Genomic DNA, 144,179 nt, shown 5'->3' with positions numbered 1-144,179 from the left:
CTCTCTAGGGATCGCAGAAACCTAGGACAGGTCCTAGCTGGCCAACTACAACCTGGGAGTCCAAGATGCATCCAGACATCCTACCCATGCTGTTTCTGAACCATTTCAGTGGTGTTTCCATCAATTTCTGACCTTTTCCTGTGCACCAGGCACCCTCGCCTCTGCAGAGTAGGGGGTGCCTGGTTTAATGCTTGGGTTCTCCCATTGAATTTCATTGTGCTCTGTAGAGCACCCGAGCATCCCAAAGTGTTCTACTCGAGCACCCAAGCACTTCGGTGCTCGATCAACACTAGGCCATTTTCAATTCATTATCTGAAAGCCAGTGTTCCTTTATGTTTGGGCCCTGCCATGTCAATGTTTAGCATTGATTTCTACAAAAAACTAGGGGGTCTAGCTCACTACACCCCTAGATGAATACCTTAGGGGGTCTAGTTTTAAAAATGGGGTCATTTATGGGGATTTTCAATTGTTTTGGCAGCTCAATGCAATTACAAGTTTCCAAAGGGGCCTAAAACATTTTAAAGCAAAGTTTGTGTTCTGAAAGCCAGTGGGTGCTCCTTTATGTTTGGGTCCTGCCGTGTGTCAAGACATAAGATTAGGGCCACAATCAGGATATTTATGAAGATAGGAGAAATGGGGTGATACATTTTGGGGTGTACTTCTTCATTTTCATGTGCTTTGTAGAAAAAAAAACAGTCTTTAAATTGACACTTTTGTAAAAAATTATTTTTTTTCCCCACCTTCTTAGCATTAATTTCTTTAAAAAACTAGGGGGTCAAAAAACTAATTACACACATAGATGAATACATTAAGGAGTCTAGTTTTCAAAATGGGGTCACTTTTGGTCTAACTGGAGATCTACTTTGATGCCTAATTTCCTGATATTAATGCAAATTAGAGACGTCTTTTTTCAAGCATCCACTGATTTTCTGCACACTCTTCCGGACAGTGTGAAACAAGGTGTATCTCCGTTATTGGCTATTTGCCCGGATAATGATATCCCTTCAGCATTAGATCTTTATAAACACCCGCTAATGAAAGATTGCTCCCCGTTCCATATCAACTATTGTATCAGATATTTAAAACAGTACCTAACGCGTCTACCTACGGTAGTAGTCCACTCCTCATTTGAGAAGTTAGTTACACAGATTAAAGATCCCACAGGGAAAGTATCCAAACTATATGAGATTTTAATGTCCGCATCTAAAATAGACAGCCCAACCTTTCTTGAACAATGGGAGTTAGACTTACAAATCAAATTTTCAACAGCTGAGAGGAAACTCGCTTTGCTCTCCCCGGCTAGGGTGTCCAGGTGTGTCAAGGTACAAGAAAACAGTTATAAAGTCCTAACTAGGTGGTATTTTACACCCCAAAGACTCCACCGTATGTTTTCTGCTACTACAAGCCCATTGTGTTGGAGGTGTAATAGGGAAGTGGGTACTCATGCACATATTTGGTGGTCCTGTGACCAAATAGCGCCCTTTTGGGAAGCAGTATGTGGAGTTTTATCAAAAATGAGTGGGATGCATGTCCCTGTGACTCCAAAACTTTGCCTGTTTGGTTTGTATAATGATATAAAAGGTCCAAAGAATACAAGAATTTTGTGTACGGCTTTGCTGGCCTCTGCTAGACTTCTCATTGCGACATGCTGGAAACAACAGGGAATACCTCCAATCCAGAAATGGTTTGTCAAATGTGATCAAATATGTAGACTTGAGCAGATAGTACATTGGGACTCTGGATCCATTTGAGGCTATTTGGAACCCCTGGAGATCATATAGGCGCTTTACTCTACATTGATTGCTTTGAATAGGATATTACTAAATATACTTGAATGTCGGCCCTTGCATGAAGGTGAGCAATTCTAAGTTCATATGGATGAGACTTACAAGACACGATTTTATGCCATCTGACTGTCCTTAATATGGCGAGGTCCCAAGGTTATTGGGAATATCTCACGCACCAACTACTTGTTTTACCCCCCCCCCCCCGCTACTTTTTCCCTTTATCTTACCTCACCCCGCTTACCTGTGTTTGTCCACTACTACTTGTTTTGTATGTGGATGTTAACTGGATGTTTTGAATTTACGTGATGACACATTTCTTATACTTGGATATGTTACCGGAATGTGGAGTATGTCCATTATTTCTGATACGCATTACGACATCTGGTATCTGTGTCTCAGTCTTATGTCATTTACATCCGAGTGTCAATGAGTATGTTTTTATTGCTGATAAAACAATAAAAAAAAAAGTTTTAAAACAAAATGGGGTCACTTTTGGGTGGGTTATATTATTCTGATACTTATAAGCCTCTGCAAACTTTGCTTGTTGCAGGAAAAAATATGTACTTAAAAAATTTATGTTAAAACATGTTATGGTAAGTCTCCTAAATAAAATAAAAAAGTTAAAGTTTTTTGTAAATGCAGCCAAAATAAAGTAAAGATGTGGAAATATTTTTCTGATTAAAATATTAAACAGTGTTTATGTGAAATATTGCAGTTGAAAATGGGAAAATATGCCAATTTGTAAAAGTTTTTTTAATAAAGATACAGACGTGGACAAAATTGTTGGTACCCTTTGGTCAATGAAAGAAAAAGTCACAATGGTCACAGAAATAACTTTAATCTGACAAAAGTAATAATAAATTAAAATTCTATAAATGTTAACCAATGAAAGTCAGACATTGTTTTTCAACCATGCTTCAACAGAATTATGTAAAAAAATAAACTCATGAAACAGGCATGGACAAAAATGATGGTACCCCTAGAAAACACAGAACATAATGTGACCAAAGGGACATGTTAATTCAAGGTGTGTCCACTAATTAGCATCACAGGTGTCTACAACCTTGTAATCAGCCATTGGGCCTATATATATGGCTCCAGGTAATCACTGTGTTGTTTGGTGATATGGTGTGTACCACACTCGACATGGACCAGAGGAAGCAAAGGAAAGAGCTGTCTCAAGAGATCAGAAAGAAAATTATAGACAAGCATGTTAAAGGTAAAGGCTATAAGACCATCTCCAAGCAACTAGATGTTCCTGTGAGTACAGTTGCACATATTATTCATAAGTTTAAGATCCATGGGACTGTAGCCAACCTCCCTGGACGTGGCCGCAGGAGGAAAATTGATGACAAATCTAAGAGACGGATAATCCGAATGGTAACAAAAGAGCCTAGAAAGACTTCTAAAGAGATTCAAGGTGAACTTCATGCTCAAGGAACATCAGTGTCAGATCGCACCATCCGTCGTTGTTTGAGCCAAAGTGGACTACATGGGAGACGACCAAGGAGGACACCATTGTTGAAAACGAATCATAAAAAAGCAAGACTGGAATATGCCAAACTACATGTTGACAAGCCACAAAGCTTCTGGGAGAATGTCCTGTGGACAGATGAGACAAAAATCGAAGTTTTTGCCAAGGCACATCAGCTGTATGTTCACAGACGAAAAAATGAAGCATATCAAGAAAAGAACACTGTCCCTACTGTGAAACATGGAGGAGGCTCTGTTATGTTCTGGGGCTGCTTTGCTGCGTCTGGCACAGGGTGTCTTGAATCTGTGCAGGGTACAATGAAATCTCAAGACTATCAAGGAATTCTAGAGAGAAATGTACTAGCCAGTGTCAGAAAGCTTGGTCTCAGTCGCAGGTCATGGGTCTTGCAACAGGACAATGACCCAAAACACACCGCTAAAAACACCCAAGAATGGCTAAGAGGAAAAAATTGGACTATTCTAAAGTGGCCTTCTATGAGCCCTGACCTCAATCCTATTGAGCATCTTTGGAAGGAGCTGAAACATGCAGTCTGGAAAAGGCACCCTTCAAACCGGACACAACTGGAGCAGTTTGCTCATGAGGAGTGGGCCAAAATACCTGCTGAGAGGTGCAGATGTCTCATTGACAGTTACAGGAAGCGTTTGATTGCAGTGATTGCCTCAAAAGGTTGCGCAACAAAATATTAAGTTAGGGGTACCATCATTTTTGTCCATGCCTGTTTCATGAGTTTATTTTTTTACATAATTCTGTTGAAGCATGGTTGAAAAACAATGTCTGACTTTCATTGGTTAACATTTATAGAATTTTAATTTATTATTACTTTTGTCAGATTAAAGTTATTTCTGTGACCATTGTGACTTTTTCTTTCATTGACCAAAGGGTACCAACAATTTTGTCCACGTCTGTACGCATATTTTATCGGTAAAATTTTACCACCTAAGTAAAGTACAATATGTGACGAGAAAACAGGGTCAGAATTACTTTGATGTGCAAAACCTTTAAGTAGTTATTCTCTTCTAAAGTGACACGTCAGATTTCCAAAATCTGGCTTGGTAATTAAGGCCCAAACAGGCTTGTTCACTAAGGGGTTAATTTAGTTTGGCATGACCGATCCCTCATCAAGCCGTGCTGATATGGCGTTATTTGCCTATTTTCATTGAGGTACTCCAAGATAGCATGTCTTAGAAAACCTTCAAACTGTTTACCCAAAACAGATGTTAGACTAAGGCTACTTTCACACTAGCGTTCGATCGGATCCGTTCTGAATGGATCCGATCATAATAATGCAGACGGAGGCTCCGTTCAGAACGGATCCGTCTGCATTATTTTAGCATATAACAGCTAAGTGTGAAAATAGCCTCGTACGGATCCGTCCAGACTTTCAATGTAAAGTCAATGGGGGACGGATCCGCCTGAAGATTGAGCCATATTGTGGCATCTTCAAACGGATCCGTCCCCATTGACTTACATTGTAAGTCTGGACGGATCCGCACGCCTCCGCACGGCCAGGCGGACACCCGAACGCTGCAAGCAGCGTTCAGCTGTCCGCCTGTCCGTGCGGAGGCGAGCGGAGCGGAGGCTGAACGCCGCCAGACTGATGCAGTCTGAGCGGATCCGCTCCATTCAGACTGCATCAGGGCTGGACGGCTGCGTTCGGGTCCGCTCGTGAGCCCCTTCAAACGGAGCTCACGAGCGGACCGACGAACGCTAGTGTGAAAGTAGCCTTACCGGCCTATAGTTTCCAGGCTCTGATTTTGACCCCTTTTTAACCGCCAATCCTGTGGAACACTCCCTGTCAATATAAAGTTTTGTGTTTTAACACTTACAAAAACGAAAAAAAAAAATTCCTTGCATCACCATAGTCTGGCCCCCATAACTTTTTTTTATGTTTATGGAGTGGTGTGAGAGACCATTTTTTGCGGGGTGATCTGCAGTTTTTATAGATCCCATTTTGGGGTGTGCTAGCTGCCTACGGTATGTATTTTCCACTACAGGAATGCAGGTAAAAAATCTATAGAATTTTACAGTAGCAGTAAAGTGGATGAGAATAGATTTATTAGTTGTGTAAAAAATGCACTCAGAATTCACACTGATTTTAATGCCGCAGCATGCCAATTTATGCTGCAGATTTCTGTCACAGAAAACCATGGTCCACACATAAGTCATGGGGATTTTCTGCTGATTTATTGCTGATTTCCAGTGGATTTTAGAAAAATACGCCCTGTGACGTACCCTTTAAGAGAAAATGTCAGAGATCTTCCTCTGAAACATCAGTTTTCAGGTACGGTCACATGTACAGATTTTATGCACTCAATTCCACTCCAGAAAATCTGCAGCTTTTACAGTACACATGGCTGTACCCAGGGGCGGATTGGCCATAGACCAGGGGGCGTCTGATCCCTCCTCATTGCCGCCCAGTGGACGTTTTTGGGGATGTATTTTGTGCTGCTGGCGGCAGTATTTTATGATGGACTCTGGTGTTTGACTCTGTTGGGGTGGTATAATGTGCCCCACTATGGTATTGCTGACCCTGCCTTCCATCAATTTGGACCCGACTAGAAAATGTGGCCACTTTTATTATTTTTTTCAGGACCACTTTAAGTTCCCAGTCTGTCCCTGGCTGTATACCACATGTTCTACCTATATTTGAATGATTCTCCTCCAGGTCCTCTCTTGTACCTGTCACAGGTTGATTGTCCTTCTATGAAATTCTGTATGAAGAATATTTTGGCAGTATATAAGCAACATGAGATAGAAAAGAAATAAAATTGGGCTGGCTTCACATAAACTGCAGTATGTTAACTATATCCTTGTGTTGTAATCACACAGGTTTCCTCTAGATGGCGGTATTATTTACCAATTACCTAAAAGGATCAAGTGTGCTGTGTCTTCTTTCTCAGCCGTATTATGACAGTATCCACTGACTTGTTTAGTTTACCGTATGTTCACATGAAGTGGATACACTGCACAATATCCATAGCACATTACAGTGCCAAATCTCATCCACAGGCTGCAGGAAAAATGGGATCTGTAATGTGCATCTTAAATACACAACATGTCAATCTACAGCAAAATCTGTGACAAATCCACATTTAACTCGTAGATTTTGTAGTGGATATATCTCAAAATTTTCTGCTGAATTTACTTCTCATGTGGGCATATGCTTAAGGGGGTTGTTCAGTTTTGGGGGGCCTTTCTGCCAGACCCCCTTTACTTCCCACACCTATGGAGAGAAGTATGCTTACCTGCTTCCAGCTACAGTATACCAGTTACTTCGGTCTCCTGCTGCTATTGACGCTCTCTTGTACATGCTTGTAAACTTCCAGTTTAAAGGGTCCATTCACACATCCGCAAATTGCGGATCCGCAATACACCCGGCCGGCACCCCCCATAGAACTGCTTATTCTTGTCCACAATTGCAGACAAGAATAGGACATGTTCTATTTTTTTTGCGGAGCCGAGGCCCGGAAGCTCGGGGCTGAAGCCCGGAAATGCGGGGCCGCGCTCCGGAAATCATATAGTGTGCGCTCCGTATCCATTTCTGCCTCATAGAGAAATAATGGGTCTGCACCCGTTCCCGATATTGGGGAGCGGATGCAGACCCATTTGCGGACGTGTGAATGGACCCTTAGAGGGGCCATGTGTGCCACTTCAGCCAATAACTGGCCACACCTGTGACGTGTCACCCTTCCATCACGACCCTCATCAATGGCAGCTGGGGACCAAAGGAATTGGCACCCAGCGGCGGGGCACAGGTTTCTCTCCACAGGTCTGGTGAGGTGGGGGTCATCTGGCAGAAAGATTCTCAAAGCTGGACACATCTTTTTAAGTGTTTTAAGATCATGTATGCCCTTTTTAAACACAAAAGTCTGTAAAAAAAAAAACTGCCTAATTCTTGGATTCTGTCCTTCTGCCCTGACTCTTGGACTGTTTCACAGATATGCACAAATTCTACCTGTCCAGACCTCTGCCTGTTTCCTGACTATGTGTATTGCCTTATATCTTGGTGCTTTGCACCAGTGTCTCTGACACCAGTGGGTCAGCAGCCAACCACACTGGGACTCTTCCAAGAGGTAGCATTAGCCTGGTGGCTCCCCTGCAGCAAAGGTCAGATCCTTGTATAAGGGATGAGGTTAAAGAGTAAAAACCAGGGGACCTCCAGGATAACACCATCAGGACTATCGTAAAGTCATACTGGTTGGTTGGCACAGTGAGTCCACACTCACTGCCCGTAACAAAGGGTTATTCTATCTTAGATTTTTATGGCAAATCCATAGGATCTTTACAATTGGAGCTCTCCCCCCCCCCCCCCCCCTCCCTCCCCTCCTTTCACCTGGTAAGATGCCATCAGCTATCTCCTCTGGGTGGGAAGTGATTGAAGAGGTGACTGTTCTCTCCATCATGGAAACAGCCAAGCACAACATTTATAAATGGGAACGATACCATGGTGCCCCCATAACAGAAGAGGAACCAGAATAGTTATTCTGTTCTTAAAGGGATTTCCTGAGAATTTTTTATTTGATGTCCTATCCTCAAGAGTCCCGGGAGTTTGACCCCTGCCAATTTGATATGAGCTGGTTGCCACCTTCTAGGAGCTTACCAAGCAATTTAATAACAGCCGTACTTGGTATTGCAATTTTTGCATGTTCACTTGAAAGGGACTGAGCTATGCCTAGGCCTCATGACTGATGAACGTGACATCACTGGCATAGACAGAGGCCGTGGACTTTTTAAACAGCTGGTTGGCGGTGGGAGTCAGACCACTGCCAGTCTGATATTAATAACCTATCCTGAGGGTAGGCCATCAATATCAGAATCTTGGAAATGGAGCGTTCATGTCCGATTATTGTCTTAGTGACTGCAGCTGCATCATATGAATTTGGGTGCACTTTTCATTTATTAGTCGTATTTTATGATGACGCCTATGACATAAGGAGCTGTTAGGAATTATGTGGAGGCTGATGAGCATAACACTTGGGACTCCAAACATTGTTATTGACTGACTGTGGCATTGACAGCTGTGCGCTCATACAGATTTATATAGATCTGATTGTTACTCTAAGGATCCATTAACATTTCCTGACTGAGCATCTGGTGAGACTAATAAAACACTGAGCCACAGATTGATCCTGCTATATTTCATCCTGAATAATCTTCAATTTTCATATATTACAAGGTTTTGAGGATGGTCTGAAAGCCACTGCTCCACACTCATCTACAATTGGCTGTGCTGTTAATGATCTAGTTATCATGTTGTAAGGCTTCCACTAATAACGAGAGGCACCATACACATTAGTGCCTTGTCGGCTGACCCTGCTAAGAATGACTGGTTTGGCTGACAGTCTATTGTGTATGAGGGGCTGCCGACTCTCCCCCACAGATGATGTCGAGAGAGAGAAGGATTGGGTAATTTTTTTTTTTTTTCATCCGATCCTTCAGTTTTCCCAGGAGATAAGCCTCCACCAGAGAAGTCAGGCAGCAGCTTTCTCCTCTCTCACCATTGAATAGACATAAATGTTCGACCGAACAGAATGGAACTCAGGAGGTAGTTCAGAGAGATGGCTGTCAGACGAATGATCATTCAGCCGACAGCTACTGAATGTGTATGGCCAGCTTAAAGGGGTTCTCCAGGTTTTAAACCGTTCCAGGACCGCCGTACGCAGGATTGCGTCCTGCCGGCGGCCCTGCTCTTCTGGGTGGACGCATATACGCGTCCTCCCGCGATACCCGAGATTTCCTGTGAACGCGCGCACGCAGGCGCGCGCGCTCACAGGAACGGAAGGTAAGAGAGTGGATCTTCAGCCTGCCAGCGGCGATCGCTCGCTGGCAGGCTGGAGATCTGATTTTTTTAACCCCTAATAGGTATATTAGACGCTGTTTTGATAACAGCGTCTAATATACCTGATACCTGGTCCTCTGGTGGTCCCTTTTGTTTGGATCGACCACCAGAGGACACAGGTAGATGTGTAAAGTAGCACCAAACACTACACTACACCCCCCCCTGTCACTTATTAACCCCTTATGAACCCATGATCACCCCATATAGACTCCCTGATCACCCCCCTGTCATTGATCACCCCCCTGTCAGGCTCCGTTCAGACGTCCATATGATTTTTACGGATCCACGGATACATGGATCGGATCCGCAAAACACATACGGACGTCTGAATGGAGCCTTACAGGGGGGTGATCAATGACAGGCGGGTGATCACCCATATAGATTCCCTGATCACCCCCTGTCATTGATCACCCCCCTGTCATTGATCACCCCCCTGTCAGGCTCCGTTCAGACGTCCGTATGATTTTTACGGATCCATGGATACATGGATCGGATCCGCAAAACACATACGGACGTCTGAATGGAGCCTTACAGGGGGGTGATCAATGACAGGCGGGTGATCACCCATATAGATTCCCTGATCACCCCCTGTCATTGATCACCCCCCTGTAAGGCTCCATTCAGATGTCCGCATGTGTTTTGCGGATCCGATCCATGTATCCATGGATCCGTAAAAATCATTCGGACATCTGAATGGAGCCTTATAGGGGGGTGATCAATGACAGGGGCGTGATCACCCATATACACTTCCTGATCACCCCCTGTCATTGATCACCCCCCTGTAAGGCTACATTCAGACGTCCGTATGATTTTTACGGATACATGGATCGGATCCGCAAAACACATGCGGACGTCTGAATGGAGCCTTACAGGGGGGTGATCAATGACAGAGGGGTGATCACCCATATACACTCCCTGATCACCCCCTGTCATTGATCACCCCCCTGTAAGGCTCCATTCAGACGTCCGCATGTGTTTTGCGGATCCGATCCATGGATCCGTAAAAATCATACGGACGTCTGAATGGAGCCTTACAGGGGGGTGATCAATGACAGGGGGGTGATCACCCATATACACTCCCTGATCACCCCCTGTCATTGATCACCCCGCTGTAAGGCTCCATTCAGACGTCCGCATGTGTTTTGCGGATCCGATCCATGTATCCGTAAAAATCATACGGACGTCTGAATGGAGCCTTACAGGGGGTGATCAATGACAGGGGGGTGATCAGGGAGTCTATATGGGTGATCACCCCCCTGTCATTGATCACCCCCCCTGTCATTGATCACCCCCCCTGTAAGGCTCCATTCAGACATTTTTTTGGCCCAAGTCTCATATTCCACTAACTTGTGTCAAAAAATAAAATCTCACATGAACTCACCATACCCCTCACGGAATCCAAATGCGTAAACATTTTTAGACATTCCAGACTTCTTCTCACGCTTTAGGGCCCCTAAAAAGCCAGGGCAGTATAAATACCCCACATGTGACCCCATTTCGGAAAGAAGACACCCCAAGGTATTCGCTGAGGGGCATATTGAGTCCATGAAAGATTGAAATTTTTGTCCTAAGTTAGGACTCGCCAGGCCCCTCATTGAATACCTTGGGGTGTCTTCTTTCCAAAGTGGGGTCACATGTGGGGTATTTATACTGCCCTGGCTTTTTAGGGGCCCGAAAGTGTGAGAAGAAGTCTGGGATCCAAATGTCTAAAAATGCCCTCCTAAAAGGAATTTGGGCACCTTTGCGCATCTAGGCTGCAGAAAAGTGTCACACATGTGGTATCGCCGTACTCAGGAGAAGTTGGGGAATGTGTTTTGGGGTGTCATTTTACATATACCCATGCTGGGTGAGAGAAATATCTTGGTCAAATGCCAACTTTGTATAAAAAAAATGGGAAAAGTTGTCCTTTGCCAAGATATTACTCTCACCCAGCATGGGTATATGTAAAATGACACCCCAAAACACATTCCCCAACTTCTCCTGAGTACGGCGATACCAGATGTGTGACACTTTTTTGCAGCCAAGGTGGGCAAAGGGGCACATATTCCAAAGTGCACCTTTCGGATTTTGCAGGCCATTTTTTACACATTTTGATTGCAAGGTACTTCTCACACATTTGGGCCCCTAAATTGCCAGGGCAGTATAACTACGCCACAAGTGACCCCATTTTGGAAAGAAGACACCCCAAGGTATTCCGTGAGGGGCACGGCGAGTTCCTAGAATTTTTTATTTTTTGTCACAAGTTAGTGGAAAATGATGATTTTTCTTTTTTTTTCTTTTTTCCTTACAAAGTCTCATATTCCACTAACTTGCGACAAAAAATAAAAAATTCTAGGAACTCGCCATGCCCCTCACGGAATACCTTGGGGTGTCTTCTTTCCAAAATGGGGTCACTTGTGGCGTAGTTATACTGCCCTGGCAATTTAGGGGCCCAAATGTGTGAGAAGTACTTTGCAATCAAAATGTGTAAAAAATGGCCTGCAAAATCCAAAAGGTGCACTTTGGAATATGTGCCCCTTTGCCCACCTTGGCTGCAAAAAAGTGTCACACATGTGGTATCGCCGTACTCAGGAGAAGTTGGGGAATGTGTTTTGGGGTGTCATTTTACATATACCCATGCTGGGTGAGAAAAATATCTTGGTCAAATGCCAACTATGTATAAAAAAATGGAAAAGTTGTCTTTTGCCAAGATATTTCTCTCACCCAGCATGGTTATATGTAAAATGACACCCCAAAACACATTGCCCAACTTCTCCTGAGTACGGCGATACCTGATGTGTGACACTTTTTTGCAGCCAAGGTGGGCAAAGGGGCACATATTCCAAAGTGCACCTTTCGGATTTCACCGGTCATTTTTTACAGATTTCGATTGCAAAGTACTTCTCACACATTTGGGACCCTAAATTGCCAGGGCAGTATAACTACCCCACAAGTGACCCCATTTTGGAAAGAAGACACCCCAAGGTATTCCGTGAGGGGCATGCCGAGTTCCTAGAATTTTTTATTTTTTGTCGCAAGTTAGTGGAATATGAGACTTTGTAAGAAAAAAATATATAAAATCATCATCATTTTCCGCTAACTTGTGACAAAAAATAAAAAGTTCTATGAACTCACTATGCCCATCAGCGAATACCTTAGGGTGTCTACTTTCCGAAATGGGGTCATTTGTGGGTTTTTTCTACTGTTTGGGCATTGTAGAACCTCAGGAATCATGACAGGTGCTCAGAAAGTCAGAGCTGTTTCAAAAAGCGGAAATTCACATTTTGTACCATAGTGTGTAAACACTATAACTTTTACCCAAACCATTTTTTTTTGCCCAAACATTTGTTTTTATCAAAGACATGTGGAACAATAAATTTGGCGGAAAATTTATATATGGATGTCGTTTTTTTTGCAAAATTTTACAGCTGAAAGTGAAAAATGTCATTTTTTTGCAAAAAAATTGTTACATTTTGATTAATAACAAAAAAAGTAAAAATGTCAGCAGCAATAAAATACCACCAAATGAAAGCTCTATTAGTGAGAAGAAAAGGAGGTAAAATTCATTTGGGTGGTAAGTTGCATGACCGAGCGATAAACGGTGAAAGTAGTGTAGTGCCGAAGTGTAAAAAGTGCTCTGGTCATGAAGGGGGTTTCAGCTAGCGGGGTTGAAGTGGTTAATGTCAGATTGGCGGGGATCCAAAATCTGGCACATCAGCTGTATGAAGGGAAGGTGCGCGCGTGCCGTCTCCTTTCTCTTTCTCTTTTCATACAGCTGATCTGCGGGGGTGCCTGAGGATAGGTCATCAATATTAAAAGCCTAAAGAACCCCTTTAAGGTTAATTTACACTTGTGTTAGTCATTGCAGATTTGTTTCCAGCTAGTTACAAGGTTTTACATTGTTAAGGTCTCATTTACACGAACCATAATATCTGTCCGCGTCCAATCCGCATTTTTTGCAGATCGGATGCAGACCCATTGATTTTAATTTAATGGGCCACCGCAAAAAAAGGATAGAACATCTCCTATTCTTGTCTAATTTTCAGACAAGTATAGGACATTTCTACAGAAGTAAAAAAATAAATGGTGAGGAAAGAGTTGAACGGCACACCTCTGTGGTGAAGGTGGTGCTCAGTGGTATATAAAGTCCATGCAATTGAAGAGAAAACCAAGGAACCCTACCAAAAAGCTCTGTATTGTACATAAAAAAATGTAAAATCTGTTTGATCTCACTTGTTAGTAAGGCTTGGAGTTATCTCTGCTGCAGAGTGCATAGCTCCTTGCAGGGGTTAAGGGTTAAGAAAAGCAAATCTCTCTCTACAGCTCAGTTTATCTAGCACCAAACCATTTGCACCTCAAAGACCCACTTCGCTGGTGAGAATCACATTGAATTTATAATCCATAAGTCTGAGGCTGCACTTGTCTCTTGATTTCTGTCATCTGCAGAGTTGACAAACATGGTCGCCTTCTGCTTCCCAATGCCCTTGAATATATGACAACTGCAGACATGTTAACTCTCCCGATTATCCCGGAAGGCATCTGTGTTTTGGACACCCTCTTCTGGAAACCTGGTTTGGTTCCCTCGGGTTCTGTTGTTCAATTACATTTATTAATAAGACCAGAGAAAAAAATGTGATGCAACATCAGGCCTCAATCGCAGATCAAGGCTGAGTACATGAATGAAAAGACAAGCATAAGAATAGTACATTTGAAAAGTGATAGACACTGTTGAGATGTAGGACATATATAAAATAAGCAGCATCAAATATATATGAAGACAGATTCCCCAACAGAGTGCAATAAGACACGTATACGGTACAAGAGACACACAAGGAGAGGGGAAGGGGGGACTTGTTCCCTGAAATGCAATATAGTAAAGAACGGTTGCTTTAAAAACTGGCGTCAACCCTACTTAACAACAATTGGTATTTATTAGAGCCCTTGAACAAAATCCAAGGATTTTTAATACTTGGCGTTGTTGACTTCGTCATCTGCCAAAAGCTCGTTCATTCTACAGATTTTCTCAAAAGTGTTGAGCCACTGTTTAAATTGAGGGGTAACAGTGGACTTCCAGTATCTAGGTATGACCAGGCGAGCAGCTTGTACAAAAAATCTCAGTAGGCCCTTTTTCAAAGTGGATACCAGGGAACATAGAAAACAGCCCCCTTTTAAAGTTCACCTAACCGTACTTTCACTGACCCGGTCATAGAGGTCATTCAGAGTCATCCAAAAGGGTGTCAATCTACTACATTGCCACCAAATATCGGCCATAGTGCCCACCCCCTGTGCGCACCGCCAACAGGTACTGGGGCACGAGGGGCAGAAGGAGTGTAATAGGTTGGGTGTCCTGTACCATCTTGACATGATCTTAAAATTCTTTTCCTGCAGGCCGCAGCTAATGGACGACTTATACGATAACATAAATGCTTTTTCCCATTGGTCAGAAGAGAATGATTTCCCTAGTTCTCTTTCCCATGCCCTTACAAAAGGCAAGGCAGAAAGGGAGTCTCCCTCTCTCTGGAGCAGCCTGTAAACCAGAGACACTAGATGTGTAGGGGGTGTAGATTGGAGACAAAGTGATTTGAAAGTAGTGAGGTCCCTAGAGAGTCTCTCAATGGGGCCTAAGGAGTTTAGAAAAGTTTTCAGACTAGCGTAACAGAACCATGCCCCACCAGCCAGGCCACCCGAAAAGTAGGACAACGTCCGTATAGAGCCATTCTCAATGACTTGAGATACAGTAGGATTGTCGACACGTTCAATACCCAGAAGTGAATTTCGACCTACGCTCAGAGGAAAGTCAGGATTACCAAAGAGAGGGATCATGGGGCGAGGGAACGTGGTGAGACCTAGAGATACTGCACTTCTATCCCATATCCGTAGTATACCAGAAGTCAGCAAAGAGAGACACGGGGGCCTTTTAGTCTTAGAAATCCAGAGCAGATTCTGAGCTGAAAATCCTATCTCCTGTCTCTCAAACTGAATCCATCGTTTGGAAAGTCCACTGTGGAACCAATCCAATATATACGAAAGAATTGCAGCCTTATGGTATTTTCGAAGGTCCGGGACCCCCGCGCCTCCCCTCAGCTTGTGGCAGGCCAGATATCAGATCCCCAGCCTAGGGTTAGAACCCGCCCAGATGATGTTCAGGAACATGGATCTAAAGATCTTGAAGAAACCACTTGACAGAGGTATAGGAATGGTGCGGAAGAGGTATAAGATCTGTGGGATTATATTCATTTTAAGCGCATGTATCCTACCAAACCAGGACAACGGTAAGTTCTTCCACTTCTGCAAGTCCTTCCTGATATCCTTAATAAGGGGAGTGAAGTTTAGCGAAAAGAGATCTGAGGAGTTAGAGGGGATAACCGTGCCCAAATAAGTGATATGACCTGGGGCCCAGCGAAAGGGAAATGAGGATTGCAGATGATGAACCAGGTCTGGAGGTAGGGTAACATTAAGTACCTCGGACTTATGGAGGTTGACTTTAAAGTCCCTCGGGTTCTGAGCCACCCTACGCTCAATTGTATATCCCTATCCCCAGGACAAAGGTAAAATTGAGCAGCCTCATCAAATCTGAAGAAGATACCATAAGTTCCTTGCTCTGCCATTCGGTGCTTTGATGTGATGCAGGCAGCGAGATGACATCATCATGTCATCTACAATGATCTGCACAAGTTGGTCTAAAAGAGCTTGGACCTATATTGCTAGATTACCACATGGGACCAGGGACAGGTGAGTATCCTTATACAGAGTGTATCTGCACTATATAAGGTGGCACAGGCAAAAATCACTATATAAAGGTGGCATACAATGGTATAGCACTATATACAGGGGGTATAAAGGCAAGAGGCACTATATAAGGAAACGGAACATGTGGCACTTTATAAAGAGGGCACAGAGGATATAACACTACATGCAGCAGGGACAGGGCATACTGCACTATATACAGGGGACACAGAGTGTGTTGCATGATCTACATGGGGCTCAGAGCATGAGGCACTATCTTTACGGACATTGTGTGTGGATATAAAAAGTCTACACACCCCTGTTAAAATGTCATGTTTCTGTGCTGTAAAAAAATGAGACAAAGATAAATCATTTCAGAACTGTTTCCACCTTTAATGTGACCTATAAACTGTACCACTCAATTGAAAAACAAACTGAAATATTTTAGGTGGAGGGAAGAAAAAAATAAAACAAATAATGTGGTTGCATTGTAACTGGGGATGTAGCTGTGTTCAGAATTAAGCAATAACATTCAAAATCATGTTAAATAGGAGTCAGCATACACCTGCCATCATTTAAAGTGCCTCTGATTAACCCCAAATAAAGTTCAGCTGCTCTAGTTGATCTTTACTGAAATTTTCTTAGTCGCATCCCACAGCAAAAGCCATGGTCCACAGAGAGCTTCCATCGGAGGGATCTCATTGTTAAAAGGTATCAGTCAGGAGAAGGGTACAAAAGAATTTCCAAGGCATTAGATATACCATAGAACACAGTGAAGACAGTCATCATCAAGTGGAGAAAATATGGCACCACAGTGACATTACCAAGAACTGGACGTCCCTCCAAAATTTATGAAAAGACGAGAAGAAAACTGGTCTGGGAGGCTACCAAGAGGCTTACAGCAACATTAAAGGAGCTGCAGGAATATCTGGCAAGTACTGGCTGTGTGGTACATGTGACAACAATCTCCCGTATTCTTCATATGTCTGGGCTATGGGGTAGAGTGGCAAGACGAAAGACTTTTCTTACTAAGAAAAACATCCAAGCCAGGCTACATTTTACAAAAACACATCTGAAGTCTCCCAAAAGCATGTGGGAAAGGGTGTTATGGTCTGATGAAACCAAGGTTGAACTTTTTGGCCATAATTCCAAAAGATATGTTTGGCGCATAAACAACACTGCACATCACCAGAAGAACACCATACCTCCAGTGAAGCATAGTGGTGGCAGCATCATGCTTTTGGGCTGTTTTTCTTCAGCTGGAACTGGGGCCTTAGTTAAGCTAGAGGAAATTATGAACAGTTCCAAATACCAGTCAATGTTGGCACAAAACCTTCAGGCTTCTGCTAGAAAGCTGAACATGAAGAGGAACTTCATCTTTCAGCATGACAACGACCCAAAGCACAAATCAACAAAGGAATGGGCTTCATAAGAAGAAGATTCAGGCCTGAATCCGATTAAAAATCTGTGAGGTGATCTGAAGAGGGCTGTGCACAGGAGATGCCCTTGCAATCTGACAGATTTGGAGTGTTTTTGCAAAGAAGAGTGGGCAAATCTTGCCAAGTCAAAATGTGCCATGCTGATAGACTCATACCCAAAAAGACTGAGTGCTGTAATAAAATCAAAAGGTGCTTCAACAAAGTATTAGTTTAAGGGTGCGCACACTTATTATTTTATTTTTATATTTTTCTTCCCTCTACCTAAAAGATTTCAGTTTGTTTTTCAATTGAGTTGTACAGTTTATAGGTCACATTAAAGGTGGAAAAGGTTCTGAAATAATTTATGTAGTGTGTAGACTTTTTATATCCACTGTATATGCCATGATTGTATTCAGGAGCTTAGTGTATGTTGCTATTATATTCAGGGCACATATTATGGCACTGATTAATTTCTGTTTGTATATACAGTATGATACCGGATGTGATGGAAAAGTAAGCAGCTGAGGATATCTGGGTGGCAGAGATGAGTTGTGTCTGGGAGAAGTCATCATAGTGGTCTGAACCAGATGGAAAACATAGGAAAGAGAATTAACTCCGGAGGAGATGTATTTTGCCACTGCTTACTTTATCAGTGCTGTAGTTATTACTATGGTCCAGTGGTCACCAACCTGTAGCTTGCAAGCCGCATGTGGCTCGCAAACCTCTGCTATGTGGTTCTTACTGCGACCATCTGCTCCCTCCTTAGTCAGTGGAACCAGCACAGAGAGAGAACGAGGGACGTCCGAGGGTGTGTGTGTGACAAAGTCACTTAGCTAACCCGCTCCCTGAAGCAAAATAAGCAAAATAAGCCTACAACTGGTTGGCTGAGCCTCAACCTATCAGTGCTAGGCTTATTTTTATTTTCCAAATGCGTCACGCTGTCAGGTCAACGCAGCACAGAACAGGCAAGCTAGTGCTGGCTGTGTGACTGGTGCCCACCTAATGTGCTGCTGAGAAGCCCAGAAAAGAGAACTGGGACTAAAGCAATGAAGAATTGTACTGAAATTGGGTTCTGTAACGGGACCCACATCGCATTCTCAGGTTGTGTCTCTTATATGCACCAACCGTGTGTCCTGATAACATTGTTGGCTGCAGAGTTATTTAAATCCAAATTGCACAGACACTCTGTGCATCTTACCTGATTATAGCATCCTCCGCCACTATTGATGTATCTTGGCTCTCATGTGCACTTGTCGTGATGTTTGGTCTATATCTTCTGGCTTATATCTTTGGCTAACTCTTTAGGTCTTCATCCATGCTCCTCTGGCACCTTTGCTGTTCCCATTTAGTAACACCTCTGTGCCCAACTCTATCTACACCTGCCTGTATCAGCTGGAGATACCTTATCTCTGGTCCATCTGTGATGAAGGATGTCAATTAAAACCAGCACTTATATAAATCTATCTAGGAACCACAAGCAGAAAATTCCTTTGTAAAATTCCCTAGCAAATTATGGACCTTCTTGAGGAGAGTAAACAGGTTAAAACAAAGACTCCATGGCACTGTCTAGAGGTCCAATTACACTTGCAGATACAGCAGGCGATTGTCAGGAAGGAAGCGTTCCTTCTCAGAAGTCACCTGCTCGCTAGTGGAGGAGGCCACTGCTATTACATGCAGAGATCTCCTTCTGAATATAGGCAGAAGGAATCATTATGCCATCGCCCATCCCCATACTGAATCACCAACAAACAAGGATTTGTAAACCTGTTAGAAGATTCCAATTACTCAACGAACGAGCGTTTACTCGTTCATCGTGTAATCAGCGACATTATTACACTGCCAGATCATTGCTAACTAGCATTCATGCGAACGCTTCTTAGCGATGATCTTCACGATTATCTTCTGGTGTAATAGGGCCTTAGGTTGTGCTGATCCTGTCATGGCATAGAGGACCCACAACTAGATCTGTCACATATAATATGTAAACATACACGCAAGGCAGGGGGTTATGGGTTAATTGGTAAAGTGAGAGGATAAGCAGGCCTGTGAATGGCACATGGCCATAGCTTTTTATACCTCTGCACAGATGTATTTTTCCATAGAAGACTTTTATTTGCTTCTCGCTCTCTAAAGTACCCAGCAACTCTGTGCATTATGCAGAGGATCTATCGATTGCAGTGTGAACAGAGTAATGCTTAATTTCCCTTGCTATGGCACTGTGAAGTGACTGGACAGTTGCTAGGTTAACTGTGAATGCAGCAAGACCCAGCTGCAGGACAAACAACAAAAGTAAGGGGATCCTTTGAATAAAAAGGGATTATTTAAACTTGATAACACCTGGATACCTTTCCAGAATAACCTGGAGGGCCATGGAGGACATTATATAGCAGTGCTGAGCAGTGTAGCTGTTAATCCAGCACTGGGGTGATATAGCTGACCAAAGCCTTCAGCAGCAACTCTGTATCTTCCTGCAGCACTGTGAAATGCTTCCTCCGCCTCCCACTCTCCTCTCCATAGACTTTTATGGGCAAAATGTAACCAAATGCCTCAGTGAACTGACAATCTGTGTCATCTCTCAAGGCAGATTTTAGTAGTAAATTGAGAATAAAGGAGGGAGGAGAAGGGGACAAAATGTACATTTGGGCGTAATTTGAAACATATAGCAGCAGCGACTACTGGAATTCGCTCAGTATATCTAATTATAGAAACTTTGTGTCAGAACAAACACAGTTAGGCCCCATGCACACAACAGTATGTTTTTTTTTTTGTGGTCCAAAAACTACAGATCTGCAGACCACAAAAAATAAAAATACATGGACTGAAAATACATGGAGCCTTACTAGCCTTACTGTGCATGGAGCCTTACTAGTACTGTGAAATGTTTTCCCATGCAGTTTTAAAACAGAGGTCATGTAACCAGATCACACAGATCTTCTGTAAAGAGCAAATCAGTACCTTGGTCATTAAGATTATACGCATCTGAAATACAGCCTGGGAGATCTAAAAAAGTGGTGCTCAGATATGGTTCTCACTTTATCTTTCTCACACGGAAAACTCACCTAAGGACAGAGATGATGTAAGGCAGTCAACCCAGTAGTGCCGATGTAAGCCCAAATGAGCTTTGATACACCAGTATTTATCCTACATTTATAGTTGTGACTAGACATCTTAGGACCTAAAGGTCCAAAAATGCTGGATGAACCAACCTGTGAGTTTAGGTGATAAACTGTAGTAAATATATGTGTGTGTCTATAGGGCAGTATTCCTGAATTACTGAGGTTTCCCAGAGTTAAATATTGACGACCTAAATATCTGATCATGGAAGTCCGACTCTGGGGAGCTGCAGAAAGGATATGTGACAGATGGACATGACTGTCGCAAGAGGCAAGTGGCTTAATGGTTACAGTCACTTTTACCTGCCGTTGCAGAAAGCAGCCCATTTTGGACAGTATTGTTGACAGCTGCTCTCGGCTTGGTCTGTTGTGCCTGGCTGTGCCCTAGAGGCAACAGGTTTCATGGTCTGAAGGTCTCTACATGTGGCAGTGGGCTTACTTGATATTGTAGTGTTGTAGCCTCTGCCATGGAGTCCCCCACTGATGGCAGTAATGAAGACCGATATGCTGATTGATTTAGGGTGCAGCTTTTCTTTTTCTTTTTTTTTCTTGTCAAAATATTTTATTTGATTTTACAAAGTAATATCACAATCAAATAACAATAACATATGTATTTGTAAATTAATTAGCTATTCATCAATGTTGTACATGAGTTGTTACAGCTATTTTATAACCTTAACAGCAAAATATAACCTTATAAAAGCCCTTTGACCTTGCCACCTTGTTTGATTTAGCAACCAAAACCTATCAGGTAGTTCTTATGATATTCTTATTTCTTATTTAGTAGGAGCTACTTCTCCCAATTTCCCTAAGGTGGCTTTGACTTCTTCCAATAAATACCATTTAGTGTATCTAAAGGGGTCCACTAAAGACTTCCTCCCCTTGTCATCATAATAGTTTATAATAAAAATAATAATAATGTTTTGAAACATTTTCTTGTCTGAGTCTCTTTCTTGTTTGTGACTGTTGTATGTTCTAGCCATAATGTTTTCTCCACAGTTATCAGTATTTGACTTAAGGATGGAGGCTAAGGAAGTAGACAATTTGTTAAAATACACTTTTTGTTTCCATAGTAATAGTGTGTGCTATTGGAGGTAAATGACTAGCCCTTTCCCGTTAAAGTGATTGAGTCCCCTCCTCCCGTATAAAACAGTATCATTGTTCCATTTATCGGTACCTTTAATAAGCAAGATCTTTTGAGTAAAGTGTATGTATCATGGAGCTGTCAAGAGTTGAAGGCCCTATGGCAGTGATGGTGAACCTTTTTAAGACTGAGTGCCCAAACTGTAACCCAAAACCCACTTATTTATCGTAAAGTGCCAACAACAGTCCAATATAGTATATCTTCCATGTACTTTATCATTTAGCTATAATAACCTGCCTACATTCAGTGCGCTGCCTGTGCTGTTCATAGTGTTCCCTGCACTGATGAATGGCAGGAAAAGTCTAAGGCGTATAGGTACACCATAGACTTTTTCCAGGGTGCGGGTGCCCACAGAGAGGGCTCTGAGTGCCACCTCTGGCACCCGTGCCATAGGTTCGCCAACACTGCCCTATGGGATGATACTATCATCCCATAGGGCCTTCAACTCTTGACAGCTCCATAACCCATGGAATAAGTCGGATTTTTGTTCTGAGCATTTTGGGAATTTTGTTTGTCTGTCTTGCCTATGGGCCGAGGGTGGTATGGTAAATGCATAAATTGCCCTGTGCATAGTTTTTAGGGTACTTTCACACTAGCGTTTTTATTTTCCGGCGCTGAGTTCCGTCCTAGGGGCTCAAATCTGGAAAATAACTGATCAGTTTTATCCTAATGCATTCTGAATGGAGAGCAATCCGTTCAGTATGCATCAGGATGTCTTCCTTCAGTTCAGTCTTTTTGACTGATCAGGCTTTTCAGAAAACCGTAGCATGTTGTATTTTTACCTCCGGCCAAAAATCCTGAACACTTTGACTGAACACCGGATCCGGTCTATTTCCCATTGACTTGCACTAACGCCGGATCCGGTGCCATGTGTGCCGTCAAACCAGATCCAGCTTTTGTATGTTAAACCCGAAAAATGTGAACAAAAAGTTAAAGTCCATAAATGGTGGATCCGTTTTTTCCAATGCATTTTTTCATTGTGATCAAAATCCTGATCAATTACAAATTCAACTGTAATCCGTTTTCACACGTTTTTTCGGATCCGGCGGGCAGTTCTGGTGTCGGAATTGAACGCCGGATTTAGACAGCGCTAGTGTGAAAGTAGCCTAAGCTGAGTTTCTCTCCAGTTTTCAGATATTATGTGCTGTCTAAAATCCATCCACCCACTAAGAATCTGATTTCCTATGTCTCTTATCACTAATTGTTTTGCCCATCACTGGAACATGGAATTACATGTCCCTGGAAGTATCTTAGTTTTTATAAAAACGTAAAGATCTGAAACAGAATGTTTAATATTTGAGGATAGGAGAGTATCATAAGTGTTTAAAGGGGCTTCTCTTGAAATATCCACCAACTTTGCCCTGCAAAAATGTAGGCGTTGTCTGTATGGGAAATGTTGAGGGCCTGTCAGAGTATATTTATCACATAGAACTAAGATGGTTGAAGTACTTTCTCATGAATCAGGTTTCCTACTCTCTCTATTCCTTTCCCTTCCAACTCCAAAACAAACTGCTTGGTTGACCCTCCTGGAACTCCGGTGCTCCCCATAAAGGTAGGTGCTTGGAACATTGGTAAGATAGATTAAATAGCTTCCACGTGATTTTCCATGTAATAATGTTATCCCTAAGTAAGATAGATCTTCTTATTTCCTGTGGTAAGTCGGAGATCCAAGAATGCACCAACGCCATTGAGTCCCATGGGGACCCCATACTTTTTTCTAGCGTTAAATTTGAATAATGACTAGTTCTGTCCAGCACTGGACCCCAACCAGTTCCATCTCACGTTGTCGAAAGCTTTTTCTGCATCTAGCGTCAGCAGTGCTGACTTTTCTCCTTGACAGGGCCAGTGCTATACTCTATCCAAGACCGCTAATACCATTCGCAATTAGTGACGACTGCTCTGCCTTGGGTAAAAACCACCTTTACAGGGCTTATTAGAGTCGGCATAAAAGTACCCAGTCTCATTGTCATAATTTTTTATAGAATTTTTGCGTCTACATTTATCAAGGAAATGGGCCTATAAGATCCCGGATGCAGGCTATCTTTGCCAGGTTTTAGCAATAGCTTAATATAAGCCAGATAAGATGATTAAGGAGGACCCCCCTCTCCTAGCGCAGAATTAAATATTGCTGTTAAAATGCTCCCTATTTGGTCCTTTAGTAGTTTATAAAACTCCCCTGTCAAGCCATCAGGCCCTGGTGCTTTGTGCGAATCTAGGGATTTGATAGTATCCAAAACCTCCCCCTCTGACACCAGGGCATTCAAAATAGCTAATTGTTCAGCTGATACTTTAGGGAGAGATATTTGATCCAGTATTGTGGTCTGTGGAATAGGATCAGGGGAGTTATCATATAAGTTTTTGTAAAAGTTACCCAAAATCTTATTTATACATTTGTGATCTGTTGTTATTTTTCCCTGCTTCATCAACAAGAGCCCTAATATGGGTGGCTGGGGGGTCTATCTTTAATAAGGCCTGCCAATAACTTCCCAGACTTATTTTAATATCTGCAAAGTGTGGCCTCCCATTCTTTTCTATAGAAGCTCTTTTTCCATCGCCCACCTATTAAAAGCTTGTTGTGCTTCTTTCCAAACTCCAAGATGGTTTAGGGTAGGGGGACCTCACATAGTCAGCGTATGCCTTTCCCAATGCTCTGCTAGTCTGCATATATTTGTTCCACATTTCTTTCTTCTTCCCAGACACATATGCAATTATTTTCCCCCCTTGGTACCACCTTTGCAGTGTCCCAAAACAAGTTTGGGTTCTCTCTATGGCTCATATTGTCTAATTCATACTCTCCCCACCATCCTCTCAAGAGTAAGGCAAATTCTTCATCTTTAGCTAAATAGGTTGGAAATTTCTATAGAATATCACTCCCTTTCTGTTGAGTTTCCGCTAAGGTCAAGATTACAGGGGCATGATCAGATATGATTATCTCCTTTATTTCTGATGAGATGACCCTCACTAATAGAGGGTGTTATATAAACACATAATCTATTCTTGAACATGAGGAGTGGGCATGAGAAAAGAAGGAGTATTCTCTTCCCTCAGGGTGCAACTAAGTCAACTAAGTTTACAGATTCTATGAAAGAACCAAGCGTATCATCATACTTTATGGAACAGGATTGATTATACAGCTTCAGATCTCTTTTCCTATCAATATCTTTGTTGAGTACGGAATTGAAATCCCCTCCCACCACTCTTAATCCTGCTGATTGGGACACCATGTGAGTCTACAGTTTCAGAAGCAAGTCTCTCTGATCACTATTTGGGCCATAGATATTAAATATATCTAGTAAGCCACATGGTGTATCAACAGATAAATGTAGCACTCTACCTTCATCATCCGATTTTACAGAGAGCACTTTATGTAATAGAGATTTTTATGTATTAAAGGGACATGCGCTGAAGATGAGACGGAGGCCGATGCCCATAGGATTGTATTGGGCATGCGCCGGATCTTGTGACATTAGGGACAGTAGTAGCCGCCCAGCGAAGTGAATATTGATGAGCTGGGCGGCGCTTCAAAACGGCAGTTGGGGGCGGCTGGCTGGGCGCATATGGAGATGAAATGCCGCCCCTTGGGCAGATTGAAGACGCTTCAAGCAGATTATAAAACTTATTTTTTCTGTATTTATAAGGTGGACAGTGGGGATACTTAGATGATTTTAAAACACTTTATAAGACCTATACTGTGATATACATATATATATATATATATATATATATATATATATACCTAAATATCAAAAGGATGAGGCAGCACTCCAGATAAAGTGAAAAAAGGTGGATCTTTTATTCCCTCTGCAACGTTTCAACCGTCTCGATGCGGTCTTTCTCAAGCATATCAAACAGTGTCATACAAGGGTATATATACCCACAATCCATAGCAAGAAATTATAGTGACAATTATTCAATATACAACATGATTAGTTCATAAAAAACATAATAAAGTGCATTGTGCATTATACAGTGAATCTGTCTAATACGATTACATGATGATTTATATATCACAGTACATTCACAGTGTATACAGTTCCAACAATTATGACTGTGATTTAATTGTTGGTTCACAACTCATCAACATACTCAAAAATCACCTGTGTATCATATAAAGTGCAATTATAACAACATAAGTTAAAAACAACTCACACCATAGCACCTGTGCAGGGGCGCCAAGATCCGCGTCCTCACTGTCGAACCGCGCATGCCCAAGATGTCAGCCGCATCACAGCAGCGACACCATCAAGGCCGAAGCCAGCAGCCGTCACCAAGGAAATGTGACGTCAAAGACACGCGACTCGGGAGGCGGCCACATGACCAAACCAGAGGCGTCGCCGGGAAACACCCACGATGCAGGGTCCGCGTCACCAGGTCAGACACGCCTACAACAGTGGCGTCACTGCCATGGCAACAGCCGGCCAAGCAGCATGCTCAGTGTCTCCACAAAATCCAGTGGCAGGCATAGGGCAGGCGCGAGCTTACAAAGAACGGCGGAGGGAGAACAAAAGGCCAAATAGAAATCTATGAGAACATATAGACGAGGGTTACTGAATACCTCACTAGGTCAACCTGTATTTATGTATTTAGAATATTTAGAAATAGGAGTGAACGTGGTTCGAGTATGTCGGCAACAGGGGTTACCCCTAAATTATCTGTGCCATACTCATGTTAAATGACACTGGGACGGGGACCAAAAGGGGCCACGTCGTTCTCACGATCATCGCCCCCGGTCCATGACGGGCCTGGGATCCAAGGCACATCAATGCCAAGGTGCCCAGTTCCAGACACCGACCCTCATGTCTTAAGTAACTAAAGAGAAAACCACCACTCCAAAGAAATATAATTACAGTAGACCCCTTGAGTATCTTATTAGAGACAATGCAATTCATAAGGCCCCAAAGATCTCCCCCACCGCCATAGATCAACAAGGAGACGCAGAAATAGACGCCCACTGTCCATGCACAGAATTGGTGAAGTCCCAATAACTGGAGGAAGAAAAAGAGAAAGAAGAAAATTAGAAAAATAAGGTCAAATAAAAAACGATCATATTATATATATAATCAGTTTCCATAGTTGATGACACTAGTAAATAAATATTCACATACACCAGGGCACGGCGAGTCAAGGATCAACAGGGAGTAGCAAGGAGCCCCCTCCTACAACACACTCCACTTAAAATCGACATTGAGACCATAAGGTCTCAGGGTGTTGAGGCGATGGATCCACCTCAATTCCCTCTGTTTAAGGGCCAGCGTCCTATCACCTCCCCTTCTGGACAAGGTGATCTGGTCCACCACCATAAACTTTAAATCTTTCTCTCTGTGTTTGGCCTCCACAAAGTGTTTAGGAACGGGCAGATCTTTTCTTTTTTGTCTGATAGAGAACCGGTGATTGTTAAGACGTGTCTTCATGTCACAAGTGGTCTCCCCAACATAAAGGAGACCACAAGGACAAGAAAGCACATAAATCACAAACGAACTGTTGCATGTTAGAAAGTGACCAATCCCATATTGGGTCCCTGTGACGGGATGCGTGAACTTCTCACCCTTGATCATGTAAGGGCAGTTAACACAACCCAAACAAGGGTAAGAACCCCTCCTTCGGGAGCCAATATGGGATTGTACCAAGGTCTTAGTGGGAATGTCTGCCCGTACCAGCTTATCACGAAAATTGGCAGCCCGCCTATACGAAAGCAGAGGCGGCAAAGTCAAAGCTGTAATGTCAGGAAAGTTACTCCTCAGTATCGGCCAGTATTTGCGAATAATCTGAGCAATAGGGGCACTCTGTTCCGAGTACGTTGATATGAACGGTATCCTCTCAATTTTGCTACGTGTATTCACAGATGGTATCTGTTGTGGATCTCTCACTCTGCTAAGGTGTTTATCAATCACCTGAGCAGGATTCTCTTGAACTTGGAGTTTCTACAACAGGAACTGGCGGATAGTAGGATACGGCAAGCTCAGACCACAGCGGCTTTGGAAACCATGCTGGGGCAGGATGAATTTAAAATCTATGAAGATAGTTGCAATGAATATCTATCTAAATTTACCAAAGAACAGGAATCCACCAAAAGGAAGAAATGGCAGCGGGACGCCGACGATTACGCAAAGGGCAAAGTATATACATGGCAAAATGATATGTCTAAAAAGCAGCAATTTTCGTCACAGCGATCGAGTAATAATAGGAAACAGTCGGGACAATCCGGGCCGTCAGCCACTCAGAACCCTACATCAAAGAAACCTTTTTTAGAGATGGGCCCTATGATGGTCAGAGAACCAGACGGGGTGGCAGAAGACACCACAAGTGGCGTAAATCCCAAATCACCAAGGACAATCAAACACATGTCATTGCGCAGAAAGGGGAATCAGGCCCAGTGAATAATCTATCTACGGTGGTAAATATCTCTTCTGTGCCATTATCTGATTTACAAATTAAGGTGTTGTCTAAGGGTCTTTCATTCTGTCCCTCAACCAGGGTCGATTGGTTCAATCTTGAGGCCGACCTGCAGCGCCTATATAGGAGTATTGAACTCAAGATATGGTTTGCAGGTCGTCCTTCGGTGGAGCAATCGACTTCTGTTACTGAATTGAGGCTTAAATCCTTTAGATTGTCTAATAAGAGTGATTTTTCACCACACAGTGGTTCTTCTGCTCTAGAAACGTTCAGAAAGGCTGTCTCTAGGGATGTAGCCTCATTACGTGATGAGACTAGCACCATACCCCTAAAACATCCCAATATGACTTCCTCTGAGGTTGTCACTTTGGAGGGTTTGTGCCATGACAACAGCCTCACCATCAAACCAGCTGACAAGGGTGGTGCGGTTGTTGTCATGGACACCTCTAAATACATCCTTGAGATTAGGAGACAGCTGAGTGACCCGAATGTTTACAGAATGTTGGCTGGTGATCCGAAGTTTGAGATTACTAGATGCATCAAGAATGTCCTGGATGCAGCTTTGGCTCAGGACATTATTGATGGTGAACTTTATACATTTTTATCCGTAACACAACCACGTACACCGGTCATATATGTACTCCCCAAGATACATAAATCACTGATTGACCCACCTGGCCGTCCCATTGTTGCAGGTACTGGCTCCATTTTTTCTAACATTTCGATTTTTCTGGATAAATTGCTTCGCCAGTATGCTGTTACGGCCAGATCGTACATTAGGGACACTGGGGACTTTTTGGATAAAATCTCTGACATGGTGCTGCCGGACAACTGCCTCCTGGCATCTTTTGATGTAACCAGTCTATACACCTCCATTGACCATGATAGGGGGGTGTCTGCAGTCCGGAGGCAGTTGTCCGGCAGTAGCCATTCTTCACACTGTCAGAGAAACAATTTTTTTTTGTTTATGGAGAGTTTTTATCTCCAGTTACGAGGGACCGCCATGGGGTCACATGTGGCACCCACCTATGCCAATGTCTTCATGGCGGCCCTCGAGGAGGACCTTATCTATGTATCCCACCACTTCAGGAATGTCCTGGGGTGGTGGAGATACATAGATGACGTCTTCCTCATCTGGCACGGTGACTCTATTTCGTTAGGGTTTTTCCATGACTTTTTGAATAGCATGGACCCTGACATCAGTTTCACCTTGGTCCACTCTGCGACCCATGTCCAGTTTCTTGACACTATGGTCACTATGGTGAACAATAGACTTTCTACGGATATTTATACCAAGCCGACTGACTGTAACACGCTGTTACACTTCAACAGCTGTCATCCGAGGTCAATTATTAATTCTGTACCCTATGGCCAATTACTTAGGGTTAAAAGGGTGGTACAGGACCCTGATCTACTCCCGACTCGGTTTTCACAGATGGTAGATAAGTTTATGAAAAGAGGCTATCCTGCTCAGGTGATTGATAAACACCTTAGCAGAGTGAGAGATCCACAACAGATACCATCTGTGAATACACGTAGCAAAATTGAGAGGATACCGTTCATATCAACGTACTCGGAACAGAGTGCCCCTATTGCTCAGATTGTTCGCAAATACTGGCCGATACTGAGGAGTAACTTTCCTGACATTACAGCTTTGACTTTGCCGCCTCTGCTTTCGTATAGGTGGGCTGCCAATTTTCGTGATAAGCTGGTACGGGCAGACATTCCCACTAAGACCTTGGTACAATCCCATATTGGCTCCCGAAGGAGGGGTTCTTACCCTTGTTTGGGTTGTGTTAACTGCCCTTACATGATCAAGGGTGAGAAGTTCACGCATCCCGTCACAGGGACCCAATATGGGATTGGTCACTTTCTAACATGCAACAGTTCGTTTGTGATTTATGTGCTTTCTTGTCCTTGTGGTCTCCTTTATGTTGGGGAGACCACTTGTGACATGAAGACACGTCTTAACAATCACCGGTTCTCTATCAGACAAAAAAGAAAAGATCTGCCCGTTCCTAAACACTTTGTGGAGGCCAAACACAGAGAGAAAGATTTAAAGTTTATGGTGGTGGACCAGATCACCTTGTCCAGAAGGGGAGGTGATAGGACGCTGGCCCTTAAACAGAGGGAATTGAGGTGGATCCATCACCTCAACACCCTGAGACCTTATGGTCTCAATGTCGATTTTAAGTGGAGTGTGTTGTAGGAGGGGGCTCCTTGCTACTCCCTGTTGATCCTTGACTCGCCGTGCCCTGGTGTATGTGAATATTTATTTACTAGTGTCATCAACTATGGAAACTGATTATATATATAATATGATCGTTTTTTATTTGACCTTATTTTTCTAATTTTCTTCTTTCTCTTTTTCTTCCTCCAGTTATTGGGACTCCACCAATTCTGTGCATGGACAGTGGGCGTCTATTTCTGCGTCTCCTTGTTGATCTATGGCGGTGGGGGAGATCTTTGGGGCCTTATGAATTGCATTGTCTCTAATAAGATACTCAAGGGGTCTACTGTAATTATATTTCTTTGGAGTGGTGGTTTTCTCTTTGGTTACTTAAGACATGAGGGTCGGTGTCTGGAACTGGGCACCTTGGCATTGATGTGCCTTAGATCCCAGGCCCGTCATGGACCGGGGGCGATGATCGTGAGAACGACGTGGCCCCTTTTGGTCCCCGTCCCAGTGTCATTTAACATGAGTATGGCACAGATAATTTAGGGGTAACCCCTGTTGCCGACATACTCGAACCACGTTCACTCCTATTTCTAAATATTCTAAATACATAAATACAGGTTGACCTAGTGAGGTATTCAGTAACCCTCGTCTATATGTTCTCATAGATTTCTATTTGGCCTTTTGTTCTCCCTCCGCCGTTCTTTGTAAGCTCGCGCCTGCCCTATGCCTGCCGCTGGATTTTGTGGAGACACTGAGCATGCTGCTGGGCCGGCTGTTGCCATGGCAGTGACGCCACTGTTGTAGGCGTGTCTGACCTGGTGACGCGGACCCTGCATCGTGGGTGTTTCCCGGCGACGCCTCTGGTTTGGTCATGTGGCCGCCTCCCGAGTCGCGTGTCTTTGACGTCACGTTTCCTTGGTGACGGCTGCTGGCTTCGGCCTTGATGGTGTCGCTGCTGTGATGCGGCTGACATCTTGGGCATGCGCGGTTCGACAGTGAGGACGCGGATCTTGGCGCCCCTGCACAGGTGCTATGGTGTGAGTTGTTTTTAACTTATGTTGTTATAATTGCACTTTATATGATACACAGGTGATTTTTGAGTATGTTGATGAGTTGTGAACCAACAATTAAATCACAGTCATAATTGTTGGAACTGTATACACTGTGAATGTACTGTGATATATAAATCATCATGTAATCGTATTAGACAGATTCACTGTATAATGCACAATGCACTTTATTATGTTTTTTATGAACTAATCATGTTGTATATTGAATAATTGTCACTATAATTTCTTGCTATGGATTGTGGGTATATATACCCTTGTATGACACTGTTTGATATGCTTGAGAAAGACCGCATCGAGACGGTTGAAACGTTGCAGAGGGAATAAAAGATCCACCTTTTTTCACTTTATCTGGAGTGCTGCCTCATCCTTTTGATATTTATCCATTTATAGCCGCTTGAGCCCATGGCTGAGAGGACGTGCACCTATATGTCTTGTGCTGCTGAGACCCGCTTTTTGGTTTCTATATATATACCTAAATATGATTATTGGGCCTGTCAGTGTCCCTTTAAAGTAATAACCCCTGCCGTTCTGCCTTTGGCTGGGGAACCGTAAGCAGAGCCCACCCATAATTTACACATTCTTTTCCATTCTCCTGCACCTAGATACGTCTCCTGCAGCAATGCAATGTCAACCTTCAGTCTTTTGAGGTGACGCAATACCATCAATTTTTTCTCCGGGGTCTGAAGCCCCTTAACATTCCATGTTATTATACGCATTATTGTATAGTGTGCCTATGTTATGTTCAAGTATATATCTGAAACTTTTCTTTTTATAATGTTCCTTATTTTTATATTCCCAAAAGAACCCATCCTGAATCCCATATGTGTTCGGTCTGGCAAACAGGGTCATAAGGCATAAAAGTGCATAGCTGAGCTGGTGCACTTTAGACAAATACAAAAACTGAAATAGAAACATATATAACACTTTAGTGAAAATGTCCTCAACTTGCAGTTGGTGATTTTCTCCTCTCCTGTCCTCCATCTTCTGACTGTCAGCCGACGTCACTTTTTTCTGGAACTAAGACATTTGTTTCTCCAAATAACCCCCCTCCCCCCCCCTTCCATATATTTGCTATCACATGCCCCTTCCTGTCTATCACCTCGTCTTTTGAGCTCTCTGCTTGAGTGCTGAAATTCTCAATAGTTAATACCTCCCCAATAGTATAATCACTATAAGGCCTCTTTCACATGGGTGTCGCGTGTGAGGGCCGGACAAGATGCGGGTGTGTCGCGGGAAAATGCACAATTTTTCCTTGCGAGTGCAAAGCGTTTTGCACATGCGTGAGAAAAATCTGCATGTTTGGTAGCCCAGACCCGAACCCGGACTTCTTTACAGAAGTTCGGGTTTGGGTTAGGTGTTGTGTAGATTTTATTATTTTCCCTTATAACATGGTTATAAGGGAAAATAATAGCATTCCTAATACAGAATGCCAAATAAATTAGGGATGGAGGGGTTAAAAAAATAATAATAATTAAACTCACCTCATCCACTTGTTCGCGTAGCCCGGCTTGTCTTCTTTCTTCTTCTTTGAGGACCTGGGAGGAAAAGGACCTTTGGTCACGTCACTGCGCTCATCGCATAGTCCGTCACATGACCCATCACCATGGTGTTGGACCATGTGATGAGCGCAGTGACGTCACCAAAGTTCCTTTTCCTCCCAGGTCATCAAAGAAGAATAAAGAAGACAAGCCGGGCTGCGCGAACAAGTGGATGAGGTGAGTTAAATTTTAATTTTAATTTTTTAACCCCTCCATCCCTAATTTACTTAGCATTCTGTATTAAGAATACTATTATTTTCCCTTATAACCATGTTGTAAGGAAAAATAATAATGATTGGGTCCCCATCCCGATCGTCACCTAGAAACCATGCGTGAAAATCGCACCGCATCCGCACTTGCGTTGTGTGAAAAACGCACAATATAGAGCATGCTGCAATTTTCACGCAATGCACAAGTGATGCATGAAAATCACTGCTCATGTGCACAGCCCCATAGAAATGAATGGGTCCAGATTCAGTGCGGGTGCAATGCGTTCACCTCACACATTGCACCCACGCGGAAAACTTGCCTGTGTGAAAGGGTCCTAAGACTGAACCCTTAAAAGAGCCATGTTCCTTACATAGAGAAAACCTGTATGGAAGGCAAGTTAACAGACTAACAAATGTCCATTACAATACTGCTGCAATACTTCTAATGAGTTTTCTATACTTATCAGTCCACCGCCAATGACGCATAACAATTCAATCTCTGCTCCCGTTGTGTCTTGAGAGACGAACTGTTGTCCAAGGCTTGTAGTTTTTTTACTGGACTTTTTCTTCATTCCGCTCCTATCTGTGTTGAGGAGGTATCAATTTGTCCAGCTAATGTTGATCTTTCTGTGTCTCCTTGACGTCGTCGTTGTGGCGAGTACTTCCTGGGCACAGCGCTATCTTTATTCGATGCCTTCTCAGCCATCCATCCCTGAGCCTCTGCAAATCTCCTTGCTTCACTCCGTGATTTGAATATATACAGGGCTTCTCCGGCCACTTGTATTTTAAATATTGCGGGGTATTGCAGCTCAAACTTTATCTTCTTGGCATACAGCTTGGAGCACCCTGTACTATACTCCCTCCATCTCCTTGCCATATCTGCAGAGTAGTCTGCGAATATCAGGAGTTTTTCTACATGTAGCTCCAGGGGAGTTTTCCTGTTACGGATTTCTTCTTTATGATTATAGTCCAAAAACTTTACAATAACCTGTCTGGGCTTGTTTGTTTGTGGTTTGGACCCTTGAGCTGGTGTAGTGGTTACAGCTCTGGTAGGACCCACACAATGTGCTATTTCTACTCTTTTGAGCTCAGTAAAACCCAAAGCTAGCAGAATCTCTTCTTCACATAGTTTCTGTAAGTGAGTGGGTTTGATGTGTTCTGGCACTGCCAGGATCCGCAAGTTGTTCCTGCGAGATCTATTTTCTATATCTTGCATGCGATCACGCAAGGTAGCATTTTCCTGTGATAGCTTTTTTATATTATACGCTCCTGTCGACTCATCCTCCAGACTCAATATTCTTTGCTCTACTTCCCCAAGCCTGGAGGAATGTGAGTCTACCTCCGCTTATATTTCTTGTAAAGAAGCCGACACCACAGATATGAGCCAGTCTTTGATGTCCGGCGCAAGATGTTTAGCTACCTCAATAGCCAGTGTTTTATAGTCTAACAAGGATCCCATTGTTTCTGGGGCTGTCATCTCTGTATCTCCTGTGAATAAATCTTGAGACTGAGCAACGGGCTCACTCGCTGCCGCGTGGTCTCCCGGCGCCATTTTCTTCTCACCGCCCTCAGTCCTTCCCAGGTTTTCCACTGCTCCGGAGCAAATATCTCTCCATGCGATGTCCTCCAAGATGACAGGGGGACGTATAGCCACAGCTTCTATAATTGCTGATGACTTTACACAAGATTTTTTGAAGGTCTTGAGAGAGGGTGTAGTGGAGCTCCTCACACCACTGCCTTACATCAGCTGAACTCTATTAAGGTGAATGGAGATGACCTGCAATACCATACCAAACCTGCGGACCAGTGTGGCACTGTTCACTGGACTCTAGTTTTCTAATCCTGTAACCCCTTTTAACTAAGTCTTGTATGCCACTCTCTACACAGAAGTTTAGCTAGGTGGCAAGCTGGCTGGTCTGTTCCACCTGAAATGGCTTATCACAGGTCCCCAGAGTGCACACAGGTGCAAGGGATATGTACTATAGTCGCCTGTTCTTGCTCAAAGCCATCCTCTTTTTTCAGGTATTGCTGTTCTGACCACTACCTAGGGTGGTGCTGCAATTCGCGTCACTTACTCCCACTCGCTATCTAACTACCACTGCTCCTTCCTCTATACTAGTGGCTGTGGCATTCTAACCATCTGTCTAATCTAAGTGTTCTGACTCCAGGATTGCATGAAGTAATGTGCATACAAGCCAAAAGAATATGGGGTGGATGTCTTGGGTAAAGGGATGTATGTATCTCTGTATATTTGTATATATTTTGTGTTCCTGGGTCTATTTTTAAAAACCTGTAGATAATAATTTGACCAAGCTGAAGTGAATATACAGTGAAACTTCTCTAAAAGACCAACTCTTCCAGAACACAATATGTTTATCAAAACCAAATTTTCACTTTATTAGCACTTTCTTAATGAGGACTAACCCTCTAAAACCCCATTTTATAATTTTTAATTTTGGATAGCTAAATTTGGATTTGATAAATTTCATTGTTAGGATTACCAGTGATCTTGTGAAGGGCGTCCCATGCCCCCCATTTCAATAGAGCAGCAGTCGAGCAAATGTATTGCCAGTCCATTCAAACCCTATGAGACTGCTGGAGATAGCCATGCACTGTACATGGCTATCTTCGGTAGTCCCATAGGATGTGGAGAAGGAAAGGAAGACCTAAAGAATGAGAAGCCAAGAGTAGCAAAAGAAGGAAGGCCAAATTCAGGAGAGGTATTGGGAAGGAAAGAGGACGCAAATTGAGTGGGTGCCTGTGCCAGGTCTTGTAATACCTATTGGGATTTTGAGACTGACTAGCTACTGCTATAATCAGACACTCTTGCTCAGATTTCGGCAATAATTGAAGACATAGCAGCATTTTTTGGGGGCTCCATTAGATGGGCAGATATTGTAGTCCGCAATGTAGTTTTTTACATCTTGTTTCTATGCTAGACTCAGTCTCTTTAAATGATGTGGGTGTCTCTCCTGCAATTCCATCCTCTCTTCCTGTCCAGTGCACAACTGTTCTACTTCTCTCTTCATCCATGTTTGTGTTCTGCTGAGTGTCTGTCACTGTCTCCTCGGTGGCTGTGTGTCTCTCCTTCAGTATCGCTTGCCTGCCTCCAGATCCCATTCTTCTATCATCCCCCTGCCTATTTTTTCTCATTTCTTGCACCGCTTTAGCCTTCCCTGTTATTTCCCAGCCTGTCTTCTCCATTCTGTGCTATCCCCTCCCAGTGTCTGCCTGTGCTCTCCTCCTCCTTGTTCTATCATTCACCCTATCTCTCCCTTTCCTCCCCTCCCCAGTTCTCCTCTCTTCTGCCTGCCTCTCTCATACACACAGTCCTGGAACTGCTGGAGGGATGAGTGCAGGGTAACTGGAGAAAATCTGAGCGTGAAGGGGGGTCTCACCAATGGTCCAGCAGAGCAGGATGGCCAGGACCCCGTCCAGCTCAACACAGGAGATCCAGATGGACGTGTTAGAGGGCCACAGTCTGCAGGTGAGAATAATGTAGCTTCATCTACACCCATCCCTATAGCACCGATAATAAACTATTTCATGGCACATCTCAGACTTGTTAATGCATCCATTACTCAGTATATACAGATATACATAAACATATACATAATATACAGATCATAGGATGACATGCATGCATGATGTGTAAATGTGACATCCACATATGTCAGGGTGATGCAATGTATGGACAGAATGTATAGGCTTGATGGTAATTTATATAGAAGTATTATAACATCTATGGATTAGGGTCGTAGTCATTACAGATTGTTAGATAGGAAGAGAAAAAGGAAGCAAATGGATGAAATGTGAACATAGAGAAACAGCTGGTACTGAGCAGGTAAACATAGGATGCATGGGGGATGGGAGGTGGAAGTGACAAGGGGGATGACTGCTTTGCTGTGGCACTGAGAGGGTTAAGGGAGAAATATTTGGCGTGATTAGGAAATTTGATATATATATCTCTTTATATATATATATATATATATATATATAGTTTTATATATATATGTCAATTATTGGAGCTTTACCAAAGAAAAGAGAATATTTAGCAGCATGCACCAAATAAACATGCATAGAAGTTTTCAGGCCAGCATTATTCATTTATGGTGTATCATTAGGATTTGGAGAGCACTGGTTATATAATATAGGAGGGGCCGGTATGTGGGGGGCACGGTGGTGACATAGGGAATGCTCGTGTGACAAGTAATTAGCATTTTGCATTGTAATTTTTGAAGAGTAGATAAGTTGCTGTATATACCCGCATTAAAGGTGTACTGTAGTTTTGGGCCTATGGAAAGCAGTACCTGACATCATCCTAGATGTTTTATTTTAGTGCTAGCGTGGGCCCCTCAGTGATGGGGCCCCTACGACCAGCACTGATCTGGTGAATAGATACTGACAGTGACAGGTTAGTACTAAGGTTACTGAAATTATTACTGTAGGTTGGGTTGCACGAACATGTAATTCACGTGTCATGGCTGAGTATTACACTGCCGTAGTCCTGCCTGGGACACCAGTACTGGAGGTATCCGACATGTCGTTTTATTGATGCAGCATTTCTTTTTATTGTTCTTGGCAGGCTAAATATAAGAGAAAAAGTCGGTTCAAGCGTTCAGACGGAAGTACCAGCTCCGACACCACCTCTAACAGCTTTGTGCGGCAGGTAAGTCGTGCTTATCATTGCTTTACACTTCGGCCTGGCGTGTGCAGCAACACACACAGGCCTCTCTAGGCCCTGGTCCTGGGTTACCATAGCAACCAGCACCAGGGAAGAGATGCTCCTACGTCAGGAGATGGAAATGACAAACACTAATTAACTGACTGGAAGAGAGGGAGAGAGGAGATGCTGAAGAATAGTACAGGGAGAGGAGAGAGGGAGGTGGATGGAAGAGACAAAGAATCAGACATATGCTGGAAGATGGCAGCTCATGGATGGGCAGAGGAATAGAAAACAGGATAGCAGAGGAGGCAGGCAGATCGTATGGTGAACAGGGCTGGGGCCAATTTACACTGAACTTTAAGATGGCATTAGGATGATTGCACTGGTTTATTGCAACTCTTGGAAATGTTGCATTGTGGGAAAATTAATTAAATTCAATGAAATAGTACACACGTATGTACTGAACGTGCACTGTTGTGGTATGGGTTGGAAGGCCATTTCCGAGGTACATGTTATGTAACCACCATGTAGATTTTGCTCTGAGCTGTTTATGGTTGTCAATACATTTATAGTGTGGGCTGTGTACTTTCTGGTGGAAATTAATTTCAGAGGCGACCTGCTCTCCTGTTATAACAGTTCTTATACCTCTGTGTTGCACTGTTCCCCTGTTACTACTCCTGAAATTAAAGCAGAGTAAAATAATAATGACCTATCTACAGACTAGGCATCAATGTGCCAACACATGGCAACGCTGGTTGAAGAGACTGCAGTGTGGCCTGCTCACTGCATACCAAGCACGGCGCTGTACATTGTGTAGTGGCTGTGCTTGGTATTGCAGCTCAGGACCATTCACTTGAATGAGACTGAGTTGCACGTAGGCCATGTGAGCTATTAACCTAGCGTCATTGGCCCAGTAAAAGGCTGCAGCACTCTGATAGCTGATCCATAGGGGTGTTGGCAATCAGACCCCAACCGATCAGGTTCTGGAAGGAGCGGACTGGCCATAGAACCTACAGGGACCTTTTCTGGTGGGCTGATGGCCAGGATGGGAGCGTCGGGTACTTATGCACCTGGCCAATCGCTACAGGTGCCCTCCTGAACTTAATGGATGGTGATACTGTTGAAATTGTGTGGGGGTGGCAGTATTTTATGTTGCACTGTTGTATTTGGCTCTGCTGAGGCAGTATACTGTTCTGCACTGTGCTATTTGGCTCGCCTGAGGCAGTATACCGTGCTGCACTATGGTATATGGCTCTGCTGAGGCAGTATACCATGCTGCACTGTGCTATTTGGCTCACCTGAGGCAGTATACCGTGCTTCACTGTGGTATTTGGCTCTGCTGAGGCAGTATACCATGCTGCACTGTGCTATTTGGCTCACCTGAGGCAGTATACCGTGCTTCACTGTGGTATTTGGCTCGCCTGAGGCAGTATACTGTGCTGCACTGTGGTATTTGACTCTGCTGAGGCAGACTACCATGCTGCACTGTGCTATTTGGCTCTGCTAAAGCAGTATACCGTGCTGCACTGTGGTATTTGGCTCGCCTGAGGCAGTATACTGTGCTGCACTGTGGTATTTGGCTTTGCTGAGGCAGTCTACTGTGCTGCACTGTGGTATTTGGCTCTGCTGAGGCAGTAAACCGTGCTGCACTGTGCTATTTGGCTCTGCTGAAGCAGTATACCATGCTGCACTGTGGTATTTGGCTCTGCTGAGGCAGTATATTGTGCTGCACTGTGGTATTTGGCTCTGCTGAAGCAGTATACCATGCTGCACTGTGGTGTTTGGCTCTGCTGAGGCAGTAAACCGTGCTGCACTGTGCTATTTGGCTCTGCTGAGGCAGTATATTGTGCTGCACTGTGGTATTTGGCTCTGCTGAGGCAGACTACCATGCTGCACTGTGCTATTTGGCTCTGCTAAAGCAGTATACCGTGCTGCACTGTGGTATTTGGCTCTGCTGAGGCAGTAAACCGTGCTGCACTGTGGTATTTGGCTCTGCTGAGGCAGTATACCGTGCTGCACTGTGGTATTTGGCTCTGCTGAGGCAGTATACCGTGCTGCACTGTGGTATTTGGCTCTGCTGAAGCAGTATTTTGTGCTGAATTATGGTATTACTGGCCTGCATAAGTTTGGTGTTCCTGCCTACTTGTGTTGCCCCCCGTTTTGTGTCAATTTGGACCCACCTACAATATGGGGCCACTTTTAGTTTTTTTTCAGGGCCACTTTAAGTTCCCAGTCCACCACTGGGTATCGGTGACCTATCTTGAGGATAAGTCGTCAATATGCTACTACTAGAAACCCTCTTTAATAAACTGCATAAATGCATTGACAACTGGGCATTATCATTCCCCTTGTCATTCGGGCGTGGCACTACATAGTCACATATACACTGCCAGCGTTGACAGTGTTGAGCTGTGAAGAGACATAGGGGGAGATTTATCAAAACTGGTGTAAAGGAAAACTGCCTTAGTTGCCCATAGCAACAAATCAGATTCCACCTTTCATTTTTCAGAGCTCCTTTGGAAAATGAAAGGTGGGATCTGATTGGTAGCTATGGGCAACTAGGCCAGTTCTCTTTTACACCAGTTTTGATAAATCTCCCCCACAATCTGTTGACACATTCTGTCCGACTTGCTCCCATGGAAGCCACAGGGAATTCAGCTTCCCCATATCATGAGTTATTTTCTAACAACCGTTTCCGTGCCGCATGATAAAGGCTCCCTAGGGCATTGGTTGTGATTGGGAGTAAGTTATATGCACCTCTGACGCCTGTATAATTACACATACGTTGCAAATAATGGATCGCCGCATGACGACATTGCTAGTCATTTCACCGTCTTTGCTGTTCTTCATGCATTTGATTCAGCCATTAGTGGCTAATCCAGCACCTGCTCCATGGTCTAATATAACAGCAGAGGCATCAATGATCCCAATTCTTCATCAATGCTCCCAGTGGGGCACTCACTGTGGCCCTTCTAGAGCAGTATAAGAAGATCCTGCCTCTGTAGGCACTTGTGCCATCATGTGAACATTCCATTAGGATGAACCTTCCTTCAAATCTAATTGTGGTCAGACAGCCGGACTGATTTCCTTCCTCGGCCCGTTACAGTAGATGAGTCAATTTGCTGGATTTTTCTGGTGTTGATACGTCTTGAAGGCTTTCTCCGTGTTTCATAAAAATGGAGAAGAAATGTGTTGGCATATTACCAGGAAAGTATAAATCCGACACTGGACTGAGTCCCCTATCAGTAGGAGTAGAGTCTGATCATATATTTGTATCAGAAGGTCTCTTGCTGAGTATTATGTTAAAGGGAACCTGTCACATTGAACATGGTGTCTGATCTGCAGGCAGCATGTTATAGAGCAGGAGAAGCTGAGCAGAGTGATATATATTTTTCTGTGTGATTTGTATTTTATTCATTTAAATCCATGTGTTTTCAATACTTAGGAGTCCAGTTGACGGTTGGTCCTGCTCAGTGATTGGCAGCCTTACCTGTAGGACTGTCAGTGACTGAATAGGTCTGCTCAGATCCTCCTGTTCTGTAACACACTGCCTATAGATCAGTTACTCAACGTGACGTGGGAAGAAGCCTTTAAAAGCTATTCCCATTTTATAATGCTATAGCATATCAACAAGACAATTACATCGTGACCTGTGTGGGCACACCATCTTTTTTGGGTCCCCACACTTTTTTACCACTAAAAAAGTCCAGAATAAAAGTTAGCTTTTTTTTTTTTTTTTTCTGGCGTTTTTGGCAAACCGTGTGTCTTACTTACCACTATTGTTTTCTTTTTGGGGGCACATTTACAAAAATGATCTGTGAGCAAAAATTCAAATTCATGGCATTTTTTAAAGCCTAAACAAAACATCACAGAAAATGTGTTTGTAAGGGTGGGTCCACACACAGTTTTTTGTAGCAGTTTTTTGGCATTTTTTGAGCTAAAGCCAGAAGTGGAAGTGTAGGTTCACATTTGTGTTAAATGGATCTGGATCCAGCAATACTAGCCGGATACTGCCGTGCACCACCGGACCCCATTGACCATAATTGGATCCTGCGGCTTTCTGGCATAAGTGCTGGAAGTTTTCAGACAGACAAAAACCGTGCAACAGTTTATGTCTGGCCGAAAGACGCCATCTCACCAGAAAGCGGCCAGATCCCTGCTAGATCTCATTAGAGTCAATGGGTTCCAGTGGTAAACAGCAGAATTTGGCTAGGCCGGATCCGGCCAACTCTGGCAGGTTGTTCTCTGGCGGAACAGTCCTTCCTTTATCTTTTTAATTCCTTTGCAACCCACTTCTTACTTTGGCTAAATAAACTACCACAATCAGATATGTTAACCACCCTAAAGGATGCTCTATAGGTGTTTATCTGTGGCTTCTTTTGTTTTAATTACTATGTTATTTACATGTTTTTTGGGTGAACCGGGAATCACGCAAAACAGGGGCACCGGCCGTGTGCACACAGTTTTCTTCAATGAAAGGAAGCTTTTCTGTGTGCTTCCAGGTCCGTGCCTCCGCGCCACAAAAGATCGTCTATAACCTGTCTTTGGGGCATCTTGTGGAATGCGGACCCATTGAAATCAATGGGTCCACACAGCTATGTGGGGTGCCCACGGCCGGTGTCTGTGTTTTGCGAATCCACAGTTTGCGCTGTCCGCAAAACAGGCACACGCGATTTAGGTCCACATTTGATCTTCATTTTTTGCTGGTCAGATGTGGACTCATTCACTTCAACGGAGCCTCAAAAGATGCTGACAGCACTCTATGTGCCGTCTGCATCCGCACGGCCGTCCTGTGCCATCCACAAAATTATAGAACATGACCACTCACATATGTATGTCCAGATCATACATGTGTCCACTCTACTTTTCTTCTAGGCTGAGAGGGCTCAGGCTCATACATAGTAGGTATAAAAACTTTAATAGCCCAGAGAATAGAGGGCCATCTAGTTAGGACAATTTTTAGATGCCCCAAAGATAAGGGTCTGTCTGATGATAGCTGATAATATTGACCTGGAGGCAAAATCCTTACTAACAGAATACATCCAGACTAAACATGCTTTATGCCTGGAAAGACCACTGATATAAATATGAACACGCTCTATTGTGGCTGCCAAATCAGATGATTGGGCGTAAAAGGCATTCCTAGTTTTTTTTTTACTGTCCCTTTATGCTGATGATATGTTGGTCTACCTAGTAGATGCAGGTCCTTTCCTGGCTTCCTTATGTGAGTTGATAGAACAGTTTGGTTCCTTCTCTGGACTGTTCTGTTTGAACAGTTAACTAGGCTAAATCGGGTCCATTTCCACTGGATGGGTCCCTCTCCCAGTTTCATTCCCCTGTTTCTCTCTAAATATCTAGGGATCATGATCTTAGGAAATGCAGGTCAATACCAACACCCAGGTAAACTCCCTCTAACAAAAGGTAAAGTCTTGGTCATTTCTCCTACCATCACATCGGACACATTTCCTACACTTCACATCTGTATGAACACACAAATTACTGGGCACCATGAGGTATTAATTACCTAAAACAGGTCTTGCTTGAGTCATCTGTTTTTCCTTCTTTTTTTTAACACTCAAAGATCTTGCCAACTATGCACGGGGCTTTATAGGTATTTTCAGAAAATTTGGTTCCTTACACGTCTCTTTTGCCAGTTCTAAAGTAGAGGGCATAATATGTACTATGTACACTGGACCTAACTAAGGGTACTTTCACACTTGCGCTAAACTTTTCCAGTATTGAGTTCCGTTCTAAGGGCTCAATACCGGGTAAAAACTGATCAGTTTTATCCTAATGCATTCTGAATGGAGAGCAATCCGTTCAGGATGCATCAGGATGTCTCCAGTTAAGTCACTGTACGGTTTTTGGACGGAGAAAATACCACAGCATGCTGCCGTATTTACTCCATCTAAAATTTCGGAACACTTGCCGGAATGCCGAATCTGGCATTATTTTCCATTGAAATGCATTCATGCCGGATCTGGCCCCAAGTGCTCCGGAAAAACGGAACCAGAGAGACGGATCCGGTATTGTAATGCATTTGTAAGATGGATCCGCATCCGGATCCGTCTACAAATGGTATCCGTTTGCATACAGATTGCTGGATCCGGCAGGCAGTTCCGGCGACAGAACTATCTGCCGGAATCCAACAACGCAAGTGTAAAAGTACCCTAAGCCCCTTACCAGCCTCTATACTCTTCTACAGTCTAATGGTACCAAGGCCTTCCATAAATGGGTTGCTGACATATCCAAATGTATTACTGATGACGCGGTTAACTCTTTTTCTTCTCAATGCCGTTAGTGTCATGAATTTGCTCTGATCCAATATAAATTCCTACACCCACTGTACTCTACAGATTGTCTACCTGCACACCATCTTTTTTAATTCAGATATTCTTTATTGGTTTTGTAACAAAAATAAACCAACCTTCCAACATGTCGCTCAATGACACAGTACAATCATGTGTCCGATAATATGTCCAACATGTCGCTCAATGACACAGTACAATCATGTGTCTAATAATATGTCCAACATGTCGCTCAATGACACAGTACAATCATGTGTCTAATAATATGTCCAACATGTCGCTCAATGACACAGTACAATCATGTGTCCGATAATATGTCCAACATGTCACTCAATGACCATCATGTCGCTCAATGAAGCAGTACGATCATGTGTCCGATAATATGTCCAACATGTCGCTCAATGACACAGTACAATCAAGTGTCCGATAATATGTCCAACATGTCACTCAATGACCATTATGTCGCTCAATGATAGAGTACAATCATGTGTCCAATAATATGTCCAACATGTCGCTCAATGACACAGTACGATCATGTGTCCGATAATATGTCCAACATGTCGCTCAATGACCAACATGTCGCTCAATGACACAGTACAATCATGTGTCCGATAATATGTATAACATGTCGCTCAATGACCATCATGTCGCTCAATGACACAGTACAATCATGTGTCCAATAATATGTCCAACATGTCGCTGAATGACCATCATGTCGCTCAATGACACAGTACGATCATATGTCCGATAATATTTCCAACATGTCCCTCAATGACACAGTACAATCATGTGTCCGATAATATGTCCAACATGTCGCTCAATAACCAACATGTCGCTCAATGACCGACATGTCGCTCAATGACACAGTACAATCATGTGTCCGATAATATGTCCAACATGTCGCTCAATGACCAACATGTCGCTCAATGACACAGTACGATCATGTGTCCGATAATATATCCAACATGTCGCTCAATGACACAGTACAATCATGTGTCCGATAATATGTCCAACATGTCGCTCAATGACCATCATGTCGCTCAATGACACAGTACAATCATGTGTCCGATAATATGTCCAACATGTCGCTGAATGACCATCATGTCGCTCAATGACACAGTATGATCATATGTCCGATAATATGTCCAACATGTCCCTCAATGACACAGTACAATCATGTGTCCAATAATATGTCCAACATGTCGCTCAATGACACAGTACAATCATGTGTCCGATAATATGTCCAACATGTCGCTCAATGATCATCATGTCACTCAATGACACAGTACAATCATGTGTCCGATAATATGTCCAACATGTCGCTAAATGACCAACATGTCGCTCAATGACACAGTACAATCATGTGTCCGATAATATGTCCAACATGTCGCTGAATGACCAACATGTCACTCAATGACACAGTACAATCATGTGTCTAATAATATGTCCATGTCGCTCAATGACCATCATGTCGCTTAATGAAGCAGTACGATCATGTGTCCGATAATATGTCCAACATGTCGCTGAATGACCAACATGTCACTCAATGACACAGTACAATCATGTGTCCGATAATATGTCCATGTCGCTCAATGACCAACATGTCGCTCGATGGCACAGTTCAATCATGTGTCCGATAATATGTCCAACATGTCGCTAAATGACCAAAATGTCGCTCAATGACACAGTACGATCATGTGTCCGATAATATGTCCAATATGTCGCTGAATGACCAACATGTCGCTCAATGACACAGTACAATCATGTGTTCAATAATATGTCCAACATGTCGCTCAATGACAGTACGATCATGTGTCTAATAATATGTCCAACATGTCACTCAATGACCATCATGTCACTCAATGACACAGTACAATCATGTGTCCGATAATATGTCCAACATGTCACTCAATGACCAACATGTCGCTCAATGACACAGTACAATCATGTGTCCGATAATATGTCCAACATGTCACTGAATGACCAACATGTCACTCAATGACACAGTACAATCATGTGTCCGATAATATGTCCATGTCGCTCAATGACCAACATGTCGCTCGATGGCACAGTTCAATCATGTGTCCGATAATATGTCCAACATGTCGCTCAATGACACAGTACGATCATGTGTTCTATAATATGTCCAACATGTCGCTCAATGACCATCATGTCACTCAATGACACAGAACAATCATGTGTCCGATAATATGTCCATGTCGCTCAATGACCAACATGTCGCTCAATGACACAGTACAATCATGTGTCCGATAATATGACCAACATGTCGCTCAATCACCAACATGTCGCTCAATGACACAGTACAATCATGTGTCCGATAATATGTCCAACATGTCTCTCAATGACACAGTACAATCATGTGTCCGATAATATGTCCAACATGTGGCTCAATGACCAACATGTCGCTCAATGACACAGTACAATCATGTGTTCAATAATATGTCCAACATGTCGCTCAATGACAGTACGATCATGTGTCTAATAATATGTCCAACATGTCGCTCAATGACCATCATGTCACTTAATGACACAGTACAATCATGTGTTCGATAATATGTCCATGTCGCTAAATGACCAACATGTCACTCAATGACACAGTACAATCATGTGTCCGATAATATGTCCAACATGTCGCTAAATGACCAACATGTCACTCAATGACACAGTACAATCATGTGTCCGATAATATGTCCAACATGTCGCTCAATGACCGACATGTCGCTCAATGACACAGTACAATCATGTGTCCGATAATATGTCCAACATGTCGCTCAATGACCAACATGTCGCTTAATGACACAGTACGATCATATGTCTGATAATATGTCCAACATGTCCCTCAATGACACAGTACAATCATGTGTCCGATAATATGTCCAACATGTCGCTCAATGACCAACATGTCGCTCAATGACACAGTACGATCATATGTCTGATAATATGTCCAACATGTCCCTCAATGACACAGTACAATCATGTGTCCGATAATATGTCCAACATGTCGCTCAATGACACAGTACGATCATGTGTCCGATAATATGTCCAACATGTCGCTCAATGACCAACATGTCGCTCAATGACACAGTACAATCATGTGTTCAATAATATGTCCAACATGTCGCTCAATGACACAGTACAATCATGTGTCCGATAATATGTCCAACATGTCACTCAATGACCAACATGTCGCTCAATGACACAGTACAATCATGTGTCCGATAATATGTCCAACATGTCGCTCAATGATCATCATGTCACTCAATGACACAGTACAATCATGTGTCCGATAATATGTCCAACATGTCGCTAAATGACCAACATGTCACTCAATGACACAGTACGATCATGTGTCCGATAATATGTCCAACATGTCGCTGAATGACCAACATGTCGCTCAATGACACAGTACAATCATGTGTTCAATAATATGTCCAACATGTCGCTCAATGACACAGTACAATCATGTGTCCGATAATATGTCCAACATGTCACTCAATGACCAACATGTCGCTCAATGACACAGTACAATCATGTGTCCGATAATATGTCCAACATGTCGCTCAATGATCATCATGTCACTCAATGACACAGTACAATCATGTGTCCGATAATATGTCCAACATGTCGCTAAATGACCAACATGTCGCTCAATGACACAGTACAATCATGTGTCCAATAATATGTCCATGTCGCTCAATGACCAACATGTCGCTCGATGGCACAGTTCAATCATGTGTCCGAAAATATGTCCAACATGTCGCTAAATGACCAAAATGTCGCTCAATGACACAGTACGATCATGTGTCCGATAATATGTCCAATATGTCGCTGAATGACCAACATGTCGCTCAATGACACAGTACAATCATGTGTTCAATAATATGTCCAACATGTCGCTCAATGACAGTACGATCATGTGTCTAATAATATGTCCAACATGTCACTCAATGACCATCATGTCACTCAATGACACAGTACAATCATGTGTCCGATAATATGTCCAACATGTCACTCAATGACCAACATGTCGCTCAATGACACAGTACAATCATGTGTCCGATAATATGTCCAACATGTCACTGAATGACCAACATGTCACTCAATGACACAGTACAATCATGTGTCCGATAATATGTCCATGTCGCTCAATGACCAACATGTCGCTCGATGGCACAGTTCAATCATGTGTCCGATAATATGTCCAACATGTCGCTCAATGACACAGTACGATCATGTGTTCTATAATATGTCCAACATGTCGCTCAATGACCATCATGTCACTCAATGACACAGTACAATCATGTGTCCGATAATATGTCCATGTCGCTCAATGACCAACATGTCGCTCAATGACACAGTACAATCATGTGTCCGATAATATGACCAACATGTCGCTCAATCACCAACATGTCGCTCAATGACACAGTACAATCATGTGTCCGATAATATGTCCAACATGTCGCTCAATGACACAGTACAATCATGTGTCCGATAATAAATCAATAGTATAAAGTACAGTCAGTGTACACTCATACAATGAAGTTTTGAGAACCAAATATCAATGTGCATCAACATTCGATTACACAAATAACAAAAATTCTGAAATTAACAGAGAACTGTATATCCTTGATATTATACCCTTCGCCGAGCCAGGACCTACCGCCAGATCTAAGACTAAGGCCACTTTCACACTTGCGTTGTCTGGATCCGGCGTGTACTCCACTTGCCGGAATTACACGCCGGATCCGGAAAAATGCAAGTGAACTGAAAGCATTTGAAGACGGATCTGTCTTCAAAATGCGTTCAGTGTTACTATGGCAGCCAGGACGCTATTAAAGTCATGGTTGCCATAGTAGTAGTGGGGAGCGGGGGAGCGGTATACTTACCGTCCGTGCGGCTCCCGGGGCGCTCCAGAATGACGTCAGAGCGCCCCATGCGCATGGATGACGTGCCATGCGATCACATGATCCATGCGCTTGGGGCGCCCTGACGTCACTCTGAAGCGCCCCGTGAGCCGCACGGACGGTAAGTATACTGCTCCCCCCTACACTTTACCATGGCAAACAGGACTTTAGCGTCCCGGCAGCCATGGTAACCATTCAGAAAAAGCTAAACGTCGGATCCGGCAATGCGCCGAAACGACGTTTAGCTTAAGGCCGGATCCGGATCAATGCCTTTCAATGGGCATTAATTCCGGATCTGGCCTTGCGGCAAGTGTTCAGGATTTTTGGCCGGAGCAAAAAGAGCAGCATGCTGCGGTATTTTCTCCGGCCAAAAAACGTTCCGGTCCGGAACTGAAGACATCCTGATGCATCCTGAACGGATTTCTCTCCATTCAGAATGCATTAGGATAAAACTGATCAGGATTCTTCCGGCATAGAGCGCCGACGACGGAACTCTATGCCGGAAGAAAAGAACGCAGGTGTGAAAAAGCCCTAAGTGAGAGTCACATTCTTTTGGAGACGACCCTCTTTGTGTGACCAAAGCGCTTTTTAATTGCAAGTATTTATAGATATGATGTGTTGGGAGACTAAATTCCGGCTGTAATTGCTGAAACGTTTTAAACAGGCTTTGTCACCAGGATCAACCCTATTAAACCAGGCATATGGCCTGTTAGGGTGAGTAAAATGATACCTTTCGTTTCTTTCTAGGTGTCGGCATTGTGGCGAAAAAAAGACTTTTATTGGTATGCAAATGATACATTGGAGCACCAAGAGGCGAGCTAATGCGCAGGCACAAGAACTCAATCTAATGGGAGGGGTGTCGCTGGAGGTGCTCCAATGGCTCATTTGCATAGGAATGAAAGTCTTCATTTCTCCACAACGCCGGCACCGAGAAAGAAAAGAAAGGTATTATTTTACTCAGCTAGATCAACTCTACCTGGTCTAATAGGGTTGATCCTGGTGAAAGAGCCTCATTAAGGACCGTACCCATGTATGAATGTGCCACCTTCCAAATACCCTACTGTTCACAAGGAGAAAAGCCCTGCAGTCGGAATATTGTTTCAGCTAAGTCGCGACAAATTAGAGGAAAGGATTCGGTATAGCTAAGTATAACCCCCAGAGAGTTTATCGCGCTGCAAGGTTTCCAGTCTGATTCTGCAGGTCCCCTGTTTTTGCACACCATGTTCTTAATTGCAGTAGTGCAGGATGTTGCATCTTTGTCCCATTCACTTAAAAGAGACAAAGCTGCGTGCGCCACTGTTACATATGTAGATGGCGTGCAGATAGACAGCTCCATGTACACAGAGGTTGTAGCACTCCCACAAGTGCAGTGGCCCCTTCTAACTGCGGACCAAGAGTCGATCCTGAGAATAGACCATCAATGTCCTGATTCTTGAAAACACCTTTAATTTGCGTCTTCCTCACTGCAGAGCATAACACCTCTCGTTTCACAGAAAAGAACAAACAATTAGCAAGTACAGTTATTTTTAGTCACATATTACAGAAAACATGCTAAACGATCCCATACTGTTAGATGATAAAGCTTTTACTACAGATATTTTCCAGCAACCCATAAATCTGGATGTCGCTCTCGGTGGATGTGTCGGACTTTGCGGGTGGTTTAGGTGAAGTTGGGTTGTAATGGATATCATTAGATTTAGTTTTGCGGGGGCCTGTGGACACTACCTATGCTGCATGTGTGGCTTGCATGTTACTGAGAGAATGGTTGTCCTGTTGGGCATTGTGTGCCACCATTATAATCATCACAGCATAGGCATTATAGTGGGAGGAGAGGGGGACAGATTGCTAAATATTTCCGCTCTGCAGCTTTTCTCTTCTTTTCCCAATATGTTCTGATTTATTTTTAATGAACTATGTCACGTACTTCATAAAATAATGTGTCTGATATATTTTCTCACATTATGTAAAGATGCACAATGTACCCCTGTGCTACCTAAAGTAGTACATCCAGAGGTGCAACTTGAAGCTCTTGGATTCCAATGCAAATCTACCATGTGCTGCTTACATGTGAAACTCGAAAAATTAGAAAATTGTGCAAAGTTCATTTATTTCAGTAATGCAACGAAAGGTGAAGCTAAAATATGAGATAGACTCATTACATGCAAAGTGAGATATTTCAAGCCTTTATTTGTTATAATTTGGATGATTATGGCTTACAGCTTATGAAAACCCCAAAGTCACAATCTCAGGTCCCCTTTGCTCTGGGGGTATGGATTAATTAGCTGACTAGAGTGTGACACTTTGAGCCTAGAATATTGAACCTTTTCACAATATTCTAGTTTTAAGTTACATTAATGCAACTCCTTTTAACCTGTTACGGACACAGGGCGTACAGGTACGCCCTGATGTCCTGGTACTTAAGGACACAGGGCGTACCTGTACACCCTGTGTATTTCCGATCACCGCCACGCGGCGGGCGGTGATCAGAACCAGGTGCCTGCTCAAATCATTGAGCAGGCACCTTAGTACAATGCCCAGGGAGGTCCTGTGACCCCCCGTGTCGGCGATCGCAGCAAACCGCAGGTTAATTCAGACCTGCGGTTTGCTGTGTTTCCGGGTTATTCAGGTCTCTGGTGACCCGATAACCCGGAATAAGACAGTGATCGGTGGTGTTATAATACACCACCAATCACTGCCCTGCGATCCTGAGAGGTGGCGGTCACGCCACCTCTCAGGATCGCTTCTGATTGGTCAGCTGGGCACGTCGGCGGGCGGAGCGGCAGTTTTGAATTGCCGGAGCTCTTCTCCCCGCTCATACAGGTCTGTGGAGCGGCAGAGAGAGGAGCCCGGCTGTTGTGTGAGTTTTTTTGTGCCATCAGGCACAAATCCGTGTTTTTTGGTGAGGTAGGGAGAGGTAGATTAGGCAGGGATAGTGAGGGAGAGTTAGGGGGGAAAAAAAAGTTTTTTTATTGGGTTGTAGCACCGGATCGAGTGTCTGGGGTCCACAGCACTCAGATGTGTGACCCTAGACCCCCCAGGGGTGCTGCAGCTTGCCCCCCCACACACATTTTTTTACGTACTAGTACTAGTTTTCCGGCCCATCAGATAAGGCCACCTGAGCCCCCTATCGGTGAACTTGTCTGGTGTACCCCAGAGCATTTTGAGCCTGTGATTCCTGATTTTGTTGGCCAAGCAGGAATCCAGATTTCCACAGTGGGCTTTACTGAACATGACTATTTTAGTATTTTTTTCAGTGACCACTTTGTGAATTTGATAGTGGGGAGAAAACGAACCTGTACGCCCAACAGTTCATTGCTTAACACCCAGGCTCCTTTTTGGCTAGGGCCGGTGGCTGGACTCCGGTCAGTGCAGCCGAGATGAGGACGTTTTGGGGCCTCGTGCTGCACATGGGCCTAGTAAAAAAAAACAGTGTCAGGCATTACTGGAGTGGAGACGTCCTCTACCAGACCTCACTGGTCTGGCCATGACACGTATCCGGTTTGAGGCCATCCGGAAATGCCTGCAATATGCAGATAACGTTAACGACGTTTGTAAAATCAGTTTTGAATACCTTGAGGGGTGTCGTTTTTAGATGGGGTTACTTTTATGGAGTTTCTACTCTAGGGGTGCATCAGGGGGGCTTCAAATGGGACATGGTGTTAATAAACCAGTCTAGCAAAATCTGCCTTCCAAAAACCACACGGTGCACCTTTCCTTCTACGCCCTACCGTGTGCCCGTACAGTAGTTTACGACCACATATGGGGTGTTCCTGAAACTACAGAATCTGGGCAATAAATATTGAGTTTTGTTTCGCTATTAACACTTGCTTTGTTACTGGAAAAAATGGATTAAAATGGAAAATCTTCCCAAAAATTGAAATTCTGAAATTTCATCTCCTTTTGGCAATAACTCTTGTGGAACACCTAAAGAGTTAATGACGTTTGTAAAATCAGTTTTGAATACCTTGAGGAGTGTAGTTTCTTAGATGGGGTCACTTTTATGGAGTTTCTACTCTAGGGATGCATCAGGGGGGCTTCAAATGGGACATGGTGTAAATAAACCAGTCCAGCAAAATCTGCCTTCCAAAAACCACACGGTGCACCTTTCCCTGTACGCCCTACTGTGTGTGCCTGTACAGTAGTTTATGGCCACATATAGGGTGTTTCTGCAAACTACAGAATCCGGGCAATAAATATTGAGTTTTGTTTGGCTGTTAACACTTGCTTTGTTACTGGAAAAAATGGATAAAAATTGAAAATTTGCCAAAAAATCTAAATTCTGAAATTGTATCTCCATTTGCCATTAACTCTTCTGGAACACCTAAAGGGTTAACGACGTTTGTAAAATCAGTTTTGAATACCTTGAGGGGTGTAGTTTCTAGAATGGAGTCATTTTTGGGTGGTTTCTATTATGTAAGCCTCACAAAGTAACTTCAGACCTGAACTGGTCCTTCTAAACTTCTAAGCTTTGTAACATCCCCAAAAAATAAAATGGCATTCCCAAAATGATCCAAACATGAAGTAGATATATGGGGAATGTAAAGTAATACCTATTTTTGTAGGTATTACTATGTATTATAGAATTAGAGAAATTGAAACTTGGAAATTTGAAATTTAGTAAAATAATTTTGGTAAATTTGATATTTTCTTTATAAATAAAAATGATTTTTTTTACTCCATTTTACCAGTGTCATGAAGTACAAAATGTGATGAAAAAACAATCTCAAAATGGCTTGGATAAGTCAAAGCGTTTTAAAGTTATCACCACATAAGGTGACACTGCTCAGATTTGCTAAAAATTGCCCGGTCCTTAAGGTGAAAATGAGCCCGGTCCTTAAGGAGTTAAGTTGCATTACTGAAATAAATGAACTTTTGCACGATATTCTAATTTTTCACCTGTATATTATTAGTATTTTCTTATGTGGCAAAGTGACCTTTGGGCCCATTTAGGCACAAGTACCACTGCTACCTCTGCGCCCCCTAAAGGTTTGTCTTCTCTGCCATTAAAGATAATTACTTGAAACAAGTGTCTTATTCAGATGAGGAGGTGTCATATATGTTTTCGGATATGTTTATATAAGAAACTCCCATGGGATAATTTATGGATATAATTAGAGATTAGCAAATCGAATCCCACGAAGTGGAATTCGATCTGAATTTTAGGAATTATTCGATTCGCCTAGAAGCAGAATTTCCTCATGCTTCGTGTCAGCAAATCGATTAATCCTGAAATTCTAATTTTACCGCCTCCATTTGCGCGCGAAGGGCTGCCAGCCTTTAGCTTGCTTGAAGATCTCGGCCGAAATCCAGTGCGACGCGAGATTACATCATCACGCCAGCCGGTGTGATGACGTAATCTCGCGCCGCACATGATTTCGGACGAGATCTTCAAGCAAGATAGTGGCGGCCAGATGCCGCAATCATGTATGAACGCAGCATCTGAAGGGTACAATGACGGGGGCGGCGCTATCACAGCTCCCTGTTATTGCACCTGCTACTTACCAAAAAAAGCGCTTTGTGGCTAGGTAATTCGTCACAAAGCAAATTTTTTTGTGAAATTCGGCAAATCAGCCGAATCAAATTTTTAAGAAATTCGCTCATCTCTAGACATAATGATAAAGAGACATTGAAAATAGTATACGTATAGCAATAATATCTCAGAATGTTCTCTAGGTGGAGCTTTGCTTTACATATGCATTTCCAAAATGTAGGACAAGCTGTGCCAATGACTTTTGCAAAATCATAAGCTACATAGCTACTTTATTTCACATTATTTAAAGGAGCACTTCCATCAAAGTATTTTTTATATCAATATCCATAGAAAATATATTTTTTTACATTTTGGGCTATTTTTCTTTTTCATTTTGGCATTGACAATGACATACAAAATATCATCCTTCTGTAGTGGTCAGCACAGAGAGATAAAACTCCTGCATAGATAGGGAACCTATTGTCAGTTTACTGCTGCCGTGAGGGAAAGATGTGGTCTGAAAGGTAATCATCATGATAATAATAGGTAAAGAATTGGGATGACAGTATGACAGCTCTAATGTTCTCTTTTTAGGCCTAGATAAATATGCCCACAGAAGAGCATTGCATTGATTAGTGTAATGTGTGATGCTCGAACTAAGCCTCTGCAGGGGGGCTCTCTCTGGTCACAGTGAATGGTCTGACTGAAAAGTTAAGTGAGACTATTTGCCATGCTAAAAGTACAAACCAAAAGGGAGATAAAACCTCTGGACAGGAAGCAGAATACATGACTTCAAAAAAGAATATGCAGAAATCCATCCACTGATTTACTTTTTTCTTATACTGTAGTGGACTGATAAGATCACTCGTTTGTAACATATTTGGTAACCTCATGTCTTAGATATTGTATTCAATACATAGAATATTGTTGACCTCTTAAAGGGAATCTGTCCCCAGGTTTATGCTGCCTGATCTGAGGGCAGTCTAAAATTGTGACAGGGATCCGGATTGCATCCATTGTAGCAATCACAATTTATCACCTGCAGCTGGGGTCCAGTTCTGGAGTCCTCCCCATTCTGTGTCCGTGCAGTGGAGTCCTCGTATTTATGAGATGCCAGTGTCCCTGCCTGTCTGCTAGTAAATGGCACCTTTCTCCCCATGCACAGTATAAGGGCTCATTCACACGACCGTAGGCCATCTGTGCCCGTGCTGCGGACCGCAAAATTGCGGTCCGCAGTGCATGGGCACCAGCCGTGTGAATCCCCAATTGCTGCGCAGACCCATTGACTTGAATGGGTCTGCGATTTGCAATAAAAGGCAAAAGATAGGACATGTCCTATCTTTTAATGTGCTGAGGCACGGATCCAAAAGCTTTGTAGTGCTTCCACTGGCTTCCAATCTGTGCCTCCGCTCTACACCGCATCTTGCGGACCCATTCAACCCTGATTCACACAGCCGGTGCCCATATATTGCCAACCCACTGTTTGCAGTCTGCAGTACAGGCACGGATAGCCTACGTTCACGTGAATGAACGCTAAAGTTGTCAATCAGCAGCAGTAGGAGTGTAGAGGTAGCCTACCTCTCATGAATACCACAACTTAGCATTGGGGTTTGACTGCCGGTAATGAAGTGTGATTTTATGACGGCAACAACACCAGTAAGTGAGACGCAGATGGAGTCAGGGTGTCACTACTTCATGCTACCCTCAGAATGGGCAGCAAAAACCTGCTGACAGATGATCAGCCTTGTGAGTAAGGCTACTTTCACACTCGCGTTTGGTGCGGATCCGTCATGGAACTGCACACATGGATCCGCACCAATAATACAACCGCATGCATCCGTTCAGAACGGATCCGTTTCTATTATCTTTAACATTGCCAAAACGGATCTGTCTTGAACATCGAAAGTCAATGAGGGGGCGGATCCATTTTCTATTGTGTCAGTGAAAACGGATCCGTCCTGACACACAATGGAAGTCAATGGGGACGGATCCGTTTTCACTGACACAATAGAAAATGGATCTCCCCCCCCCCCCCCCATTGACTTTTGATGTTCAAGATGGATCCATTTTGGCAATGGTGAAGATAATACAAACGGATCCGTTCTGAACGAATGCATGCGGTTGGAATAATCGGTGTGGATCCGTGTGTGCAGATCCATGAAGGATCCGCACCAAACGTTTGCCTCCGCATCATCAGGCGGACACCATAGCGAAATGGAGGCGGAATGGAGCCAAATTGATGCATTCTGAGCGGATCCTTATCCTCTCAGAATGTATTAGGGCAGGCATGCTCAACCTGCGGCCCTCCAGCTGTTGTAAAACTACAACTCCCACAATGGCCTACTGTAGACTGATAGCTGTAGGCTGTTCGGGCATGCTGGGAGTTGTAGTTTTGCAACAGCTGGAGGGCCGCAGGTTGAGCATGCCTGTTTTAGGGCAAAACTAAAAGTTTACCTACATTTTATATATATATAGATCTATCTATCTATTCAGTTTCAAAGGGCCTGGAGGTCCAAATCTCATGGCTGACTATAAGCAGTGAAAGCATTAGCTCCCACATCACAGGAGGCTGGCTGGCTGTATATTTCTACTGTAATCTAGTACTGGATTAGAGGTCCTGTCATATGAGTCTAGAAGTCCTGACCTCCCACAGAACTCCTCCAGGGATACTAACAGTGCTATCTCAGCAGACCTGGAGCTTTTACTTTCTGGACCTTTTGGTTCAGTGGTGTTCAAGCTCCATAGTTCTAAATAATGTGGTTGATCTATGAAAGCTGTTGACCAGAAAAAACTATATTTGTTACCCTTAGCAACCAATCACAACTCAGCTTTCATTTTACCATTTTACAAGAGCACTAAAAAATTTAATCTGCACTGTGATTGGCTGCTGTGGCCAATAAAAAGTTTAATTTTAGATAGTTTTTATAAATTTCCTATATATATAGAATAGCTAAGGCAGGGAAGAGTACAGATCTTGTCAGCTTCCTGCTATGGCTCTGTCAATTTAATTTCCATGTGTCAAAGAAACCTGGATTAGTAACAGGTGACAATGATGTCATCACGGTTAAAGAGCCAAGAGAAGGAGGCTCTTGATGTGGTCTGAGACTGTAAATACACTCTTTATTACTGAACTGTAAATAATCAGCGTGCTTCTTATAAGACGTTTCTATTCCTAGAATAATGCAGAGCAATCAAATTGTCTTGAAAGCAAAGCAGAACAGACATAAGTCTACGTTCTCAAAAATGGAAAAAATAACAATGGCTTTATAATAGTGACTTAAAAATAGCATGTAACACATTCCAGAAAAAACATGTAACACCATGCCATTGTTAGGCCGGTGTTCCTTGGGCCCCACCCTACATCCGTACAGAACATGAGCACAGCTTTCGCTTGGTTCTTGTTGTGTCAGAGCCTGGAACCACCAGTGGATCTTCTAGCACTCTTTTGGGGCAGTCCAACCCTGTTTACAACCTAAATACAGAAACATATGCATATTTATTTGTGAACTTGGTAAACTTCTTGGTAAGTCTAAGTCTCCTGGCGTTTACACCAACAAAACCCCCTACCTGAACCAGACATGCCTAGTGCTTGACACCATCAAGGCCCTATCATGCATTCTTTATGAGCTTAAAGTTTCTGCTTGAGAACCCAAGTGAGTAGTCAGTCAAAAACCAATCCAGCAAATATTTAACTCCTGACAAAAGAAAGCCAAGGGTGTCTTACAGCCCTCATAGACGTTAGATTATTGGCAAATCTCATTGAATGACTGTTTCACTGTACAGTATCAATATTTGGGACCTCATGTACACGTCTGTTATCCATCCACAAAAAATGTATCAGTGAAACACATTCCTTTTTTTGGACTCCCATCAATAGAAATTACTATTCTCATCTTCAGAAATGTCAACAATAGGACCAGGAGTGAATTTCTCAGATCAGGCACCTTGATCTGTGAAGAAAACGATGTGTGGATAGCTCCATTGACTTCTGATTGGGTCAGTGTGCTATGGGTTTTGAGAACGGTTGGTAAGCTGAAGAAAAATGTTGTGTGTATGGCAACTAAGAATGGAAAATGTTTGTTTGTGAAGTGAAGGCCATGATGACGTGGTCATAGTCCATGGCAGCTTTAATCCACTGAATCGTGAGCAATGGGTTAAAAAGTGTTGAGCGAGCATGTTCGGCCAAATACCAGTTCGGCTCGAGCATCGCTATGCTCGGCACATGGCGGTACTCGGCCGAGTACCGCATGTGCTCGAGTGCAATTCTCGAGTCTCCTCCCCACACATTTCGCATCTGCTAAGCAGCCAATAAACGTGCAGGTAAGTACTGCCCTATATAGCACCCGATGACGCGTGTTCAGCTCATTCTAAGTCAGTGAGAGCTGAGCATAGGAAGGGACAGGCAGTGTAGGGAGTGTAATTGAATATTATTTCTGTACAAAAACGTTTCAGAGACCCAAAAGTCCTTGTAAGGACTATTGTGTGTGACAGCAGCAATATATGTTTGTAGCGCAACCTGCGCTAAATTGCTCAGTTAGGGAGAGCTGTGCATAGGAAGGGACAGACAGTGTAGGGAGTGTAATAGGAAATTTTTTATACAAAAAACTTTTCAGAGACCCAAAAGTCCTTTTAAGGACTATTGTGTGTGACAGCAGCAATATATATTTTAGCACATCCTGCACAAAATACTGTGTAATAGGCTGCTGCGGACAGTTAAATTATTCGCGCCACATCTCCTGTTTAAAGTTGTGCACATCCCTAACATATCAGTGACATCCAGTGCACTTTTTCCGTAGACAGTGTCCCCTGCGGACAGTTAAATTATCTGCGCCACATCTCCTGTTTAAAGTATGCACATCCCTAAAATATCAGTGATCTCCAGAACACTTTTTCCGTAGACGGTGTCCCCAGTGGACAGTTAAATAATCCACACCACATCTCCTGTTTAAAGTGTGTGCATCCCTAAAATATTAGTGATATCCAGTACACTTTTTCCATAGACACTGAGAACTGTGACATTACCTGTGGTACCTGTCCTGTATAACGTTTCCTCATCACAAATACCTTTGTAAACAGTGCCTGCTGCCAGAACACAAGAAAAACAATCATCCAAGATACCTAACTTCGTGTCCCAGTTTGCAGGGCGGCGCAGAACACCACTCTTAAAGTCAGACAAGACTAACCAGGTGGTCGGTTGGATTTCAGCAGATAATACTTCCAGTCGGTTAAGCACCACCCTGTCTTCCACCAAGTCCAGTCTCAGTAGCTAGGAGTCTGGTCAACACAATCCTCACCCTGATCCTCCTTTCTCCCACCATTTACAGTCTGGCCAAACAAGTGATCCCACACTTGGATATTCCGAGGACCTCTTTTCATCGCCATTACTTGATTTGGCCCTCCTGCCAAGCATGCTTGAAGAGGGACATGATATCTTGTGCCCTGATTCCCAACCTCTTGAACATCCACAGTCACAAGAACACGACAGTGGGGAACGGCAATTAGTGTTTAATAAGGTGGATGAAGAGGATGAGACACAGTTGTCAATCACTGAGGTTGTGGTTAGGTCAACAAATCAGGAGGATGTTCAGAGTGAGGAAGTGGAAGAGGAGGTGGTGAACAATGAGGTCACTGACCCAACCTGGGAAGGTGGAAAGTCGAGCGAGGACAGCAGTACAGAGGGGGAGGGATCTGCAGCACCGCAACAGGCTGGAAGAGGCAGTGGGCTAGCAAAAGGGAGAAGGAAGGCCACAGCACACAGGCCTGCAACTGTTCCATGTAGCAACCCCTTGCAGAAATCTCCCTTGCCAAGGGGTAGATGTTCCACAGTATGGCGCTTTTTTGAGGAAAGTGCGGACAACAAAAGAATAGTAGTTTGCAACCTGTGCCATATGAAAATGAGCCGGGGCGTGAACTCTAGCAACCTCACCAATACCAGCATGATCCGCCACATGGCATCCAAGCACCGTAATAAGTGGGACGAATGCCTGGGTCCACAATCTGTGTCTGCGGATCACATCACTGCCTCCTCTTCCCCTGTGTTACATGCTGGCCAATCCCCTGTCAAAGGCGCAGGCCCGGATGCATCCCGCCCTGCACCTGGACCTTCGCAAGCACCATCAGTGACCACATCCACTTCCATGTCCCAGCACAGCGTACAAATGTCCTTACCCCAGGCATTTGAACGCAAGCGCAAATACCCAGCTACCCACCCACAGACCATAGCACTAAATGCGCAATTTTCTAAAATAATGGCCCTGGAAATGTTGCCATTTATGCTTGTGGACACTGAGGCCTTCCGCAGCCTGATGTCGGCAGCCGTCCCTCGTTATGCAGTCCCCAGCCACCACTATTTTTCATGGTGTGCCACGCCCGCCTTACACCAACATGTGTCCCGTAACATAACACGTGCCCTGACCAACACAGTTACTGGGACTGTCCACTTAACCACGGACACATGGACAAGTGCATTTGGCCAGGGACGCTACATTTTCCTGACAGCACAGTGGGTGAACGTTGTGGAGGCTGGGAGCGAGTCGTACCCTAGGATGGAACGGGTGCTACCGACGACTAGGATTGCAGGCCCTACGTTGATCAGGGTTTCCACCAGCACCTACGTTAGTGGCTCCAACCCCCACTTCTCCTCCACCTCCTCCACTTCCACCTCCGAATTATCCGCGTGCAGCACCAGTAAGCCATCAGTTGGTTGCTGGAAGCAGTGTAGCACTGCAGTGGGAAAGCGACAACAGGTCACGCTGAAGCTGATATGCTTAGGGAACAAACAGTACACCGCCACAGAGCTGTGGCAGGGGATAAGAGACCAGACTGAGCTGTGGCTCTCTCCACTCAACCTAGAACCAGGGATGGTTGTGTCTGATAATGGCCGTAACTTGGTGGCGGCTTTGGAGCTCGGCAAGCTCAGACACATCCCATGCCTAACCCACGTGTTCAACCTTGTGGTTCAGCGGTTTCCCAAAACCTACCCCAATTTGCCTGAGCTACTGGTAAAGGTGCACCGCATGTGTGCACATTTCCGCAAGTCACCGACAGCTTCAGCCGGTCTGTCAACGCTGCAGCAGCGCTTGAATTTGCATGTTGGCCAGGCTTTGTCAGCAGAGGGCAGTAGTGGAATACCAGCTGCAACATGGTCGTCGCCTTTCCAGTCAGCGTCCGCTATTCACAAGTGAGGAGTGAGCATAGATGTCTGACCTGTGTGAGGTTTTAAGAAACTTTAAGGAATCGATACAGATCATGAGCAGCGATAACGCTTTTATCAGCATAACCATTCCACTTCTGTGTCTACTAAAACGCTCGCTGCTCACAATTAAGAAAGGATGCTTTGCATGTTGAAGAGGTGGAAATGGGGGAAGACATTTCACAGGGTAATAGCCAGACCACCCTCAGTTCATCTTCTTATCGCAAATTGGACGATGAAGAGGAGGAGGGGCAGGAGAATGTTGCCTCCGCCACAGAGGGTAGTACCCATGGAAGTTTAAATTCCATCTGTTCTGCGTGGGTGGGCAGAAAAGGAAGAAGAGGATAAGGAGATTGAGAGTGATCCTCCTGATGACGACAGCGAAGTCTTGCCTGTTGGTACTCTGGCACACATGGCTGACTTCATGTTAGGCTGCCTTTCTTGCGACCCGCGAATTATGCACATTTTAGACAACACGGATTACTGGTTGTTCACCCTTCTCAACCCCTGCTACAAAGAGAATGTCTCATCTCTTATTCCTCTGGTGCAGAGGACAAGCAAAACAGTGCAATACCAGAAGATCCTTGTTGAAAAATTGCTCCAAAAATTTCCATCTGACAACCCTGGCTGAGTCCGTAGTTCCTTGGCCAACCGAGGAGGGGATACAAGGGGAACACACAGCAGTTCCAACAGAGGCAGGGCAACACTCTCCAAAGCCTGGGACAGTTTCATGACACCCCGCCAGCACCCTCACGATGATGCGCGGCCTAGTGTCACAAGGAGGGAAATTTTTTGGAAGATGGTAAAGAAGTACATAGCAGACCGTGTCAGCGTCCTCCATGATCCCTCATTGCCTTACAACTACTGGGTGTCCAAGCTGGACATGTGGCACGAACTGGCGCTCTAAGCCTTGGAGGTGCTGGCCTGCCCTGCCTCCAGCATTTTGTCTGAGTGGGTATTTAGTGCTGCTGGTGGCATTATAACAGATGAGCATATCCGCCTGTCAACTGAAAATGCTGACCGGTTGACTCTTATAAAAATGAACAAGGCCTTGATTGACCATGACTTCCCAACTCCACCAGATTAAATCGGCTGAACATAAAGGCACTTTAAATGTGTTGTTTGTAATGTACTAAATACACTGTATTCCCATGCACCCCTTCCACCACAAACAAGGGTATATGGTTGAATCTTCCTTTTCTCATCCTCCTTCTCTTCCATCATATGAACATGCTTATTCGTCACATATAATGCCCTTGCATATATGCCCTTTGCATATGTTTTACAGGGTCAGCTCACATGCAGGCCCTCGCATATAATTTTTTAGAGGGTCAGCTCTTCTGCAGGCGCTTGCATATCATTTTTTAGAGGGTCAGCTCACCAGCAGGCCTTCACCTACAATCTTTTACTGGGTCAGCTCACCAGCAGGCCCACACATAAAATATTTTACAGGGTCAGCTCACCAGCAGGCCCTCTCATATCATTTTTTACAGGGTCAGCTCACCTGCAGGCCTTCACCTACAATATTTTACAGGGTCAGCTCACCTGCAGGCCCGCACCTAAAACCTTTTACAGGGTCAGCTCACCTGCAGGCCCTCACCTAATTATACCTAATAGGTAATTTGCATGCATGCTGCCTTGCTTGGATGTGGTAGCCATAGCTGTTTCTCAGGCTCCCTCTCCGAAATCTAACCATGATTCCCCTGTTACCTATGGTCTACATGGTTTGGGCTGAAAATAACATCGAAAGTTGATAGGGCAGACATCCAAATGGATCGTCGCCAGGTTATCTAGAGTCACCAAAGCGGCAGCAGCACCTCACCCTTAATGTTTTAGATGGTCAGATCAGCAGGCCCTTGCTCCAAATGTTTTTGAGGGTCACCAGCAGGCCATCACTTATAATTTTTCAAGGCTGCCCTTCTTTATGTGCAACAAAGGGTGTATTGGAGTGCCGGTTCCTTGTAATTTCTGGCAGCTGTTTCACTTAGTGCATAGGCTTTATGAGTGTAGGAGTCCCACTACCTGAACAATTGTACCACAATGCGAATAAGGCCCTCCATTATGTGATATACAGGTTGTATCGGAGTTCCTCTTCCTTGTAATTTTTGGCAGCACTTGCACTTACAAGTAAATATACGGGAAAGAATCCTATCAATTTTTCCTTGAAAATTTATTTATTTTTCTTCCGTTTTGTGCGTATTATTGTCAGTCTGTAAAAGTGGCGTACTACTCGGACAACATCGTTCCCGGCAGCAAACTGCAAGTACAAGATGCATCTGGACATCCTCCCCATGCTGTCCCAGAACCATTTCGGTGGTGTTTCTATCAATTTCTGACATTTTCCTATGAACCAGGCACCCTCCCCTCTTCAGAGCAGGGGGTACCTGGTTTAATGCTCAGGTTCTACCATTGACTTCCATTATACCAGATATGTTCGGCCCGAGCACTACGGTGCTCGATCAACACTAGTTAAAGAGTTGCAGTTTTTGTGTGTTTGGGTACTGCGTGGGGTACACTTAGGTCTGTCAGGATGGAGGTTGGAGACAGGAGGCTAGGTGTGGAATATTATTGCATATAAGAGATATCATGTGACGTGTTAAAGTCAGTCAGATAGTGAGGTCTTCTGCATGAAGTATCTGCACAGTGCTAGGTATCCATATCTCCTCTGCACCAACTCCCTACCAGTGCCTCCTGGATCAGCCCTATCCCTTTATAGCTTGTAAGCCCCCTTGCTCGTTTGCGTTTCTCAATGTCCCCCAAACACTGCTAAATATACCCTGTCAGGTTGCAAAGGCTGCAGGATTTCTGTAACCTGAGCCTGAGGCTCTGAGAGACCTCTCTGAGGAGAGGAGCAGAATGTCTGCTCCAGACCCTCTCATCGGGGCTGCCTCCATCATGGACCCTACACCTAAAGTCCCCCGTCCTCTTGTGGTGAGACCTCCATATCTCAGTGGCTTGCATCGATATTCTTATTTGTGTCTTTCTAGTCTAGATACTTTCTGTCTGTGCATAATCTTCTAGCATTTGTCTCTCTTGTCCCCAGAGGTCTCATTTACTTGTGCTCATAGTCATCTATCCCTCCCTTTCTGTTCCCTTCCCCAGCTCCCTCGCATCGTCTGGATGTGTATGCTTAGGGCATGGGGGAGTACTCCTCTTCTGGGTGTGTAGGTGCGTTCTGGGGTTATATTTAGGATTTCCTTATTTATACCCACTCTGCCTGTGCTCTGTTATAAATGGGGGTGTAACAGAAGGCTGGGATTCCAGATTTAACTATAGGAAACAAATAATATTTTGTTTCTTTTTTAACCGGTGCATTGCCCATACATTGAGATGTCTATAGATGATAACGATACAGTATGTATGAATGGCTTATTATGCTTTAATGAGGGTTAGTTTGTGGGAGATGCAGGGTGAAAGGTTATTGTTTTCTGTTGTCTGCCGCGCCGTTGCAGGGCCTGTTACCTGGATAAGCGTTGTGCAGAGCAGCCATATCACATAAGGCATTGGGTTCATCCAGATGAGGCATGGACAGAGCTGTGCTAGTGTCTGTGATATGGTGTGGGAGTGGCGGTGTTAGGCTGCTTAGAAACGCTGCTCTGTGTAGGATTATACGTTATATATTCTGTAAGTAGTGATTTTTATGCTCCTGCAATATTCTGTGATAATTTTTGGGTACAATTCAGGATAGTGATTTCTATCTTGAGCTTCCCATTACTTATCTTGCAGCTTCTGCCATCCTACAGAAACCATTGTCTTGTGGTACCTATAGACAGACAGATATAAAAAAAAAAAAAAAGATGAAATGGTGGTGATTATTTGACACAGATATGCAGTGTCCATGTATTAAGGTGATAACTTCCCTGGATGACAGCTAACAATCCCTATATGTCAATCCCTATATATTCCATTTCTGTTGGAGAGAGGTGTTGTCTTTTCACCTTTTGTGTTAGGCAGGAAAAAATACTAAAAACAGCCCTAATTCTACAAAGATTCTCCAAGATGGTGAAAAATGTGGTTTTGCATTGTGTTGGAAATCACTCATCATATGCTAACACTGACCAGTTATCAGTCCATTTGTTGCTCTGGTCTAGGTGAAAGTCTATGAAGGACTACGGACACCTTAAGCTAAAGTTGTTAGTTTATCATGTACTTGTCTTATTATACTGTAGGGTTGGTAGAGAATGCCTACAGCATTGTCGCAACACATTCCACCTGCATTTGGTTTAAAAAAACTTAAAATAAATGTATTTTTGCCTAATTGAATATGCAAATACAAAACGCTGGAGGCAAACTTCTTGTGGGTTGAGATATATGCTGCTGTTTGTAGGATCCTTGCACTAAACAATTGCTTTATTTGTCCCTGTGCCTGCCAAACCAAAGGCAAACATACACATTTTAAGGGGTATTCTGTTTGTTTGAAGTTATCCCCTATCCATAGGTTAGGGGATAACTATTAGATCGTGGGGGTACTACTGTTGGGACCCCCCACCGATCACGAGAACGGGGACCCTGTACCCTCTGCAGCTCCCTTGAAATGAATGGAGCGACCAGTCGGGCATGCGTGCTGCCACTCCATTAATTTACTTCCACAGAGATGAATCGAATGACCACACACATGTGAATGCTCTGTTTATTTCAGGGGGACTACAGTGGGTATTGGGTCCCCAGTTCTCGTGATCGGTGGGGGACCCAGAGCTAGGACCTCCACCGATCTAATTGTTATCCCATATCCTGTGCATAGGGGATAACTTCAAATAATTGGAATACCCCTTTAATGTCTGGCAAAACTGTTGAATTTGGTAGGATTGGCCAACCATCTAATATGCATGGTGAAGTTCAGACTCTCCTTGGTCTGCACATATTGGGGGATAAGAAGGGTTGGACAATTTGAATGTCGCATGTCCGATCTATTATACGTCAGCTTGTCCGAGACCAGTATGCATGTATATGGGGAGGTCGGGAAGAATAGCTGTCAGCTATCTAAAGTGTATGGCCAGAAAGAAATTAATGGGTGACCACAGCATTTCCTCCGTGTTAGTTTAGATAACCACAAGCACAATTAAATATGTCTTTCAGTGCATGATTCCTTTAAGTAATAAGATGTGAAGTCTCCAATGCTTTAAAAAGAAGCGTGCAGCATCATGCAGCTATCCCGTCCACTTTAAGGAAAGTGTTGATTTTACTGACAGATATCCTACAAATGCCAATTACATGGGTTGTGGATCTTGGACAGGATGTGCGGAAATTTTGTGCCATCCCTTAATAGACGTGGGAGTGAGCAGTCCACAAGGTCTGTTCATTAATACGGCACTTGTTATTACACATAATTGTACATGATTTCTATACTTGGTCTCCACTTCTCATTATTTAATTTATGACCTGGATATATTGTATATACTCAGGTTTAGTAATACTTGTGATTCAGATATATTATATGATTATACAGTCAGCATTCTTGTATTATATCTTTATAACCTTTTTAATACGTTTTCATTTATTTTTTCCAATTCATCTGTTGCTAAGTAGTAACTGTCAACATTCAAACTAGCTGTTGATGGATCTTATTATTCTCAGTTATTTAACACATTAATGTCTGAGTGAAATGATTTGGGGTCGGTGCACATGGCAGTATGGGTTCATCATACAGACCCAAATGCACTGCATTTAGGAAATGTATTCTCCCTGTATCTTTTTGATATGGCATCCGATGAAACAGTACAGAATTGGCACAATATCGTACAACCATGTGCATGAGGACTCATATGGGGAGTGTGTAAAATTAGCCTAAGTGGTTCTTCGAGACATAGATGGACACAGCGGCTGTACCTGATACTGCAATACCAATTAAAGGGATTCTGTCACCAGGATTTCACTTACTGAGCTGTTAACATGACCACATCAGTCTCCGTGATTTATATTACAATATACTAGTATTACTGCCCTGTGTCTTGTAATTTGTCTATAAAATTGCTTTTATTAATATGCAAACTACCTAAATAAGGAGCCCAAGGGGCTGTCCATCTGTCCGTTGGAGCCCAGCCGCAGCCCTTCTCCTTGAGCCCAGCACTGCCCCACTGCTAATTTATTCACTCCTCATCGCCGACCTCATATGCCTGGTGCGCCGTAATCTCGCGCATGCGCTGTGGATAGACCTGTCAGCGCCCCCGCGGTGTCCTGGCATTGGCCTCACAGAACACATTGCGCATGCGCTGACTGGTCTTTCCATGGCGCATGCGCGAGGTTACGGCGCAGTAGGCATATGAGGTCGGCGATGAGGAGTGAATAAATTAGCAGTGGGGCCGTGCTGGGCTCGAGGAGAAGGGGTGGGCCTGGGCTCCAACGGACAGAGGGACAGCCGCTTGGGCTCCTTATTTAGGTAATTTGCATATTAATAAAAGTGATTTTATAGACAAATTACAAGACACAGGGCAGTAATACTAGTATATTGTAATATAAATCACGGAGACTGATGTGGTCATGTTAACAGCTCAGTAAGTGAAATCCTGGTGACAGAATCCCTTTAAACATTGACGGCATATACTTTTTAAACCTAAAAATTCACACAATGTATACAATATTGGTATTTCTTTCAAATCTATTTTTATTAATCAGCAAAATTGTACATTTGAATTGACAACATACATTATAATTCACAAATATCTCAAAATTGCAAATACAAATAAAGGTAATGCATCCGACACCTCTATGAGGGATGTTGTTATCATTCTCTCTGACATAGAGAGTGAGTCAGATAACTATCATTGAGTTTGGTTGTGCAGAACTTAATATAAACAAGCCAAAAACATATGTAAACACAGAAATAATAAATAAGAGATGTGACGAATATCGCACCTCGCTGCCGCCGGACGTCAAATACGTAGAGCCAGCGAGATACGGTATGGTCGCGTGACGTTATGCCGTACCTGAGGAGCAGGTAAGGTCAGCTTCGTACAGTGTTCTCAGACTCCTCCTGTCCACACGGGTACAGAGAGGCAACAATCTGAGGGAGCCTTTTCACTGCCCCAGTGAAACAGCGCTTCCTCAGCCCAGGAAGACTGCCACCAGTGTCTTGTTTGATATACGCCCGGACCGCTATATAGGGTAAGAAACCAACCCCCAGTAGCGTATTACTAGGCCGAAACATGGACGTGGGGATTCGTAATCGAGATACAAGACAGCACAAGATTAAATTATATATTTATTTCGCCTTAAGGGCTCACTAGAATTAACAATATACACACAAAGAATATATACAGTGCCCTGAGGTTACAAATACAGATGATAGGGTACAACAGGGTTAAGCAGAACAAAAGTCAGTTTACCAGGTATATGAGTCCTTTGGGTTGTGATGAGTTCGTAGCTGTGGTCACATGGGAAGCAGTGATGTCAGCTCCCTCTAAACACATGGCACGATGTGACCTCCCTTCAGAGAAAGACCCACCCGCTTGCTGGCACAAGCCTTTTAACCTGTAGCCGGCCCCTCGCCTCCTGGCCTCTGGGAGGGGTTCGTCCCCCTCTGCTGGGCTGGCAGCACATGAGCCACAAAACCGATTAGGGCTCATGGCTCCAGACCAGAATGTGGCAGGGAGGTGGTTCTGGGACCAATGGATCCGCCTGGGTTCTGGCTACCAGTAGAGTCCAAGCATGGTACTGTTATTTGGTTTAAGTGGGGAGATATGTATATCTCCCCTCCCTGGCATCCCACTACCAAACTATGACCACGGGCCTGTTCATCGTGGCCACAGGGACACAAATATGCATCTGTTTTTTTGTCTGTGATGGACAGGCGATTCCTAATTCCTTAGGAATCGCCGGTTCCATGATGTCTGATGATGTTCATTGAACTGGGGAATGTTCTAGACCCCCTGCTGAGAGGTTTTTCCTGTTCCATTAGCTGGGTTCCTGGCTGGCTGAATGGAGGTGAGATATTGTAAACAACGGTGGTCTCCTAGAGGTTCTCTGCCATTTGGCTCGGCTTTGAAGCAGGGCCCCCCTGTGGAGTTCACTACCTCTGCTATATGACAGCTGATGACTGGTGTGGGAACATGGCTGACATAAAATAATAATTCATATTCCTCACAAGAGATAAGAAAAGTAAAGGATGGGGAAGGATAGATAGGGGATGAGGGGTGGGTGACCATGCGGTCAACAATTCTCCACTAGGTAGTCGTACTAATCTATGGCAAGAACAGGGCTGATGCCCATATTGTGGTTCACTTTGACTGCTTTAGTGTTTCAGAAGTGACAAGGGGTGGTTTGTGTGTGCATAGATAGAGCTGTCCAAATAAGGATGTGGTGTCTATGTTTCCAGGGTCCCCAAAGTTTCATATATTTCTGGCAATTCCTTTTTTTCCAACCTGCCAATTCTTCAAGGGGGCAAATGTGATCCACTTTATCAACCAATTGTTCTAATGTGGGGGATTCTAGATGGGTGGCTAGGTCATTCCTAGCTGGGCACCAGGTATCATAAGGGAGCCACAACAGGATTGACTCCAGAGTTAGTTGAGTATTTGCCAAGGTAATCAGATTAACCTCTTTCGTTACCTCTTCCCAGTAACCTGAAATCTTTGGGCGGAACCAAAAGATGTGACTCAGTGTGCCCTCCCTGTCCTCGCACCTCCAGCACAGATCCGATGACTGCAAGCCCAGTAGATACATTTGTTTAGGAGTATTATACTAGTGTGTCATCATCACTTTATATGAGTGTTCCTGAATTCTCACATACCTAGAAAAGCTGTGAGAACACAGGTGAATGCGTAATCTTTCAATCTCAGAGAAGGACCTACCAAGTTCCTCTGACTATTTTGAAACATATGCTGGAGTCCCTCTACTTTGGTTGGTTAGGAGAGAGTTATACAGTATAGAGATCAGCTTACAGGGAAGGCTGTCTCGAGTGAGTAGTTTTCAAACCAGGTGTGGTCCCCCACTCCCACCTTTCTCTGCAAGAGGATAATATGTCTTCTGTATCCAGGAAATTGGTGATGAAGGCAGCCAATGCTCTGGGTTGGGGCACACGATCAGGCTCCACCAGATCAGCCAGAAAGGTTGCTAATGTCTGACCTTTGAACCTATTCCAGATTGGGGATGGTTGTCTAACTGACGGGCGTGTGAGGAACGGGACTATCTGAGCCGGCAGAAGAGGAGATGGAGAACCGAGGGTGTCTTGATCTCTAGTAGTGGCTCGTATCACTGACATAGTCCCTTTAAGTAGAGGGTTACATGTAGAGGCCGAGACTCCCAGTCCCCACAGGCCCGCAAGCTGCTCTGGAGTTATAGATTGCAACTCTAGTTCAGTGCCTAGGACTTTTATTTTTGGCATTTAATTGGAGCCATTGTTTTAGATGAACTTCTCTATAATATGACAGTGGATCAGGGAGACCTAAGCCACCATGCTCCTTCTTCAACACAATACTGGTAATTCTTATGTGTCATGTGCATTTCCATTTTACTTTCAAAACTTCTTGAGTTACAAAAAGAATATAAAATCACTCTAGTTCTGCTAAGCCCTTGAAACTTTTTTCATCCATAGTTATGAATGTCATTGCTGGCTCTTTTCCATAAGCTGGTTTGTAGTTTAGGTTTAGTAGTCCTGTAAGGCTGGGTTCACACCTGAGCGTTTTACAGCGCGTTCCTACGCGCTGTAAAACGCTCAACAAGGAGAAACCAATGATTCCCTATGGGAATGGTTCACACTTGGGCGTTTTACAGCGCGTACGATCGCGCTGTAAAACGCCCGACGCTCCAAAAAGTACATGAGCGACTTTTGGGGCGTTTGTGGCCATAGGACACTGTAGTGAATCACACAAACGCGCGTCAAACGCGCGTTTACTATTACAAAAACGCGCATAAAAATGCGCGTCAAAAACGCGCCTCAAGTGTGAACCCAGCCTAAAGAGCCAATTTTCTTTATTAGCATCACATTTTCTACATAGAAAACTGTTTATTAATCACTGATGAGCTTTCGGAAGACATTTGTGATCTCACCCACTCACTTACCAGAAAGAACAGGCTTCTTAAAGGAGCACCAAACATATAATCTGCGGCTCCTAAATGTATCAGTAATAAAAATTGATGATCATTTCATAAACATATAAGACACATTCTGTGTGAAGTAAACTACTTACAGGTGCGGAAGACATTTTTCATTGGGATCTCCTGCCAATGTAATATCTAGAGTGGCACTGGCAGGAGGGCCAAGAAACTAGCAGAAATTATAGTTCTAATCTCATAGCTGGAGTAGGTTTAAATTTCTCATATAGAGATTGCCAGAATATGCCTGCGCCTCTTATGGGCCTCATGGAGGCAAAACATGGCAGTCTTTGCATTGCTACTCTGTCATATGGAACTGTATGGATCTTGTGTGTGGCAGTAAAGGGTGACATATTATTTTTAGGTAAAAATTAGAACTTTCGTACAGCTGACATTAGATTTTTTTGAATATTGATGGATGATCCTTAGGGTAGGGCATCAATATTTGATCTGTTGGAATTTGACTCTGGGCACCCTCATCAATTAGCAGACTCAAGAGGCCTTCACTACACAAGCAAAGTGCCATGTATATGGTTGTGGCCATGCCTGGTACTGCAGGATATTTCTTTAACTGGCCACCAATATTCTGCCTCATGCACATGACCATGTCCGTATTTTAGTTTGCAAACCACAGATTCGCAAATTACAGATACCTACTGTGTGCACTCTATATTTTTCTCACTCCAATCAATAGAAATGGCTGTTCTTGTCTACAATATGAACCACAATAGGACATGTTCTATAATTTGCAGAATAGCAACACGGATCTGCAAAAAATACATACAGTATGTGTGTATGGCCCCATAGAAATCAATAGGTCAGTGTGGTATTTGCAACAAATATGGTCATAAGCATGAGGCTTTACAGTCTCAAAAACAGCTTTAAAGTATACCTGAGTTTTCAGAAAAAGTTTATATAATAGCAGTGCTTCGTTATACAATCATATTTGTGAAGGAACAGATCTTTTTTGGACTTCCCTAATGTATTTTTCAACCTAATTATTCCCCCTGTTCAACCGCACAATTAGATGAATCTCTCTCAGAAGTAGGGGGTGCTTCCCTTCTGTGGAATTTGTCAGTACTGTACTGCTGTGACATCCTTTCCAATTATGTTGGTTTTCACTTCCAGAGCTCACAAAGCAGATAAGGAAGGGGAGATCACACTTACAGAAAGGCAAGACACTCCTGTGATCTCCAGAAGTAGTGTAGAAGTAGGCTCAGTATCTCAGCTAGCTCTGACAAGACCCTTCTTCCTCTCTGCCATCTTTTGTGTGTTTGTTACTAGGGTCAGATCTTGTCTGAGAACAGGCAGTGGACTGCCAGTTAGGTGGAAGAGAGACCCCTACTATTTATGACTTTACAGCTTTTTTTCAGGTGGATGTAGGAATATTTTTTAAATGAATTGATTGAGATATTTGCTAGCTACACCATTCTGTATTAAATGAAATGACATTTTGTGAAAGTGACTTTTTAAGCTGCTAGGTTATGTGTCAGACAACTGTATGGAGCTACCTAGACCATTGAGACCAGCAGAATTTTTAATGACAGCATAAACAAAACTTGAAATCAATACAAAAACACTAAATCAAGTAAATGTCTGATAGGTGCATGTTCCACCTCTGATACCCGCTCCTATCTGTAGAAACAGGCCCCGAAGTGAACAGAGAGCAAGCTGTACATACACAGCCACCCTCCATTCAACGCTAAGAAAATGGCAGAGCACATTTCCAGGAGGATTGACAAGGGAAGGGCAGAAAGCCAAGTTATAAACAAAAAGGTTCTCCAGACGAGTTATTACAAATATGGAATGCAAGTATTTACTAAGATTTCTAAAACAGACATGTCAGGAGTAGTGACAGGTCCTCTTAAAGGGCATCTGTCGGCAGATTGTATATGAAACTGGCTGACCTGTTGCTTGTGTGCATGGCTGAAGACATCTGTGTTGGTCCCATGTTCATATGTGCCCGCATTGCTGAGAAAAATGATGTTTTAATATATGCAAATGAGCCTCTAGGAGCAATGGGGGCATTGCTGTTACATCCAGAGGCTTCCGCTCTCTCTGCAACTGCCATGCCCTCTCCACTTTGATTGACAAGGCCAGACAGTGTAAACATCATCGCATCTGGCCCTGTCAAAGTGCAGAGGTCTCCACAGTTGCAGAGGGAACAGAGCCTCTAGGTGTAATGGCAACACCACCATTGCTACCTAGTTATTAATTTGCATATATTAATACATAATTTTTCTCAGCAATGCGGGCACATATGAACATGGGAACAACACAGATGCCTTCAGCTGCCAAGCAAACAGCAACAGGTCAGCCAGTTTCATAGGTACAAGTCTGCTGTCAGATGCCCTTTTAGCATTATATTTGAATGATATAGAAGAGAATCAAATGTCTAGCATTCTTACTGACAATGTTAAAGGGGTTCTGCACTTTCATTTAACTGATGATCTATCCTCTGGATAGATCATCAGCTTCTGATCGGCGGGGGTCCGACACCCGGGACCCCCGCCGATCAGCTGTTTGATAAGGCAGTGGCGCTCCTCACTGTTTACCGCCGGGCCGCCGTCCCACTGACGTCACGACTAGTATCAACTAGCGTGGGCGCAGCTAAGCTCCATTCAAGTGAACAGAGCTTAGCCGTGCCCACGCTAGTTGATACTAGTCGTGACGTCAGTGGGCCGGCGGTAAACAGTGAGAAGGTCGCGGCGCTGCTGGAGCGCCGCTGCCTTCTCAAACAGCTGATCGGCGGGGGTCCCGGGTGTCGGACCCCCGCCGATCAGAAGCTGATGATCTATCCAGAGGATAGATCATCAGTTAAATGAAAGTGCAGAACCCCTTTAAATACATAGTCCATACACTTGTGTTTCCAGATCACCTGGTCAGTAGATACTCTGCGTGCCCGGAACTGAATAGATAGGTACTTGTAACATCAAAAAGAGGAAAAAAATGTTCCAGCACTACAATGCAGTTGCGTTGAGTCTTCCTCTTTATTTAGCGTAACAATAAACCATATAGGAACAGATCCTTACACCATGCGGTAGTTAAATGTTAAATACAACTGAAGTACCCGTCATCTTCTATATCGATAAACATAGCCAAAAGAAGTCGAAGATGTTGCATTCACACTCATACCCCTTTGCCTTCATCTTAAATGTGTGCAGCATATGAATTATGCAAATGGGTGACACAAGTCTGCATTATGCTAACTGCACAGTGAACTGATGAGTAGTTATATGAATTAAACACAACTCAACATCATTATACACAGTAGTATGGAACTTTATTAAATACAACATGTTACATCATACAGCATGTGATGGCATTGATAGAAAGGGGATATGATAGAAACTTTTAAATACATAAAGGGAATCAACAAGGTAAAAGAGGAGTGTCACGAGGGTGTCAAGAGCCACGTCTGACTCCGTTATACCCGGGGTCAGGAAGTTGCAGCGAGTGGCTGCGCGCTCTATGTCTAAAGATCACGTTGTTTCTTAGTGATTGTTTTCTGTGTTTGCCTTGCTATCCTTTTTGTCTCACTCAGGGATCCGTAACTTCTCCTCCTCAGCTGTTTCTTGTCTGCCACTCCCAACCTCCTTATATTCTCCTCTCACACTTCTCTAGTTGCCAGTTATAGAGCTTCCTGCCTGGACTTCTATACTGACCCACTGGAGCTGTGAATCCTGGTTGTTGTTCCAGAGTGCTACCCTCCGGATCCCTGTTGGGCTTTTTGTTGTCTCCTGTTGTCGCCCACCTGGGATTATATGTTGAGTCTATATTGTCTGTCCTCCCCTTGGTGTTTTCCTTTAGAGCTAGTGGTGCGGACTAGTGTTCCCACCGCCCTGTTCACTATCTAGGGCTCATCTTAGGGAAAGCCAGGGTTTTAGGCACGTGATCGGCGTACGGGTGAGGAACCCGTCTAGGGACGTCAGGGCAGCCAGGTGCCAGCCGCAAGGTGAGTCAGGGGTCACCACCTTCCCTCTCCTGTGGTATTGGGTCTTCCCTGGTTGGTAGCGCACAATCCAGTGGTGGATTGGCAGGCCAGGGAGATATTGGAGTGGAGTGAGCATTGCAGAGAGAATTGCTTAAATAACAATTGCTTAATCGCCTCCATAGCTTCCCTACCTACATTTATTTCGGACTTTGAGGATGTTTTTTCTGAAAAGGGTCGTCAGAAGCTACCACCTCATCGTCCTTATGATTGCCCGGTTAACCTGATTCCCGGTGCAAAATTACCCAAGTCCAGGTTGTATAATCTTTCGGGTCCCGAGAGACAAGCCATGAAAGATTATATCTCCGAGAGTCTGGCTAAGGGACACATCAGACCCTCTTCTTCACCCGTGGCTGCAGGGTTTTTCTTTGTTAAATAGAAAGATGGGGGCCTGCGTCCTTGCCTAGATTTCCGTGAGCTAAACCGGATAACCATCCGAGACCCATACCCTCTTCCTCTCATTCCTGACCTTTTTAATCAGATTGCGGGTGCTAGGTGGTTCTCCAAACTTGATCTTAGGGGGGCCTACAATCTGATTCGTATCAAGGAAGGGGATGAGTGGAAGACAGCTTTTAACACCCCTGAGGGGCATTATGAAAATTTAGTCATGCCTTTCGGTCTGACCAATGCCCCTGCTGTCTTCCAACATTTCGTTAATGATATTTTTAGTCATCTCATCGGCAGGTTTGTAGTCATATACCTAGATGATATCTTAATTTATTCGGCTGATCTGAAAACACATGAAGTACATGTCAGGCAAGTACTGCAGGTCCTACGGACGAATAAATTCTATGCGAAAATTGAAAAATGTGTCTTCGCCGTTCAGGAAATACAGTTCCTGGGATATCTATTATCTGCTTCAGGTTTCCGTATGGATCCTAGGAAGGTCCAGGCAATTTTAGATTGGGATCTTCCTGAGAACCTTAAAGCTCTACAACGGTTTTTGGGTTTCGCAAATTTCTATAGAAGAAAGTTCAAAAATTATTCAGTGATCGTTAAACCCCTTACTGACATGACTAGGAAGGGGACTGATTTTTCTAAATGGTCTGACGCCGCTAAAATTGCATTTTCCTCTCTAAAAGAGAGATTTACCTCGGCACCTGTTCTAATTCAACCTGATGTCTCCCAGCCTTTTATTGTTGAAGTAGATGCGTCAGAGGTGGGAGTGGGGGCTGTATTGTCTCAGGGTCCGTCTCCTGGCAAATGGCGTCCTTGCACTTTCTTTTCCAAAAAGTTATCTACAGCAGAAAAGAACTATGATATTGGAAATAGGGAACTGTTGGCGATTAAACTGGCGTTTGAAGAGTGGCGTCACTTCTTAGAGGGAGCAATCCACCCCGTCACGGTGATTACGGATCACAAAAACCTTCTGTACCTACAATCGGCTAAGCGTCTCACCCCTAGACAAGCTAGGTGGTCGCTATTCTTTACCAGATTTAACTTTGTAATCACCTATCGTCCTGGGGCAAAAAATACCAAGGCAGACGCATTATCTCGTAGTTTCCCTGGAGGGGGTAATGTTAGTGATCCGGTACCTATTTTACAAAGAGGAGTGGTTGTCTCTGCTGTACACTCTGTTCTAGAGGGAAAGGTGTTAGAGGCCCCGGCCTCTTGCCCCTCAGAGAAATTGTTTGTACCGTTAAACCTGCGTCTTGAATTATTAAAGGAACATCATAATTCGGCACTTGCTGGGCACCCGGGTAGTAAAGCAACCTTGGAGCTATTGTCTCGTCGTTTTTGGTGGCCAAGGTTGCGTCAGGATGTAATGGATTTCGTGTCTACTTGTTCTACTTGTGCACGCGCGAAAGTCTCTCATACACGTCCAGCAGGGTCTTTATTGCCACTTTTCATCCCCAATAGGCCATGGACACATCTGTCAATGGATTTCATCACTGACTTACCGTTGTCTGCGGGTAAAACAGTTATCTTGGTAGTAGTAGACAGGTTTAGCAAAATGGTACACTTTATTGCGCTACCCGCACTTCCTAATGCTAAGACTCTTGCTCAGGTGTTTATCAGTGAAATCGTGAAGCTTCACGGGGTCCCTTCCGATGTGGTTTCGGATCGGGGAACCCAGTTTATTTCTAAGTTTTGGAAAGCTTTTTGTTCCCGTTTGGGGGTACACTTGTCCTTTTCCTCAGCTTTCCATCCTCAGTCGAATGGACAGACTGAGCGTACCAACCAAAACCTAGAAACATATTTAAGGTGTTTTGTGTCTGAAAACCAAGAGGTGTGGTCATCATATTTACCGTTAGCCGAGTTTGCCATAAATAATCGCTGTCAGGAATCCACTGGCAAGTCACCATTTCTTGGTGCATACGGTTTTCATCCCCAATTTTGTACTTTCAAAGAGGGGGGGTCTTCTGGGGTTCCCGAAGAGGAACGGTTTTCTTCATCTCTTTCATCGGTATGGCAGAAGGTGCAAGCTAACTTGAAAAATATGAGTGGTAAATATAAATGCATGGCCGATAAGAAACGGTCGCCAGGTCCGGACCTAGGAGTGAATGACTGTGTGGTTGTCTACTAGGAATATTAAGTTGAAGGTTCCCTCTTGGAAACTGGGCCCTAGGTTCATTGGTCCTTATAAAATAGTAGCCGTCATTAACCCTGTGGCTTTTCGCCTGGAGCTACCTCAGACTTTTAAGATCCATAACGTCTTCCATAAGTCGTTACTCAAGAAGTATGTTCCACCTCTAGAACCATCACCGCTGCCACCTCCTCCTGTTATTGTGGATGGTAATCTGGAGTTTCAAATATCCAGAATTGTTGATTCTCGTCGGTCCGCCGCTCTCTTCAGTATCTGGTGCATTGGAGGGGTTACGGTCCCGAGGAAAGAATGTGGGTTCCAGCGTCAGAGGTAAACGCCAACAGGTTAATTCAGGCTTTCCATGCCTCTCATCCTGAGAGACCTGGTCCTGAGTGTCCGGAGGCCCCTCGTGAAAGGGGGGGTACTGTCACGAGGGTGTCAAGAGCCACGTCTGACTCCGTTATACCCGGGGTCAGGAAGTCGCAGCGGGTGGCTGCGCGCTCTATGTCTAAAGATCACGTTGTTTCTTAGTGATTGTTTTCTGTGTTTGCCTTGCTATCCTTTTTGTCTCACTCAGGGATCCGTAGCTTCTCCTCCTCAGCTGTTTCTTGTCTGCCACTCCCAACCTCCTTATATTCTCCTCTCACACTTCTCTAGTTGCCAGTTATAGAGCTTCCTGCCTGGACTTCTATACTGACCCACTGGAGCTGTGAATCCTGGTTGTTGTTCCAGAGTGCTACCCTCCGGATCCCTGTTGGGCTTTTTGTTGTCTCCTGTTGTCGCCCACCTGGGATTATATGTTGAGTCTGTATTGTCTGTCCTCCCCTTGGTGTTTTCCTTTAGAGCTAGTGGTGCGGACTAGTGTTCCCACCGCCCTGTTCACTATCTAGGGCTCATCTTAGGGAAAGCCAGGGTTTTAGGCACGTGATCGGCGTACGGGTGAGGAACCCGTCTAGGGACGTCAGGGCAGCCAGGTGCCAGCCGCAAGGTGAGTCAGGGGTCACCACCTTCCCTCTCACTTGGGCAGGGCCTTCCTCTTTCCCTCCCTCTGTGTCACGTATGTGATAGTCACGCCGATCGTGATAAGGAGAGAATATTTAAAAGAAGAAAAACTGCTACAAGAGGACATACCGTATTTTTCGCTTTATAAGACGCACCTGATGATAACACGCACCTAGGTTTTTGAGGAGGAAAATAAGAAAAAAATATTTTGAACCAAAAGGTGTGCTTTTGGTAGGTTTTGAACTAATGGTGGTCTGTGGATGACGCACTGTTATGGGGATCTGTGGATGACGCACTGTTATGGGAGGATCTGTAGATGACACACTGTTATGGGGGATCTGTGGATGATGCACTGTTATGGGGTATCTGTGGATGACACTGATGGGGGATCTGTGGATGACACTGATGGGGGATCTGTGGATGACACTGATGGGGGATCTGTGGATGACACTGATGGGGGATCTGTGGATGACACTGATGGGGGATCTGTGGATGACACTGATGGGGGATCTGTGGATGACACTGATGGGGCTCTGTGGATGACACTTATGTCATCCAGAGATCCCCATAAGTGTCATCTACAGATCCCCCATCAGATGCATCAGTGTGGAGGGAGGAGGCGGGGACACTCATGGCGGGGCCCGGTGCAGTGACTCTACATTCAATCTGATCTATATCTAAATGTATACGCTCTGTTCAGTACTTACTGTAGTACCGTAAGTATAGCATTAAGGCGGCGTAGACCGGCAGCTCCCTCGGTCATGCGCCGCCTGCCCCAGCTCCCTCGGTCATGCGCCGCCTGCCCCAGCTCCCTCGGTCATGCGCCGCCTGCCCCAGCTCCCTCGGTCATGCGCCGCCTGCCCCAGCTCCCTCGGTCATGCGCCGCCTGCCCCAGCTCTCTCGGTCATGCGCCGTCTGCCCCAACTCTCTCCTCATGCGCCACCTTCCTGCTTATCTCACTTTATGAATGAACAGGCAGACGGCGCATGACAGAGGGAGCTGAGGCAGGCGGCGCATGACAGAGGGAGCTGCGGCAGGCGGCACATGACAGAGGGAGCTGCCGGTCTGCGCCGTCTTAATGCTATACTTACGGTAAGTACCAAACAGAGCATACACATTTAGATATAGATCAGATTGAATGTATTTAACAGTTGCGGGGCCCGGTGTATTAGAGTAGAGTCACTGCATCGGGCCCCGCCATGAGTGTCCCCGCCTCCTCCCTCCACACAGATACTTCGCTGGCCGCACTGTGCAGCATAGCGGCCAGCGAAGTATCCGCTTAATAAGACGCACAGCCATTCCACCCCCCCCCCCCCCCCCCACGGTAGTTTGAAATTAGAGGGGCAAAGGTTTAAAAGTAATATCAGGAAGTATTACTTTACTGAGAGAGTAGTGGATGCATGGAATAGCCTTCCTGCAGAAGTGGTAGCTGCAAATACAGTGGAGGATTTTGATCATGCATGGGATAGGCATAAGGCCATCCTTCATATAAGATAGGGCCAGGGGCTATCCATAGTATTCAGTATATTGGGCAGACTAGATGGGCCAAATGGTTCTTATCTGCTTATGTTTCTATTGCAGTATATACGGCAGCGTGTAACTTCACTATATAAAGCAGTATGTCACATCATTTTGTACAGCAGCATGGGACTTTATTATATACAACAGCATGTAACATCATTATACACACCTACATGTGACGTTATATATAGATATATGTGATATATACAGCAGAATGATCTTTACTATATACAGCAGTATGTGACATCACTATATACAGCAGCATGGGACATCATTATATAGAACAGCATATGACATGATTATACAACAGCATGTGACATCATTATACACATCTGTATGTGACATTATAGACCATGTGACATCATTATACACATCTGTATGTGACATTATACAGCATGTGACATCATTATACACATCTGTATATGACATTATATACAGCAGCATGACATCATTATACACATCTGTATGTGACATTATATACAGCAGCATGACATCATTATACACATCTGAATGTGTCATTATACAGCATGTGACATAATTATACACATCTGTATGTGACATTATACAGCATGTGAGATCATTATACACATCTGTTTGTGACATTATACAGCATGTGACATCATTATACACAACTGTATGTGACATTATATACAGCAGCATGACATCATTATACACATCTGAATGTGTCATTATACAGCATGTGACATCATTATACACATCTGTATGTGACATTATACAGCATGGGACATCATTATACACATCTGTATATGACATTATATACAGCAGCATGACTTCATTATACACATCTGTATGTGACATTATATACAGCAGCATGATGTCATTATACACATCTGTATATGACATTATATACAGCAGCATGACTTCATTATACACATCTGTATGTGGCATTATATACAGCAGCATGACGTCATTATACACATCTGTATGTGACATTACATACAGCAGCATGACGTAATTATACACATCTGTATATGACATTATATACAGCAGCATGACTTCATTATACACATCTGTATGTGGCATTATATACAGCAGCATGATGTCATTATACACATCTGTATATGACATTATATACAGCAGCATGACTTCATTATACACATCTGTATGTGGCATTATATACAGCAGCATGACGTCATTATACACATCTGTATGTGACAGTACATACAGCAGCATGACGTCATTATACACATCTGTATGTGACATTATATACAGCAGCATGACATCATTATACACATCTGTATATGACATTATATACAGCAGCATGACGTCATTATACACATCTGTATATGACATTATATACAGCAGCATGACTTCATTATACACATCTGTATATGACATTATATACAGCAGCATGACGTCATTATACACATCTGTATATGACATTATATACAGCAGCATGACTTCATTATACACATCTGTATGTGGCATTATATACAGCAGCATGACGTCATTATACACATCTGTATGTGACATTATATACAGCAGCATGACGTCATTATACACATCTGTATATGACATTATATACAGCAGCATGACTTCATCATACACATCTGTATATGACATTATATACAGCAGCATGACGTCATTATGCACATCTGTATATGACATTATATACAGCAGCATGACTTCATTATACACATCTGTATATGACATTATATACAGCAGCATGACTTCATTATACACATCTGTATATGACATTATATACAGCAGCATGACTTCATTATACACATCTGTATATGACATTATATACAGCAGCATGACGTCATTATGCACATCTGTATATGACATTATATACAGCAGCATGACTTCATTATACACATCTGTATATGACATTATATACAGCAGCATGACGTCATTATACACATCTGTATATGACATTATATACAGCAGCATTACTTCATTATACACATCTGTATATGACATTATATACAGCAGCATTACTTCATTATACACATCTGTATGTGACATTATACACAGCAGCATGACGTCATTATACACATCTGTATATGACATTATATACAGCAGCATGACTTCATTATACACATCTGTATATGACATTATATACAGCAGCATGACTTCATTATACACATCTGTATATGACATTATATACAGCAGCATGACGTCATTATACACATCTGTATATGACATTATATACAGCAGCATTACTTCATTATACACATCTGTATATGACATTATATACAGCAGCATGACTTCATTATACACATCTGTATGTGACATTATACACAGCAGCATGACGTCATTATACACATCTGTATATGACATTATATACAGCAGCATTACTTCATTATACACATCTGTATGTGGCATTATATACAGCAGCATGACGTCATTATACACATCTGTATATGACATTATATACAGCAGCATTACTTCATTATACACATCTGTATATGACATTATATACAGCAGCATGACTTCATTATACACATCTGTATGTGACATTATACACAGCAGCATGACGTCATTATACACATCTGTATATGACATTATATACAGCAGCATTACTTCATTATACACATCTGTATATGACATTATATACAGCAGCATGACGTCCTTATACACATCTGTATGTGACATTATATACAGCAGCATGACTTCATTATACACTTCTGTATATGACATTATATACAGCAGCATTACTTCATTATACACATCTGTATATGACATTATATACAGCAGCATGACTTCATTATACACATCTGTATATGACATTATATACAGCAGCATGACTTCATTATACACATCTGTATATGACATTATATACAGCAGCATGACTTCATTATACACATCTGTATGTGACATTATACACAGCAGCATGACGTCATTATACACATCTGTATATGACATTATATACAGCAGCATTACTTCATTATACACATCTGTATATGACATTATATACAGCAGCATGACGTCCTTATACACATCTGTATGTGACATTATATACAGCAGCATGACATCAGTGGTTGTTAGGTATTATTGCAGTTATAAATAAAATACAGTCAGCCTGGCAGGTCTTTTTATGCCTTTTCTTTTTTAACTTGAAGCTTTGCTTGCTCATCCTTTGTGAGGGCGTCCGATGTTTAACTGTGAAGAACAATGCAGATTTCCATTCATAATATATGTCTCCTCATACAGACACATTTATCAGTGGATGCTATAAGAGCTCTTTCTTCTGTGAATGTGTAATGAAACAATGTGTCCAGCACTGTATGTCTCACAGTCATTCCCAGCTTTGAATTTATTACATATGGATGAAGTTTAAATAGAATATCATGGTTTCTGGACACTAATGGCTTTTTCCTTGCACTTTGAAGCTGCTTCATTGTAGTTCAGCCTGTGCAGCAAACCCGTATGCATGGAGACTGTGTTCTGTATGGCTCTGTATTATGATATTATTCACTAAAAGCAATGTATCTTGGGAAAACTACCTCCATAATATTGCATTTGGTGGATCATGTCACAGAAACAACCTTACAGCGTAAACTCAGAACCATGTTTAAGTAATTAAACATATATATATATATATATATATATATATACAGTACAGACCAAAAGTTTGGACACACCTTCTCATTCAAAGAGTTTTCTTTATTTTCATGACTATGAAAATTGTAGATTCACACTGAAGGCATCAAAACTATGAATTAACACATGTGGAATTATATACATAACAAAAAAGTGTGAAACAACAGAAAATATGTCATATTCTAGGTTCTTCAAAGTAGCCACCTTTTTGCTTTGATTACTGCTTTGCACACTCTTGGCATTCTCTTGATGAGCTTCAAGAGGTAGTCACCTGAAATTGTCTTCCAACAGTCTTGAAGGAGTTTCCATAGATGCTTACCACTTGTTGGCCCTTTTGCCTTCACTCTGCGGTCCAGCTCACCCCAAACCATCTCGATTGGGTTCAGGTCCGGGGACTGTGGAGGCCAGGTCATCTGGCACAGCACCCCATCACTATCCTTCATGGTCAAATAGCCCTTATACAGCATGGAGGTGTGTTTGGGGTCATTGTCCTGTTGAAAAATAAATGATGGTCCAACTAAACGCAAACCGGATAGAATAGCATGCCGCTGCAAGATACTGTGGTAGCCATGCTGGTTCAGTATGCCTTCAATTTTGAATAAATCCCCAACAGTGTCACCAGCAAAGCACCTCCACACCATCACACCTCCTCCTCCATGCTTCACGGTGGAAACCAGGCATGTAGAGTCCATCCGTTCACCTTTTCTGTGTCGCACAAAGACACGGTGGTTGGAACCAAAGATCTCAAATTTGGAGTCATCAGACCAAAGCACAGATTTCCACTGGTCTAATGTCCATTCCTTGTGTTCTTTAGCCCAAACAAGTCTCTTCTGCTTGTTGCCTGTCCTTAGCAGTGGTTTCCTAGCAAATATTCTACCATGAAGGCTTGATTCACACAGTCTCCTCTTAACAGTTGTTCTAGAGATGTGTCTTCTGCTAGAACTCTGTGTGGCATTGACCTGGTCTCTAATCTGAGCTGCTGTTAACCTGCGATTTCTGAGGCTGGTGACTCGGATGAACTTATCCTCCGCAGCAGAGGTGACTCCTGGTCTTCCTTTCCTGGGGCGGTCCACATGTGAGCCAGTTTCTTTGTAGCGCTTGATGGTTTTTGTGACTGCACTTGGGGACACTTTCAAAGTTTTCCCAATTTTTCGGACTGACTGACCTTAATTTGTTAAAGTAATGATGGCCACTCGTTTTTCTTTACTTAGCTGCTTTTTTCTTGCCATAATACAAATTCTAACAGTCTATTTAGTAGGACTATCAGCTGCGTATCCACCTGACTTCTCCACAAGGCAACTGATGGTCCCAACCCCATTTATAAGGCAAGAAATCCCACTTATTAAACCTGACAGGGCACACCTGTGAAGTGAAAACCATTTCAGGTGACTACCTCTTGAAGCTCATCAAGAGAATGCCAAGAGTGTGCAAAGCAGTAATCAAAGCAAAAGGTGGCTACTTTGAAAAATCTAGAATATGACATATTTTCAGTTGTTTCACACTTTTTTGTTATGTATATAATTCCACATGTGTTAATTCATAGTTTTGATGCCTTCAGTGTGAATCTACAATTTTCATAGTCATGAAAATAAAGAAAACTCTTTGAATGAGAAGGTGTGTCCAAACTTTTGGTCTGTACTGTATATATACGGTATGTATATATAAAGCCCTAATGCTCTAATCTGAAAAGCATTGAAGACATAGCTCCAATTTTGCTGAGCCTTTTACTGCCTGATATCACTCATACTTATTATTTAAGCTATTTTATACTACCCACTGTATACACGTTTATTATGAGCATCTGCAAAAATGACTGAGTATGCTTCTATAAGGACGATGACTGGCACACTTATTATAATCTACACCAGGAAACTGCTGTATGTAACACGTGAAATCTACACCAGCTTCCTTACTGGCATACATTTAAAAGGGGTTTCCAAGAATTTAATACTGATTACCTCTGGATAGGTCATTTGTATCTGATCGGTGGAGGTCCAACACCCAGGATCCCCACCGATCAGCTGTTTGAGAAGGCACTGGCGGTCCTGTAAGCACTGCAGCCTTCTCCATGCTTACCAAGCCCTACGCCATACATTGTATAGCGGCTGTGCTCGGTATCACGCTCAGCCTCGTTCACTTGAATGGGGTTGAGCTGCGCCTAGGTCATGTGACCGATGAACGTGTCATCACTGGCCTAGGGAAAGCTGTGAGTAGGCCACAACGCTACTGCGACTGCCGTTGCCTTCACAAACAGCTGATCGCCAGGGTTCCCGGGTGTCGGACCCCCACCAATCAGCTACTGATGACCTATCCTGAGAATAGGTCATCAGTATTAAAGTCTTGGAAAAACTCTTTAACCACTTCAGCCCCGCTAGGTGAAACCCCCTTCATGACCAGAGCACTTTTTACACTTCGGCACTACACTCCTTTCACCGTTTATCGCTCGGTCATGCAACTTACCACCCAAATGAATTTTACCTCCTTTTCTTCTCACTAATGGAGCTTTCATTTGGTGGTATTTTATTGCTGCTGACATTTTTACTTTTTTTGTTATTAATCAAAATGTAACGATTTTTTTGCAAAAAAATGACATTTTTCACTTTCAGCTGTAAAATTTTGCAAAAAAAACGACATCCATATATAAATTTTTCGCCAAATTTATTGTTCTACATGTCTTTGATAAAAAAAAATGATTGGGCAAAAAAAAAAATGGTTTGGGTAAAAATTATAGCGTTTACAAACTATGGTACAAAAATGTGAATTTCCGCTTTTTGAAACAGCTCTGATTTTCTGAGCACCTGTCATGATTCCTGAGGTTCTACAATGCCCAAACAGTAGAAAAACCCCACAAATGACCCCATTTCGGAAAGTAGACACCCTAAGGTATTCGCTGATGGGCATAGGGAGTTCATAGAACTTTTTATTTTTTGTCACAAGTTAGCGGAAAATTATGATTTTTTTTTTCTTCTCTTTTTTCCTTACAAAGTCTCATATTCCACTAACTTGTGACAAAAAATAAAATATTCTAGGAACTCGTCATGCCCCTCACGGAATACCTTGGGGTGTCTTCTTTCCAAAATGGGGTCACTTGTGGCGTAGTTATACTGCCCTGGCAATTTAGAGGCCCATATGTGTGAGAAGAACTTTGCGATCAAAATCTGGAAAAAATAACCAGTGAAATCCGAAAGGTGCACTTTGGAATATGCGCCCCTTTGCCCACCTTGGCATCAAAAAAGTGTCACACATCTGGTATCGCCGTACTCAGGAGAAGTTGGGGAATGTGTTTTGGGGTGTCATTTTACATATACCCATGCTGGGTGAGAGAAATATCTTGGCAAAAGACAACTTTTCCCATTTTTTTATACAAAGTTGGCATTTGACCAAGATATTTATCTCACCCAGCATGGGTATATGTAAAATGACACCCCAAAACACATTCCCCAACTTCTCCTGAGTACGGCGATACCAGATGTGGCACACTTTTTTGCTGCCAAGGTGGGCAAAGGGGCACATATTCCAAAGTGCACCTTTCGGGTTTCGCAGGCCATTTTTTACACATTTTGATTGCAAGGTACTTCTCACACATTTGGGCCCCTAAATTGCCAGGGCAGTATAACTACGCCACAAGTGACCCCATTTTGGAAAGAAGACACCCCAAGGTATTCCGTGAGGGGCATGGCGAGTTCCTAGAATTTATTTATTTTTGTCACAAGTTAGCGGAAAATGATGATTTTTTTTTTCTTCTCTTTTTTTCCTTACAAAGTCTCATATTCCACTAACTTGCGACAAAAAATAAAAAATTCTAGGAACTCGCCGTGCCCCTCACGGAATACCTTGGGGTGTCTTCTTTCCAAAATGGGGTCACTTGTGGCGTAGTTATACTGCCCTGGCAATTTAGGGGCCCATATGTGTGAGAAGTACTTTGCAATCAAAATCTGGAAAAAATAACCGGTGAAATCCGAAAGGTGCACTTTGGAATATGTGCCCCTTTGCCCACCTTGGCATCAAAAAAGTGTCACACATCTGGTATCGCCGTACTCAGGAGAAGATGGGGAGTGTGTTTTGGGGTGTCATTTTACATATACCCATGCTGGGTGAGAGAAATATCTTGGCAAAAGACAACTTTTCCCATTTTTTTACACAAAGTTGGCATTTGACCAAGATATTTCTTTCACCCAGCATGGGTATATGTAAAATGACACCCCAAAACACATTCCCCAACTTCTCCTGAGTACGGCGATACCAGATGTGTGACACTTTTTTGCAGCCTAGATGCGCAAAGGTGCCCACATTCCTTTTAGGAGGGCATTTTTAGACATTTGGATCCCAGACTTCTTCTCACGCTTTAGGGCCCCTAAAAAGCCAGGGCAGTATAAATACCCCACATGTGACCCCACTTTGGAAAGAAGACACCCCAAGGTATCCAATAAGGGGCCTGGCAAGTTCATAGCAAATTTTTTTTTTTCACATAAGTTAGCGGAAATTGATTTTTTTTTTGTTTTTTCTCACAAAGTCTCACTTTCCGCTAACTTAGGACAAAAATTTAAATCTTTCATGGACTCAATATGCCCCTCAGCAAATACCTTGGGGTGTCTTCTTTCCAAAATGGGGTCAGTTGTGGGGTGTTTGTACTGCCCTGGCATTTGAGGGTCTCCGCAATCATTACATGTATGGCCAGCATTAGGAGTTTCTGCTATTCTCCTTATATTGAGCATACAGGTAATGAGATTTTTTTTTCCGTTCAGCCTCTGGGCTGAAAGAAAAAAATGAACGGCACAGATTTCTTCATTCGCATTGATCAATGTGGATGAAAAAATCTCTGCCAAAAAAAAAAATAATGGAGGGGAAAGGCGTCTGCCAGGACATAGGAGCTCCGCCCTACATCCATACCCACTTAGCTCGTATGCCCTGGCAAACCAGATTTCTCCATTCGCATCAATCGATGTGGATGAATAAATCATTGCCGGGATTTTTTTTTTTTTATATATATACAAAGTGTTTGCCAAAGCATAGGAACGCCGCCTCCTCCTCAGCTCGTATGCCTCGGCAAACGTATCTGTCACTGCAGAGGAGAAAATCCCGTCTAGCAGCGCCGCGTGTAATCTGACAGCAGCGCAATGCTTCTGTCAGAATGCACATCGGTGCTGCAGCTAGTAGATCGGTTGGTCCACCTGGAAGGTAAAAAGACAAAAAAAAAAAAAAAAGAAAAAACCAGGCCACAACGCAATAATTTTATTAACTTTGGAACAGAACATGTAACTTTAACTTTTTGAACTAAACATTAACGTGTTTGCTTACTGGTGTTTTTTTTTTGTTTTTTTTTGTTTTTTTACCTTTATAGAACAAACCTCTCCTTCCCCATGGGTCAATGTGCAAAGCGCAAATCGCCCAAAGATGTGGCGAAGTGCGTTATGCACTTTGTCCCATGTGAAAGGAGACGTTTGCAGCAGCTGTGAGTGAATGGGCCCTAATAGCCCTGTGTGCCTATCCTGGTGAGATGATCCCTATGCTAATAGTGTACCTGTGAGTGGTACTTCCGGAAACACTCTCCAAAGCATAGGGCAGGGTGGTCCGGACAGTCAGGACAGAAATAGCGGGTGTCACGCCTTATTCCACTCCTGCTACAGACACGACATTTTTTTCGGGGTGGCGGTCGGTTTGAGGTACCAGCAACGACACTGGGGAAGTGTCGCTCGTGTAGACGGCTAACTACACTGGTGGATGGGGCCACGGAACCTCCTAGATACAGGAGGTTCGCGATGATCTCTTCCTGAAATTTGAGGAAGGATCCAGTTCTCCCAGCCTTACTGTAGAGAACAAAACTATTGTACAGAGCCAATTGAATTAAATATACAGACACCTTCTTATACCAGCGTCTGGTGCGTCGGGAAACTAAATACGGAGCCAACATCTGGTCATTGAAGTCGACCCCTCCCATGTGGAGGTTATAGTCGTGGACTGAGAGGGGCTTTTCAATGACACGGGTTGCTCGCTCAATTTGGATTGTCGTGTCTGCGTGAATGGAGGAGAGCATGTAAACGTCACGCTTGTCTCTCCATTTCACCGTGAGCAGTTCTTCGTTACACAGTGCGGCCCTCTGCCCCCTTGCAAGACGGGTGGTAACGAGCCGTTGGGGGAAGCCCGCGCGACTAGTTCGCGCGGTACCACAGGCGCCAATCCGTTCTAGAAACAAATGCCTAAAGAGGGCCACACTTGTGTAAAAATTGTCCACATAAAGATGGTACCCCTTGCCGAATAAGGGTGACACCAAGTCCCAAACTGTCTTCCCACTGCTCCCCAGGTAGTCAGGGCAACCGACCGGCTCCAGGGTCTGATCTTTTCCCTCATAGACCCGAAATTTGTGGGTATAGCCTGTGGCCCTTTCACAGAGCTTATACAATTTGACCCCATACCGGGCGCGCTTGCTTGGGATGTATTGTTTGAAGCCAAGGCGCCCGGTAAAATGTATTAGGGACTCGTCTATGCAGATGTTTTGCTCTGGGGTATAAATATCTGCAAATTTCAGGTTGAAATGGTCTATGAGGGGCCGAATTTTGTGGAGCCGGTCAAAAGCAGGGTGGCCTCTGGGACGGGAGGTGCTGTTATCACTAAAGTGCAGGAAACGCAGGATGGTCTCAAATCGTGTCCTGGACATAGCAGCAGAGAACATGGGCATGTGATGAATTGGGTTCGTGGACCAATATGACCGCAATTCATGCTTTTTTGTCAGGCCCATGTTGAGGAGGAGGCCCAGAAAAGTTTTAATTTCGGAAACTTGGACTGGTTTCCACCGGAAAGACTGGGCATAAGAGCTTCCCGGGTTAGCGGTTATAAATTGTGTGGCATATCTGTTTGTTTCGGCCACAACTAAGTCTAAAAGCTCCGCAGTCAAGAACAGCTCAAAAAATCCCAGGGCCGAACCGATCTGAGCTGTCTCAACCCGAACTCCAGACTGGGCAGTGAAAGGGAAAACTACGGGTGCGGCGGAAGTTGGGGACTGCCAATCAGGGTTTGCCAGCACCTCTGGGATTCTAGGGGCTCTACGGGCACGTCTTTGCGGTGGCTGCGACGGGGTCACTACTGCACGTGCCACCGTACCAGCTTCAACTGCCCTTCTGGTGCTCGCTACTTCACCAGGTTGTACGGCAGTGCTGGTACTAGGTCCAGGAAGGGCTGGGCTGCTGGTGTATGCCTCACCACGTAATCCGACAGCACCAGCCCCACTCTGCTGCTCTTGAAGCGGATCCTGCGCAACCTGCGGTCTAGCGACACGGGGCCGGTTACGCCTGCTGCTATCAGGGACCTCAACCTCCTCGTCCGAACTTTGGGTCAGAGAGCCACTGCTTTCTACAGGTTCGTATTCTGACCCGCTGGATTCATCAGATGAGGGTTCCCACTCCTCATCCGACTGGGTCAGAAGCCTGTAGGCTTCTTCAGAAGAATACCCCCTGTTAGACATGTGGGCAACTAAATTTAGGGGTATTCCCTGAGACTACCCAAGAAAAAAAAAGCAAGCCTGTCTTACAAAGGGGAGCCTAGCGAAGTACCGGAGGCCGCTGCGGTTGATAAAAAATATCAAAACTGATTTTTTTATCGCCGCAGTGCGTGTAAAGTGAATGTGTCACTGCGGTGGGGCGGGCGTGGGCGAACGCACGTGTGGGCGACCGATCAGGCCTGATCGGGCAAACACTGCGTTTTGGGTGGAGGGCGAACTAAAGTGACACTAGTACTATTATAGATCTGACCGTGATCAGTTTTGATCACTTTCAGATACTATAAAAGTACAAATGCTGATTAGCGATACGCTAATCAGCGAATAACGGACTGCGGTGCGGTGGGCTGGGCGCTAACTGATCGCTAACTACCTAACCAAGGACCTAAACTATACCTAAAACCTAACGGTCAATACCAGTGAAAAAAAAAAAAGTGACAGTTTGCACTGATCACTTTTTTTCCTTTTCACTAGTGATTGACAGGGGCAAGAAGGGGTGATCAAAGGGTTAATTGGGTGCTGGGAGGTGATCTGGGGGCTAAGTGTACTGTAGTGGGTACTCACAGTGATGATGTGCTCCTCTGCTCCTCTCCTGGAACCAACCGACCAAAAGAAGGAGCAGAGGAGCACAGCAGCCATATAACCCCATCATATTTACTAATATGATGGGTTAATGTGGCTTCTGATTGTTTTTTTTGAAAATCATCAACCTGCCAGCCAATGATCGTGGCCGGCAGGTTGATGACGAACTTCTTCTTTGAATTTTGCCGGCCCGCGATGCGCATGCGCGGGCCGGCATACCCGGAAATCTCGCGTCTCGCGAGAGGACGCACCGGCGCGTCCACCCAGAACAGCACGACCGCCGCGAAGACGCAATCCTGCGTACGGCGGTCGTGAGGAGGTTAAGTTCTTGCTCACAGACCTGCAGAGATGCACCACAATTAGGAGGTGTGTGCCTCTTTATAAGGGTCCATTCACACGTCCGTTGTTTCTTTTCTGATCTGTTCCGTTTTTTGCGGAACAGATCTGGACCAGTTCTGTACCCAAAAATCGGATCCTGGTATAATGCAAAGTCAATGGATCCGCAAAAAATGGATGACATACGGAAACATTTTCAGGAACAACGGATCCGCAAAAAACGGACCGAAATTCGGGATATAGAAATATACTGACGTGTGAATGTAGCCTTACTGTGATTCATGTGACACCAGTGGGAGACTCATTCTGGCATGTAAAATGTCTCTCAAGATGCTTGTTCGAACTCTCATTTGGCCGACAGCTATCACTCCTGGTCCCTTCATACACATTTCTGCTCTTCTCAGCCAAGCAAGCATATGTTCTCAGTAGAGAGAAGGTGAGGGAGCTGCTGCCAGAGGAGTCTAGCAGCGACCTATCTCCCCGAGAACAGAAGGATTGGGCATTTGAAATGCAACTGGCTGGTCCTTATCTTTCACTTCATCTGCCTTGGGGAAGAGTTGGGATTTCGCACATTAGATGGTTAGGTGGTCCCACCAAATTGGCATACATCTAGTAGATGGCTTTAGGGTACTTTCACACTAGCGTTTTTCTTTTCCGGCGCTGAGTTCCGTCCCAGGGGCTCAAATCCGGAAAAGAACGGATCAGTTTTATCCTAATGCATTCTGAATGGAGAGCAATCAGTTCAGGATGCATCAGGATGTCTTCAGTTCAGTCTTTTTGACTGATCAGGCTTTTCAGAAAACCGTAGCATGTTGTATTTTTACCTCCGGCCAAAAATGATGAACACTTTGACTAAATGCCAGATCCGGTCTTTTCCCCATTGACTTGCATTAACGCCGGATCCGGCACCGTGTGTTCAGTGAAACCGGATCCGGCTTTTGCATGTTAAACCCGAAAAATGTGAAAAAAAAGTTAAAGTCCATAAATGGCGGATCCGTTTTTTTTCCAATGCATTTTTTCATTGTGATCAAAATCCTGATCAGGATTCAAATGTAATCCGTTTTCACAGATTAAACTGAATTAAACGCCGTATTTAAACAACGCTAGAGTGAAAGTAGCCTTACACGGTAGGATTCTGCCACTGATTGTCAGAAAGGATTATGCAGTGATCTCCTTCACTGTATGAGGACGAGTCATCGCTATTGTGATCCCTCGTCCTCATACAGAATTATTGTTTCTGAGCAGAAGATCACTGTTTAGACCACACAATCTGCTGCCCAGAAACTACGATGGTGCCTGCATGAACGACAGGATCATCCGATGAACAAGCTTTTCGCTCATTCATCGGGTGATCGTTGGCACATTTACATGGGCAGATTGTCGGGAACGACCATTTGCAGGACGATTATTGGCTCGTCTAAATGCAGCTTTAACAGGACGTGTGAATGGACCCTTAGACTGTGGTTCCAGTTGCAAATAGTTAATAACCAAAGAGGGTACATTGATTGAGGGGATCCACTACATAAACCCAACATTTCCAAGTAGAGCTTATCAGTTGTGGTGGTCTAAGGCAGACGCAGTTAAAGCTGTTCATTCACATTAGATTAATATATAATAGTAGCAGAAGGAACCAGCTTCGCATGGGTATATTTAATCTATTTCATTTAATGTTTGTGTGTGTCATTAAAAGATATCTACAGTATCCACTATAACAGTGACATCCACAACCCCCCACCCCTTAACACTGACCCCCCACAGTGCCCCGTCTCCTTAAAATTGGACCTCCACAGCAGCCAACCCCCTTAACTTTGACCTTTACAGCAGCCTGCCCCTTTAACAGTGAGTTCCACAGCACCACAATCCCTTGAAAGGGACCTCCACAGGGGTCCACCCACTTAACAGTGACCTCTACAGCACCCGCCCCTTAACACTGACCATAAGTTACAGTCCCCTTAACTGACCTCCACCATTCCAGGCCCCCATAACAGAGACCTCCACAGCGACTGCCCCTTTAACAGTGACTGCCACAGTACCCTGCTCCCTTAACAGTGACCTCCACTGTACCCAGCCCCTTTAATAGTGACCTCCACAGTGCCCGCCCCTTTAACAGTGACCTCCACAGCATCCCGCCCCTTTATTAGTGACCTCCACAGTACCCCATCTTCTTAACAGTGATTTCCACAATACCCTGCCCCCTTAACAGTGGCCTCTACAGCAATCTGCCCCTTAACACTGACCTCCATAGCGGACCGTCCCCTTAACTGTGACCTCCACAGCAGCCTGCCCCTAGGGTAACCAGAGGTAGGGTTGCCACCTTTTCTTCAAGCCAAACCCGAACAGAAGGGAGGGAGGGCCCCCTTCCAGGCCCCACCCATGTCCCGCCTCCAACCACGCCCATGTTCCACCTCCAACCACGCCCATGTCCCGCCTCCACTTCTGGTCGCTGTCGCACCGCGATCGTTACGCCCCTGATCCCACCCCTGCGCCGTCCCGTTTAGTATTCGGCGCAGGTGCGGGATTTACGGGACGAAGAGGAGAACTTGGACATCAATCAACTGGACATGGACGTGCCACTGCCAAAGGGTGAATAGACCGAGCCTCTAGGTGCTGCAGCAATGCCCTCATAGCACCTAGAGGCTCATTAGCATATTATACATCTTTATTTTAAGAGAACAGCGGCAGTGGCAGGCAGGGAGTTATAAAACATACTGTTATGTACTGCTGACATTAGCCCATCGCTAATGTCAGTCAGCTACATAACAAAATGTTTTTTCTGATTGACAGATTCAGAATTGAGGCTGTTTAAACACTGTTACATACACACTTCAAATGTTGTATATTTATACCTTTTTAGAAGTAGTGATTATCTGGGGTCTTGGTCAGGTTGAAAAACTGGCAGGGCACAGTGGGTACAGTCTGGGTTGGGCATGGGCAGGCTGCTGGAGCCTGGAGCTACTGGAAGAATGATTTTAATTCTCCCTCCCTGCCTCTCTCTCTGATGTCACTTCCTGTGGACCTGACTTCCTTATCAGAGAGAAGGAGGGAGGGACTGGGAGGCAGGGGAGGAGCGAGGAGGAGACCGGAGACTACTGAACAGTGAGTGAGCTGGAGGAGGGGGAGGGGAGAGGAGGAGGGGAGAGGAGGAGAGAAGAGGGGGAGGGAGCGCTCAGCCTCCGCTCCACTCCTCTCAGCTGATCACCCGGCAGCCGCAGTGTGAGTCACTAGTGACAGCCGACAGGCAGCTTATGCGATCGGACAACACTCACTGTCTGCAGTTTGAATGAATAGAATAATCCTGTGCCCAGGTCTAAGAAAGGCTTGTACCCGGGCACAGGATTACAAACCCGGACTGTCCGGGTCAATCCCGGACGGGTGGCAACCCTAACCAGAGGTCCGGTTTTAAGTTTGACAGTCTAGCTTTCAGACTCCCTGTCCTCCGTCTGGCGCAGGGCCTGAACGCGGGGATGTCCTTTTGAACAGCTCACTCTCAGACAGCAGCACTGTGCCTAACCGGATCTGGGGCATGGCTTAGCGGGACCTGTGGGTCGGGTTTTTAAGTCCGTCTTTTAAGGGTGGCCTGAATGGCCACCCTACCTGCCCCCGTCAGTGTCATGCTCCGCTCCCTTAACAGTGTCATCCACAGCGCGCCCTGCCCCTTTATAGCTGACCTACAGTAGTGAAGAAAAAAATGGCTAGGTTGTTATGGAAACCTGGTGTAAAACAGTAAGTATGTGGAGACGAAAGACCTGCGAGCTTCTATTGGCTGATAAGGGACATGTGACCATGTGTATGGCAGTTGGGATATGAAGAGAAAGACCCGCAGGCTTCTATTGGCTAATGTAGGTCATGTGATGTGCCATATTTGCATTTTTTGGGAATATCTCAGGAACTGTATGTGCTAGAGAGCTGAGACCCGGTGTAAAACCTCCCAGGACACCTGATGTACCTGTGTGCCAAATTTCGTGATTGTAAACGCGACGGTGCGTATTCCTTTAGCGGACATACATACACACACACATACATACACTCAGCTCTATATATTAGATGTATGGTGTAAGTATGTATAGTAGTCTACTTTCACACTCGCGTTTTGGCTTTCTGTTTGTGAGATCCGTTCAGGGCTCTCACAAACGGTCCAAAACAGATCAGTTTGTATTCTAATGCATTCTGAATGGAAAAGGATCCGCTCAGAATGCATCAGTTTGCATCAGTTCAGTCTCCATTCCGCTTTGGAGACGGACACCAAAATGCTGCTTGCAGCATTTTGGTGTCCGTCTGATGAAACTGAGCCAAACGGATCCGTTCTGACACACAATGTAAGTGAAAGGGGACGGATCCGTTTTCACGGACACAATCTGGCACAATAGAAAACAGATCCGTCCTCCATTGACTTTCAATGGTGTTCAAGATAATACAAACGCATCAGTTCTGAACGGACGCAGACGGTTGTATTATCTGAACGGATCCGTCTATGACGGATCCGCAAAAAAACACGAATTTGAAAGTAGCCTTATATGTGGGCGCCTCCCAACTGTCCCCCAATGGCAGATGTTAGGGGAAAGTAGGATGTGACATATTAGATTTCAATATGCTCAATTTTTGCTGTACCAGGAGATAAACCGCTGACAGAGAAATGGACATGATTCACAGTTTATTTTGTTTGAGGTAAATATGGTGGTAAAGCTAGATGTTATGTCACAATTACATGACGCACTAATGTGGAGTTAGCAGAGCACACAGCATTGTACACGATAGAAAAGTAGATGAAAGTAATGGGTAAGAAGGAGGAAGAATGTTGGAACAAACTGTTAGATAATCTGTCGAGATACTGTATCTTACTTCAATGTCACACAGTGGTACAATGTTTTGTAATGAGTAGGTTATATTACACACCAAATAGGCTACACTGAATTGTTTTATGAGATGAGGCTCAATGTAATAGGTGTGAGGCAACAGGAGCATACCTGAAGCATGTTTGGTGGGACTTTTGGAAAATTCTGACATACTGGAGTACTACAAATCACAGTGGTATTTATTGGGTTACGAAAAGTATCAATATATAAATCACAGAGAAAAATGACTTTTCATCTAAAACATAACTTTTACTATCGTTGGTTAAAATAATACCCCATCTTAATATGTATGTTAGGCTACGTCAAATAAATAGACATGGCCTTACTTTGGACGTATCAGGATAGTGCAGTCCGATGTATAGAAAAATTTACGGCAACTTACAGTTAGATGACTGTGGACCTGGCCAAACGGTGAAAGAGAGGTGGTGGATAAGGGGAAGGGAACAATATCCCTAATACATCCCTCAGTGTACCCCTGCCTACAGGCGGAGCACCCGCCCCGAAAGGGGCGACCCCACCTCTCGGTGGCTAAGCCCTCTCTGTCGCCTAATGTTACCCTGCCTGTAAGGATTGATGATGTTCGTCCCTTCTTTAGCAGTTTGTCCCAACGCGTTTCCCCAGACGTTGTAAAGACTGGTTCATCAGGGGACTCAGGATAGTTGATAAATTATTGCAGGTTTCATTAGATAATTGCCCATCTGATATTAGTGGACAAACTACTGATAGTTAATTAGCAGACCTCCTTGTGTCATAAGGTGCCTGGAGTACTATCAGTGTTACATCTTAAAGTTGGTGTATGGCTGACAGTTTTTTGTGTGTGTAATATTTGATGATCTGCATGACTTAAAGAGGACCTGTCGTCTCTCCTGACATGCCTGTTTCGTGCATTCCCCATGTAATATTTTGCAGCCTCTATTTTTATGGCTCTGTGTTGTGCCATTCCTTTATTATTTCTACTAGAAGTTATGAATGAATTGCTAGCAGTCAGCAGAAAGGGTACAGTGGGGAGGTAACCAGTTGGGGGGCGGGGAGGGGGGGTGTACCTGCACAGTCTGACAATGGCAACAATGATTGGATAGACTGAGACTGTGCAGAGACACACCCCCAACTGGTTACCACCCCACTGTACCCTTACTGCAGACTGCTAGCAATTCATTCATAACTTCTAGCAGAAATAATAAAAGAATGGTACAACATAGAGACATAAGAATTATTATTACATGTTATTACATGGGGAATGCATATAGCTATTAAAACAGGCATGTCAGGAGTGATGATAGGTCCTCTAATGTTTCAACAGATTTTGCATTAATCAGTAGTACAGCATACATACATAAGGAATAACTCTATTTCTATGACTTGTATGTGGCATTCTTTTACAGTTTTCCCCTATGTATGCTGTTCCACTACTTTGCTGTTCTCCTTCATCTTGTGGGTGGAGACTAGCTGGCTTCCACTGAACACAGTGGATAATCTGCTTCCTGTTTCTCATTCCCTCAAAAGCAGCACCAGGATCATGTAGGACATTATTACGATGTACTGATCTGTATGGATGTGAATAAAGGACTTGGGGTGATATAGAATTTAGCTGGTGCAGTTTTTTGGTCTGTGTGCGTCTCTGTTGTCTCACTCAACTACTGCTTATTCCTCCTCTCTCCCTTCTCCATAAATTTCTATTGATTTCTGTAATCTGATACTTCTGTGCGTTGGTCTGTCTTCAGACAGAGTCAGGAGAAATTTCAGAGAGAGAGTTAATTTAGGAACAGGGGGAGGAGGAAGACAACTGAAGACATTTTTCTCGATATACACTCATTGACAACAAAAAAACATGACACACCAAGTGACACAGCAAGAAGGAGTTAATGGAAGTAAATGAGACTTTCTATGTATGAATGTAACTATAAATATACCGGTAGGTGATTTAAGTATTAGAGCGAAAGAAGACATTATTGGGGGGAAATCTACAATAGAAAGCAGGCTCTAGTACCTGTTAGGCCTCCAGCCTGGATACAAGATGAGATACGGTTGGGCAAGCAGGCATACAGGTTCAGTATGGTGTCCTGCGCCACATTTGCCCACAGATGTGGCACTTGGGTCTGTAGATCTTCTACACTCATAGGTTGCCAAAGCTGGTCCCATAAATGCTGTATTGGTAATAAATCGGGCAAACAGGCAACCCTTACTGTATGTGGGTGAGCATTATCCTGCTGTAAAATGCCAGCCCTGACATGACACTGACATCTCTATCTGGGTGCGCAATTTAATTTCTTTACAGTGAGTTTATATTACAAAATTTATGCAAAGTTGTGTGAAAAGTTGGTGACCATTTAAAGGAGAAAGGACCACTGGGTTCAGCGATATATAAAATACTGTTCACAGCCAGATTAATAATAACAAGGAAATAGCCAAGGAGACACCTGCGGTCTGATTCTTGAAAACAAGAGGAAAAAGTGGAAGCTCTGGAGTACTGGCAGCCATGTCAGTATAGGGGGTTTGGATGGGAAGGGGGGGGGGGGTACTGATATACATACAGTATAATACTTTTGTATGATGATTTTATAATTGGAGAATAATAAAGATTTATACAAATAAATAAAGTACATCTTAAGGAAATGTATGCTATTTGGAAAGTACAGTAAAGAGATGAAAGTAATGTGGGTTTCTGTGTGTCTTAGACATTTCCCTGCTCAAGTAGTTTCCATATTGATCCATTCTTTTACTGTTTACCATGAGCTCTGTGCCTCCTCTCAGGCACTGTTATTAAATGGCATTTGGGGCAGCTATGTGTGAACTCAATCAACCCTTTTGTTAATGAAGAAAAAAAAAACACTTGGGTGACCCGACTGACTTGGCAGAGATAATTAGCATAGATATCTTATTTTTATATGGCTGCTTGAAGGACACATGTACATGCTTGTATTACAGATCCGTTTTGTATGGATCCTTTGGGTACGGAAAGTAAATGCTGCAGATACTTTGTGGCCGAATTACTGTATGTGCCGAAAACTCACAGCATTTGCAGTAGTAGTAAAGTGGGTGAGATTTCAGAAATCACAGCCACCATTGTAGGTCAATGGCTGCCGGATCACTCTGTAGCATGTCAATTTGCTCTGCAGTGCAAAGGTTGAAACGAGTGGTAGTCCAACTGCAATTCACGTAGCAATGCCACGGCGAAAACCAGCCCATTTTGGGTTTTTGCAGCAGCGGATTTCAGCCAGATCCACACTGAAAGATCTACAGGGACCTGCCATGTGTGTATATTAAGTTAATTAGTCTTAAGAGGGCACACTGCTTTTGACAATTACCAGTTGTTAAAAGACTCCCTGGACAAGAAGCCGATCACAGCGTCTCCAAATGCTGGGACCCCCAGGTATCAGCTGTAATCTGTGGGGCAACCTGGTTTCCCTGCATTGCCGCAATAAGGAACAGAGGACCCCACCATTAACTCAGAATTCTCTGACAATGGATTTTCTAAACTAGACAATACCTTTAATATGGCAGCCATATCTATGGGTCAGTACTGTGTCTCAGATTTCACCATGGACTAATATGGAAACAATCAGATAAAAAATGATGGCATGCGTCATCGTATGCTGTATTAGGCATGTATTTTACATCATGAAAGGGGCTGTCCCATGAAAAATATTCCACATTTTTCAAACCAGTACCTGGATCTTAATATTTTTGTAATTGCATGTACTTAAAAAATTTAGCATAGCCACTGCGTATATGGTATATTAGACAGGCAGACTTTCTACCCAATGACCGAACAAGCATTTGTAGTAATGTTCGTTACCGATCATCTTGCAGTGTAATACTGCCTCCAATTGCACAATAAACGAGCAAATGCTCATTCATTGGGCAATCCAGCTCTTTCATCCTGCTGAAAGATAAGGATTTGCTGGCTGCAGATCTTGCTGTCTACTTACGATCTGCTGCTGTAGAGCATGGGGACGAGCGATGGCATGTAATAGCTGTTTGCTCTTTTTCTCTGTCCTGCTCACTGAGACAGGAGCGCATGATCAGTTCCATCCTTCAACTGCCACCAACTGCAGCAGAAAGGACACACCTGCCATCTTAAAATAAATCTAGAAGAGCAACAATGAATAGGGAGATCTCTGGATCCATGTGAGGTACAGGGCTAGTTCTAAGCTTGTTAGAAAGAGACTGTACTATATAATATTGGATTTTCATTTTTTTTACATTATTCGTGGGATATCCCCTTTAAGTCCATGAGACTCCTATTTACACATAATGGCATATCTTTCATTTATGATATATTATTACCATTTGTATGTATGGAAGAGCAATATTATAAATGAAAAAATATATATATTTTGTTTTTGTGTCATTTGAGATTGTTGGGATTTGATCATTTTTACTAGGATTACTGGGTGTGGTTTTTGGGGTATTTTGGAGGTGGGTCTGAGGTCTAATCTTATTATCATTATTATTATTATTTATTATTAAAGCGCCATTAATTCCATAGCGCTGTACAGATGAAAAGGGGTATACATACATAATACAGACAATTGCACTAAGCATAAACAAGACGAGTTACAAACTGGTACAGAAGGAGAGAGGGCCCTGCCCATGAGGGCTTACAATCTACAAGGTATGGGAAAAGGACACAGTAGAACAGGGTGAAGCTGGTCATGTCGGTATACAGGCAGCAGGGTCAGTGGTTGTAGGCTTGTCTGAAGAGGTGGGCTTTCAGGTTTATTTTGAAGGATTCCATTGTAGGTGAGAGTCTGATATGTTGGGGTAGAGAGTTGCAGAGTGTGGGGGACGCACAGGAGAAACCTTGGAGGCGATTGTGGGAAGAGATAAGAGGAGAGGAGAGAAGGAGGTCTTGTGAGGATCAGAGATTGCATGTGGGGATGTATCGGGAAAGTAGCTCAGAGATGTAGGGAGGGGACAGGTTATGGACGGCCTTGTATGTATTTGTTAGTATTTTGAACTGAATTTGCTGGGCAATGGGGAGCCAGTGAAGGGATTGGCAGAGGGGAGAGGCAGAGGAGTAACAGGGTGAGAGGTCGATTAGTCGGGCAGCAGAGTTGAGGATAGATTGGAGGGGTGCGAGAGTGCTAGATGGAAGTCTACAGAGGAGAATGTTGCAGTAATCTAGGCGGGAGATGATGAGGGCATGTACAAGCATTTTCGCAGATTCAAAGTTGAGGAAAGCGTGGATGCGGGAGATGTTTTTGAGTTGGAGGCGGCATGTGGTGGAAAGGGCTTGGATGTGTGGTCGGAAGTAGAGGGCAGAATCCAGCTGACTTGGTTGACCGGGGATAGTGTGCAGCCATTGATTGTGATAGATAGGGGGGGTGAGCAAGATGGGGGAAATATAATGAATTCAGTTTTATTCATGTTAAGTTTTAGAAAGCGAGAGAAGAAGGATGGTATGGAAGATAGTCATTGTGGGATTCTGGATAGTAAGGTGGTGATGTCTGGACCAGAGAGGTAGATTTGTGTGTCGTCCGCATAAAAGTGATACTGAAAGCCATGGGACTCTATGAGATGTCCCAGGCCGAAAGTGTAAAAAGAGAAGAGCAGGGGTCCTAGAACAGAGCCTTGCGGGACACCAAAAGAGAAGGGATGAGACGAGGAGGTGGTGTGACAGTGGGAGACGCTAAACGTTCAGTCTGTGAGGTATGATGTGATCTAAGAGAGGGCCAGGTCAGTGATATCAAGAGATCAGAGAGTTTGCAACAGAAGGGAGTGGTCGACAGTGTCAAAGGCAGAGGACAGGTCAAGGAGAAGGGGGACAGAGTCATGTTTTTTGGTTTGGGCTTTTAGTAGGTCATTGGTGACTTTGGTAAGGGCAGTCTCAGTCGAGTGCTGGGGTCGGAAGCCAGATTGTAGCCGGTCAAAGAGGGAGCAGGAGGAGAGGTGAGAGGACAGTTCAGAATGGACATGTTGTTCAAGTAGCTTTGAGGCATACGGAAGAAGTGATATGGGGCGATAACTGGACAAAGAAGATGGGTCAATTAAAGGCTTTTTGAGGATGGGTGTAATGGTAGCATGTTTAAAACCAGAGGTTAGTGATAGGTTGAAGAGATGAGTTAGGCCTGGGATAAACACTGTGGTGAGGTTAGGGATGAGGTGGGATGGGATTGTGTCAAGTGCACAGGTGGGAGATGTGATCTGGAGATTAGAGTCGAGAGTTTTACTTCTGTAATGGTGGAGAAGTGGGTTTTGGGAGAAGAGGACTGAAGTTGTGTAGAGGGTCTGTGGGGACTGTGTACTGAAGCTTTCTCTAATGTTGACTATGTTTTGTTTGAAGTAGGCGGCAAAGTTTTCAGCCGAGATGAGAGGAGAGGGTGGGGGCGCTGGGGGGAGGAGAAGGGAGTTAAAAGTGTTAAAAAGTTGTTTAGGGCTGTGGGCCAGGGAAAATATGAGAGATTTAGGCCTGTTTTGCATCAGCGAGTGAGGATTTGAATATGAGGAGGGATTGCTTTTATGAATTGGTCTGGTTGGTGTGCCAGGGTTGTCTGTTGATATTTCGGGTTTTGTTGTGTGTGTGAGGGGGGCAACTGAGTCCAGAGCTGTACTTATTGTGGTGTTATACAGGGTGATAATCGAAGTCCCTTTTAGAGACCCTCGGGATATGAATTATAATTTGGATACGGTCTGTAAGACCAAAAAATACCTTTAGGGGTCCCTAACCCTTTTTTTGACATGTTTCGCCACTTGCGAGGCTGCGTCAGGGGAAGTGGGGTATAGGTGCGCGCGCGTTCGTCATAACCTCTTTTTGTATCACAGGAAGTCACGCCCATCCATCCGCTCTAACCACTGAGTGTGCCGCTGCTCCCGACTGGCACATTTCTGGGCCTATCAGGGAGGAGCACGTCATCTTACATGTAAACTATGCGCTCCTCACTCTGTCGCATCATCGTGAGTTCAATCAGACCGGAGCGCATCCTCTGACGTATGTATTATGCGCTCCTTGTTCTGTGGCTCCGTCGCAGTTATATGTGGTATTGTGATTTCCTCCACTTTTGAATGACGTACCTCCTCTCTTCCAAAACCATTAACCCATTTCCTACCGAACACTCGGGGGTTCTTATGGGGGTATATGCAATACTACTGTGTCCACCTCCATAGTTATTCCTCTATTTGCCTCCTTGCAAATACTATTATGTAGAGGATGGATATAGAGCTATTTCTTAAAGATAGCACTTATTAGGGACCCCTAAAGGGATTTTTGGGCTATACAGGGTGGTGGCAGCATCTGGCTCCTGGAGGGAACAAATAGTAGAGAGTGGTAGAAGAGAGTCAGAAAGCAAGCAAAAGTCGAGATGTTTAAGTTACCTGCAGGGGGGCCGGGGGAGCAGCAGGAGAGACCAATGAAGAGAAGGTGAGTAGGTTGTGGTCAGATAGGGGGAGAGGCGAATTAGAAAGGTTAGATAGGGAGCAAAGGCGGGTAAAGATAATAGTAATGAACGAGGTGGGTGTTGCAGTATAGTGAAATGAGTAGTATTAGAAGGCAGAGGGCTTTAGTAGCAGACACTTGTTTTTATCAATCATTGTGTCAGCTTCTTTGCTATCCTAGGCTGTCTCTGGCTTCCAAAGCAGCTGGCCACCTGTCCCAACTCTCCATGGATGTCTGTCACTGCCACTCTGACCTCACTGGGGGTGGGACAGCAGTCGGAAGAGCAGCCTGGGATAGAAGATAGGAAGTGTTTGCGTTTGTGTTTCTTTGTGTGAATTTTTGAGTGTTTTTAGAACTTACATATTGTAGAACTTACTGTTGTGATCTGATGAGTCTTAGAGGGTGGCTATAACTTTACTAGGGCACATATGGCCACTTGTAATTGACTCAGTTATAGTGTTGGGTCAGCACTATCATCATAGAACGAAAGCAGCAAGTAGAATCCTGCAGTAGGGGTATCAGGGAAAAATGTATGTGTACGGCTTTGATCATGAGGTGAGTACCGGTATTTGTATCTGCCTTCTACGCTCCAAATATTCCTTTCCTGTAGCATTCATTATATGTTCTCGCAATGTCCTGCTGTCTTGTCTTCTATGTTTCTTACCATTCAATCTCTTCATCCAGGGATCAGCAGAGTCCTACACTAGTCGTCCATCCGATTCTGATGTGTCCCTTGAAGAAGACAGAGAGGCTTTACGAAAGGAGGCAGAACGCCATGCTCTAGCACAACTGGAAAAAGCAAAGGTAAAACAAGCATTCAGAGACTTTTAGTCTTGTGTAGAGGTGAACTTATCTGATGGAGAAAGCTGTTTTATTGATCAAGGTATTGTGTCTCCTCACAGACCAAGCCGGTGGCTTTTGCAGTACGGACGAATGTAGGATATAACCCGGCCCCTGGAGATGACGCTCCAGTGCAAGGGATGTCCATCAACTTTGATCCCAAAGACTTCCTTCACATCAAGGAGGTATGACATTAACAGATATATGGATCCAGTCACCCATACAAATAGCAAGTTTCACCATGAGCCGATTGCAGACTTAGATAGATTTAGTTTTATGGCTGACTAAATACCGCACTGTACGATATGGATTACGGCTCACTGCCAGCTATCTCATTTGTACGAAATGTGTGTGATCTGATGATACAATGTACATATACCATACCAAGGTTTACTTTATGATTGTAATGTCTATTGAGATCAGCTACTGAACCTTGAAGTTCATGGAGTTCATAGAGTAGAAACCACTTGCTTTTATTGCGCTGTGCGTCGACAATCTGTCAAGTACATACACAACAGCTGACGGCAGGATGCTCCTTACTAACCTATGCAAGGCCCGTCTTTGTCTTGTGTCATGTATACATTTATACTGCTGATCCTATAGCAATGATCTAAGTCCATTAACAGAAACGGACACAGAAAGAAATGCAAACATCCAAACAGGTTTATTGCAGGAAGCAGGTTCATTGGCTGGACCAATATACGGTATATGATTAATTAGTGTACAGTTGCAAGAAAAAGTAAGTGAACCCTTTGGAACTACTTGGATTTCTGTATTGGTTACAAAAAAAACGTGGTCTGATTATTATCTGAATTATAGATAAACAAAACTAATAAAGGCCCTCTTATACCGCCTGACTGATCAGGCAATTATTGGGAACAAACTGCACGTTCCCAATAACTGCCTGATCGTGAAAGGAGATTAGAGCTGAATTTACATGCAGCAATCACCTCCACAGTAGGGGGTCCCCTGTTTACACAGCACAATCTTCTGGCCAGGAACTATGATGTTTGTGTCCACATCAACTGCATGTGCCGTCTCTTCATAAAGCTGATTGGCGGGGGTTCCAAGTGTCAGAACCCTGCTGATCTGCTATTGATGACCTATCCTGAGGATAGGTCATCAATATTAAAAGCCCGGACAACCCCTTTAATAAAAGGCATGAACACTATAGCTGTGCCATAAGGGGTATTCATAAGGTAATCACAGACTGTTGGTTTCTCTTTACTTAGCTGAGTGGTTCTTGCCACAATGTGGATTAGACCAGTAGTAGAATATGGCTAAACACTATATGATGGTCTCAAACACATTATGAAGGCAAAAAATTCCACAAACTAAGGCTGCATTCACACGACAATGAAAAACAGCTGTGTAACAACCTTTTAATTTAACGCCCATCACATGGCCGTTTTCAGAACAATGGAAGTCTATGGGCATATTTGCAGTGTCCTGAAGCACACTGCCTAATGTTGTGATTGTGTTTCATGTAAACTGTGTTTGTAAATGTGTTCTCATAAAGTTGCATAGGGAGGGGGAGGTTCTAACAAGCCTCCCAGGGCTAACTTCGCCCTATACACAGAGCAGAAGGAGCAAGAAGGTCAGTGTGTGCAATATCTGACCTCCGCAGTCATTTTGGAGAGTTCTCCATGTACCAGCCCATAGAAGGAAAAAGATTACAGAAGAACCAGGCAACTCAGAGAGGGAATGAGAATATTGACAAAGGAAGGTAACTATCGTTTTTCAGACTCCAGCCTCCTTTGCATCCGCTGGAGAGATTCTAAGCTACAAGCTACCCACCAAAATTAAAGACAAAAAGGCCATTCGTCAGAATATAGTATTCCTAGAAGAGGATACAGAAGTATACGATTATACAGTACAGCAGAGATAGTTCATCCCTCCAACCTGGAGAAAAAAGAGAGAGAATGACTGATTGTCATAGGGGACTATGCCTTATGCAACTTCTGGGAACTAATGTGAATCCCTGTAAAAGCTGCCTTGATGTAAATGACTTTTGCATACATTGATGACCTGTGGATCTGCTTCAGTAAAGTACTGGGAGTTTGTTAAAAGCTCTAGTCTCCTTATCCTATATCATCATTACTACTACTCTCAACATTTGCACCTAGCGGTGCTGGCGTCACGAACCAGGGACCCAGCCACCAAAGCACCTTAAACACCAATTACCATTAAGGGCACCTTAACCAACATCTGGCTGGTGTTCCCTGAAACAGAGAGTGCCCCAGAGGATTTCGTGCTGTCTTCCCATCCACTGCACGCCGGCCCCAAGGGACAACTTAACCGTGAGTACTACTATCCTCGGCACCTCATCACTAGTACGCTCACGCACATCACCCCTAGGGTGTCCGGTTGTCGCATTAGAACTGGCGTCACAAACAGGATCAAATCCTTTGCGCCTTATGAAAACTATATACCAACAGGATACAATATCCTCTGCACGCAGTAAGAATAAGCTTCACTTGCTTTATTGAAAGACTTTTGTTTGTTATACGCTTTATTGGGCTGCAGAAGTGTTTCAATTACTTAAAATTGCATGGATGTATGATACAAGTCACGTGCTACGGAATCGCTGTATCAAAAGTGGAAAAATCGCATGTTTCTGTATTAATACCACTGTTTGCTGTCAGTGAATAGACTTTTGCATTGAACTTAAAATGGCCGCCTGAAGTCTCTTTATTAGTTGTGCTGCGCCATTGCTTTGAGGCCGCATCCCCTATAAAGCGGGAAAAGAGAAGCCAATCCTCTTATGCAAAATTACTTATTACCATTGTACCAATACTTAGGCTGCTGCTAGTACTTGCAAATCAGCGCCGCCCCTCCTGCCTTGAACACATACTAAGGGGGAGGGCCGCGCATGATCAGAGAGTGTGACGTGCGTACGCACGCTGAAGAGAAGCGAGACTACGTGAGGGTGTACGGAAAAAAAAATAGGGAGATCAACAGAAAAGGAAAAAATAAATTATATATATATATATATATATATATATATGTGTGTTCTGACTCCCCTGCAACCTGAGAACCTTCCAGGAAAGTCAGAGTGAGTGCCTCTGGGAGGAATTAACTTTAAGCGGGACTGTTTGAGATCATAATCTGCCTTGCACAGCACCATACTGCTCCATATTAAGTTGTCACAACGACTCTTAAAGGGCCAGCCACCTTCAAAGTAGCAGTTGCCCATAGCAACACAACGCAACAAGTGTGTAAGACTGTACTTAACCTACCTTTTATTAAAAGCCTGCCACTGCCATGTATGAACAAGGAGATACTGAGCAGCCTGACCTTAGCAGGTCCCCTGCAGTAGCCGCAGCTGGTCCTAGTGCATCACCAGCCGCTGCAGCACCAAGCATGACGCCTTTAACAATGCCTTATTTCTTTGGAGCACCCTGGTTCCCACAATATGTAGGGGAAGCTCATACTTTAAGGGAATTTAAAGAAAAAATATTGGCTATATTCAGACTGTACCCTGTGTCAGCAGAACAGCAAATAGAAATCCTCATTGCACAATTGGAAGGAGCTGCCCTCAGAGAATGAAGTCCTGGCCAAGCTCAGAGAGAAAAACACTGGAGCAGATATTTGAGCAACTCTACACCACTTTTGAACCCAGGAGTGTATCCGAGGTCAAGATGAGATTCTTCAGTAAGAGACAGCAGCCCGGTGAGTCACTCAGAGACTTTGCATTATCATTAGAGGAAGCCCTACGAGCTGTTATACAGGTAGACCCCCATGAAGCAGAGGATCAAGATAAGGTACCCATGGCTCCTGAAGATCATGAAAAAACAGCATTTACTATCCCTATGGGCATATTTGAATTTAACTATATGACGTTTGGACTGGAACTTTCCAAAGATTAATGGAACGCTGTTTAGGCCACAAGAACTTTGAAACTGTCTTGTTATACCTAGATGATGTCATCATCTACTCTAAATCCTATGAAGACCACTTAAAACAGCTTGCAGAAGTTTTTCAAATCCTCATCAAGCATGGACCCAAGTTTAAACCCTCTAAGTGCTACCTACTGAAACCAGAAGTCAAGTACCTGGGACATATTGTCAGTTCTGAAGGTGTCAAGCCATATCCAAAGAAGATAGCCGCAGTCTCAAATTGGCCTACTCCTAACACTTTCATACTACTCCTAACACTTGAACCAAGGCCAATAGAGCCACAGCCACTTCGGAGATCCGAGCCGAGGAGGAGACTTCCAGCTCTTCCAGTTCAACTGTGATTACATTCTTGCATCGTTTGGAGCTACAGAGCCCAAGTAAGAGACTCATTGCCTTGATTATTTGCCTTGCTCTAAGGACTCTCTAAAAAGGCCTTTGCCCTTATTTTGTAACGTTCAAGTCATGTGTCTGGAGATGGACTTTCACGTACTAAAGCCCTCCATGATGTTCTACAACCTTTATGCTTCATGCCTAGGGAACGGACTCATACCCTGCGAGCCTCATGACAAGTTTCCCTTTTTGTTTTACATTATGGACTATCCTGGTCTTTACTGTTTGCTGTCCCCAGTTACAAGAGAAACTACGGCCCTTGTCCCTCATTTTATATTGTGATGCTCCTGATAAATATATGCCTAACCCAATTCTCTTATAGCCAAAGAAGAGAAACCGCAAGAATGGGGTAATGGTATTGTGTATATGCATGCATGCTCTTTTTTATATTTTTCAGGTGATGCATCATTGTGGCAAGAGTGCGTCCAGGACGACTTACATTAAAGAAGGGGGGGATGGAGTGTCCTGAAACACACTGCTTAATGTTGTGATTGTGTTTCATGTAAACTGTGCTTATAAATGTGTTCTTATAAAGTTGCACAGGGAGGGGGAGGTTCTAACAAGCCTCCCAAGGCTAACTCCGCCCTATACACAGTGCACAGAGCAGAAGGAGCAAGAAGGTCAGTGTGTGCAATGTCTGACCTCCGCAGTCATTTTGGAGAGTTATCCAAACTCCATACTTAGTTCCATGTACCAGCCCATAGAAGGGAAAAGATTACAGAAGAACCAGGCAACTCAGAGTGGAAATGAGAATATTGACAAAAGAGGCTAACTGTCGTTTATCAGACTCCAGCCTACTTTGCATCAGGTGGAGAGATTCTAAGCTACAAGCTACCCAACATAATTAAAGACAAAAAGGCCATTTGTCAGAATAAGATACAGAAGTATACACCCATTTATAGAAGAGGATACAGAAGTATACAATTATACAGTACAGCAGAGATAGTTCATCCCTCCAACCTGGAGAAAAAAAGAGAGAGAATGACTAATTGTCATAGGGGACTATGCCCTATGCAACTTCTGGGAACTAATGTGAATCCCTGTAAAAGCTGCCTTGATGTAAATGACTTTTGCATACATTGATGACCTGTGGATCTGCTTCAGTAAAGTACTGGGAGTTCGTTAAAAGCTCTAGTCTCCTTATTCTATATCATCATTACTACTACTCTCAACATTTGCACCTAGCGGTGCTGGTGTCACGAGCCAGGGGCCCAGCCACCAAAGCACCTTAAACACCAATTACCATTAAGGGCACCTCAACCAACATCTGGCTGGTGTTCCCTGCAACAGAGAGTGCCCCGGAGGATTTTGTGCTGTCTTCCCATCCACTGCACGCCGGCCCCAAGAGACAACTTAACCGTGAGTACTACTATCCTCGGCACCTTATCACAAGTACGCTCACGCACATAACCCCTAGGGTGTCCGGTCGTTGCATATTCACATGGCCATTTTTGAACGGACAGTGAATAACAGCCTTCCAAAAATAGGACATGTCCTATATTTGGGTCTTTTCCAAGACTGACAGCCCCATACAATTGAAGGTGGCTGTTTTTAATGTCCCTGTTTTAGAAAGCACCCATTAAAAAACCCACTGTTAAAAACGGGCCATTTTGCCCATTTTTTTAATGTCCATTTACATTTTTCCCTTTTGGTCCACCTTCTTCTGCATTCAGAGATGGACTCACATGCTCAGTAGATTCCTTTCCCATCCACTCACTGCTGGAGTAGAGATCTCATTGAGAAACAGATTAAGTGGCCCATACACCTTTCATTCATACATCCCTACTTCCAAATTCATAGAAATATAGATCAATATTTCTCTCTAGACCAGGAGTGCACAACCTTTTCTGGTTGGGGGTCACGTTGTCAGACTGAACTAATCCCAAGGGCCAAAAATAAATCTTAAAGCGCCATTACCAACTGAAACACTGCATTTATGGCATTTTGTACATACTGTATATACCAGTGATGGCGAACCTATGGCACGGGTGCCAGAGGCGGCACTCAGAGCCCTCTCTGTGGGCACCCACACTCTGGAAAAAATCTATGGTGTACAATATGCCTTAGACTTTTCCTGCCATTCATCAGCGCAGGCGCACTATGAACAGCACAGGCAGCGCACTGAATGTAGGCAGGCTATTATAGCTAAATGATAAAGTACATGGAAGATATACTATATTGGACTATAGTATTCAGGTTAAATTGCTTTGTTGTCACTTTGCAATAAATAAGTGGGTTTTGGGTTGCAGTTTGGGCACTCGGCCTTTAAAAGGTTCGCCATCACTGGTATATACCATAAATGTCTGGTTACATTTACAAGTGAGAAGCCACAAGAGATAGACATACATGTCTGTTACCAGATGATTGAGGGCCACACAGAATGGTATCGAGGGCCGCAGGCCGTGCACCCCTGCTTCAGACAATGTAGAGTAAATTTTGGGAGTATTACATACCATATGTATCTCTGGGGCAATATGTGTGGGACTATTCTGCAGTGGAGGAAAGGGTTTACAAGAGCTAATTGCAATGCATCTTGGGAGATGCAGGTACTTGATGAGCTGCTGCCCACCCAACAGAAAGGCAAGCAAGGTCTCCAGATAAGGGAGTAAAAAGAGTTTTTTAAATTTGTGGATAACCCCTTTAATGATCAGTCTTCCTTGACGGCCAAACATAAGGTAATCCAGGTAATTCCGAAGAGTTCACTTACTTTTTCTTGCAACTGTATAAACATATAGGGTTCATTAACATCATTAACACAGTCACTATTATAAATCATAGTCATAGGTAGGCTCTACTTTACCTGGGGAAAAGTTTAATTCATTCCCTAGGTCTGTATAATAATAGGGGAGGTGAAGTAGCTTAGGCTACTTTCACACTAGCGTTCGTCGGTCCGCTCGTGAGCTCCGTTTGAAGGGGCTCACGAGCGGACCCGAACGCCTCCGTCCAGCCCTGTTGCAGTCTGAATGGAGCGGATCCGCTCAGACTGCATCAGTCTGGCGGCGTTCAGCCTCCGCTCCGCTCGCCTCCGCACGGCCAGACGGACAGCTGAACGCTGCAAGCAGCGTTCAGCTGTCCGCCTGGCCGTGCGGAGGCGAGCGGATCCGTTCAGACTTACAATGTAAGTCAATGGGAACGGATCCGTTTGAAGATGACACCATATGGCTCAATCTTCAAGCGGATCCGTCCCCCATTGACTTTACATTGAAAGTCTGAACGGATCCGCTCAGGCATCTTGCGCACTTAGAAATTTTTCTAAGTTATTAATGCAGACGGATCCGTACTGAACGGAGCCTCCGTCTGCATTAATATGATCGGATCCGTTCAGAACGGATCCGATCAAGCGCAAGTGTGAAAGTAGCCTTAGTGGTGCCTGGTGCACATACTCCAGCAGCCCCTTGCCTTACTATGCCCCTGTCAAACAGTTCTGTAGCTCACATACAGCCTGACCCAGATGATTTGTGGTTACAGGTTCACAATAATATTTCACATTGAATATTTATTATTATATTATTATATTGTTTACAAACTGAAAAGAATGGTGTGGTATTAAACAGGCAGGAAGTGCTCAAACCCACATGCAGTTGTGTAGGACATGTCTGAGCCTGAGCACCGCGCCAAGGTTTCTCAAGTAGTTCGGGACCTAACACTCACCTACCTGTGCCATGTGGGCAATACCAGGAGCCAGTGGGCAAATTACAGGAGCATGAGGCCGACTCATAAACAACTCACCAGTTACCTCCAGCATGTAACCATGCTAGCAATGGGAGGAGGGAGGAGTCTGCGAGTCCTGCTCAAGACTGGCTGATATGTCCCAGGCCTCACAGGTGCACCTAAATGTAGCCTGTAGATGGAAAGCAGGCACATTTAAATTGGAGTTTATACAACTCCAGGCATCTCTTTTCAGTTTGTATATATAGAGATGCCTGGAGGTGTAAACTCCAATTTAAATGTGCCTGCTTTCCATCTACAGGCTACATTTAGGTGCACCTGTGAGGCCTGGGCCATATCAGCCAGTCTTGAGCGGGACTCACAGACCCATCCCTCCTCCCATTGCTAGCATGGTTACATGCTGGAGGTAACTGGTGAGTTGTTTGTGAGTCGGCCTCATGCTCCTGTAATTTGCCCACTGGCTCCTGGTATTGCCCACATGTCACAGGTAGGTGAGTGTTAGGTCCCGAGCTACTTGAGAAACCTTGGCGCGGTGCTCGGGCTCAGACATGTCCTACGCCATAGGACATGTTGGCTAATCTTTCAATTTTAAAATCAGTTTGAGGGTTTAGTAAGACCGCAGAGTGCACCTGGCTTTGCTATTATTTTGTTATATTATTATTACATTGTTGCTTGATTATAATTTTAGTTACTTTCAGCTTCTCTCTGCATAACTTCAAAATTAGGAAATTACTTTCTATATTAATACAGGCTATAGGGTCTATTAATTTACCTTTTTATTGACCACCATTCTCAGAAATATAATAATGACTGGTGGATTGGGCGAGCAGTGAGGGAGGGCTGTGAAGTTGGTTTCATCCCCTCTCCTGTCAAGTTGGAACATATGAGAATGCTACAGGAACAGAAGATACGACAGAGCCGGCTCAGTACCAGGTGAATACTTTGCGTCTGTGGTAGGAAATATAAGTTAGAGTCCAGTATAGTAGGCACTGATTTCATTTCTCCAAATTCTACCTTGCAGTAAATCCATTGGGAATTCGAACAGTCTAGGTGATGTGGGTGGTGGCACCCGTAGACCAACACCGCCAGCAACAGGTGAGAGATGTGTTCTGTTGTCTTCTGTCTAAATTATACCAAAGTATAACCACGCAGTCCCTCTGCTTAGTGCTCTGTAAGCTCGTCATTACAAAGTCTTCCTGAGAGTAATAGGATATAGGGCTTGACTGTGTTATTTTTTTATCCATCATATACTATCAAGATGTTTTATGGAGAATCTGAATTGGTGCCTACAGTTCAAGCTGGACACACGCTAGCAGATCCTGTTATGGTTTAAGTAGGTTCCCATCTGTGCTGTGCAGAAAGCCACTGGATCCCAGTCAGATCCCATTATAGGCAATGGGTATGTGGCGGTATCCAGCTACACCAGATATGTTAACTCCGGTATTTCTCTGCCGGAACAGACTACTGGATTACCTTTAGAGCAGATATGAATGTAGCCTTACCAGGCAAATATACTTTTGCCTCTGTCTCTGTACAAGCATATGTAGCTAATTCTAGGAGATCATTGAATACTTGAAGTAAACAGCTTTGTATACAACCTACCTTAAAGGGGTTACAGATATTGAAGACCTATCTTCTGGATAGGTCATCAATATCATATTGGTGGGAATCCACCACGCCGCTACCCCGCTAATCAGCTATTGGGGGCTGCTATAGCATCAGAGGATAGGTCATCAATATCTGTAGCCTGGAAAACCCCATTAATGATGCTTTAGTTTTCCACAGAGGTAAGCGGCCAATTATCATCCTCCCACTATTGAAATAAAATGCATAGTTGACATCTATCTAATGTCTATGTGATGGCAATTCAAAGATCCTAGATGTATCCTATCAAAATAGCTCTGAAAAGGTAAATTCGGGATGCACCTGACATTCTCTTCTACCTTGACTGCAGTTTATATTCTCATTTTTCTTGTATTTCTTGGACACCCCTCCACCACACCACCTTCCCAAACTGTTTTCCTTCTTAATATATATGTTTCTACATTCCTTTGCCTTTTTAATCTTGTTCCATTTTCTTTCTTTTCCCCTAATGTTTTATTCACACGTCAGTGTTCGGTTAGTGATTTCCATCAGTGATTTTGAGCCAAAGCAAGGTGCGGCTCTAAACAGAGAACAGGTGCAGATCTTTCCCTTATTCCTTATGTCTGTGGAGGCTCCACTCCTGGTTTTGGCTCACAATCACTGACCAAAACACTGGCATGTCAATAAGGGTCCATTCAGACGGCCGTATGTGTTTTGCGGTCCGCAAATTTCAGATCCGCAAAACAATGAACGCACATGTCTAGTCCTATGGTAGAAATGCCTTTTCTTGTTTGCAATTGCAGACAAGAATAGGACATGTTCTATCTTTTTTGCAGGGCAGTGGAATGGAAGTACATTTGTGGACAGCACCATCATGCTGTTGGCATCTTTTGTGGCCCCACTGAAATTAATGGGTCCGCATCCGCTCCGCAAATTTGCGGAACGGGTGCAGACCCATAAATACGGTCGTGTAATGGGCCCTAGGCTTAGGCTTGTTTCACACTTGCGTGTTCCCTGCCCGGAACAGCCTGTCGGATCCGTCCTTGCTGGGTGCAGCCATGCGCTGCCGTCATTCTGTAGGCAGCAGTTTTCGTCCGGCCACTCCTCTGCATATTTTCTGGGTTGCGGCTGGATCTCCACCGACCTGCATTATAGTAAATGGGGCCAGACGGAATGCAGGCAGCGCATGGTTGCGCCCGGTAAGGATGGATCCGTCACCCTGTTCCCTGCCCGGAACAGCCTACTGGATGTGTTTCACGCAAGTGTGAAACAAGCCTTAACACTCTGGCATTATATTCTTTATATTTATTACCCCATATCCCCTCTTCTTTCTCTCCTATACACAACCCCCATCTCTTCATCTTCAGGTCCTTTGGAAACTCACTTAGTTTATGATTTAGATGCGGTTGATTTAGAATATGATGAGCCAGAACCTCATTCAGTCCATCAAACACCCCACACCAGCACGGGGAGCGTAACAACCCCCCCGTCCGCTACCAAACGTGTCCCTTTCTTTAAGAAGGTAACTGGTCATCTACCCATCGTTACCACTAACCTTAGCTATCCGTCAAAGTTTGCGGTTTTGGTCAAACAGCCCTAATACAGGATTGTTCAAATCTGATAACACAAAGCTTGTGTTTGCACCTGTTTATATGCAGGAAGTGTGACGTGTTCTGTGTTCTTATACTTGTAGTTGTCTGTGCTTAAAAGCCTGTTGTGCTCTGTAAAATGTATGTAAACTGACATGAGGTGTAGAGGGCACAGGGGGTTCATCTCAGTGACTATGTCAATTCTTCCTGTTAGGCTTCATGCACACGAACGTATTTTCTTTCAGTGTCTGTTCAGTTTTTTTTGCGAACCGTATACAGAACCATTCATTTCAATGGGTCTGCAAAAAAAATTGAAGTTACTCCATGTGCATTCCGTTTCCGCATGTCCGTATTTCAGTTCAGCAAAAAAATTAAATATGTCCTATTATTGTCCGCATTACTGAGAGGGATAGGACTGTTCTATTAGGGGCCAGCTGTTCCGTTCCGCAAAATACGGAATGCACACGGATGTCATCCGTATTTTTTGAGGATCTGTTTTTTGCGGACTGCAAAATACATACGGTCGTGTGCATGAGGCCTAACTCTGATGTGAATAGGGCTAGCTTTATACCACATTTGTATATGACTTAAAGGGGTTGTCTCACTTCAGCAAATGACATTTACCATGTAAAGAAAGTTAATACAAGGCACTTACTAATGTATTGTGATTGTCCATATTGCCTCCATTACTGGCTTGATTAATTTCCCTATAACATTATATACTGCTCATTTCCAAGGGTTACGACCACCTTGCGATTCAGCGGCGGTGGCCGGGCATGCATACTATAGGAAAAGGTACCAGCCTCTCTGGAGGCTGGGACCATAAGAGTGTGTATAGGCTCGCATGGACAGCAGATCCAGTCTGGTGCAGCGGTGGCCGTAACCCCTGATATGAGCAGTGTATAATATGATGGAAAAATGAATCCAGCCAGCAAAGGAACCATTATGGACAATCACAATACATTAGTAAGTGGCTTGTATTAAATTTCTCTACATGATAAATTGCTGAAGTGAGGCAACCCCTTTAAAACAATAAGAAAGTGCAAAATTCTACTGTACAATACCTATAGAGTTGCAAAGGGCAAACATATACCAAAAAGAGCCACATACTCTTAATTTTCTGGTTCTCTCCGCATCATTTAGTGGATGCAACTATAACCTGCTATCACTCATAATAGTGTATCACACCAGAGACATGCTCTAGTCTGAAAGGAGCCCATCCAAATAACAAATTCCCTATAATGGGTACACAGTGAAGTCTCTTTTCAAAATTCATGGTGTAATTTCCTACTTTTTGCCAAATACTGAGTGTACAGTGATTGTACAGTCTGTTCCAGGCAGTCAATTATTGGCCACGCGTCTGCCATTACAATATGGCCCAATGTACTGTAGATGTGATTGTATTGTACAGGATGGAAGGAAATTAAATTTAGGCAAGAACATGTATCTGTATTTCCTGAAGTTGTCATAGACAAGACAGTATTGGATCAGAGTGGATCATTTGTAGCAGTAAAAAGCACATTTACAAGTTTCCATTGCTGACCCAATTATGAAAGCAACAGTCATTTTGGAGGCAGGGTCCCCTTGACTTTCCTCCCATATCAGATGGGGACTTTTCCTAAATCATAGCTTTAACACTGTTCAAAGTGGATTATAGGTAATACGGAAAAAAAATTAAAACCTAAATCAAATACTTGTTGTATGGTTCCTCCAGTCTGATCACCAGTGGCTTTACTATTCCCTCTCTTCCCTTAGCGAAGATGCTGAGCCTTTGTATTGCCCCCTATGCTCCCTCTATAGCTACAGTGGAAGGTGAAAGATTTAGGACTGTGACATTGACTTACCTTATATTGAAATGCATAGTGCTATGTGAGTGATAAACAACTGGGGTTGTGGGATACACTGTTGTCAGGACAAATGTACGTTATTTGGAAAAACCATCATTTGGGGATGTGGGATTGCAAGATTGATTTGAAAGGTTAAAGGGGTTGTCCATCCTGTTCTCACAATAGGCTATCACTAGCTGAGTGGCAGGGGGGTAGACTGGCTATAGACCGAAATTTCCTGGTGGCCTGAGCCCTCCTCGGGTACGTAATAATTTGATGCTCCCAGAGTTAATTAACAATGGGAGCATCAGGTATTTATTTATTTTATGCACTTATATATCCCTCCTCGGTTCACCTGTATGACCATTATCTGGGTGGTGATTCTTAAATACTGTGGAGGGCACAAGAGACCATACCGTTCTGTTCTGCCGTTCACTCCCATAGAGGCAGTTTTCTGATGATACAGAGACACAGGCATATAAGGCCTGCACCCCCCCCCCCCCCACCAGCTTGTGTTGGCCCTGCCTACTTGAGTTGATCCACCTTCTGTTAATTTGGCTGGGCCACTTTTAGTTTTTTTCCAGGGCCACTTTATGTTTCAATGGTGTTTATTACGTTTTTTTCACACAAATGAGATACACATTACAATGTGCATAAAATAAGAGGCAAAGAGCCCAATCAATTGGACCCTCCAAACAAATAAAATAACGAACAGAAAGACTTACAGAGAATTAAGCATAAATAAAAAGACAAAAAAAAATAAAAATTTAAAAAAAAACATCAAAAGATCAGGGGTAATAGACATACCGCTTCAGGGGGCATGATTTAGCTAACAGGAGGCGACCCGAAAGTCGAGGGGTAGACCTCACATCCATCACTCAGGGTCCAGGGCCACTTTAAGCCCCGCTGCAGAGGGGGTCCAACATACCATACCCGTTGATCAGCTGTAGCATAGTTGTAGGAAGTCGTTGTCAGAACTATACAGCCCCGGAAACTTTGTAGTGAATGGAGCCCGTTAACACAGCGCTGCTCCCACTGAGGTCAATAGGAGTAACTAGCTCCCTCCACTATACAGTTGACAGAGCAATGTAGTTGTGGTGCAGACTTTCAGTGACAGAGCTACACCCGAACAGCTAGTTAGCAGGGTGTGCGGTATGTCAGACCCCAGCGATCAGCTAGTGATGGCCTATCCTGATGAAAGGCCGCCACTAAAGACCCTATTACACCTGAAGATAATCGTGCACATCATTGCTAGCAATGATCTGGCAGTGTAATCCTACTGCCGATTACCCAATGAACGTGCAAACGCTTGTTCATTGGGTAATCGGACTTTGTCGGCGGCCAATCGTGCTGTGTAATCACAGTCTGCTGCTGGCAACAATGATTCAGTAATAGCAGTGGTCTTCTCCGCCAGCGGGCAGACGATTGCCGGGAAGGAACACTTCCTTCCCGACCATTGCCTGCTTCATCTGCAGGTGTAATAGGACCCTTAGTAAAGTATTAACCCCTTTAAGCATCTCTGTTTAGAGCCTTGAAGCTGCATTACTAAGCAGTGATGTATATGAAGCTGCATTACTATAGGTGATGTATATAAGATTAGCAGAAAACAGCGCCACTCTTGTCCATGGGCTGTAGTTGGTTTTGCAACTCATCCCCAATCACCTGAATAGGGCTCTGCAGCAATACTAGACAAAGCCTATGGACAAGAGCAGTGCTGTTTCTTGAAAAAAAGGATTTGTTATATCTCAGACAACCGCATTAAGGGCTCATGAACAGTGATGGCCAGTTCGCCGTGTTTGCCCGCAAACACATGTGGGCTGCCATCTTAAATCACAAGTCCGACGAGGCACAGGTAAGCCCTTTCCTGTGCCTGCGCCGCGAGCCGGTCTGGAACAAATGAGGTCACCGGGAGCAGGCAGTTCCGAGAACAGCCACCGGGGGCTTACCTGTGCATTGCCGGACTTGTGATTTAAGATGGCAGCCCGCATGTGTTCGCGGGCGAGCACGGCAAACTGGCCATCACCGTATGTATTTTGCGGTCCGCAAAAAACGGATCTGCAAAAAATACGGATGACATCCATATGCATTCAGTATTTTGCAGAACGGAACAGCTGGCCCTTCAAAGAACTGTACTATCCTTGTCCGTAATGCGGACAATAAGAGGACATGTTCTATTTTTTTGCGGAACGGAAATACGGACATATGGAAACGGAATGCACACGGAGTAATTTCCTTTTTTTTTGCGGACCCATTGAAATGAATGGTTCCGTATATGGACACGGAAAGAAAATACGTTCGTGTGCATGAGCCCTAAGTATGGAAGGTATATCTGCATCACCCATCATGTATCTGTGCATTCGTTTTCATACGATATCCTGTATAAATGCACATACATGTCATGTAATGAATGAAATAACACGCATGGTTTGTTTTCGTCTCTCCCCTCTACCTTTTCCCTCCTTTCTTATCTTCTTACTATTCACAACCCGTCACTCTTTCAACTCTTAACCTCCAACCCTTCATTTTTTAACGTCTCTTTGCCTTCATCTATTACACCCATCATCCTCCCCACTTCTCACTGCTTTCCTGACTCCTTATAAATAGCCAAACAGAGGCAGAAGTCAGTAAGTAACTGCATATGTCTTGCCGCTATTTGTTCACCTGTCTAGTTTTGATGTGGTGTATGTTCTCTGAATACTGCATGCTGTGAAGTGTCTGTGGACTGTAGATTTGGAGAAGCAGATTTGCATGATACTTGGTGCATGAAGGTAAGAGGCAGCAGAAGTGGTATGACTGGGTCTTTCTCTTACAGACTGAGCACATCCCTCCATATGACGTGGTTCCATCCATGAGGCCAATCATTTTAGTTGGACCCTCACTGAAAGGATATGAGGTACTAAGGAAACCATCTATAGATATCAGTAGAATTCCACCATAAAAAAACATGTCAATGAAAAGTTGAGTAAATATGTGCATTTAGTATAAATTTAATGGTGTTGTCTTTTATTAAAGAGAACCTGTCACCACAACATGCAATGCAATCTGCAGGCAACATGTTATAGAGCAGGAAGAGCTGAGCTGTTATCAGTGATTGACTGCTATGTATACACACTTATATAGAGAATGCTATTAATCACTGATAACACGTTCCGCGTGCTGTTCATGGGGGGTAGTCATACGTTAGAAAGAGCAGAGATGTAAATGTATAAATTCTAGGTTTTACTGAGCCTTTTCCCATAAAATTATTTATCAATCTGCTCAGCTCCTTCTGCTCTATAACAGGGGTCAGTAATCTTTGGCACATCAGCTGTTGTCTGAGAAGAGCAGAGCAAGTATGCATGCTTTAAGTTGTAGTTTCACAACCCCTGGAGTGCCGGAGGTTGACTACCCCAACTTTATAGCATGCTGCCTGCATCTTTAAATGATGGCCTCTCCTCAGTAGAGGACACCACCAGCTGATCAGCCTAACACCCCGCACCCCCACTGATCAGCTATTTGGGTGTAGCTCCATCACCCAAACTACACGAGACTTATCAACTGTGTAGCAGAGGGAGCTTATTATCGCAGCACTGCTCCCAAAGAAGTCAATGGAAGCAGCGCTGCGATGACGAGCTGGGTCCACTACACAGTTAATGGAGCTGTGTAGTCCCGGTGCCGACTTCTGCCAATGGAGCTACACTGTCTGATCTGCTAATGGACAGGCCATCAACGCTGGACAACTCCTTTAATGTTGTGTCCTTCACCCACAGCTGCTTTCAAAACTTGTTCAGGCTTTCTTTCATTCAGACAGCGCTCTGTTGTCTGATAGGTTGCCTGATGCTTCACATTAGTCCAAAGTTGATCACAACGGACAATTTTATCTAAAACGAACATTCGTCGGGTGAAATTTAACAACGAATGATCGTTTTAGCCGACAGATGATAGACTATTATAGTCTGAAAAAGAAGTCGGCAGTGTTTAATGTTTTCATCCGATAGTCTGATGAAAGATCTTTCGTCCATCGCCTGGTTTCTTTGAACATGTATGGGCTAAAGTGTGTATGGTTGTGTCCTTGAAACAATCATTCACCAGATGTTTGTCAAACCGCTGTTCAACCAACTTCTATGTAATGTGTATGGCCACCTTTAGTTTCAAAGCCTGCCAACCCTAGCTGTCGGCCACACAGGTAACCACTATCTCTCCACACTACCCCGTAAACATGCACGCTCACTCAAGCATGCATGTTTATAAATCAGGAGATGGCAAAATGCTGCGGTACAGGTGGGGCATGTGCCCTGGGTACCAAGGAAGTGGTAACAGGCCTTTCTGCCTTGGCAGTGTATTTAGATACACCACTATGGCAGCAAACTGACTATTTTCTCAAGATAAAGTAAAACCTATCGAGGACCTCTTTATTACATTCTCTTTCTCTATCTTCTTCTAGCTCTCCATTTGTCTTTAGCTTTATTTGTACATGCTTTTCATTAATTTATCATATTCACTCAATTGCGTGCATACCCTATTAAATTCATGTCATAAGATGGCCATACACATTAGATGTATGCTGGTCAAATCCACCAATTTTAGCAGAACCAGCCATCCAGAACTATGGGGGCATCCCCACCCTCCCCTGATGGCAGATGTTGGGGGAGATAAGGATCAAGCATGTTGGATATCAACTGCCCAATCCTTGGGCAGTGGTTTTCTTCCCCTCTTCTTACTACGACAAAATGCTTGCTCAGCCGGGCGGTGGGGATCATGAGCAATAGCTGTTGGACAAATGAGCACTCAGCCAACAGCTATCTTATGTGTATGGCCGGGCTTATTCCTTCTTTTTGGAAGTCGCTAGTCTACAGTTACACAATATCTCTTTATATGCCTGCAGGTCACAGATATGATGCAGAAGGCTTTGTTTGATTTCTTGAAGCATCGCTTTGATGGAAGGTATTCATCCTCTTGAATGTTGATTTGTGAATAGTAGTTTATAAGCGGATAAACCTCATAAAGTCAGTAAATCGCATAAAATTGTCATTTCTTAAAGGACATGAATTAAAGAGGACCTGTCACCTCCCCTGACATGTCTTTTTTAGCAACTACTTGCATTCTCCATGTAATACAATTCTGGAGCATCTAGTATGACTCTATGTTGTGCAAGAACTGTATTATTCCTGCTAGAAGTTTACAAATAAATTGCCAGCAGTCTGAAGTAAAGGTACTTCTGGGTGTTACCAGTAGTGGGTATGTCTAACTCTGTCCAATCAGTGCTGCTGGTGTCCGACTGTACAGGAACACACCCCTAACTGGTAACACCCATCTGTACCTTTACTGCAAGTTGCTGACAATTCATTCATAACTTCTAGTAGAAATAACAGAGGAATGGTACAACATACAGTCATAAGAATAGATGCTTCAGAATCATTCTTACATGGGCAATGCAAATAGTTACTAAGACAGACATATCTGGAATTGTGACAGATCCTCTTTAAAACTGTCTCCATTCTAAAACACATTGAAAATTTTGCCTGTAGGTGACTGTAAAGTCTTCTTGTTTTGACACAGTTTTGAAAGGGTTAAGTTCATATGTGAATGAAGCATAATCATTGTAAAATAAAATATGCATCTTTGACCAAATTTTAGGCTCCATTCACACATCCGCAATTCCATTCCGCATTTTGCGGAACGGAATTGCGGACCTATTCATTTCTATGGGGCCGCACGACGTGCAGCCCCGATCCAGAATTGCGGACCTGCCTTTCTGGGTCCGCAATTCCGATCCTGAAAAAAATAGAACATGTCCTATTCTTGTCCGGAATAGCAGACAAGAATAGGCATATTCTATAGTGCTGGCACTGTGCGGTCCGCAAAATGCTGTCCGTGTTTTGCGGATCCGCTCATCTGTGGATTCGCAAAACACACACGGATGTGTGAATGGACCCTTAGGGAGCTCTACTTGGTCCTCAAAGCTTTACTTTAAAAAGTACTGGAGATCCTCTGCTTTCCTTTACCAGGTGGAGGCTGAAGCCTGTGCTGGCCATAACTGCATGGTAACCCAGCAGCACCTGAGCTCAAGAGTCACCAGGGAGATTGGGGTGGAAATATTCCATACAACTACTGATGACCATGGATATTGTTCCTCATGCCTCAAAACACATAGCAATCATCCATAGTAATCAGATTTTTTGCTATGGACCACACTGCCACTTTTTCCAATTGTGTCTATCACAATGGATTGACAGCGTAGTCACCACTATAGGGAATCATTAATAGAAGCAACTGAAGATGCATAAAGGAGTATTTTTAGTATTAATATAAAAATGTATTTGTAATTGAAGTTAGGCTCAGTGCACATTACTTCAAAGCCCTATGTTTAAAGGGGTTGTCTAGCTTCAAAAAATACCATTTACCATGTAGAGAAAGTTAATATAAGGCACTTACTAATGTATTGTGATTGTCCATATTGCCTCAATCCATCAGCAGTGGCCGTGATTGCACAGTATAGGAAAATTATACATGAAATTATTGTGTGCATGCACGGCCACCGCTGCTGGATTGCAGGGTGACCATAACCCCTAGAAACAACAAGTGTATAATTCAATGCAAAAATGAATCAAGCCAGCAAAGGAGGCAATATGGACAATCACAATACATTAGTGAGTGCCTTGAATTCACTTTGTCTACATGATAAATGTATTTTGCTGTATTGAGACAACCCCTTTAATGTAGACGTTCACTAAAGCTCCCAGAATATACATTAAATTTGTTCATAAGGCTCCATTCACCTGAATGCAGCCAAAAAAGCGTCCAATGGGACCCTGTAGGAGATGTATGTCATTGTATGTCTATACAGTAGCATACATTGAAGCCTTCTTCGGAATTAAACATCTTGAAATCTTCAGAAATTGTATCGATGATAAAAGTCTCAGCTGCAGTGCGCACATATATGAACCTGTTAAGTTACAGGATACCTTACAAACTTTCAACTGCAATACCAGACACAGCACATGGACAAGGATGGCGTTGTTTCCGTAAGAAAGTAGTCATGTTTTTCAAATCATATGCAACCAAATGAAATGGGTATTCCCATCTCATAAAGTGATGCCATTTTGCTATGATATTATTATTATTTATTATTAAAGCGCCATTCATTCCATAGCGCTGTACAGATGAAAAGGGGTATAGATACATAATACAGACAACTGCACTAAGCATGAACAAGAAGAGTTACAGAAGGAGAGAGGGCCCTGGCCGTGAGGGCTTACAATCTACAAGGTATGGGAAAAGGACACAATAGAATAGGGTGAAGCTGGTCATGGCGGTATGGAGGCAGCAGGGTCAGTGGTTGTAGGCTTGTCTGAATAGGTGGGCTTTCAGGTTTATTTTGAAGGATTCTACTGTAGGTGAGAGTCTGATATGTTGGGGTAGAGAGTTGCAGAGTGTGGGGGATGCATGGGAGAAATCCTGGAGGCGATTGTGGGAAGAGATGATAAGAGGAGGGGGGAGAAGTAGGTCTAGTGCAGATCGGAGATTGCGTGTGGGGATGTATCAGGAAAGTAGGTCAGAGATGTAGGGAGAGGACAGGTTGTAGACGGCCTTGTATGTATTTGTGAAATTTTGAACTGAATTCGCTGGGCAATGGGGAGCCAGTGAAGGGATTGGCAGAGGGGGGAGGCAGAGGAGTAACAGGTGGATTAGTCGGGCAGCAGAGTTGAGGATAGATTCGAGCCACAGAGGAGAATGTTGCAGTAGTCTAGGTGGGAGATGATGAGGGCATGTAGAAGCATTTTCGCAGACTCTAAGTTCAGGAAACTGCGGATGCAGGAGATGTTTTTGAGTTGGAGGCGGCAGGTGGTGGAAAGGGCTTGGATGTGCGGTCGGAAGGAGAGGGCAGAATCCAAGGTCGCTCCAAGGCAGTGGACTTGGGTGACCGGGGAGAGTGTGCAGCTAGATCGTGATAGATAGGAGGGAATTTAAGGCGGTTGTGGAAAAGTGGGTAGAGTGAGAGAAAGATTGAAACATTGTTTTCATTTATTATTTCTGTAATTACCTATGGCCCCCTTCTGGTGACATTCTACTTAAAAAGTTGGACTTGAAAGATGTTGCATTGAAAAGACCAAGGTCTGAAAGACCTAAGGACTTAGATTCATACCACTCAGTGTTCAATCAAGTGTGAAAGAGAGGGGAGGGGGCTACATTTGGCCTAATCAAGGGAGGACCAAATACAGGGGTGAAATAGTCAATGTAAACAAATACTCCATAAATCCAACAGGGAAAGAGACATTAAGGCCCCTTTCACACGGGCGAGTTTTCCGTGTGGGTGCGATCCGTGCGGCGAACGTATGGCACCCGCACTAAATCCTGACCCATTCATTTCTATGGGGCTGTGCACATGAGCGTTGTTTTTAACGCATCACTTGTGCGTTCAGTTGAAATCGCAGCATGCTCTATATTGTCCGATTTCGACGTGACGCAGGCCCCATAGAAATGAATGGGGTGTGTGAAAATCGGATGGCATCCGCAAGCAAGTACGGATGCCGTGCGATTTGCACGCACGGTTGCTAGGAGACCATCGGGATGGAGACCCGATCATTATTATTTTCCCTTATAACATGGTTATAAGGGAAAATAATAGCATTCTGAATACAGAATGCATAGTAAACCAGCGCTAGAGGGGTTAAAAAATAATAAAAAATAATTTAACTCACCTTAGTCCACTTGATCACGAAGCCCGGCATCTCCTTGTGTCGCCTCTGCGCTGAGCGGCTGAACAGGACCTGGGGTGAGCTGCTCCATTAAATATCGGTTAAGGACCTTCGATGACGTCACTCCGGTCATCACATGGTCTTTTACCATGGTGAATCACCATGGTAAAAGATCATGTGACGTACCATGTGATGACCGGAGCGACGTCATCGAAGGTCCTTAACCTGTATTTAATGGAGCAGCTCACCCCAGGTCCTGTTCAGCCGCTCAGCGCAGAGGAGACGCCAGGCTTCGTGATCAAGTGGACTAAGGTGAGTTAAATTTTTTTTTTTTTTTTTTAACCCCTCTAGTGCTGGTTTACTATGCATTCTGTATTCAGAATGCTATTATTTTCCCTTATAACCATGTTATAAGGGAAAATAATACAATCTTCAGAACATCAATCCCAAGCCCGAACTTCTATGAAGAAGTTCGGATTTGGGTACCAAACATGCGCGATTTTTGCACTGACAATGTTTTGCACTCGCACGGGAAAATCGCGCATTTTCCCGCAACGCACCCGGCTCTTATCCGGGCAAAAAAAATGACGCCCGTGTGAAAGAGGCCTAATAGTTCAATGCAAACATACCAGGGGATGAGAAGTAAAGATGAGGGGTGTGGACAATATCAGACTCTAGAAAATTTGGGTGCATCAGTTAGGTTCAATGCAGAAATACCTGGAGAGAAGAGAATTGGGTGATGGTCAGTAGACAGTGATGACAAAGTGGATTCCATATCCATAATATTACATTCTGGTATAATTCAGTATGTGCGCTTAAAAAGATGCACTTGAAAGATGATATGCCACCACATCAGGATTATAATCTGACTTCTTTGTCCCCAACTGATAATGAAAGGGTCGTAGTGTTGATTCAGCACTGTTGCCCCTTCATTGTCTTTCCCTGTACAGTGGATCCATTCCATAAGGACGCACTTCATGTCCCTGCAAAGTCAGGTGACCAGGACGCTAGTAGGAAAAAAACTGTGGGGCATTGGTAGAACCCCAGAAGTTGGACCACCACTGATCATAAACTGATGGCATATCCTAGCATTATGCCATCACATTATGAGATAGGAATACCCTCTTACAGGGGTTGTCCCACTAAAAATATTCTACAGTTTTCAAACCAGTGCATGCATCGGAATACTTTTCTAATTGCATGTACGTAAAAAATTTAGCATAGCCACTGAGTTATTCAATAAAGTGTATCTGTATAGCGCCATCCACAGTCTTAATTCAGCGTCCTGAGCCATGAAAAATCTGGGAAAGAGCTGCTGAAGAATGGACACGCCCCCTGAGTTGCAGCAGAAAGAACACTCCCCTTGAGCTTCCAGCTTGATACAAATCTAGTAGAGTAATGAATGGAGAGATCTCTGGATCCATGTGAGGTACAGGGCTGGTTCTACCTTTGTTAGAAAGAGATTGTCATATACTATATTATGTCTGATGTTCATGTTTTACATTAGTCATGGGGGAACCCCTTTAAAGAGGTTATGTCATGATTGAGGTGAAAAATGAATATCATATACAGTAGTACATGACAATCTCTTTCTAACAAAATTAGAGCCAGACCTGGACCTTACATGCATCCAGAGATCTCCCCATGTATAGCTCTAATTGTTCTGCTAGATTCTGTTCAGGCTGGAAGCTCATTGGGAGTGTCCTTTCTTAGGGGGCAAGTCCTTTCTCAGGAGGCGTGTCCTTTGTGCTGTAGCCCTTTCCCTGTAATTGTCATAGCTTCTAACAGAAGAAATGGCTGGTGAAAGATGAATTTTTAAACTGTGTAACCACCTCAGTGAGGTGGACAGAGAAATAAAGAAAATACCAACCAGCAAGTGGTGCTATACAGATATAATTTATTGAATAGCTCAGTGACTATACAACATTTTTAATTACATGCAATTACAAAAGTATTCCGATCCAGGTGCTGATTTGAAAAATGTAGAATATTTTTCATGGCACAACCCCTATAAGGATGTCTCTAGCCCACAAAATGCCTCCATTGGGTGCAGGCAGTGAGGCAATATGTGAGCCTTTTTATTGAAACAGATATTTTAAAATGTATAAGAATAAATGTCCTGGCATGTAATTAGACAGAAATACAGAGATTATAAGGGCATGGAAATCCCCAGACTTCATGTAATATCCTTAGTATAGTGTCAGAGCAACAGCGAGGCGTTGCACAAAGTTACCAAGGAACATGAGTGACTCATTCCTTGCAGTGCTCTACAGACCGCATTCCCATCAGCTCAGCATAAATGAGGACTATTTATATGCGAATATCCGTGGAACTGCTCTGGACAGTCCATATGATATCTTAATCCGTGGATTATCCTCCCTGGACTGAGATCTTCTAAATATCAACGTGAAGGTTTGATTTAGAAGAAAAACAATTACAGTAATTGGCCAAAAGCTACATGCACATATACTGTCAGTTTTTCATGGCTGTCAGTTTTTGCATCAGTGTGTGAGTCAATTTTCTCGCCGTGTGTCCGTTTTTAATGTCCGTTTTTCATTACCTCCATGGCACCCATAATGTCCCCAATAGTGTTGCAAATTTTTATATACTGCCCCCAGCTTTAAAGAGGACCTTTCACTGATCCTGACATGCCTGTTTTAATAGCTTCATGCATTTCCCATGTAATAACAATCCTGGAGCATCTATTCTTATGTCTCTATGTTGTACCATGCCTTTATTATTTCTATTAGATGTTATGAATGAATTGCTATTAGCCATCAGTAAGGGTACAGAGGGGAGGTAACCCATTGGGGGGGGGGGGGGAAGAACGTGCACAGACTGACAATGGCAGCACTGATTGGATAGAGTGAGTCTGTGCAGGTACACACCCCCAACTGGTTACCTCCCCTCTGTACCCTTCTACCCTAGTAGAAATAATAAAGGCATGGTACAACATAGAGACATACAGTCAGGTCCATAAATATTGGGACATCAACACAATTCTAACATTTTTGGCTCTATACACCACAACAATGGATTTGAAATAAAACAAACAAGATGTGCTTTAACTGCAGACTGTCAGCTTTAATTTGAGGGTATTTACATCCAAATCAGGTGAACGGTGTAGGAATTACAACAGTTTGCATATGTGCCTTCCACTTGTTAAGGGACCAAAAGTAATGGGACAATTGGCTTCTCAGCTGTTCCATGGACAGGTGTGTGTTATTCCCTCATTATCCCAATTACAATGAGCAGATAAAAGGTCCAGAGTTCATTTCAAGTGCGCTATTTGCATTTGGAATCTGTTGCTGTCAACTCTCAAGATGAGATCCCAAGAGCTGTCACTATCAGAGAAGGAAGCCATCATTAGGCTGAAAAAAAAAAAGCCATCAGAGAGATACCAAAAACAATAAGCAATCCCAAAACAACTGTTTGGAACATTCTTAAAAAGAAGGAATGCACCAGTGAGCTCGGCAACACCAAAAGACCCGGAAGACCACAGAAAACAGCTGTGGTGGATGACCGAAGAATTCTTTCCCTGGTGAAGAAAACACCCTTCACAACAGTTGGCCAGATCAAGAACACTCTCCAGGAGGTAGGTGTATGTGTGTCAAAGTCAACAATCAAGAGAAGACTTAACCAGAGTGAATACAGAGGGTTCCCCACAAGATGTAAACCATTAGTGAGCCTCAAAAACAGGAAGGCCAGATTAGATTTGCCAAAAGACATCTAAAAAAGCCTTCACAGTTCTGGAACAACATCCTATGGACAGATGAGACCAAGATCAACTTGTACGAGAGTGATGGGAAGAGAAGAGTATGGAGAAGGAAAGGAACTGCTCATGATCCTAAGGCTACAACCTCATCAGTGAAGCATGGTGGTGGTAGTGTCATGGCGTGGGCATGTTTGGCTGCCAATGGAACTGGTTCTCTTGTATTTATCGATGACGTGACTGCTGACAAAAGCAGCAGGATGAATTCTGAAGTGTTTCGGGCAATATTATCTGCTCATATTCAGCCACATGCTTCAGAACTCATTGGACAGCGCTTCACAGTGCAGATGGACAATGACCCAAAGCATACTGCCAAAGCAACCAAAGAGTTTTTTTAAGGGAAAGAAGTGGAATGTTATGCAATGGCCAAGTCAATCACCTGACTTGAATCGGATTGAGCATGCATTTCACTTGCTGAAGACAAAACTGAAGGGAAAATGCCCCAAGAAAAAGCAGGAACTGAAGACAGTTGCAGTAGAGGCCTGGCAGAGCATAACCAGGGATGAAACCCAGCGTCTGGTGATGTCTATGCGTTCCAGACTTCAGGCTGTAATTGACTGCCAAGTAATAAAAATTAAAAGTTTGATTTATGATTATTATTACGTCCCATTACTTTTGGTCCCTTAACAAGTGGGAGGCACATATGCAAACTGTTGTAATTCCTACACCGTTCACCTGATTTGGATGTAAATACCCTCAAATTAAAGCTGACAGACTGCAATTAAAGCACATTTTGTTCGTTTCATTTCAAATCCGTTGTGGTGGTGTATAGAGTCAAAAATGTTATAATTGTGTTGATGTCCCAATATTTATGGACCTGACGGTTAAAAATAGGACATGTCCTAGTTTTGGATGGATGCTATTCAATGGCTGTTAAAAGAACGGCCATGTGAATAGCCCTATATACTTTCATTGGTGCTAAAAATGGCCGAGTGACAGATGTAACTTTTTGCATGAGGCCAAAAATAAGAAATACATATAAATATTGATAGGGGCCTATATGTTTTGGTAATAAAATCGTGTGTTGGTGAGCAACAGTTGATTGATTTATATATATATATATATATATTAGAGAGGTATTCCGGTAATTTTAAGTTATCCGCTATCAATAGGGCACCCATTCTTGTGATTGGTCTCAGGGGTAAGACCCCCACAGATCTGTTGGTTATTCCGTATCTTGTGGACAAGGGATACTTGAAATGACTGGAATACTTCTTTAGGGAAGTGTATAGTAATATGATCATATATACCTCTATGATTAGAATAGTTCCAAGTGTTTTTTTTTACTGATGAACTATTCTCTGAGTAGGTCATCAGTATCTGATCAGTTGATGTCCAACAACCAGGACCCCCGCCAATCAGTTGTTTTTTAAAGGCAGCGGCGCTCGCAGTAGTTTCCAGATTTTACTTGGCCGTGTGACATCATGTTCATTGGTTACTTGGCCTAGGTACAGCTCAGCCCCATTACAGTGAATGGTGCTGAGCTGCGATACCACAACCGCTATACAATGTATGGAGCTGAGCTTGGCACTACTGCTAGCGCCGGTGCCTTTTCAAACACCTGATTGGCAGGGGTCCTGGATGTAAAACCCCAACCAATCAGATACTGATGTTCTATACAGAAGATACGTAATCAGTAAAAAACTCAATTTACCACCAAACTCCATTTACCTGTGTCTTAACATTAAATTGCATTAGGTCAGCCCCTATTTCTGTGCCTTTTTTGATCATATAATTACTATAGAGGGGATGCCTGCTTGGGAGGGCTCATTGAGACCATGAATAGAGAAGTGTTTCTCGTCTTCCTGAGTAGCAATGTTAAAGGGATTCTGTCACCAGCGACCTCCCTATCAAACTGTTTGCATAGAAACATAGCTGTAGTCCATCTGATTATAACGCAGTTTTTCTTTTGTTGATCTGAGGCTAAATTCCTGAGTTATAATACTTTTTCGTAACATACAAATTAGACCTTTGGTGCAATGAGGTGTTGCACCTAAGCTCCGCTTCTTTCTGTGACTGGCCCCTCCCTGGCTGCCTTGATTGACAGGGCCAGGCAGTAGTAAAGCAGCAAAGAAGGGGCTGGCCACAGAAATGGGTGGAGCTTGGGTGCAACAAGATCAACGGTAATACCCTCATTGCACCAAAGGCCTAATTTGCATATTAAGAAAAAATATCATAACTCAGCTGTAGCTTCCTTTTTGTGTTACTAGCCACAAACTCATTAATAGATAGTTGCTACTTTTTACTAAACTGATGCTCAAAATAAAATATATATATATTTTTTTTTTCTTTAATTTTTCTGTTTTATGTTGAAACGGAAATTAGGAAAACCAATTCCAATGTCAACTTAGGGCTTGTTCACATCTGCATTGACCTTGCCATTCTTCTGAACCATTTGGGCATCTGTTATCTGTTGGCAGCAGAAAAAGTCATGTCTGCAGCACTTTTCTTTCCACCAGAAAAAAAGGATACATGACAGAATAAAGCTTTCATTTTTTTTATTTTATTTTTTCACTTTTTCTGTTCTTCTGATGGATCAGAAGAACAGAAAGTTCAATGTAGATGAGAATGAGCCCTTAGCCTTAATAAGTGAGGATTTCCAGGCAGCTTCTACTTCAGCAGTGAGCTGATGTAATTAACATAGCTAACAATGTCCACTTTCCCAAAATGGCAAAAATTACAAAATCAAAATTTTTTGCGCAAAAATGTTGGAAGCCAAAATTAGCAACTTCTTTTCCCACTAAAATTCTGGTGTAATTGGAATGATAAATTCCCCCCTCCAAAAATATTCAAAAATATGCATTCTGCATTACCTGAGGCAGCTCATCCTTACCAATAAAACTAAAATGCTGAATTTCATGTTGAAAAAAATGAATCTGAATATGACCACTAGTGGGCAGCAGTGAGCCATAAATCTACATAATAAAGGATGAACATCAGAGGCTGCCCCATCATTTAAAATGACACAGCATATACGTAGAGACATACAGTATATTTGTAAACTTCTTTTATAGGTAAGTGTGATATAGCCCCGTCTCACCTTTTAAATATGTATGAAATACAACTGACCAAATAATGCCACCAGTATATAGTAAGTAAAAAGGGTATTGATGAGTGATTGCTGTATAGAAGGGAAGAAAATTAGCTCTTAACAAGGTCTGCCTCTAATGCCACCAGATGTGAGGCGGCTATCCTATAAGTCAATGTTTGACCCTTTAACTAGGGCTTGAGACATGACTAGGATAATAAATAAGCCAGCACCTCATCTGCAGACAGCTGTTTCAAGGTGATTATCCCTCATCCGTGCAGAGCAGAGAGTACTGGCTTAACTGGGTGGGAGGCCTAAATCAGGATTTGGGGGGTACTATCTCTCCTTGGAGAGAGAGAGCACCTTAGGCGGCGTGAGGAGACTTATAGGTCATACATACTCCTCTGTAATTCTGGGAAGAAAGGGATGCAAATGATCTCTTAACAAGCTAGGCCTCTGATGCCACCAGATGTAAGGCAGCTATCCTATAAGTAAGATAGTACCCGCAAATCCTGCCTCTTACCCAGTTATGCCAGTACTCTCTTTGGCAATCACCCTAAAATAGCTGTCTGCAGATGAGATACTGGCTTATTTAATATCAAGGCCTAGTTAAAGGGTCAAACATTGACTTATAGGATAGCTAGCTGCCTTACCTCTGGTGGCATTAGAGGCAGAGCTTCTCCCTTTCTTCCAAGAATTCCAGAGGAGCATGTATGGCCTATAAGTCTCCTCACGCCGATTAAGGCACTCTCTCCCCAAAGGAGAGATAAAACCCCCCAAATGATTGTTGTATTAAAACATACAGTATGTACCATTTAAAGAGCTTGTTGGAGTATTTAATCCTGATGACCTATCCTCAGAGTAAGTCATCCATATGTGATATGTGGGGGTCTGACTAGTGGCACTCCTGCTGACCAGCTGTTTGAATCCGCTGTGGTGCTCTAGCTTACCAAGCAGCTCCGTCCATTGGATAATGACTGTTCTTGGCATTGTGGCTCAGGCTTAGTCACTAGAATGGAGCTGAGCTTGCGCCTAGGCCATGTGACCGATGACTGTGATGTCACTGGTTTAGGAAGGGGCCGCAGCGCTCACCAGAGCAATGTGATCTTTTCATACAGATGATCAGCAGCGGGTGGCGGGAGTCAGACACTCACCAATCAGATATTGATGACCTATCCAGAGAATGGTAACAAACAGTGTGAAAGCAGCACCAGTGTACCTTTCAGACCTCCTCAGGAATGCCCAGTAAGTCAGCAACCCCCAATCCTCTATGGTTGCTCTTTTTTCTTGAAAAAGAGTGTTAGGGCTCTTTCACACGAGCGGATGCCGTGCGTTGAATCCGCTGAGTGAAAGAGAGCCATGCCCCGCTCCGGACAGCAGAGACACGGAGCATTAACATGATTGATAATGCTCCGTGCCTCTCTGTGATATTTTTACTACAAAATCACAGTGAGATAAAGTTGTCACCGTGATTTAGTATTAAAAAGATCACAGAGAGGCACAGAGCATTATCAATCATGTTAATGCTCCGTGTCTCTGCTGTCCGGAGCGGGGCTTGGCACTCTTTCACGCAGCGGATTCCACGCACGGCATCTGCTCGTGTGAAAGAGCCCTTATAGTGAAAATGTTGCACGATCTTTGTCACTTTTTGTGCATTTTTATGGACTCGATTTGAATATAATAGAAATCCTTGAAGGACATGCTGCCGTCGACTATGTTTGGACTATCCAGAGAATAGGTCACTGGTATTAAATACTCAGACAACCTCTTTAATTACCAATTTACATGAGACTAAGCCTATTGTACTACCGTTCATCTTCTAAGTTACAAAATTTACTGCAACGTTTTAAACATTTTCAGCAGATGACTCCATTCTCAGCAGCGCTGCAGCAAAAGATATTTCCATACAAATGATTAATGGCATATTGGGGGAATTTTATGGTACACCAGTGTGTGCTATTGTGTGCCATATTGATGGTGTGTACTTCTACTTGGCTTTTAAGACACTGGAAAGGATAGGTTCTTTTTCAAATACTTTAAAACTAAATGGATGGTAAATTCAATAAAGTTAATGAACTAGAAGTAGAAAAGCAGATGAAATGCTGAGATCCAGGCTGGAATTCAACTCCTGATGAAACCATGTGTTCCTGGCCACGCATTCACCCCTTCACTTTGATATAGTAGGGTAAAACCCATGCTTATGCTAGTAAAAGGGATATTATGCAGTTTGGGGTCACAAAAGGAAGACTCGTATATCACCATAAATCATGATTTCTCATTCTTTTACCCCTAGACTGAATTTTACGATTTGGGGCATCACAGATAACATGGTTAGATCCCTCATTTAGGGATCATACAAAAATTCTACCATGACAACTGTATATCAGATTATCCCCAAAATGTCCTTATCATGTACAGTGTGATAAACGGGGAGACTTGGCCATATTCATGGGATGTCTGCTAAGTCTTTAAGTAAATCTCTCCAACCTCTTTGGGGCTTCCTGTACCTCTTCACAGCCTCAGATTTCATACATAGTCATACAGGAGTCTGTCTCCTTCAATAAACACATCTAACACAAAGAATGCAGCTATTTTGTGGAAAGAGCCAATATTTATGAAGCTGCAATAAATGAGCCATTCAGCAACGAATGTGGCAATGTTGAATTCATTTTACAAGACCACAGCCGCCCCCACCACAATACATGTGTGACGTTAATTATTAGATGAATGCATACTTCTTTATCACATTGTGAACTGCAAATAAGGACATCTGGGGCTGATATAAACTTTTAAGGAACATTGTCCTTTGCTGGCTTCATTCATTTTTCCATCACATGATACACTGCTAGTTTCCAGGTGTTATGGCCAGCGCTGCAGCGCAGATACGAGGTGGGCAAGATGGGAGCTAAAGCACATGCTTGCTTATGCAGGCTCCCATAATCCTGGCTACCAGAGAGACCACCTCTCTTTCCTATAGTGTACAAGCACGACCACCGCCGTCAGATTGTAGGGTGGTCGTAACCCCTGGATATGAGCAGTGTATAATGTCATGGAAAAATGAATCAAGCCAGCAAAGGAGGAAATATGGACAATCACAGTACATTAGTTAGTGCCTTGTATTAACTTTGTCTACATGATAAATGCAGTTTGCTGAAGTCCGGCCACTCCTTTAAGCTGGCCATACTCATAAGACAAAAGTTGGCCGGAATGGTCAATGTTGGCCATTTTGGCCGACTATCAAATGAAAAAGTAGCACAACTTATTGTTTACAGTGGTAGACTCTTGTCTGACAAAAATGTGGTAGGCCACACTGGTCAATTTCGGCTAAAACCACATACGTTTATGGCATCATCAACTAAATTCGCTTGATCATTTGCCATTGTGCTTAAGGGGGTAAATAACAAAAAATAATACTGTCTCCATGGTCGACCAGTTTAGTCTGGCATGTTCATACGAACCATTACACAGATGACTAGTGGCCGATCATTATCTCAAGTGCATGGCCAGCTTCAGCTGAGATACCTAAGAAATGTTGCCCTATGAATCAATTGTTGCATCTGTGACATTTCACTCTTCCGTCAACCAGAACATGCAAAAAATGGTGTCAAGAAGCATACATATGATATACGTGCAAGCGCTATTCTGCCATTTTCTAATTTGTCGTTATGGTTTTTCAATCAGGATTTCCATCACTCGGGTCACCGCAGACATCTCTCTTGCCAAACGTTCCGTCCTGAACAATCCCAGCAAGCACAACATCATGGAGAGGTCTAACACACGCTCCAGTCTTGGTAAGTGCTCCGGGCAACTGAGGGGTGGCAGTAAAGAATGAAATGATGAATATGGGCACAAAGAAGCATCAGGATTGGAGTGAAAAATCTAGTATATGATATAGTAGGGGGTTAAAAATGTCAGGGACTTGGAGTAGGAGCTGTGAATGGGGTGACTGCGGAAAAAGTGTCACTGCCTGTATAGACGCTAGAAGAGAACAAATTAATACATCTTTATTGGTATTATCTTCTAAAAGTAGGAGTGGCACCCAATCAGGCCTCAAAACTTACGAAGTTCCCTGGACTCAATGGCACTCGCGGAGTGTTATAGCCCCCATAGGTGAGGGGTAGTTACACTTAAGATTTGCCAATGAACCTGGGAGGACAAATACAGAGTAGTATATAGGACGATCTTTAACTGGTGTCAGATAGAGCATACCCTATAGCACCTTGAGGGAAGCTACGGTCAGAGCGAACAAGGATATTACCAGCAGCGTCCAATCTCTGACTACACTATCTAACATCCACAAATGGTAGAAAGGTGTCCTAAACAGACCCTGGTAATACAGGCCGTCACATCAACGGAACGTGGTACCATGTGCTCTGTAGCAGCACACCAACTGTACCCAGTCAGAATTGCACTATGACAGCACTCAGTGGCGCCCAGGTACCTGACTGGGTGACACAGATTTCACCTCCAGATGACGTCAGTAAAGCACTCACTGGTGCTTAGGCGGTGTATTCACTGGTGTTCTGTAGATTTTATTATTTTCCATTATAACATGGTTATATTGGAAAATAATAGCATTCTTAATACAGAATGCCAAGTATAATGTCAATTGAGGGTTAAAAAATAATAAAAACATAACTCCCCTCATCCACTTGATCGCACAACCGGCATCGTCTTCTTTCAGGACCTGCAAAAGGACCTTTGATGACGTAATCGCGCTCACCTTGTGGTGATGTCAGCGCAGTTCCTTCTGAATGAAGATAGAAGATCACAAGCATAACAGGGCTGGTCGGAGGATATACAGGGGAGGAGTTAGGCACGAGTAAGACCGGGGGGGGGGGGGGGATGACCTGGGCAATTGCAACAAGCGAGCCACCCCTGGGCACTTTCAGTAAGCGAGCCACCCCTGGGCACTTGCAGTGGCTCATTTGCATATCTTTAATTAAAACTTGATTTTTGGCGCATTGTAAACTCTCACAAATGAAACAAAGGTAACATTAGTGTCGTGTACTTGTGTCCAACACAGCTTTCTAATCAGTTTAAATTGTGACCAGTAGGTGACAGATTCCCTTTAATAAAGTTTTTTTTCTAGTGGTGTATAATCTTTTACAATATATTTTATAACTCTCTGTTATCTTACATTATTCTTTTTTCTCCCTCATTTCTCAAACTATTTGATGCTGTTATGTACCTTAACTGAGACTGTTTGTCCTATTTCTCCTCGGGTATAGCGGAGGTGCAGAGTGAGATTGAGCGCATTTTTGAGTTGGCTAGAACGCTGCAACTGGTGGCACTTGATGCTGACACAATTAACCACCCAGCCCAGTTGGCCAAGACTTCACTGGCACCAATTATTGTGTATATTAAGATCACTTCTCCTAAGGTGAGTATATATTGCTGCTGAAATGTTTGTAATAGAATTCTCTATATACATTATCCTTGGGCAATGTCCTGTGTTAGGCCTCATGCACAAGACTGTATCCGTTTTGTGGTGTGCTTTCTGCTTACGTTTGTCCGTTCCATAAAGTGATAGAACATGTCCTATACCTGACCGCAAAATTTGGACCACAGACCCATCGAAGACATCGGGTCCGCAAAAAACGCGGATGCAACGCAGACAATATCCGTATTTTGCAGATCTGAAATTTCTGGACCACAAAGTATGATACGATTGTGTGCACGAGATCTAAAGCTGTAGCGTCACTATGTGCACAGTTTACCTCGTTAATGTTGCTGGGTTGAGGGTCAGTTTCAGTATCTATCCCATTTCAGTTTGACCCAAGACACTGACACAATTAACACAATAAATCTGCCCGAGGACAGCAGAACACTGACACTGCCTGCTAGAGGGAAAATGTAGTATTACATGCCAACCATTCTGTGCATGTAATACATGATCAGGTTGGGTCTGTGAAATCTACAGTCAGTGCCGGATTGGCCATAGACCCTACAGGGAAATTTCCCGGTGGGCCGATGCCTAGGAGGGCCACCCAAGCCCTCCTCATGGCCGCAGATGCCCTCCTGAATTCAACTTTATCAATGTACTTAAAGGGCTTCTGTCACCCCACTAAACTCATTTTTTTTTTTTTTTTGTGTACTTATAATCCCTATCCTGCGATATTGCCATACATTATGTTATTAATAATTTTCATTCAGTAGATTTAGCAAAAAAACGACTTTTAAGATATGCTAATTACCTGTCTACCAGCAAGTAGGCCGTCTACTTGCTGGTAGCAGCCGCAGAAAACCGCCCCCTCCTCCTGTTGATTGACAAGGCCAGCAGCGATCTCCTCCTCCTCCGCCCGGCCCTGTCAGCATTTCAAAAATCGCGCGCCTGTGTTGATTCGGCGCAGGCGCTCTGAGATAAGGAGGCTCTTCTCTTTCGGTGACGTCATCGGTTAGTTTAGTGGGGTGACAGAATACTGTAGCGCAGGTGGCAATATTTTCTGCTGCACTGTGATATTTGGTTCAGCTGCGGGAGTATATTGCCTTGCACCATTGTATTGTTGGCCCTGCCTACTTATGTTGTCCCGCCTTCTGTCAATTTGGACCCACCAAAACATGGGGCCACTTTTACCTTTTTTTCCAGGGCCACCTTTAGTTCCCAGTCCGCCCCTGTCTACAGTGTATGTCCTTACAGAGCAAAACAGAAAAGGGATGTCTCAATAAGAGACACTTGCACTGTTCACATGACACATGTACATGCAGCTGTGGATAGGGGATCACTTGTCTTAAAGAGGTTCTCCCCTTTTTCTGTAGGATAGGTCATTAATACCAGGGTCTGAACTGCTGGCACCCCCACCGATCAGCAGTATGAAAAGAACATAGTTCTCGTATGAGCGCTGTGTTCTCTTCACTGTTTACCTGCTCGCCATCAGCATTGCAGCAGCGAACAGTGTTAAGTACAACTCCATCATCCCCTTTCAGTTAAATGTGGCAGAAAGTAACTACAACTTCTTCTCATTCAAGTGGATGGGACGGAGGAGGTGTAATTATACCTGCTTGTCTCTGCAATGTCGACAGCGATCAGCTAAACTGTGAAGAGAACAAGAGCTGCTTTCTCTTCATACAGATGATCGGTGGGGGTGTCAGCAGTCAGACCTCCACCGGTCTGATATTGATGACCTATCCTGAGGATAGGTCATCAATATAGGAAAAGCGGAGAACCCCTTTAACAGGGCAACCCCTTTAAGGCAACTTGACTTTCACTTCACTAGTACAGCGATGAGCTATTACAGTATATATGGCATATGTACTTTGGCAAGCTGATTTATGGGTAGATAGGTTTTATGTACTTTTCCTGTTTCCTACTCTATGTTCCCCTATACGACAGCTTCCTGAATCTCTCTCCCTTCTCTTTCCCCAGGTATTACATAGGCTGATAAAATCCAGAGGGAAGTCTCAAGCAAAGCATTTAAATGTACAGATGGTGGCAGCAGATAAACTGGCTCAGTGCCCTCCGGTGAGTGTCAGCATTCCTGGCAGTCGCACCTGGTAGGACACAGGGAATGCTCAGCTACTGTGACAAGTCCATCTCCTGCTCCATAAACAAACACAATCTGTTCCTTTTAGCCAAATGGATTGTTTCCATTTTAGTCTGCAACATTAGGCCAGGAATAGATAATGCCTTTTCCAAACTGAGCTCGGAGTGTGAAGCATTACTGCCGCACTGGTTTTACTGCCTCATTGACAGCTCTGACTGTATGGGATGGAAGCCATGTAGTAACTGTATTTGCCTTTCTTGTACTCACAGGAAATGTTTGACATCATTCTGGATGAGAACCAGCTGGAAGATGCATGTGAGCACCTGGCAGAATATCTAGAAGCCTACTGGAAAGCAACTCATCCAGCGAGCATTAACCCACCCAATCCACTGCTCAACCGCACCCTTGCCACAGCAGCCCTGGCATCCAGCCCTGCGCCCGTCTCTAATCTCCAGGTGCAAGTCCTCACCTCACTAAAACAGAACCTGGGATTATGGGGAAGTCGGGGTGATTCAGGGTCAAGCTCTAGGATGGATGAGCATGCTGTGTAATTTTGGGGAACAGATAAGTCAGGAAACAGCACAATATATCTTCACGATTGCCCTGACAGGGACATAGCTACTGTATAAGGGGACGATTATCTCCTATGTTAAAGGGGACAACATCCAAGCCATTAGCTTCCATCCTGTTTACAGAGCACACTGCAAGCCATGTAAAGATACCTTACAGTGTATAGAAACCTCCTTTTATTTATGTCCTTTAGGAAATTCATAGAATCCCAATGACAGATATTAAGTACATAGAGCAGAAAATATAGTGGCACTAGTCTTTGACATTGGTGGAACTTCCTGCTTCTGCTATAAACCATTATGCTGCTTAACACGTTCAGGCTTTTTTATGCAGTTTTTGAAGCAAAAATCATGTGTGGATCATAACCAGAGAGAAAGTATTAAGGGCAGATACAACTTCTCCACTTTTTTCAATCCACTCCTGGTTTTGGCTTCAAAAACTGCATTAAAAAACCTGAACGTGTTTCAGCATCCTTATTTCAGCTTCATCTCAAACCACAGCAGTGCCTGACATCAGCCCCCTGCCCCATATCTGACACCACCTGTTTACACTTGCAGTTCCATCTGACAGTCATAGGCCGTGTTTGTACTTGATAAATATTAAAATTGTTCCATGTTTTTGATTATTTAATTTATTTTCTTTTTTCACGTTTTTATTTCCATCCTGTCTTGGTGATGTTGGTTATTCCATGCTTTAGTTATACATACATTCTTGAAATCCACATGTGCCTCATAGATCTTTCATATGGGTTGGCCACTCTCTCTGCATGAATATTTGATTGCCATATCTGACAATGATCACGTGTAGTAGACTTAAAAAACACTACAAAGTCATACAAGTGCTGTGCAGTATTCAGATCAGTAATTGTAAGATGCTTGTCCTGTTATCCCAAATGTCAGGATAGAGCAGCTATAGTCAGATACAGGGGCGGATTGGCCATAGACCCTGCAGGGAAATTTCCTGGTGGGCCGATCCCTAGGAGGGCCACCCAAGCCCTCCTCACGGCCACCAGCCAGGTACATAATCAGATCATTTTGTACCTGGCCACCAGCCAGGTACATAATGATCTGATTCTTTCTTAGGCACCTGGCCAGCAGCCGCAGATGTTCTCCTGAATTCAACTGTATCTATGTCCTCAGGACAGCTATACAGGTGAATACTGTTCAGCAGGTGGCAGTATTTTGTGCTGCACTGTGGTATTTGGTTCAGCGGGGGCGGTATAGTGCTCTGGACTGGAGTATTACTGGCCCGACCTTCTTTTGTTAGCCCTTTCTAATTATGTTGTCCCGCCTTCTGTCAGTTTGGACCTACCTACAACATGGGGCCACTTTTACGATTTTTTTCCGGGGCCACTTTTAGTTCTCAATCCGCCCATGGTCAGATAGACCAGCTATAGTCAGAAATCAACTCAATGGTGTAGATACAATAGAGGCATACCATAGTGTCACTATGGATCCCCAAGTGTGGAACAGTTTGGTCCCATTCCTCATCACTCAGGGTGTTTTTACTCCACAATCAATACACTATTATCTAGTAAGCAAAGATAGAACCAGAGGGTCATATGGTATTTTTTTATTCTGTAAGGGAACTGGTAAGGGATAGGTGTCTATACAACCCTACACATTAGGCCAAGTCCACATCTGCGTTGTGAACTCCAGCACTCTGTTCCGGTCACTGTATCCGTCATATATGCTGGCTTTCGGCCGGACAAAGCATTTTTGTCCAGCAAAAAGCCTACATACATGCTGGAAAGAGGCCGGATCCCCACTGGATTCCATTATAGTGAATAAGGCGGTGGCGGTTCGAGGTCGTATGCCCGATACAGTGAACTTCGGAAGTCTGTTCCTTTCCCAGGACAGACTGCCGGCGTTCACAACGGCCTAAGATAGCTGTTGGCCGAATGCTTGTGTCTTAAATGGGGAGAAAAGCAAAGCTTATCTTTCCGAGAACAAAGGGATTAGAGAGCTGAAATCCAAATGCCCAGTCCTTATCCCCCAACATTTGCCATTGAAGGAGGGATGGGAGGCCCTCATACACATTAGATGGTCAGTCACTCCTGCTGAAATTGGTGGGTTGGCCTGACATTTTTCTAATGGCCAGCTTTAGACAAGGTTTTGGAAGCAA

General features: G+C 43.7%; 1 protein-coding gene across 3 annotated transcripts; it reads left to right on the top strand.

The window, feature by feature from the left end:
- Positions 1-36,237: 36,237 nt before the first annotated feature.
- Positions 36,238-142,664, top strand: CACNB1 (calcium voltage-gated channel auxiliary subunit beta 1). 3 transcript variants are annotated; one of them, XM_044297352.1, is made up of 13 exons: positions 36,238-36,377; positions 37,476-37,559; positions 105,411-105,530; positions 105,629-105,751; positions 114,321-114,457; positions 114,546-114,619; positions 116,476-116,630; positions 121,336-121,416; positions 123,388-123,446; positions 137,683-137,792; positions 139,233-139,384; positions 141,368-141,463; positions 141,755-142,664. In XM_044297352.1, the coding sequence occupies exons 1-13, from the start codon at positions 36,291-36,293 to the stop codon at positions 142,034-142,036; spliced, it is 1,560 nt and encodes a 519-aa protein (XP_044153287.1). In that variant the 5' UTR covers positions 36,238-36,290; the 3' UTR covers positions 142,037-142,664. The 3 variants fall into 3 exon arrangements, with proteins under 3 accessions (XP_044153287.1, XP_044153288.1, XP_044153289.1); XM_044297353.1 differs by lacking the exons at positions 36,238-36,377; positions 37,476-37,559 and adding an exon at positions 64,284-64,382; XM_044297354.1 differs by lacking the exons at positions 36,238-36,377; positions 37,476-37,559 and adding an exon at positions 104,998-105,281.
- Positions 142,665-144,179: the final 1,515 nt, after the last annotated feature.

This window comes from Bufo gargarizans, chromosome 6, assembly GCF_014858855.1.
Source record: "Bufo gargarizans isolate SCDJY-AF-19 chromosome 6, ASM1485885v1, whole genome shotgun sequence".
NCBI classification, from domain to species: Eukaryota; Metazoa; Chordata; class Amphibia; order Anura; family Bufonidae; genus Bufo; species Bufo gargarizans.
The sequence above is the reverse complement of the archived record's forward strand: the minus strand, read 5'-3'. Positions and strand labels throughout refer to the sequence as shown.

Coding starts and splice junctions, on each gene's coding strand:
- CACNB1 (XM_044297352.1), top strand. CDS start 36,291: ATGGTCCAGCAGAGCAGGATGGCCAGGACCCCGTCCAGCTCAACACAG. Junction 114,620..116,475: donor ACCAACACCGCCAGCAACAG/GTGAGAGATGTG, acceptor CTTCATCTTCAG/GTCCTTTGGAAACTCACTTA. Junction 139,385..141,367: donor TTAAGATCACTTCTCCTAAG/GTGAGTATATAT, acceptor CTCTTTCCCCAG/GTATTACATAGGCTGATAAA.